This window comes from Periplaneta americana, chromosome 1 (assembly GCF_040183065.1).
Source record: "Periplaneta americana isolate PAMFEO1 chromosome 1, P.americana_PAMFEO1_priV1, whole genome shotgun sequence".
In the NCBI taxonomy this organism is placed as follows: domain Eukaryota; kingdom Metazoa; phylum Arthropoda; class Insecta; order Blattodea; family Blattidae; genus Periplaneta; species Periplaneta americana.
Window position 1 is genome coordinate 35,010,764 of NC_091117.1, and position 144,179 is coordinate 35,154,942.

Sequence of the window (144,179 nt, forward strand, 5' to 3'; positions counted from 1 at the left end):
GTGTATATGGAGACCCTATGCACACTACCTAATTTCTGACCAGAGTTTTTGGATCATTCTGTCCATAACAGTCCCTGATCAGGAGATATCACAAGACAAGATAAAAGAAATAAGATAAAAACTTCCCTTTCTATTCACTTCATACAACTAATATTGCAAAATATTTAAATCTGTATTTCCGAAACAGGTTAAAATGGTATAAACCAAAATAATTTTGATCAAACTTTTTGGTGTTATCTCAATACAACTAATATCAAAATATTTTAAATTTGTATTTCCAAGACATGTAACAAGCAGTAGTAGTATCTATTGCCCAGGCACTTGGAAGTTCTCCATTCGCCTTCTAGCTTCCCAGTATAATTTAGAGTCCAAATCCAAAAGATTTGATGCCAAAGCTGGACATTTTCGTAAATGTTTTTGATTCATCAAAGAGTCTTCTAGGTTACAGAGGATGTATTTTGGTGAACCAAAAATTCCAATTTTACACAGGTGTTCTGCTAAACAGTCATGGCCAGTTAGTATCCGAAATTTTGCTACTGCATTATGTCGAGGAGAATCAGATATATGTTCTTTTTCAGTAAACAATACTGACCAAGATTTATTATTACTGTTTTCTTGAAATTTCTTTAGAATTTTGACTTGAAATTGTTTCCAAGAGGAGTTAAAGTCGCATAAATCAAAATAATTTTTTATTAAACTTTTTGCATAATTCTGCCCAACACAGTCAGTCCCTGTTCAGGATTTAAAAGATATCATCATCATATCCCTCAAGTATTAGACCCTACAGGATCTGTTACGGTCTCATGCCAGCGCTTTTGTGGTCTTCCCAATTTCCTCTTTCCTCTTGGTACATAAGTAAGAATCTGTTTAGGCCATCTAGTGCGATCCAAGATATAACAAGATAATATATGGAAAATAGACTAAAAACTGCCCTTTCTATTATCTCTGCAACCAATAAGAAAATATTTTAAATTTGTATTTCCAAGACAGGTTAGAGTTGTATAAATGAAAATGCCAATCCTAATATAAACTTATATTTATTAAGGTCATCGTGCAACACTATTTGTGGCACATTTTTAAACAGACAATTGCATTACTTAATACACTGAAAGTGAACATTTCTTCTCGAAGTAGTAACATTACTCCTATATCAGTGATGAGATGACACATAGCCTCATTATAATGTTAATCAGAAATCACATTATTTAAAAAGTATGAAATTATTGAACAAAGAGTTAAAGTGAGCCTTATGCAGAAAAGATTCTACTTATAAGAATCTGTCTTTCAAATTTACGGCAATTAAATGACACGACGAATTCAATACTGCTCATGTCCGCACGTGAAATTAGTACAGTTATTCCGTATCATACACATAATAACGGTGTAGAATTCTCACATATTTTACAAGTTTTCCTTGAGGAAATACAATAAGAGTATTCATGACATGCTAACTATGTGAAATTAAACAGAGTTCAAGGAAAATGTAATGTTCACGATCAAGTGCCACATGCAGCAGAACTGAATAGACACCTACTGTTGCAAACTGTTTCAGTTCAGTGACAAATCAGGGACCAAAGGTGGCAAGAATGTTGTTCTCAATACAACTGTAGATATAGAAAGTTAAATAAATAACACTGGTCGCTATTTGCAATAGCTGGTTTCAAAAACACACTATACACAACCCATTGCTAATGGTAGGCAATTCTAAACATGGTTATAACTTCAATTGCAGCTGGTAATCTTGCTCAAGATCTCGACTTGCAAGTTATCCACTCAAATTCTGTATTTCATCGATATTTGTACTTCCCAAACTAAAACCTTGCAAACGTGATTTACTTTCTGACAATGCTCTGACAGAAGAAAACTGTATTAAAAATGTTCAGTATGTTAAATTATATTCAGTAATAATTACCAACAGTTGTTCCTCCCAAAACATGTTTTTTAAATCGGCACACAAGCAAACAAACCAAAAGATGTACATTTGGGAGTTTCAGAATACTAACATGTAACGGATACCAACAATTCAGCAGAATTTCCATCTGTTTCCACATTCATTGCACATGACGAACGTAGTCATCGGTTCATCAGCACTTCTTGTCTGGACCTAAAACAAGTCACACAAAATATAAGAGCTGATGAAAAGAGTCGATCTTACTTTCAGGGTTGACAAATTTAACCTTAGGAAGGTTTCATCTACAATTTTTATAAGTCCCACAAAACAATTTGGTTGTTGGTTTTCTAAGGAAATGTACACACAACAATGGGAAGAGAGTTGCTTGCCTTCATGAAAAACACTGTCAGTGTCCCATCCCCACTCTCTAGTCTGGATGCCAATTAACAAACATGCAAGGCACAGTACAATAACGATGAAAGAGTAATGGAACGGAGAAAAATTCTCTCCGGCGCCGGGATTTGAACCCGGGTTTTCAGCTCTACGTGCTGACACTTTATCCACTAAGCCACACTGGATTGGAACTTAAAACTTGAGACGATTCTTCCGACGCCGGGGTGGAATCCGGTGTGGCTTAGTGGATAAAGCGTCAGCACGTAGAGCTGAAAACCCGGGTTCAAATCCCGGCGCCGGAGAGAATTTTTCTCCGTTCCATTACTCTTTCATTGTATGATGACGCAGAATATCTGCATGGAAATATCATATGTACTTCGGTACATTATAATAATATATACAGTACAATAAGTTCGTGTTTCGTAATAGATCACTACAATATTATTACTGTATAGGTACATTATACTGGTGTTGCCCTATATTGAGCTCTGACATAGCAATAATAATACTTACTTACTTATTGGCTTTTAAGGAACCCGGAGGTTCATTAAGGAACCGCCCTCACATAAGCCCGCCATTGGTCCCTATCCTGAGCAAAACCAATCCATTCTCCACCATCATATCCCACCTCCCTCAAATCCATTTTAATATTATCTTCCCATTTACGTCTCGGCCTCCCTAAAGGTCTTTTTCCCTCCGGCCTCCCAACTAACACTCTATATGTATTTCTGGATTCGCCCATATGTGCTACATGCCCTGCCCATCTCAAACGTCTGGATTTAATGTTCCTAATTATGTCAGGTGAAGAATACAATGCGTGCAGTTCTGTGTTGTGTAACTTTCTCCATTCTCCTGTAACTTCATCCCTCTTAGCCCCAAATATTTTCCTAAGAATCTTATTCTCAAACACCCGTAGTCTCTGTTCCTCTCTCAAAGTGAGAGTCCAAGTCTCACAACCATACAGAACAACCGGTAATATAACTGTTTTATAAATTCTAACTTTCAGATTTTTCGACAGCAGACTGGATGATAAAAGTTTCTCAACCGAATAATAACAGGCATTTCCCATATTTATTCTGTGTTTAATTTCCTCCCGAGTATCATTTATATTTGTTACTGTTGCTCCCAGATATTTGAACTTCTCCACCTCTCCAAAAGATAAATTTCCAATTTTTATATTTCCATTTCGTACAATATTCTGGTCACGAGACATAATCATATACTTTGTCTTTTCGGGATTTACTTCCAAACCTATCTCTTTACTAGCAATAATAATAATAATAATAATGCTTTATTTTTTCTGCCAGAGTTAAGACTGTGAGCCCTTCACTTCCACTCAACCAGAGAATAAAAAGGAAATACATGATAATGTAATGTTAATACAAAAGAAAGTTATAAGTATATCTAAAACAAAATCGAAACAGAAAAATATGCATAAGTCAGAGGATTATCGAACTTAAATACTTAAACTAGATGACAAATTAAATTACATGATTACTTTATAAAATAGTTACAACTGTGAATTCTAATATATATCCTGGGACACTGTGTTTTCTAAAATAAGATTTTTACATTGGACTTGAAAGCATTTAAGGTCGGGCAGCCCCTAACATCTGCAGGCAATGAATTTCAAGATCGAATAGTATCTATTGTAAATCAGTACAACTGATAGGTTATGCTGATGATATTGGCATTTTGGGAAGGTCAAAAAAGGTGGTAGAAGAAGTTTTTACAGAATTAGATGGGAAGGCGGCAGAGATAGGATTATGTATTAATACAAATAAGACGAAAACAGTTCTTCAAACTAAAAAATTAGTACAAAATAAAGTTATCCAACTGAATAATACTGATATTGAAATAGTAGAAAACTTTAAATATTTGGGTTCCATAGTAAACAAGGAGAATGATGAATTATGTGGATGGGTTCCATAGTAAACAAGGAGAATGATGAATTATGTGGAGATAAAAGAAAGAATATTACAGGCTAACAAAGCCTATTTTTCGATGATCGACTTGTTGAAATCCCAAACAATACATAGGAATAACAAAATACGATTGTATAAAACAATAATAAGACCAATATTGTGCTATGGTTGTGAGACATAGGCCATGCAAAGTAAGGCGGAGGAAAGATTGAACAGCTTCGAGAGAAGGATTTTAAGACGGATTTTTGGCCCAGTCCAAGATGAGAAAGGATGGAGAATAAGATATAATTCTGAGTTATATCAATTATATAAAGATATGGAAGTATCCAGATTTATTAAATTTAGAAGATTACAGTGGGCAGGACATGTAGTGAGAATGGATGAGAAGCGGATAGCAAGAAGGTCCTTCACCCAACAAATGCATGGGAAAAGAATAGTTGGAAAGCCCAGGAAAAGATGGGAGGATGAAGTCAGAAAGGACGCCGTGAATATTCTAGGGATAAGGGCATGGAAAACGAAGGCCAGAGATAGAGAATGCCGGAAGAGACGCATTGAGGAGGCCAAGGCTCAAATTGGGCTGTAGTGCCAAAGCAACAGCAGCAGTGTCTATTGTAAAAGACGATGAATACACAGAAGCTCTGTGGAGAGGAACTGACAATAGAGTGTTGTGTTGTGACTGGGTAATATAGATTATGACAACGTAATGCAAGGTATTCAGGGGTTGATGTATGCAAAATCTGATAGAGAAGAGAAAGACAATGCAAACTGCGTCTGTCAGCCAGCCGGAGCCAAGACGGTGAGATATGAACATAGAGACGGATACTATATATAAACCGAACATAGGCATTATGGACACACTGTAAATGGCACCATTGTCACAAATAGAGAATTTCTATTCATATGTGTTTCAGCAGTCTAACACAGCATTAGGAACAAAATCTTAACGAATAAATGATAGTAATTGGGGCTCGATTTTAATCACCTAAAAATAATTTTAAAATTACCTTAAAAAGTATGCTTTAAAACCTAGAAATAAATTAAAAATAACCTACAAAAATAAAAAGACAATTATTTATATTCTGATCTTGTACACAATCATTTTGCAACCACTACAACATTGCAGTAAATTATAAACACCTTCTGTAGATTTTAAAATACGAAAGACTGGCGAATGTAACCAAATGGATCTTATACATAGAGAAGTTCCTTTCAACACTGACTGCCGCTTACACTACATTCTCCCCCACATCCTTTAAAGGTTAAGTCATGTCTTTCACATGTAAGAATAAAAATGAATACTTGTGATTGGACCAATTCAAGTTCTAAACAAAATATATATGTAGGAGAAGGACTGTCACAAATTTCCAAGAATTGCAAACCATTTAGTTGTGAAGATTATGGAAATTGATTTTACTAATATTTTAATCATAGTGCATTAAAACTAGTTGAAAATGACAAAACCATTATGTTTTCTTTAAAATGACCTTACAATTTCTTACAAACTGTACAAAATGCCCTACTCGAAAGAAAGGGCACAAAAAAAGGCTATAGAAATGGATTGATTTCACTCCTCTTGGTATGAGCGATATTTTTTTTTCTACAGAGCATCATCAGAAAAGATATGCTAAGTCATCAAAATCAGGCAACCTCAATCCTCTATACACTGTTGTCAGTAGGTCTTTATTGTTATCTGATCAGCCCTTTGATGTGGAACGTCAGAAATGTAAGTTTTGCCTTCATATAGGCCAGGACATCTTTTTCTTTGTTGTCTGAGATGGTGTAAATAAGTCAATCTTTCTGATATGAATTTCCCATTTAATGCTGGCCTTTTCATCTTCGTTTTTCTCCATTTGAAGCCAACGTCCTTAATAACAATTCGTAAACTTGTACTGCACCTTTTACAACCTCTGTTTATCGAACATAAGCCTACTACTTTTTAAGTTATGAATGGTGGCTTTGACAAAATGAATGCAGTATCAGTTTTCTGATAATGTGTTTCTTTTCCAGGGTATCAAAAGACGTTCCTTCAGTATAGCATTTCTACCATTCACTTGGAAACCTTCATAGAATCTTTGATAGATATCAACTCTCGATTGTACTTCAATTAGTTCTTTTATGTATGCTGGTGCCACAATTTCGTTTCACATTTCATGCGGATTGGAAATTACCGAAGCCTGACTAAACAAAGTTTTGCTGCACAGCTATGATTTTGAATGCATAATAAATATTATAGTCCCGACGCTGTTATTTCCAGCGTGACTCCGCCTCTTTGCTTACGTCTTACAAAGTGAAGGCTCTATAAAGTCTAGGTAGGTAGTATCATTCGCCATTTTTGTTCTTAAGTTGCCGAGCTACCATACGAGGAATCTATTTGCAACACCGTTAAACATTATCATGTCGTAACTCCTATGATAATAAATCAAACGCAATGCAATTCAGCAAATAAATGAGTGGCTAATAACGTCTTCGTATGCTTTCTGTGAACGCCAACTAAAGAGCTAAAATGGCGGGCAATTATATTAAGTATTTATCAAGCCTTAAGAAATGAATCAGCGAATCACAATACGCACACATTTAAATGTAGCCGACCTGCAACGCGATTGGCTGCCGGAAATTAGAGTGACGGGACTATAATACCAGGAATAAAATATTGCTATTTAAAAATTATATACTAATAATTAATGGGAAGGTAGCTGGATTAGTCTTTTTTCTTAAGTGATGGCATCACGAGATAGCGTATGGCATCCATAGTACATATTCACATCACTAGATGGTGTCAATGTGATGTAAGGTTATCATGAAGAGAGTGATGTGAATTCAGTTGTGAGTTGACCACTGTGCAGTGCATCCATAGTATGAGTGTGTGATCGCATCACTACAGGGATGGCAGTGTTATATCGTACAGAGAGCGATGTTACACGTAATACGTACTGCAGTTGTGAGTCGACCGCTCTGCTGAATGGATGTGACCCAATGGCTTTTTAGGGTGGATACGTGTGCTGTAAAGCTATTCCAACTAGCATAATAAACCTGAGTAGCATGATACTATGTTGTTTAGGATGTCTGATCCATTCTCTACTTTACAGTACACATATCCTGCCCTTTCATTTGCATATTTCAAAATGTCCAACCGTGCCAGCATTCTCACAAAAAAAAAATAGTTACCATAATTTATGCCCCTGCCCTCAGATTTAAATGATGATAATAATATAACACCAGAAACAAAATAAATTTTTTTCTTCTGGTCTATCTCCTGACATTTTTGTAGCAACTGCACATGTTAAACTGAAAGATGGGGGGGGGGGGGGGGACATTCACTGACCAACCTGGCTCAATACCTGTTAAAGTTTCACCAGCCAATTTGTTTTGCAGGGCTTATAATCATCCTGGACAAAATGACAAATCTTACATTTAAGAATAAATTATATAAAATTACAAGCTCCAACTTCTTGGTCGAAAAAAATAATACAAGAATCTCAACATCTACATCGAAAGTCATGGCACTTAAAGGAAAGTAAATAAAATGCGTACACATGGGAAAAAAAAACAGATGCTTACAAAGCTTGAAGGGTAATACCATCAACTGGATCAACAACTTCACTTTTTTGGAGTACTAATGTTATCTTATGAGGAATTATGTAAGAATAGACAAATTTTATTCTCACCTCAAACACAAATATTTATGCTGGATTGTAATAAAGTATTTATTGGTTCTTTAACTTTTAACAGTCCTGTAAGTGCTAATGTAGAGTTGTAAAAATCCACTATTGTGAAGAGTTGGCTAAAAAATCCTGTAACTTATATGTCTGGTATTGGTCGTCTGTGTGAGCTGGTCAATTTGCTCCACCCTAACACAGTTCGACAGCGACATGGCAGCCTATAGAGGGCCCAGGTTGACCAGTGAACAGCTAGCTTGACGTCCAGATGTCTCAGCAGAGGTGGACGATCATCCAACCACTACAGGGACATTGTATGGTTAGCACGATGGTCCCTACAGCCATTAAAGCTGGTTCACGGAACTGGATTTCACTACCTACCATACAGTGTAATCCAATTCCCATTGGACTTCTGGGATATCAATGATACTAAAATGCAGTGGAAGAGAAACAGAAGAGCTGTTGATTCGATTGATGGCTATCATGGTGGCTGTGAGAGATTATGGGTTAACCATTCATCACCTTCAGAATGTTTTTTCCATCCAGTATCAAATGAAACATCCGTCTATCTGTTACCACTTCCGCTGTAAAGGTTTCAGAACACAGCTGATCAAGAAATAACAAAGTAGAATAACACGCAGCAGAACAGAACACAAACTATCTGCTAATTCCCCTCCTTTGCAAAAACCAATCACACACAGAATAACACACAGCAGTACGAAACATAAACAATCTGCTAATTCCCGTCCTTTGCAAGAATCAATCACGAGCAGAACAGAACATAAACAGTCCACTAATTCCCGCCCTTTGCAAGAACTAATCACGAGCAGAACAGAAAAAAAACAGTTCGGTAATTCCCGTCCTTTGCAAGGATCAATCACGAGCAGAACAGAACATAAACAGTCCACTAATTCCCGCCCTTTGCAAGAACTAATCACGAGCAGAACAGAACATAAACAGTCTGCTAATTCCCATCCTTTGCAAGAACTAATCACGAGCAGAACAGAACATAAACAGTCTGCTAATTCCCATCCTTTGCAAGAACTAATCACGAGCAGAACAGAACATAAACAGTCCACTAATTCCCGTCCTTTGCAAGAACTAATCACGAGCAGAACAGAACATAAACAGTTCGGTAATTCCCGTCCTTTGCAAGAACTAATCACGAGCAGAACAGAACATAAACAGTCCGCTAATTCCTGTCCTTTGCAAGAATCAATCATGAGCAGAACAGAACATAAACAGTCTGCTAATTCCTGTCCTTTGGAAGAACTAATCACGAGCAGAACAGAACATACACAGTCCGCTAATTCCCGTCCTTTGCAAGAATCAATCACGAGCAGAACAGAATATAAACAGTCTGCTAATTCCCGTCCTTTGCAAGAATCAATCACGAGCAGAACAGAACATAAACAGTCTGCTAATTCCCGTCCTTTGCAAGAATCAATCACGAGCAGAACAGAACATAAACAGTTCGCTAATTCCCGCCCTTTGCAAGAATCAATCACGAGCAGAACAGAACATAAACAGTCGGCTAATTCCCGTCCTTTGCAAGAATCAATCACGAGCAGAACGGAACATAAACAGTCTGCCAATTCCCGTCCTTTGCAAGAATCAATCATGAGCAGAACAGAACATAGTCTGCTAATTCCCGTCCTTTGCAAGAATCAATCACGAGCAGAACAGAACATAAACAGTTCGCTAATTCCCGCCCTTTGCAAGAATCAATCACGAGCAGAACAGAACATAAACAGTCGGCTAATTCCCGTCCTTTGCAAGAATCAATCACGAGCAGAACAGAACATAAACAGTCTGCCAATTCCCGTCCTTTGCAAGAATCAATCACGAGCAGAACAGAACATAGTCTGCTAATTCCCGTCCTTTGCAAGAATCAATCACGAGCAGAACAGAACATAAACAGTCTGCTAATTCCCGTCCTTTGCAAGAATCAATCACGAGCAGAACAGAACATAAACAGTCTGCAATTCCTGTCCTTTGCAAAAATCAATCACGAGCAGAACAGAACATAAACAGTCTGCTAATTCCCGCCCTTTGCAAGAATCAATCACGAGCACAATAACACACAACAGAACAGCATCTGCAGGCAAAGTTATGGCTTCAGTTTTTGAGATGCTAAAGGAGTGATCATGGTCAATTATTTGCAAAACAAGAGCTATAATCACAGGAACTTAGTATCCAAATTTAATATCAAAATTACGGGAATAAATCAAAAGCAGCATGAAATGTTAATCAACGGAGTTCTCTTTCACCAGGAGAACGCATCCAGCCACAACACCTGTGGCAGGATTTCAATTAGTAGAGCATACATCCTACTCGCCAGATCTATGCCCAACTGACTAAACTGTTACCAAAGCTCAAAGAACACATCCATGGAAACAGATTCTCCATAAATGAAGAGGTGATGGAAGCTGTGAATGAGTAGTTTGCAGAGGCTGAATAAAGTTTTATTTTTTATTTCTTTTTTTATGGCAGACCATAGAGATATTGGACAGCTGTTGGGACAAATGTATCAACCTAGAGGGAGACTATGTTGAAAAATAGGATAACCAACTTATTGATTCATTAAGAATATATACAGTAGGTCAGGGTGGAGTAAATTGATCAACCAATGTAATCAAATCATTTCTGGTCTCTCTCAATGCAATCACTGCCTAAGTCCCTACTGAACTATTTTTACCTCCAGAGGATATTACACTGAAAGACTCCATAAATCTGTAAATCTCAAGGAATACAGTGAAACATATTGAAGTTGCAATGGTGTTACTGCAGCTTCTGTACACACCTCTTTGTTTGCTTAAACAAACGAGGCAACACCATGTGCCCACAAAGAAATCAACATTTCATTAGTAAGCAGCAAATAAGCTACCGCTTGGATTCCAGCTTACACATTGGCATTTGAGCATAAGTGATAAAATCAAAACGAATTACAGTAAGTCCTCATAGGATACATGCATACGGAAATTTTATATATGGAAAATGAGAGATTCTTTACTCACTTATTTGTACAGACGGTCAACTACTTCATTTTGTATATTACAAATAGGTGTGCTGTCACTGGATGAAGATGTACAAATATTAGAAAACCTTCAGAGGCCTTCACGGCCGCTACACATCTAATGTGAAAAACGTACAACATTATTCATTTGTTATGTCGATTTAGACCAACAAAGAATACTTCAATGGACATTTATTGTGATACCATCTCCCATGAAATCAGTGTAACTACAGCCAATGACAGAGCCTTACTTAGGGTTGCCAGGTATTCAGAATGCAAATAAGAGACAGATGCAACATTTAACTCAAGGAAAATACGAGGAATTTGCAAGAGAGAGAGAGAAAGAAAAATCTCTGAGTACCACCTCAGAGCATATACTAGCACACTAGCATGTTAAAGCACAGTATGAGGGAAACAATATCTTAATGTTACACCATTAAAGCTGTTTTTGTTACAGTAAATTTCTTTTATGCTCGACCATGCCGAAATGTAATTATACACCTGGTAGCAGTCCTTTAATGGACCTCATTAAAGTACACCTATTCATTAAAGTTCAGGTGTTCCACCTATCAGAAGACACCACTGCAGCAATATGAAAGCGCAAGTATCAATTATTCTCGGATATGCAATCGAAAGACAACTAGCGAAACGTCATGGAGGCTGGAAATCCAATACTGTGACAGAAGGTTATGTTCTGTTACTATAATAATTAGCGTTAATTGTAAATAATATTCAAATAAATTCAATTTGTTATCTCGTTTTTCAATGTCTAAATCAATTTCAAGGTTATATCAAGATTAATCTTTATTTTACTCTCTAGATTATATCAAGGTCAATGACATTTGTTTCTAGGAAAAAGTCAATACTTTCGCGTCTGCACACATCTCACAATTTACGAGATATTGCACAAGGTCAGTTCTGCTCTCCAGTCAGATAAGAATAACATGAATACTTATGAATAATTTCAAGTTAGAAATATGGTCGAGCATAAAAAGTCGTATGAAACTTGCCTATAATGGTAATTAAGGTGCTCATATGAAAATTATGAAACTCGCACTCATTTCATAAACATACTCGCGTCTTAATTACTACCATTATAGGCTCGTTGCATAATGTACTATTATATGTTTCGCACTTTGTTATGTTTTTTTTTAAGTTCCAGTAAAATCCCTATAGTTTCCATGTTAATTTATTTAGGTTATAAGTTTTTCGTTTATGTGTTTTTTACACTTACATGTTCGTATTTTAAACCTGAGGTACAAAACGTCATTTATACATTCTAAATCAATTTTACTCAAAATTAGGTTTGCGTGAAATGTAAGAATGCGAAATTACAGCACATGTTCATTATTAAGATGCGACCCTCTCTGAAATTCAGGAAAATTCGAAGCTGCCTATGCTTACCACCAACAATCTTGTGTCCTTTAATGACACTTTGCTATATGCAAGAAGATATGGATAGTTCTTTCATCTTCAACTCTGCGACTGATTTTTCAAACATTTGCTCGTGTACACATTGTATGTTATAAGAGAATGGTCATCGGTCTAGTTCTGAGCTGCATTAGACACAAAAAAAGATAAAGAATATATTTGTGATGATCACTTCACGTGTTAAATATTAACTAAGTTTGTAAATACTTAGTTGACTAGTTTCAGCCTAGTAGTAGTCATCATGCATATGTCATTAATTAATGTTATTTCAGAAGTTATTAAATGTCATTTCAATTACACACTTTTCTAGCTTATGCATTTTTTCAAACTCCCATAAAAATGTATAAATGAAGTTTTTCTGTATTAACCATCTTCTTTCTTATTTTTTTTATTATTAAAATTTAGAACACATTAATGAATCTGTATTTCAGATAGAGAAGATACAATTACAATGTATTATCTATTTCAATTAATCCACTTATATATTTCCCTTCAACAATTAACGTTCTTTTTTCTTTAATGTTTCAAATCACATTATATTGTACATGTTTACTGTATTCAGGACTCTTGTAGTCACTCATATTCTTTGAGCTGATGTCTTTAATGAATTAATAAAATATAAATTACTAAATAAATATTTCGTTTTTCTGAATATACACACAACCTCTTTTTCCCATGTGTAGGAAAATTACTGTATTCATTTTGATTTCAAACACTTTTTGCATCTTCAAACATAGTACACACAACTGGACAGTAGGCCTAACTATAGTATCAACAATCACATTAGTTTCAGCTGAAGTGGAAGAAACTAAAGGTCCTGTTATGTTTGTGAAACCAATGCTTTTAATTAAAAGTGACCCTTTGTCACAATATTTTACAAAACAATAAGCATACAAAAAGGAGAAAATCAAAACAAAAATAAAACAGCCATCAACGACACAACGTCCACAAATACAACATTTTATGTTCCTTGTAAGCTCCACAAAGACAAGATTTTCTAGCCTCAAATATGAGGCATCTTGTGCAATATGGGACACCTGGCAACCCTATCCTCACTCAAATGCAGAGCAAACTGGCTAATGGAGTGATATCAGCCAATCTGTTAATGTTCTTCGGCAACTCCTATAATATAATCCCTATTTAACGAATTGCTGAGGACCTTCGTTTTCTTTCCTTAAATGGCGGTTTTCATTACAGATGAAAGTAAAGTCATCTCCATTATAGGCCATGTAGGCCCACAGGATAGCAGAAGGTTAGAACTCCCAGCAGTGCAGAGAGAATCAGCATTAATTGCAGTAGGGATGTCAGTTCAATGTGTCTGCTACCTCCTACCACAAGGAAAGTGCCTGGTATATCCATTTGTTAGAGGCAGAATGAATCCCAGACCATAGTGCAGCTAGGATTAGATGAAAAAATCAATAATCCTATCAGGAATCGAACCCACAATCTTCCAGCTTGCATCATAATGTTTTAACTGCAATGCTACCGTTTGCCATTTTCCGCTAGCTACAAGTTTACCATAAAAATAAAGAAAATCATAAAATTAGGTATATAATGGGTCTACAATGAAATAAAATAAGATTGTTTGAATTTGTAAATGATTAATTAATTAATCAAATTAAAATACAGAACATTTAATTGCCTCCTCAAGAACTAAAGCACAGTAGTCTGCTCTGTCTTGCCTAATTGTCTCATATTCAACATTTCTTCTTGTTAAACTTTAATGTGAGGCAGGAGTACAGGATTCACATTACAAGAAGGTACAAATAACACCGTCCCGCGCCATGGCATCGCGGTCTAAGGCATCCCGCCTAGGACTCGCGTTTACGGAATGCGCGCTGGTTCGAGTCCCCATGGGGGAAGAAATTTTCTCATGAAATTTCGGCCAGTGTATGGAACCGGTGCCCACCCAGCATCGTGATGCACTTGGGGAGCTACAATAGGTAGCGAAATCCGGTTACGAATACCAGCTATAACGGCTGGGAGGATCATCGTACTAACCACACGATACCTCCATTCTGGTTGGATGATCGTCCACCTCTGCTTCGGCATGTGGGCATGAGGCCAGCAGCCGGCTGGTCGGTCTAGGCCCTTCACGGGCTGTAGCATCACAGATTATTATTATTATTATTATTATTATTATTATTATTATTACAAATAACACCAGTTCCTGCACTGGCTATCCAAAGTAAGGAAAACCAATTTCTTCTCACTATCAGCTTCTTCTTTTTCTTCTTCCAGAGCAATGTCATTGTTGGACAGCTCTTCATTTAGGTACAATACCATTGCAGATGACATCATCAGTGAAGTTTGGTGTCGAAGTTCCTGTGATTGTTTTCCAATTGTCTGCAATCTCTTCCTCTGCAAAATCTGCATGTGCAAAGCAGTTGGCAAGTGACTTCTACATCAGTGAATTTCACAGCACCATAAATATGTGCATGACTTGCAGAATATTGAACTTCGTATCAGTGATAACTAAGATCTTGCTCTTCGTGCTAGCAGAGTGGACGATGCCAAGATTCATGGGTTTAAAGCAGGGTCCACTCAATCTCATGTTAACTTGAGCACTAATTCTTTCCCAGAGTAAAAAGACAGAGTGTGGTGCCAGCCACAACCACCTCATTTTAGTGCTGAGGTCATGAAAGCACAGAGCTCTATCTCCATGCCCCTTCATAGCATCTAAAAGGGATATCTTTACCTACCTGCCTACATTAGCTTCATCCTTGCCATTTGACTTAGGTTGAATCAATCCATCAAACTTCGAGAATCGAAGAAGTAAATGATACTTAAAAAAAATAGCAAAGAAGAAAGAAAGGAATGAAGGAAAAAAAAAAAAAAAAGACAGAAAGAGTTCATACCAAATAATTCCTTTAATAATTCCAGTTATGCATTCTAAAATTCAAGGATTCTTTCGTTAAATATGGGTATATTATTGTACTGAATTTGGTTGAATGAAGATTTTTAAACATTATGTACAGAGTGTAATTGAGGACCGTTTTTGCAAAACTTGCCAACTGAAAAAACTAAACTTTACAGGAGAGACAAAACACTATAGTAAGCAAGTTTTGCTGTATCTCTTACTTATAGGAGAAAGCAAGTTTTGAAAAAACGATCACACTTTGACACACTACAATGAAGAGAAATAACCCAATTTTACTAAGACGCTTTGAACATCATGTAGAGGCCTACCTTATGTTAACGAATCCATCAAAATCTCAATTTTGCACATTTTGCAGTTAGCAAGTTTTGCAAAAACAGTCCTCAATTGGTCTGACTGAATTCGAATCTTGAAGATTATAATTAATATTTTTCCATGAAGAGGTTACCAGCTTCTTGCACAACCCCATACCAGATGGCTAGGTTTTCTTTTAGAGTATCCTTTTCCTAGAAGGGCTACAATCCAAGGCTCAGAGTCCTACCCATTTCCCAATGTTATCCGTGGCAGAGGCTCTAACCTGATATTACCCACAGGACCAATGGAAGCTCACAGGGGCAGGGATGACTACTTCCTGGGACAAGCAAGATGGTGTGACCAATTCCGAATTAAGGAGACGGAACAGGCCTAATCCTTGTAGATCAGTGGTCGTCAGCACTCGCTGAAATGTGCAAAGGGTACGTGGCGCTGTCCCGTGTGCACTATCGTGCAACAGGGAGAGATAGAGAGCATACCCGCTAGCAGCTATGGAGTGCACCCTAGTGCACTGCATTTTCCGCGGGTAAGAGAGACTAGCCCCAGAGTGCTCTTTGCTGACGACCCCTGTTGTAGATGATGAAGTATAGGCTATACTTGTGGAGCCCAAAAATATTTTCGTTAAGCCCAGGAATTCGTTAAATGTAGGATCATTAAATTGGAATTATACTGTATAAATTAATGGCCCATAAACTTTAAAAGATTAGCCAGCTAACATTAGAACAACTTATTTACCAACATGTTTTCTTTCAACACAGTAGAATCTACTACACTAGTTAAAGTTCTACATTACAAGTACAACAGATTAATGGGAATTATTAATCAAATACATTAAGAAGAAGATTGATTGATTAACGAAATATTCAAACTCTTTATGGTCCAGAAATATAAAAGAATAGAAAGTCTCCTACACCTTGACAAGATTAATGCTGTAATTTGACAGTCAAACCTGGACCATACGAAAGTACCACAAAAAAGAATTATGCCAGTTATATAGTCTTTAAGGATTGCTGGACTTGCATACATAGTGCGGCAAAAGGGAAGATGAAAGTGCTACATTGCCACCATTTGAGAGCAGAGAGTTAATTGCACTTAACATCTCTCTCGTGAGTAGAGTGACATCAAATTTGCTATGGAAATGGTTTGAATAATGAAGCAAGTATATGCAAATAATGGTCCATCTCATACATGTGTTTGTGAGTGGCAGAGAAGCATTGAAAGACGAATATCTAGACTCAATGAAACAATTTTGGTAACAGAATTGATTGAAATGGTGCAGAAAAATAATCACCAATGTCCAATGTGCAATGCTGTAAATTATTTCAGAGGATCTTCGTAATAATTAGGAAATGATATGACAAATAATAACTCAGGATTTGAGTAATGTATGTAAGGTGTATGAATAGTTTGTTCAACATTCATTCACAATCAACATCAAGTCCAAAATGAACAGTGAAGGAACTCACAAAGGCCACTGAAAACAAATCCAATTCCTGAATTCAACTGTTGCAGGTAACAAGACGTGCATTGCTTCACAAGGTCGTCTGTGATGATGGTTGGCCTCCCACTGCACTCCTCGTTACGCACATTTTGGCATCCTGCTGAAAACTGTCTACAGCAGCAACACAGCATATGCTTGCTCATGACGTTAGGATGAAAGAGTAATGGAACGGAGAAAAATTCTCTCCGGCGCCAGGATTTGAACCCAGGTTTTCAGCTCTACGTGCTGATGCTTTATCCACTAAGCCACACCGGATACAAGCCCGACGTCGGACAGAATCGTCTCAGATTAAGCTCCAACTCTTGGGTTCCCTCTAGTGGCCACCCTCTGCACTACGTCATAGATGTCTATGAACGTAGGACCAAAGTCCACACATGTGCTGAGGTGCACTCGTTATGAGTGACTAGTTGGCCGGGATCCGACGGAATAAGCGCCGTCTTAAATCACGAAGTGATTTACGCATATCATATATATTATTTTAATGTACCGAAGTACATATGATATTTCCATGATGACGCAGAATATCTGCATGGAAATATCATATGTACTTCGGTACATTAAAATAATATCATGACGTTAGGCCCATAGACCTGGCACAGCTGACGATAAATTTCAATCAGTGCTATGCCCCGTGCATTCAAAAACTTTATCACTGATCGCACTTAACACGCAGCGAGAGCTGGAATAGGAGTGTCCATCTTCAACCAATACAACGAAGCTACTGAGAGCACTCGGGAAGTTCCGCTAGCACATGCCAGGACATTACTCTATCACGTACACGCAGTCGCAACATATGGTTTGCTAGCTGTGGGACGAGTGGGAAAGTTAGGATGCGCCTCGTATTATTCAATAAAACAAGTTATTAAAAATAAAACTGAAAATATTTTTAATGTCCAAATATTAAATAGCCTACTACAGAAAACTCTCATTGGAAAAATTTACTAGAAAGACTTGATTTAATCCCTGACCTACCACGTAAATCTGCTGTGGCCATGTTCAGACTCTTTACAGGTCAAAATTATCTCGGTAAATATTACACAGGATTGGCAACCTGTCTACTCCAAATTGTGTATTGTGTTCAAGAAAAAGAAATGGATATGAATCATTTCACACACTGTAAAGCCCTTCTACAAAATACAAGTTTTACATCTAAATACTGGCAAGTAAGAGAGAGAATAACTCGATTGTCAAATCAAGAGCATTAGATATAGTCCAGGTCAGTTTACTTCATATCCTAAGGGTGAAACCTAACCATTTTTCCTCCATTACTACATATGCTAGTTGATTGTGATAATTTTCTAATTTGCACGTTGAATTTTCTTTTGCCAACTTCTTTTCGAATTTCGATATGACAAATACTACAAATGGTAGTTATTTTGTAACTGGTATGTTGGCAGCTGAGACAAATATCGATAATATTTGTCGGTACTGAAGTTCCATGAAATTGAAATTGTACTAGATTTCTGAGCCTGTTACTGGAAGCTAGTATTAATATTAATACATAATAGTTATTTTATGTGTTGCATTGTGGTTATAATTCAAGACTATAGTCAGGTAAGTTTTCGGAATTAGTACTAATAATTTCATGTGGTCAAACAAAATACATTTTTAGGTTAGATCTCGTGAGTCATTTGTTTAGTCAAACCAATGAATTTCATATTTCCAGACAAAATACTTGACATGTTGAGGGAGTACGATTGGTTTCAGCCAAACAAGAAGTAAATCAAATTATTGATAAAGGAAATGTAAAAAAAATTATTCATATATAAAACTGAAAATCGAAGCTCATATTATTTATTCGTGGGAAAACGATGTCTTAATAATTTATTTTATTTATGCATGATTATATCCCTTTCTCGTATAGTTTGCCTACTAAAATATGTTACAAATTATTGAATTATTTAGAATAACCTTCCAACATAAAGTACGGTAAGTAAATAAGTCATTTAGTACGAAGGATCATGTGATATTTGGTAACAGTTGGCAACACTGACAAGATTTGCTGTTTAGGAACTGTTCTTATGTGACCCTCACTATAACTCCTCATCCTTAGCTCGACAGCCCATCATGGGTCCTGGCTGTCCATAGGAGTTTCTGCCATTCATCCCTATTTCTAGCAACACTCGTCCAATTTTTAACTCCAATAGTTCTGGCATCCTCTCTGATGCCACCCTTACTATAACTATCTACAATAATTTAGCATGTGTTACCAAACAATATGTTAGAGCATTTTAACATTTGTTGCTGAAACCAGCCCTTAGTATATGAAAGTAAAACAAAAACAGTTTGTGACAAATAAAAATGCATCAATAACTATAAACAGACAGAATGTGAAACATAAAACATACCTTTTAATTACAAATTTCTTGTATTTATCTTACAAACCATGTAGGACACAAACAGTAGAAGTGGTAAATTCATGAGCACAGTAGCTTAGTGATAGACCTATGATACTAGTGGAATAATCACATCTCTCGTACTTGCTATGGTAACACTAAATCTTAAACAGAAAACCCAGTAACAGACTGAAGCATCGACATACCTAAATAACACATTCGAAAAATGTAATCCTCGGACATCTAGAACCACATTACCAATTGAAGCCTAAAAGCTTGTTCTTAATCTTTTCATTTAAAAGCTTTTCAACCAAATTCTGTAGTTTCTTGTAACTTCGTATGAAGGAAATAGAAGCTGAAAGTCCATTTACCTGGTTGTATGTGCAGTTCCTCTTCTTGCATTTGCCGCACTTGAGCAAATCTGTCTTTGTACCCTGAACTGTGGCAAGCTGGGCATCGTTAATGGCTTCTTTCGTGAACTTATTCCTCAGATTCTTCATCTCGTCACTGGCCATTTCCTACAATAATGACCAATATTACCACTTTATTCAGTTATGGATAGAGAATATTCAATGGTGGGTACTTTGCACCATTCACCCAAGTATCCTCATCTACAAATTATTTACCAAAGCTGTAGTTTTTGTTGTCACAAATATTCCTAATCACTTGCTCTTAAGGGGACCGGGTAGTGATTAGGGGTCAAAAATCCGATTTTTTATTTTGTGTTTTTAAAAAATAAAGTACAAAACTTGCTCTTTATTTATTGTGGGGGGTATCTCTGCAGATAAGGCCTTTAAATGGTCTCTTTAAATTTGGCGGCCCATGTAATTCACACATCCTCCTTTCTTTAAAATGCAATTTTGCGTATGTTGATATTTTTCAAACTTAAGTGAATTTTTTTCTCAAACTACTGAATCAATTTACATGAAATTTTTACAGTGTTTTCTGCAACCTGTGTTCCACAAAGAAGGTCTACGCATTTAAGAATATCTCATACATAACACGAAGAAAAAATATACACACATTGAAAAAAATGGCAAAAATGATTAATCAGAATTCAATATGTTTTCCATTTCACTAAGGATGAAATATTTAACTAAATTTTGCTTTAGAATTTACAATTACATCACTTAACTCAAATACAAGCTATACAAGTGAAAATTATAACAAGTAATGTACACCTGAGGAATGAGGAACATTTAGCAAAGTGAGAAAACAGATCTCCCTGAACATCTAAATGCTATTAAATTTCGTAACAGACTGAGAAGAAATGTATTCAACATAGTGCTCAGCAACCCAATCCTTACCTCTGCTGTCATGACAGCCAGCCTGGAAGCAGGAATTACACCCACAAGGAAATTCATCCTCAAACCAGGGTTCTTACTGTCCTTCAGGTTGGCAACTCGGCTGCGCACTCTGTTCTTGTAACGCATGTCAGTATTCCGGAATTCTTGGAATATGGCTTCTTCTAGCTCTTCCGCCAACTCTTCAGGAGATGCACATCCTTCTGGTACCTCTGATAGATATGAACAAATTATATTTTCATTATTTTATTTTATACAAATGTAAACTGAACAAGTTATTCAGAAATGGTGAAGACTGGAAAGAAGTGGTCATGAACTTTTTTTAAGGAAATATGTTGAGCAAAGAAAAAATTGAGAGGGGGAGGGATTTTTAAAAAGTAACGCATAACTGCAATTAAAATTGAATGAGGGGTTTTTTGGACAAAAAGCTTAGACATGTCGAACAATATTTTTGTAACTACTGTTGTGTGAATTATGATCAAGAACATTTTAAACAATACCCTACACTTTTTTAACATCTGAAAGAGCATATTTTTCTTTTATGTAAGCCTAATATTTCATTTGTTTTATACAGAAGCATTATGATTTTGGTTACTACAGTAACAATTTTGTATTTAGGTTAAAATATTCACTAAAATGAAAGTTCGTGAGAACTTCCTAATGTGGCAAAACTGACGGCTCAGACTGTGGCAATCTGGCAGATTTAAACTTTCTATTTGTCCAGCCAAAGTGTTGTTGTTTTGGTATTGCCGGTTATTTGGGTGCTAGTTACGAGGGATTTTACTGTAATTCCCTACATGCTGACTGTTCTTTATGAAGCAGAGACTTGGACAATAAATATAAACAAGATTTAAAACGACTGAAGGAATTAGAAATGTGGTGCTGTCAGAGACTGGAAAAAATCTATTGGATACAGAGGAAATCAAATGAGGAAGTTATGCAGATTGGATAATATGTCGTTCTTCATATACAAACAATTAGAAACAGGAAACTAAGATGGCTTCGCACAGAGGTTATGGAAGGCCGAATAGAAGGTACACGACCAAGAGGACATCCTCAAAACACTTGGACACGAAAACTGACAGAAGATGCAGGATGTATCAACTATCAACAACTGAAATACGAGGCCAATGAGAGAGATGCATGGAGGGCACTCTATATTGTTTTCGCTGTAAGAAAAATTCTAATGTAAACATAAGCACGTGGCTGTCATACCCGTGATTGGCTCACAGTCGAAACACTCACATGACGCAGGAAAATATAGTTCATATTTGGAAACCACAATCTTGTATGATTTAAAAATAAAAAATTGAATTCTATTTGTTAAATACGATGAAACATTTAACTTTACTTATATGTAAAACACTATGTAAAAGAAAAGCTACTTTTATATTTTGTTATGTACTATGAACACGAATACCAACAGTAATACCGAGGTAGTCTGTTCTTGTAACAAGCTGGCGTCACTTGAGCTCGTAGTTGTTCACGTAAGCACGTGGTACTGAAGTATACCTTCTGCACCCTTAACTGTCCATTGTGAAGACATAAGACTTAAAAATAATTTAATTACAGTAATTATAAAATAAATGTTTCCTAAGCAAACAAATGCATAGTAGTGAGGTTAGACCTACTTGACGAGTAACAGGAAATGTTTAACATGAAACAGAATGTACAACAATAGGCGGGAACACGTATTGAGAATCTATGGCGCCAAACAGTGGCCAATGAAGCCTCACTTCAGTCACGTGCTATTGTTTACATTAGGATTTTTCTTACAGAGAAAAGATTATACATTGTATTGTACTGTATTGTATTTATTTACATTCCATGGTATTCGTACATCGCTTCACAAATAGAATATGTAACCCATCAAAAAGATCTTAATAGTACTATAAAGTCTTAATTATAGTCACAGTCTAGTTCAAATATACAGGGTGTAACAGGACCTCAACGACAAACTGATAGGGATGATAGGCCATGCAGAGAGGATAATTTTTTGTTAAGGAACATATATCCCTAAACACGTTGTTTATGAGTTACACTCATTTATCAAGGTGCACATGCCATGCACCATAACCAACCCATATGTTGTTCATCTGCATCATAAGCCCTCACTCTGTAGTAGCAGTACGTACCTATAGGTTTGGTTTGTTGTTGTGAGTTCAATATGGAATACAAGTTGTCTAAACTAAGAGAAATGATTATGTGTTACGGGTTTTTTTAAGTAGGTTATTTTACAATGCTTTATCAATATCTTCAGTTATTTAGCGTCTGAATGAGAAGGTGATAATGCCGGTGAAATGAATCCGGGGTCCAGCACTGAAAGTTACCCAGCATTTGCTCATATTGGGTTGAGGGAAAACCCCAGAAAAAATCTCAACCAGGTAACTTGCCCCGACCGGGAATCAACCCGGGCCACCTGGTTTCATGGCCAGACGCGCTGACCGTTACTCCACAGGTGTGGACATGCTACGATAAGGCAGGGGAAATGGAAGAGAGGCTCATTGCATCTACGAGCAGCAGCATCCTGGCAGGAGACATCCATATCATACACCTTTGCTGCAATCCTCGATGCCTTACAGAAATACTTTTTAAATTATATTCCACATAGGGGCGACCAGTATCAGGACTGAAGCACTAACCTTGTTAGTCCTTGTGTTATGAAAGCAGTTTTATTGATGAAATCAACATAAAACAATATGTTTCTTGTGTTATGAAAGCAGTTTTATTGATGAAATCAACATAAAACAATATGTTTCTTGTGTTATGAAAGCAGTTTTATTGATGAAATCAACATAAAACAATATGTTTCTTGTGTTATGAAAGCAGTTTTATTGATGAAATCAACATAAAACAATATGTTTCTTGTGTTATGAAAGCAGTTTTATTGATGAAATCAACATAAAACAAAGTGTTTCTTGTGTTATGAAAGCAGTTTTATTGATGAAATCAACATAAAACAATATGTTTCTTGTGTTATGAAAGCAGTTTTATTGATGAAATCAACATAAAACAAGGTATTTCTTGTGTTATGAAAGCAGTTTTATTGATGAAATCAACATAAAACAATATGTTTCTTGTATTATGAAAGCAGTTTTATTGATGAAATCAATATAGCAACATAAAACAAGATGTTTCTTGTGTTATGAGAGCAGTTTTATTGATGAAATTAACATAAAATGAGAGAAATGAAATTCTGATGAAGATAGCATTTGGTGACAGAAGACATACACAAGAGATATGCACACTTTTTAACGAACATGCACACGTCAGACACATTTCTTAGGTGGTTATTTAACGATGCTGTATTTACTACTATACTTGTTTTTTAAAAAGATGGGACATGACAGTTAAGCAGCCAAGCTGGGAACTACAGTGCTATGTTGCCAATATGGGCTACCATGCTGCCAGCTGATGGAAGCTAGCAATTGATGTGAACATGGCTGACGTTAAAACATTCATTGACAATTGACGTGAAGGTAAGAAAACAATACAAAAATTGCCAGAGAATCAAACATGAAACGTACCAATGCTAACATTGTGTGCACAATAAATGTTGCCAAGAGAGCTATTAAGCACTTGTCACGTGGGAATGGTAAGTTTGGCAACTCAACTGTTGTTACCATAGCAACAGGCCTACCATGCTATGTGACATTCAGTTGTTTTTCCGATCTCAACGCTTCTGTCATGTCCCATCTTTCAAAAAAAAATAAGTATAATAGGTTATTTAGCGTTTATGAATTTGTGATCGACATATGTGGCGAGATGGGGCCATGTGATTACCTGACATTCGTCTTAGAGTTGGGGAAAACCCTAGAAAAATCCAAGGTAATAAGCCCAAGTGGTACATTCTGGTTTAGCACCCAAATGTGTCTATTGCCTGAGCTATGCCAATGTCTCCAAACACAAGTTAGAAGAATGTGAACTAAGATATGATCTTACCTCCATCACCTCTTACAGCTGTAGTCAGAAGTTCCCGACATTTAAGTCGCACAGCATCTGTTGTGTTTGAGGAGGCAGGTGGAAAAGACATGGGCATCTTCTTTTCCTTCTCTTTGTCTTTTGACTCTGATTCTTTAGGTTTCTCTTCTTTATCTTTCGGTTTCTTTGAGCTGCTTGCTGTGTCCTTGCTGTTTGGTGTATTTGGGCCTTGAATACAAATAAACAACGTGATCAAACTACTGTCAAATTTATTTCTACTTACAGGAGACCAGGTCATCATTACCAACAAAAAAACTCTTCATAAAGTCAGTCAAATTAAACTATGTTTCCAAGTCGTGTTAATTTAAAATATCCTGAAATAACAAAATACTGTGGACAAAGGACTAGGGAAACAGCTAGGAGCATGGACAAGACTAATGGAGGAAATGCAAGAGAAGACATGATAAGAACGAGCGAAGGAATGAAGCGACTTCCAGATATTAGTGACTGTGAGGACAGAATAGATAGGGCTTTTGAGAGGTTATTAAATGGCGAAATGGAGGACAGAATAGAGAGGAGGATGGAATTAGCGAGGAAGAAGAGTGCTAAAAAGTAAGTGCAAGAAAGTTAGGGTTGTCAAAAGAGATAGAATAGGAATAGAGAAGAAAGTGTTAAGTGTAAGAAGACAGTGTAAGAGTGTAGTAAGATATACATACAAACAATGAATAAAAGAAAATTAAAATGAAAAGACATCTGAATAAATGTGAAGTGGAAGAAGAGAGAGTGAATTAAATATTTCAATGTTTTTCAATGTTGTGGGTTGGGAGTAGTATCAGGGGTACTATAACTGTGGGAGTATTATAGGAATAAATATATGGAAAGAGATAATAAAAATAGGAAATTTAGGAGTGGTGGGGGGTAGTAAATCAGACGGTTAGAAACAGAGCAATCCTAATCACCCAATAAAACTCTAATGGCAGTTACTCTTTGATCATAATTTCAGTTGACATTTTGTGTAGTTTAATTTTGAAGTTAGTGTACCAAACAGATTGCCAAAACTGGAAAATATCGAGCTTCGTGCTGACATTAAATATTGCGTAAAAAGCGAATGAGTTCAGCAGAAATTAAAGCAGACATGGATGCTACACTGGGGGAATCTGCTCAACTGTTTTTGACTATGAAAAAATGGGTAGTATTATTTAAACATGGTCGAGAGAGAGTGGAAGACTACGTCCGCTGTGAACATCCAGTAACAGCAACAAATGAAGAAATCATAGAAAAATGCATGATATGGTGTTGAATAACTATCGACTGAAAGTGTGGGAAATTAGCGAGGTTATGCGTATCTCAGCTGAATGGGTGCACCACACCTTAGTCAATGTCTTGGGCATGTCCAAGGTCTCCGAAAGGAGGGTTCAGAGTTTGTTAACACCAGAACAAAAGCATGTCCGAACTCGAGAAATCTGTGTACAAACAGGGTATAGCAGCCTTGAAACACTGGTGGACCACGTGTGTAAATCTCAGGGGGGGTTATGTTGAGAAATAGAGATTGTTTCAGAATAATCCTAGTTTAATTTCTATGTCAGGCTAAGGCTATGAACTTTCCAAACAACCCTCACAAAGGCCATCAAAATAGGACTAGGCCAACTGAGCTACCAGAGTATAAAATTCACTAATGTTATCATACTATCTGATTTGCAATAAGCAATACAGGCCATAGGAAATGAAAACCCCTAACTGGCACCAATATCTGTTTTCACATATACCCAGAGATAACTCAATTCAATGTGTCAATAGCTAGCAGTTACATAACACAATTTAAGTTATACAAGAATGCTGTGACAAAAGGCAACTTTAGAAAAGAAATTGAACTCTACCTGACAGCAACTTCTTCCAGTTCTTTATTAGGGTTTTTGAGAGACTTATCACTTCATCATCTGAACTTGATTTTCGAAGTGCATTTACTGTCATACCAATTCTTGTTTTCGTAAGAACTTCCAGGTTTACTGGCAGCTTTTGCAAAACCTTCAGAAGCTCCAATGCTTGTTCCTGACCCTGTAAAAAGAAAGCGCCAAATAAAATACTTAATCAAACTAACTTTATGACAGACCACAAAATTATTTTAAGAAATGGTGAAGTATTTTATCCAGCTTACCACATGCATTTGTTTCACCAGATTGGTTGGAAGGTCCAGTCCTGTTGTTCCAGTCAGTTTGTCATTTTGTCCCAGTTACAACAAACAGACACAGAAAGTCCCAAGAGGAAAGGTCAGTATTCTGGGAGATAACAGTATCAGTCATTTTGAACAGAAAAGTTCGTATGAATATACCGAATGACTGTCGAGACTGAACTGTTTGAATGTAAAGCTTCAACGGCACAGTATCTTGAATAAATAAATTGTCACTGCCAATGCAGCCACATTCTAGGTACCCATGCATTGCCAAGGAAAACTGTTTATGTACTGTGTGACAGAGAAGTCAGTTGACAAATGGAAAACATTATTAACTGTAAAACTGAAATAATTACTGTAAAAAATAACAATGACATGTTCCCTCCAAGATGTCCGTAATCTCAGCGACCTTTTTAATTTGTACTGTTAGGTTGGCAGTACATATTCCCCTTTCATACCGCTTTCATCCCAATCTGCTACTGATGGATAGCATTCAATAGACGTGATTGCGAAGATGACAGCCTGCCCTAAAAGGTAGATGCGCTATGTGGCTCGAGAAAGTGGTATCAATAGAGAATCTGTTCACAGTGTATTGAAATCTGCACGTTTTCACACCTACAAATTACGGCATTTACACACAATGCAAGAAGAGGATCCACTCAAGAGGCGAAGATACTGCAACTGGATCACACAGTGTTTGCATAGGCTACTGATTGATCCTTTCTTCAGCATGTTCTGTTCAGTGATGAATGCTTATTCTTTCTGAATGGGCATACTCATACACAAAGTGCACGATACTAGTCAAAAGAAAACCCAAGTTGGATGCATGAAGCTAACAACTCTGGTGTTCCAAAAGTTATGGTGTGGTGTGGAATACTAGGTGATATGGGGTATTGCTGAACAGCACTATATTGGAGTTACTGTATGACTTGCCACTGAACAAATGAATAAGAATGTGGTTTCAACAAGATGGGGCCATGGCACATTATGCTCTAACAGTTCACCAGAAACTAAATGAGATGTTCGGTGTGCACTGGATTGGACGAGGTGGGCCTCAGTCATGGCCTCCACGGTCACTAGTCCTCACACCCCTTGATTTCTTTCTATGGGGATTTGTGAAACAATATTTTTTCAGACAGAGCCTACATCTATAGATGACTTGAAACAAAGAATCACCCAATGTTATCCAGTACATCCCACCTGCAACTCTTTTAAGCGTGTCAGGATCAAGTGAGGCACTGTCTTCAAGCAAATGGAGCACATTTTGAATATTTGCGATAGTGAACATACTGTATACAATTATATTTCCAATAGAGTAATATTGGCTGTGTTATTAGTGTCATTTATTGTGCTAGTGACATTGTAGATATGGTTTTCAAGATCCACACATCAGCTCAATCTCATTATTGACATCGTGTGATACTGATACTGTTGATATTGTATCACTTATTAAGTGCAGACCTGTCTTCGGACAGTTTACCAAACAATAATACTGACCTGATGTTGACGAGAGATCACTGGTTTTGTAAAGATGAAATCTGAATCCTACTGGCTGTTCCATCACCTTTTTAAAATGATTCGAACTTTCCATTGCAGATATTGATAACTGTGACATATATTCCTTTCTGATGCCTGTTACAGTAAATATACAGCACTTCCATCGAACTTTCCATTGCAGATATTGGTAACTGTGACATATATTTCTTTCTGATGCTTGTTACAGACTTCCTAGAGAAAGTGTCAAATTCTCTACATCTTTGGAATATTCTCTGGACAGTAAAAACATTGCTAGAAGGCAACCAATCAAGACAGCGCACATTTCATTCACACTTCATCAAAGAAATAGGTCATGCATCTTTTTCTGATCATAAAAATATTTTTTTAAGTGACTAAATTCAATTTTAAACTGACTAAAAGCCCAAAAGAATTGCAATTGAACCTCAAAAGTAACAGCAACAAGGCATCACTCATGAGGCAAGTAAGCCAGGAGATAATGGGATAGGGTGGCCAGTATCTTTCCCCTTCGAATTGCAATTGCATCAAACAATAGCAACAGTATTAAGGGTCAAGAACGAAATTGTTAGCAAGCCATAAACATTACTGCTGAAAGAACAACGTTTATTACACAGAATAGACTAGGAAGCAAACTGGAGGTCAGAAGGGTTATAAACTACTCTTTGCCAAGGGAAATCCATCAAGAAGAGAATGCCATTACACAGAAAAATGTGTGGAACAGGGGCGATTTCTCAGGGCATGCTATGCTTGCTGCGCAAGCCCAATATTTTCATAGAATGTATATTTCTCAAAATGGCGTTACGTACATTAAAATTTATTTTGATTTTTGGAATGCTGTATAGGCGTAATACCATCCGCAGGTTGCACACCACAAGTATCGCAACACTTGCTCGTTTCTTGGAGCTACAGGAAAGACTTAGAAATAGCGAGAATATGATGCGTGCACAAGTGCCTTCTTCCTTGGTCCGTCCTAGGCGCACATGCTTTTGTATGTGTTGTTTGAAGCTCTTGTCCGAGAACTACACCAACGACTATTTAACGTTACACAGACCAGTACTGACAGTGGGAATGTGCTGTGATTTTCGAGTGCAGTGTAATTATTGTATGAGCGGAATGCATGTGTTAGCTGCTGCATGTATTAATTCTTAAACATTAATTTGAAGTATTGCAATGAGTTCGGAATTGTGTGTCATTGAAACCTTATTATTAAATCCCTTTTCCCGAAGGACTATTCAAGAGAGGACAGACATTATAGAGAATATGTGCGCTCGTTCAGTGCAGCTCAATACAACAATGTGCATTGGTTGGCAGGGTCGAAAAAACTAAGTAAACTGTTTTGTTGTCCATGTTTGTTATATTATATCGAACTTCTAAATCTGATAAGCGAATATGATCCATGATTCATAATTAGGGCTAGGATTTTGATGAAATTGCATCTTTTTTCTAATAAGCCAGAAACATAGCTGTTTCAGTATTTATATGTTATGTGATAAACTGAGTGTTTTAAGACATATTTGTTAGGACTTTTTTTTCCATTTTTTGCCTGTTTCAACTCATAAGAGTATCTTTTGTTTTATTCGGTCATTTTTTTGGCATTTTCATTTCACTTTGGCCATAAATCCCCATTATTAATGTAAAATAATGTTTATTTCCTTTGATATTTTCATGACATATTTTGTCTATTAATACCCATTATTTTGTATAATATTTTAATCGTTTTTCTACACAAATATTGCCATTTTTACGTAGTACACCCCATGTAATGGATCAGTCCAACCACCCTTTCAATATAGACTCCTCTATACCTGCTAATTCCGGATAAGAGTGGCCCTGTGGTAGACTACATGGAAACTAAAAGTAAAGTAAATCCATGGTGCTACAGCCCATGAAGGGCCAAGACCGACCAGCTGACTGCTGACCTCACATGCACATGCCAAAGCAGAGGTGAACGATCATACATGGAAACTACATTAGGTAAATAATGAAAGTGTACACTTAGAAAAAATTATGTAAAATTTAATTTAATTACTAGTCTAAATACTAAGTACTACAAAACCTCTTTTTCATACTAAGCCAATTATGTAAAATCAAATTTTAAGGTATTTTAATGGCATTTTTGAAAGATTTTTAGGTCATAAATGCATTGTTTTTAGGACTTTTTTCATGATTTATAGGTCATCAAAATCCTAGCCCTACTCATAATGATTTCATAATTATAAAATAAATTATTTATGTGGGTCTGATTATTTTTATTACCGGTAATTATGAATTATTATATCCTCCAATCTTCCCCTATGAATAAAAGAGCAAGCCTAACTTTCGTGACTAGCATTCGCCCCTGGTGTGGAACAATGAAGAAAGTTTTAATGTAGTGTTATATTGATATTTAACATAGTAGCGTAGTGCATTTTTTCTGGTCAGTGTATATCAAATTCAAGCAGTAGAAATTAAATTCAGTGTGAGAGAGAAATGGTCAACAAATTTTCCCTGGAGCCCACCCTCTATCACGGACAGGTTCTCTTATGCACCCTGGGGCCTCAGAGGTTTAATTGCCTCGTGAAGGAAGCATGCTAATGATATTATTGCCCATTGAAATCCATCACTCTGAATTTGAACATGTGAACCTCTGATCAGCTGTTTGTCAGTCATGGTAGATCTCAACCAAGTCTTCACAATTCGAAAAGAATGTGGTCTTTGCAAAAAAAAAGACCAGGATATGACCTCCCATGCATATATTTTCCTTTTTGAACATCTGCTGTAAAATTCTTCATTTAGGCCTACATATTCATACTGTACTGTACCTTGTTTATTCACAAACTTCACTGTTGTTCAAACATAAAAGTTTCTTTTATATACATTCAATCACCTTTCTGTGGTGTTGAAGCCAAAATTATGAATTTTACCGTCTCATGATTCATAAATTAAATAAAACTGTTACTGCTTTTGTTGGAATTAGTACTTAGTATTCAGCGGACCTCAGCCAGCACAAAATGGCATTATTTTGTAAACGGTTAATTTGCACACCCATGTTTACTGGAAGTTTTTGCTTCTCTTCATTTTTATTTCTAATCCCTAAATTTTTTACCATCACTTCTGAAACAGCCTGTATATATACAGCTTGGGAGATACATTTTCTTCCCGAAATAAAACAAAGATAAACAAACAAATCACAATGCAATTGAGGTTTCGCAAAAGGTTAGAAATGATTTGAAGAGGGGTTAGCCAAGTGATAGACCGACGTCTGAACAGTTTACTCCAAGGCCTGTGACAAATAGCTTAATGTAAAAACGCTATAGTAAAGAAATACCCTTTATTTTATTCTGTCTTCACTACATGACGTGGGTGGATAAAATTATAGTTTCAGTGTTCAAATCGTGTTTCTTAAGAGGGCTCTTTTATTTTCTAGATTATTTTAGTGATTTCTTACGTGCTATGAAGTGGTGTACCCATATTTAACTTTCATCAAATTTAATGTACTTAAATGCATTACAATTTAATTAAGTAGTCTAGATTAATTTTGCTTCCAGAACAGCTCTGGAATACACTCTGCTGTCAAACAGAATACTGGATCCTTCCCAGGAATGAAAGGCAGTCGGAATGTGGTACCGACCACGTCACCTCATTCCAGTGCCAGGATCATGAAAGCATTATTCTCAGTACCCCACCCCCATGCGCCTTTATAGCGTATGACTGTACCTAAAATACATATTACAATATCCGTAACCATACAGTCTAGTACTATTGGTAGAGTAAAAATCGAAGTACTATATCACAATATGGGAGGGTATGCATAAACTGACATGCTTCAACCCTGGAATTCAATTCATATTTTCTCTTCACTTTCATATAACAAAATATAACCAGCATGGTGCTTTTTACCCATCATTTGTAAGAAGAGGAAATTCATAGTGAAATACAGTGGAACACGTGTTGTCAGCAAATAGCTGGATACACTACGAAGGTAGATATGCTAATTAGGTATAACAAAATATAAAGTTAACCAATGTCATTAAAATGTTCGTACAAATTACTCTAGTTTTGAATAAAATTGAGTTAATTCACTCAAAATAATACAACTACAGCTTTTGAATTAAGTTACCTATCCTAACCTAGCCTAGCATTACTACTAGGGATTGCCAATCTTTACAAAGCAATGTTTACATATACCGGTATGGTGACATAACCTATTTTACAAGTTACACATGCTGATGGGGCTCTCATGATAGGCCTACTTACTATGTGTTTAAAATTTAAATGATGAGGGCTTCATATTTACGTTCGAGAATTTGGAGGGAACAGTACGTACGTATGATTATAAGCTCATATATTTGTTTCGTAATATAAACACTGTGCATTTAATACAATATTATTATATTTATAATTCCTAAACATGGGATGTGATGTTATGTTTCAATATTATTTTGCCACAATGCAACCTTGGAAGAAAATATACGCACTGCAATGCAGCTTGCAGAAAAAATCATTTTCCCGCATGTCAATAATATGACAGTCATCCATTTTATAACAATATATAAGGATTATAAATTAGCCTATTTACATGTACAAAATCGTAGGTAGCATTAAACATAAAATAAAAACCAATGTGAAAACGTCATGCCTTCCTCAAGAGAAATAAATAAAATGTTACTGAAACCCACAGTTCCGTCTCCGGATGACATTTTATTCAGCTTCTTTTGTATTCTCATTACTTCTTCTTCTACACTCATCTTTGATTAGGGGTATTACGTTAAACAATAAAATCCAAAATGTTATTTCAATGTTTCTTCACGACTAACAAGAATACGTCTTTCTCGCCTACCAGCCACCTCTCCCGTTTTCGCAGTTTTCCGATCACAAACACAACCGAAATTAACCGACACATGCGCACTCTTCCGCAAACGATAGAAACTAAACAACAAAAGATCAAAGCCCGCCACATCTGCTATCGATAACACACGTCATAAAGTCAAAAATCGATAATTTCATGTCGATAATTACACATTTTCACAATTATTGTGCCAGATTTAAACTTCATCCCTGTTTGAAATTAATTTTTTATTGGTAACACCGCATACAGAAAAGGCTGTAAAAATTAGCCTCCATAGAATTAAAATGCTTTCGCAACTTCATCCATATATGAATACTATAACCTACAACTATAAACATTCCTTCGCCCATTCAAGGATGGAAATTCTTTCTCTATATTACTCTCCAACACAGACACCAAATTTCACATCGAATGCTCTATTAAAACGACAGAAAGGGAACATACGAACTACCAAGAGAATTTCGCACACTCATGAACATTCCCAACATCATGTTTTAGTTGGAGTGTACCACAAGGAAGTCTGGCACACTGGAGTGCAAAAAAAAAAAAAAATTTTAATGGGGTTTATCCATGCAGTGGTCGCGCAGCGTCTTTACAGAGGCCACATTTGTTTATCTTCGTCATTGCAAGAGAGCCTGTAAAGCCATCGTACTGAATAATAATAATAATAATAATAATAATAATAATAATAATAATAATAATAATAATAATAATAATATATCAACATTCATTCAAATTTGAGACCTGTTACGGGCTCTACATTACAGAATTCTTAATTAGACTTTGCTTATGTACAACCTTGAGAGCAAATAGGGCTACCAGTATACCGGTACTGTATATCCTTCAAGTGGTTGCTAAACTAAAGAAAATAAGTCCAATGTCGGAGTTGCCATCTTATTAATCTCTGGACAGACTAGCATGTACAGCATTTCCTCTGTACATTATCTTTCAGTTAACTATATGTCTTCGTCATCATGCCTGCAATGATTGACTGGCCGCGTGCCCAGTGGGAGATCACACTTCTGCCACTGAGATGGCAAGCATGCTCTACAACTTAACTCAAAGCTTACAATGGAGCTTCATACACAATATCCGCTTCTCTAATGATCAATATCTGTCATTCTGTGATGCTATGTGGCCATGAAGATGAAATCAAGCCTCATCATAAAAAAACATCGATCAATGATCAAGTTCTTCATTATTTACTTTTTCTAACACCTAATTACAAAAACTGTAATCTTGGGGCTGTAATTCATGACATAATGGAATTCTGTATGGTTTTAGTTTCAATAATTTTGTTGCCACACCAGCAGATGCTTTAGAAATCCCTGTCTGCTGTGCCACCGCCATCATGAGTGGCTGTAATAAACATCTCAGAGACTTGTGTGGGCTACACTCTAATGCTGCACCAATTTCATCCAGTTTTTCCTCCATAAAAACACGGCACTTTTGTCGCCTTTTTCTGTCAATTACAGTATATATTTAATTGAATTTATTAAATAACCTTAATATTGCTTTTGTGGAGGGTACTGGCTTGTCAGGAAATTTACATCTGAATTTTCGCTGGTTGAAGCACACGATTTTATATTCTTTATGTATGTATACGTTCTCTTAATGAATATCTGTTTACCATGACGAAATGATCTGTTCTCCATCTCAGCTAAACGAATATTGCCAAAGGCCAAGTTACAGATAAACTGTTTTATTTATAGACATCTTAGTGTTGATATGAATGGGAATGGTCTTGACTAGCTGCATGGTCAATCATCGTCGGCATGATGGCAAAGATGCACTGTATTAATAGTGGTGAATCTTCGATATCTTTCCACACTACACACGAGAGAGAAAACACACTTAAATCACTGAAACCTTTTCACATACCTTAGCCTCATGACTATCCCCTCATTTAACCCATCCAACCCACAACGAAATGCAAATCAGACATCTGTCCCAAGTGTGGCGTGGGGAGGAATCGAAGATTGGCCTTAATAATAATTAACATTCTAAAGTGAATAATGTACCAGTTTTAAACCAAATCTGGTGGTGTTAATTAACTGCTACATAAGAATGTAAATGGGGACTGAGAGAAGCCACACGACTTTTGTTACAAATTAAGTTACTTTTCTGAAGTATTTTCTTTACAATTATTGCAATAACTGATCAGATCAGATTGCATGGTATCTTGCTACAGCTAATATTCTTATCTATAGGATAAAAGATGAGAAAATTGTTGTACTGAAGAAGAGGAAAATATTATGGATTAACGTATAGTAATTAGCCTACTCGCGAATTAAATTAGACAAATACATCTTCCAGTAGCTTTTCTAAAGCTAAACTTTTAAAGGGCAATGATATGAATACCCCCACCTGTTTTTTGAAGAGCTTTGAAGTTGTTTTTAAATACATTTCATACAGTTTACAAAATGCACTATCCAGAGTATGGTCAAAAAACAACTAATTATTATATTTATTTTTGTCTCCCATCGTTTTTGATGTTTGATTCTGCATTTTAATTAACTAAAGCAATAGATGAAGGTAACACAGATGAAATTACCAGGTTAGAGAGTAAACTTTTACTGAATACCAATTGAGAATTTTCTTCAATAAACTTCAATAAATGCAACAGATGCACTTTCCATTGACTCCTGAATACCAGTACTTATTTTCTTTTCCAGAAAAGCAAACCATATCTGTTGTTTTGCCAACTTACACTGAAATATTTATATGCCATTAACTATTTTGGTAAACAAGATTATTATATTTGCTAAGCAAAACACTGAAAACTACACTGTAACAAACATGATTGAAAATTCAGACGGTTTAAATTTCAACCAATCAAGAAGATCTGCAGACAGACTCAACTGTGCAAATCGTGTCACCAACTAGCCCTTCCTTAAACTCCCTACATCGTGCACGCACACAATGGAAATGTGTGGATTAGATGGGTTAAATGAGGGGATAGATAAGTAGAAATGTGCAGTCCCCTCGATCTCCCACCTATCCTCTTTTGACTTTTATCTCTAAGGAACTCTAAAAGTGTACAAAATATACCGTATTTGCGGCTCTAAGACGCATTTTTTTCCTTTGAAAATGGATCTGAAAAACATTGATACAGAGTTTGTGATTGATTCAATGCTCCATGCCTCCATGGGATGCTGTGAAAAACTGAGACAGTGGTTAAATCATTTAAGAAATGTGGCATTGAATGGTACACAGGACAATTTGTTGTATGAGGACTCGAATTCTGATTTAGAAGAGGTTTCAAATAACTCTTCATTTAGTTTGGAGATGGGCTTCTGAGTTTTGAAAGAGAAGATTAAAAGGTTTTTTTTCCTACTTGTTAGATTAGGTATTTGATGAAAGCAAGCCCACATATTATTTCGTTCATTTTTCTATATACACTTTTAACACTTGCATCCTGGTTTCAGCTGACCCCTCTGTTAAGGCTAGTGGCTGGGCTGTTAGAGTCTTGTCTGAAAATATTTGCTGCGAAATTGGAAATGTACGTAATATTATAGAAGTGTTTAAAATAATTTAAACAAAAGGTTCCCATTAAATAACAGCCATGTGATTTCCCCCAAATTTAATTAGAATTCTATTAAAGTGGGATGGATTAAGTTTAATTTCTTACTGTTTAGTAATTTATTATCAGAATATTAAATTTTATATGGAGGGGGAAAGAAACTGGCCACTCTACCCCATTATCTCCTGGTTTAGTTGCCTCATAACTGGTGCCTTGTTAGTATCACTTGTGACCTCTCTTTGGACAGCTGACTGAATAATGCAGATATGCTTACTGCATTATCTAATCAAGTTGGGGGATGTTTGGTTAATAATAGCTATTGCTTGAATATTACATTTTATTCTATGAGATTCCTCACTAATATTAACAGCATCAAAATGACAATAGAAGAAAAAGCACTGATTCAATATGAAAAACTTATCAGATTACCAGGAAACAATTGGCATTCATACAGTCCTCTTTGTAGATTGAAAACTCAAAAAAGTTTCATATCCATTGTTCAAGAATTAAAACAGAAAATCAATATCCCGAATTTAAATGAAAACTTACAAATTAAACCAAACCCTTTAACTCTATTAAATATAGAATATAATCTAAATTTAATAGAAGAAATACTGAAATCAGAAGTAAACACTGAAATACTGAAACAATTGTCTTTAGAGACAATTAATATTAGGTACCCTCCACAAAACTGGCTTCATTTATACACTGACGGATCCTTGATCTCCAGAGAACAAGGTGCCGGTGCAGGTGTTACGTGCTGTCTCTTCTCACTTTATAGATCTCTTGGATATGGAACAAGTTTTGATGGTGAAATCATTGCAATAAGTGAAAGTCTCAGGAATCTTCTATGCCACATCAATAAATTTAGGAATGCAGTTATATTGTCAGACTCCAAAGCAGCTATTCTATCAATCGTCTCTAAACACACACACACCTTCATCTCAAACAGCAGAAATAACTAAAATGCTCTCTCAATTATTATCACTCAATAAAAGAATTGTATTCCAATGGATACCGTCCCATTGTGGAATCCTGGGAAACAAGAATGCGGATGCTTTAGCAAAGAAGGGTAGCACTGCTACTTACAGACCTGTTACTAAATCTACGTATTACTCTGTGAAAAGATTTATTAAATCTACATACTTAGACTTCAACAAACAAAATTTGATATCTCAATCCCAAGGGAAAAAATGGAACTCTCTGCATCAAAATCTACAGTTAATTTAGATTGGCAACAGGCCATGATTGTTTGGCCAAACACCTGCATAGAATTGGAATATATCAGTCCCCTAACTGCCCACTGTGCAATTCAAACCAAGAAATGGATTCGGAACACCTCAAAATCTGTGCTTCAGTGGCTAGTCATGATAATATCTTTGAAAAATATTGGAGTGCAAGAGGTCAAATGACTTTATTGTCAAACGCTTGGCATTAGAAAACAACAACAACATTTTTTCGACAACCCTGCAACATAATCACTCGGACACAGAGTACTACTAGTTGCTACAGTTTCAATCCAGAGATAAACAGATTAGGAACTTCACCAGTTCCAACTACTCACCATCATCTTGATCTGCCCCCATGTTAGACTTTAACAGCTCCCACCATTTCCTCTCTTGGACTTCGTTTCCATGTGCCTCTGAGTCATCCTCTTTCTTGGGCTCCATGCGAGTTCCATTCAAGGACTTCCCTGCACATCCCTTCAAACTAAGATCACTTAAAAATTAACATAACAGTTTGTAGAAGCTTTGAAAGAATTCCAATGACAATTTGTGTAGAATTTGTGGTGAATAATGACTATGTTGAGGCAGATTTTCTACAGGTACTCCCACTTTCCATATAATTTCATTATTTCTTCATAATATGCCTCAGTAATTTAGTCCCCCACTTCTAAATTACACAATCAAATTGAAACAATTTACTTACAACCTACAAATGGCCTTTAAGGAACCCGCAGGTTCATTGCCGCCCTTACAATTTTCAACATACCTTTATTTTTTTTTAATATTATTCTGCTTTCCATAACAAAATTTCGTACAACAGTCTACTTATCGAATTTAATTTAACGTCTCTTGCCACTCACAGATTACTTCCTGAGCAACTTTTAAAATATTCATTAATCTACTGGACAATAACGAAATATTGTCACAAATTCAGTTTGACGCTCGAACATTTAAGAAATTGCCAATTACACTGACCTGTGTCATTTTTTAGGTCAACATTTTTCTATCTGTTCTTATATATTTAATGCATGCTGAATTCAGAAATATAACTCTTTTGCTCATATGATGAACGATGAGTAGAACAGAGAAAAATTCTCCGGCACCAGGACTCGAACCTCGGTTTTCTGTTCTACATGCTGATGCTTTATCCACTAAGCCACACCGTATCCCAGTCCCGATGCCAAATTGAATTCTTCCCAGTTTAAGTTCTACCTCTCAGTTTCCTTTGGTGGCTTACCCTCATGTAATATGTCACAGAATATGTGACAGTGCACAATCTCCAACACACTATGTGCAGAGGTGCATTCATTATGTGTGACTAAGTGGCCAGGATCCGACAGAATAAGCACAGTCTTGAATCACAAAGTGATCTTCGTCTTGTTTGCATTTTAACTTCATCCCATACTGCTCACAGCTGTCATTTAGCTCCAGTAGCATATCTCTTGGTATCGTCTCATCTATCAGCAAATCTTATGCACTTTATTCTTCTTCCTCCTATGTTCTGAAAACAGTTCTTCACCAAATCCTCCAAGTAAATGTTGAACAGGGTAGGTGATAAAGGGCATCCTTGTCGTACTCCTCTCCCTATTTCACTTCCTTCAGACATTTCTTCTCCTATCCTGACTTTGATTCGTTGTTTCATATAAAGATTACTGAACAGCCTCCTCTTTTTCCATTCCACACTTATTTTTTTTTTAGGATGTCCATTAGTTTGTTTCAATCCACTCTAGCAAACGCCTTTTCTAAGTCCACAAATACTATATACACTTCTTTATTCTTCTCTAGGTATCTTTTGCCAACTGCATCCCTCGTACTTTTTCCCTTCCTGAAGCCAAACTGCTCTTCTTCCAACTGTCCTTCCATCTTAGAATATAAATGTCGAGTCAGTAACATAGATCTGACACCGAAAGAAAGTACTAAATAACGAAATAAGAGGAAGGGCATTCCTTTTACTATGCAATTACAAATAAAACAAAACTATGTATAGGATCAGCTGTTATTAAAGTCATATAAACAACTAAAATTCCAATCCATTTTGAATCTTGCGTACACCACTTTTAACACTTGAATATAAGTAATTGATTAACTAGCGGATTTACTCATGTTAATTATGTAAGTCTGTGCGGCTGAGGATGGTGTGATGAAGCACCGAAACAGCTGTAAGCCGCACAGACTTACATAATTAACACGAGTAAGTCTGCTAGTTAATCAATTACCTAAAACTCCAAATAATACTGTACATATATTAAGCATCTTCCTTCAAAACACTTCGTTCGACTTGAAAACAAAGTCCATTCTGTATTCTGAGCAAACTTATTGATAACTTTCTGGTTGAAATTGGAAATGTTCATGACACAATTTTTTTTCCACTGAAGAAATTTCTACGTAATGGAGAATGCTTTTCTTCTTCCATGACATTTTTTATAGCCTCATCTACGTGCAGAGCTGAAATGGATCTTCCTAAAATTTTAATTTCCAATTTCTTTTCTGACAAATGCAAACTTCAGCTATTTAACAGCAAACTGAACACTGCATTCATACTAAAAATGCGTTATTAAGTCACTGTCTAGTTTAAATACACAACACAACTCACTTGTCACCACCACAAAGGTTGCAGACCTACTGCAACCAGCATTTGCAAACAGATTTTAATTGCTCTGGTTGTGAAAGAGATAGCCTAGAGGCACATGCATGAGAAACGAGTGAGAATTCTGATTGCCTGCTAGGTGGCAAAACAATTACCACACCTTACTGAACTATACACAAACAAATTGTGTCACTGTTGATTGTGAAGAGCTTTAAACAAATTACTACTTAGAAACTGTTTAATTGAAATGCTATTGGGAAAAGTAACAATTCAATCTCCATTCAATTAAAAGAATATAACAAAGGTGATGGTAAAAGTGATGGTTGTGCAAACCTACAACCAAGCCAGAAACCGCCACTTGGTTCTATACGTGAAAACTAAAGAAATGACATAAAGTAAGCCGGATTTAGCAATCTTACAAGCATGTACACTGCATCTCAATGAAATAATTTTGAAAACTTCCTGGTATCATGCCCACTTAAAACCAAAATTTGGACATGAGTGTAATTTCTCTTTTCATGCTTGCAGATATTAGCATTTGTATTTCTCACAATTCTATTATCTGTCTAAAATATTTCTTAGACATTTTACTTAAATTCAGTGCACTATGCATTACAATACGTATGCATTGTTTGGCGAAAATTAATCCTGTAACAACTGACAATTATTATTATGTATTTTCAGTTACACTTAATCATAATAATTAAAATAATATAGCTGTTGCAATTTGAAAATTCTGCTCTTCAATGTGTAGTGTTACACTTGGAACAGCAACCTGTTTAAAAATCACTGAAACTAAAGAGTTTAGGAATGCATTTTAACAGAAACTGTTCAGGTATCCACTCAACTGTTTCATGTATTTTGGTACTGGCCTTCAGTACATATATTCAAGAAAGACTGTATTATAATTTTATAAAAACATATCTATAAATCAGTTTTCGAACTTCATAAAGCTCATTTGCAGTACATGTATTTGCTTAATATTTTCAAATCTGAAACACATGAAATCATAACTTTTTTTTTTTTTAAATTAATTACATTACTTCGTTAAAATAAAAAATCGAGGTTTAAAATTAAAATGAATGGTGCAATTCAATGACACACCTTCTCATTATACAAATAATATAGTCACTTTTTAAGTAAAGGTTTGCCACATCTTCGCACATCCCTTTCAGTTTTAAGACACACTAATAAAATAAACCACCTTTCATAAAGTCACACCTATCATGCTAAAAAGTTTTCTGATCGGGAATTATAAATAAAAGAAAATACTGTGTGGACAATAAGCATAGGATCAGTGCACTCAGTCCATCCATTTGTGGCAAGTCAAGCCGACAATGTTGCTATACAGCTGCCCACTGCCTGAATATGATGTTATGTCTGTTATAATTTCACAGAATAAGCATATGTTCTTTAGGCTCAGAGTGTATGTGTTTATTAAGTTAATATGGTTGGAACTGAGGTATCCCGTTCCACAAAGAGTGTTAATGGATGATTCGTACATGTATATGGAATTAACTGTAAAGAGATTTCAAGGGGGATTCTCAAGCATTAAAGTTCCAGGTCGAAACATGATTCATAGATTGGTAAATAAATTTCGTAAAACGGGAAGTGTTTAAGATAAGAAGCCTAGAAAGCAATGTACTGTGCTCACAGAAGAAACTCTGGGTAACACAACATACTCTCTGGAAAATCCGCCCCAAAAAAATCACTTAAGGAACCTTTGCATTTCTTCATAAACTTTATGTTTCAGTTCATCTAAAGTGTGTGGATTTGTCTTGTACACTTTGTCTTTTCAATCTCATTTTGTTTTCGGATGAAGAATTGTTCCACCTACACGCTTATGTTAATGCACATTTCTCGTAAGGAACTGCATAGTTTAATAGTTAATTTCGTAACTAGATGCCAGAAATGTATGGAAAATGGAGGCAGGCAGTTCCAGCATCTTCTTGTATGACATGGGTGAGTAAATTACTCTCACTTTTTAAGGGTTTATTAGTAATAACTTACGAGAGAAACCCTCGGTAGTGTGTGTAACTTATAATATACTTGAGACTTCCTAACACCCATCACTGAACCATTGGCCTGACCTGCCGCAGAAGGACAAATCAAGCATGTGGGTTCAATGGTTAATGTTCACCCAGTATTTGTATATTAAGTGGCACGTAGGTGATGCAAATAAATTAAATATGGTACCTATGTTATTTATTGCTTCATCAGAAAAACGTTCTGATTTTAAGATCTAATTTCTTAATATAATTATTACTCTCAATCAAAACTTTTTGGAGACATACAATTTATAGTGTTCAATATGACACAAGCTTTATTCAATGTTACATCCTATTTGGAGGAAATAATTTTATGCAATTTCGGCAATTTGATTTCAAATAAACTTATGTTGTTTTTTTATGTAAAAACCATTACATTTCGTATGAGATGAACTGACCTTTATTTACAAATCTAAATATCGATCCCATGGTTCAAGAACAAAAACTGTACAGAAATTGGCATACACATGCATGGAATGCCAATAACTATGTTTTTTAGTCTCAGGGATACAAAACGTGTTTTAGATCAATTTTTATAGCACCACAATACTTTTCTTACACATAATGAGAATGGGAAAATAAATCAAAAAGTGCCCAAAACAAGCTCTTCTAACACAAAAATGGGGTACCGTGATATAAGGTTGATCTTGCTGTTGCTGAACAGGTTAATGCATTTTTTTTTGTTTTACTTCAGTAAATAATATTAACAATATTATATTTTAATTTTCATATATTAAACATTACCAATACAAAGGATTGCAAATGAATATTGCTATGCCCAATGCATTTATCATTGGTATTAAAAAATTGAGACACAGTTCCAAGCTTTAAATAAAATACTGAGGAAAACTGTGTACACTGTTACATATGCATCTTTACAATACACATGTTATCCTACAATATTTATAAATACTACCTGCAGATGCTTCAACACGTAACAATATATATTTATATACAAGTAATACATGTGTGGAACAAAATAATAATAAAAACTGAGATTCAAAAACAATGTTGCTGCATCACATAACAGCAACACAGAGCCCCTCAGGAACATACCATTCTTCTACCTAACATGTAACATTTCGTCGAAGTATGACCAAACTGACAAAAACCTAACTCTGAGGTGCAGTGGTAATAACATCAGATCCAAAATCTCTTATCGTACACTATTATATACATCAGAAAATATCAAGCACACACCATTCTTTAGAGATTCAAGTTTCACTTGTGCAAGCCTATTTGGTTACCTAGCAAAGAAAAAAAAAATAACCATTTCATTTCTATAGTTTATACACGTGTCAATATTAAAATAATTTAATGTAAATTCCTCATTCCCAACCCTTGCTATTTTCCTAATACCTAACCTATGAGATTATACCAAAGCTTCTCAAAGTAACAAATACATTTCTATGCAAATATAATCTCTCTAATCTCACAATGGAACTGAAATAATAACAGTGTTTTTATAGTTAACATGACTTGGGCAGAAAATAAAAACAAGGAATAAATGCGATAAATATGGCATGAAATATGTCTGGAAATATTTTATAGAAACTTTAACTTTCTTCATATTCTGTTAAATGTATTGTAAGTTATTAACAAATGCCGAAATCCAAGAACTGGGCATATTAACAAAATGTCAGTGTTTTAAGATTGCAGACTTCCTTCATAGGAAAAGGATACATAATGCGTAAAAGATGTTACATTTTAAGGGTTATAACACTTTTTGATTTGCAATAACAAATAAATACTGCCTTCAAAAATACTATTATATGTAAATATGAGAGACACTTTTAAAAAACATTAACTGGAAATATAGGGTGTATCTAAATTGGTGTCAAATATTTCGGGGACATGTTCCTAACACCAAAACATTACAAAAAGTTCATATGAACATTGGTCTCAAAATAATTTATTTCAGAGTTACAAGACAAAATTTAATGTTACAAATATTACTTGGAGTGGCTTCCTCCTGCTTTGATGTATCCCCTAAACCTGCGTTACATGCTCTGGCATACTCTGTTGCAAATTCCTGGAGTGTTTCGTAGTTCGTGAAATCCAGTTTGGATACGCTCTCAGAATATCAACATTAAGTACAGGAGTCGCATAAACCAGGGACTTTAAATGTCCCCAGACAAAGAAATCCATTGGATTCAAATCAGGCGATCGAGCAGGGCATGCAATGAATCCCCTTCGACCAATCCATCTTTGGGGAAATCGATCATTAAAAAAATTACGAACTATCAGACTGAAATGAGCTGGAGTAGCATCGAGTTAAAACACATTCGTTTGATGACGTCCAGAAGCACATCATCAATTAAATGATGCAAATCATTTCGTTCTGTTCACTTACAGAATACATTTTCTTCTGATTTCTTTGCTGTACAAAATACAAACAAACAAAAAACCATCAAACAATCAGCGGTCAATGAAGGGACAAATCCTTTAATAACTCCCTAACGAATGGTTTTCAGACCCATGTTCTTATTAGATTTTTTAATTGTTTTGATGTTAGGAACACGTCCCCGAAATATTTGACACCAATTTAGATACACCCTGTATAGCAAGACTAACAATCTATTTCATGAATACTATACTCCAGCAACTGTAATCTCAAATTTTTCTTTTTCGTATTAATTAGAAAGAATACAGCTTCAATGCGTAATATGTATGTCTTTGGTCTATGAGGAACACAGGCAGCTTTTAGTTAAATGTCTGACTACATACTTTCTGATGAAAATATTTCAAGTTATAACGTGCAAACTGCATGAAGTAACTACAAAATAGACCATTTTAACATATCTCACATTGCATATTTTTATTTATACTAATTTAATGCATCTGTGTGAAATGGAGCAAAAATGATCAGTACAGCCTGAATTTATATGCAAAAAAATAATAAACACTAAGCATGCACGCAAATATGAATTAACAAATTCATTAAATTAAAAATTAGCTATAAAAATAGAATTACAATTAATATAACTCATATAACTGTAATAAGATATGCCAATGAATTAAACCTATTTTCTGGTGCTGCGACTTGCTATGACATACGAGTTATTCTGAGATTTTTGTATGTAAAATCCATACATGTTGAAGGTTTTCTTTTCCGGAATTTTACCACATGGCAGTGGTTTACCATCGTACCCATTGGGCATAGCTTTGCCAAGTGTTCTACTCCATCGGACAGGTGGCAGGCCTGTCATGGGGAGATGATAGGATGATAAGATGAATTGTGATAATGAAGGGGTAATGGGAATTGGGAATGATTAGGCAATTGCCATTGAAATGGTACTATTTCAGCATTCAGCTGAAAAAACTTAGTCCATGAAAGGTGAGTACATTAGAGGTTTCCATACTAAAGATCAGACGTGATTCTGAATCACTTATAAAATAATAAAAAGGGGAGGGATGAATAATGAATGCTTCTCATTGGATAACATATTATGTAACAGTTCAAAATAATGATTATTCGATATTCTTTAATGTATATTCTTCAAACTGCCTAAAAACTGTATTCTTAAGCATGTGTGCATTTGATTTGTATGTTGAGATCCAGAACATTTTTGCTCGCAATGACTAATAAAAAATGTGTCATTGGAAAAGTTATGGATGAAAGTTGAGGTTAAAAGAACAGATAATGAAATCAAAAAGCTGCCTTATCATCTACTTTGCACGTGCATAAGATTTTGAAAGTTCCACAAGAACGCTGCAATATGATCAGTGCAAAAGTTACAGGAAGTGTTGATAGACTTCCTTGCGTTCGCTAAACTCGAATTTTGCCACCTGTCAACAATAATATAGGCACAACAATGAAATGTTCTGCTTCTACTTGTTGACGTGGTACATCAGAATATTTAATTTTATTAGAGTGACAAGTCGAAGAAACGTCAACAGTTTGTGTAGTGCTTTGTATTTTAAAATTTTTACGTGAGAGTCACGTAATATTATTTACTTCATTTCATTATTCTTCATTGCACTTTCATCTCGTGTTTCTCCAAAATCAAATTGTACTTTATTTTTAAATTTATCGTTGTTCTGTATTCTCTCCACAAATCATATTGTATTTTATTGTTAAGTTAACCTCTGCTTTGTATTCTGGATCCTAGTGGTCAGCCGTAGATGTCAGCCAGGTGTCCAAAATTGTGGAATTAGTAGTAATGGTTTTTTTGTTATACTAAGGATATTGAGACGTTTGCGAGTTTTTAAGTGAAAGTTTGCTATAATTTGTGTCTACGATATGAATTCAGTTAATGATACTGTTTGTGTTTTAGTTCAGATGCCTTCTCCAGATGAAAAGATGAAAACAAAAGAAAACGTTTTGACAATTGGATGACTTACCACACCATTAAAATATCTGCATAAGAATGAGAGAATAAGAAAAAAAAAACCCAAATCTTATAACTTCAACTTTAAAAGTTCTTGGTTTTCTGAATTTCCATGGTTGTGGAGTTGTTCTGCTTTAGAGAAATTGTTTTACTTGCCCTGTTTACTGTTTTGTAATAAACACAATGTCTGGAATAAGGAAGGATTTTCAGATTTCAAGACCATAACACGAGCTCTGAATGAACACAAAGATTCTGCCCAACATATAAAATGCAAATTGCAACTGATAATTGAACACTTTTCTAAAGAATAAAAATACCAATGTTGTGACCCTTCGGGAAAATTCAAGGTTATTTCTTGTTCACTTCAATGAAAATGTTCATTCAAATACTCTTTTCTCAAATTTAAAAGCTTGTAATTGATTCTGTGTTATATTTAAGCAAACAATTTGATTTAGGAGGCACAATGAAAGTGTTTCTTCAATAAATATTAAGTTCTCAATTTACAGCTATTTTATATTCCACCAGATTGCATTAGGATAATTATTGCTTTTCTTACTTTAATAAATTTACTGTTTATATTCTAGATATCAATTCCAGATCAGACTTTTTTCTTCATTGCTGAAATAATTTAAGAAAAAATAAGCTGTAAATAGTTCAAGTTCATATCACAAAAATCTATTTTACAATACAGAGAATTGAACTATTTATAAAGATTCTACATTACCTTCATTCAACAAACGAATTTCCTGAATTCTCGTGACACTATTGAAAGAAACTATGCTGCCGTATGTCCTCATTTTAAAAAAGTATTCACCTAACAAAATAAATTTAAGATAATTTCAACACAAGTATGTGTCATCAATAAAGTAAACAACCCTAAGAGCTTACATATTATTATATACAAAATGTGAAATATATACATATTTGGATAATATAGCACAACACATGTCTCAAATATTATTTCAACTATAAACTTAACAAATGAATGACAGTTATAAAAATATAATAAGTAATGAGTCGCAAAATGTTATTTCAGTTTGCAAGGAATATAAATTTAATTTTTTTAGTAAAATAAATTTAAAGCCCAGAGAACAATACAAATATAAACCACAAATTGTAACTACTGGTGTGCAAAACTTTTATTTGAAAAAGTTTATAATTCAATTCAATTAAAAACTGAATGACCAGAATTTAAAATTGAAACAAGTTATTTAATGAATTATAGAATTTTTCAAATTTTATTTTTGCTTTCCTGCAAAATTTACATTTTGTGGCTTTGATCTGTATCATTTCTAGTGCTTCAATTATAAACATAAAAAATATAATCTGTCCAATGAACAGAATTTTCCACCCCAATTCTTGTACTCTGGAATATCAAGAACCCACCAAGCATCAGAAATTAGACAGCAAAACTTTTGACAATAGTTAATACTGTTACTGTTTGTGTCGAGATGTGAAATAAAACACTGAGATTATTTCAAGACAAAATATATAAATCTAAATTAAGAACAATAAAACAACCACTGCACCTCTTCGCATCATTTTCTTTGACCAAAGATGCTATCCATTCTACACTACAAGTATAACCTTCTGAGGTAGTTCATTTTCTATACATTGCAATATAAACACAATGCATTCATGGCATTTCAAAACTTTTACGCAAAAACAATCGTAGGAACTTAATGATGCTTAACTATTGCTCTAAAACTTCAAAATCAGAACAGCTTTCATCCCATATTCATTTCTTTACATGAGAACTTTTGATAAAATGGCAAAGAGAAGATATAAGAAAAACACAACCACTTCATAACAAAAATACACAGTACTGAATGAGGAAGAAAAATGGAAGACACAAACACAGTTTTTCTTTTTCAATATTGCATATTCCACAGTATTATATATTACAAGATTACACAGAATATCTACATTATTATACGACATGTTGCCTAACTTCTACACAAAATAAGTACTTTACACAAATTCAGTCATGAGGAAGTTACGCAGTCACAAGCTGGCTATATACTAAACACACATGAGTAACATAATTCACCTGATGAGGCAAGTGACACAGAGACGAGAGGGTCCGATACAGTCGTCGTGACAGAAAGCTCCACACTTCTTGCACATTATCATGGCTTTCAGATTGCAAGCACACTGAGAAGGATCTGTTCGTGGCATCGAGATGTGATTGTTGTGAGTCTGTCTCGGACCAACTCTGCCCCCTCCTTGTAGCACCACTTGTTGCTGCGGGTATGAGTTGGTCACTGGCTGTTCCATTATGGCAATATCACGAATTGTGTAACTTTGGAGAGCAGCATCCGATCCCACATCACCGTACTGCATACCACCACCGTTATCCCCTAACCTGTCCTTCCGCGTGATGGCCTGAGTACCTGGATTAGGACAATGTACTACAAAATGTTCACCATAGCTGTTTGTTACATATTCCACCCCCTGTTGCTGCTGCTGCTGCTGTTGTTGCTGCTGCTGTTGCGTAGCTGCTGCTACTAATTGTGAACGTTCCACATCCACACTCGCCGGGCGACCACGACCCAATCCCAGACGCCCGCCTCCACTCACCTGGTTGTTGGAAGGGGGTGCACTCGAGGCACGTGGGGGAGGAGGTGCTCCTTTACGACCACTGTTCAGCATCACCTGCACTGTTTCTGGTTGGTCACCCACTCCTGTCCGTTGCACCAGAATGTACTGGCCCACGTGGCCAAGTTGTGGTCCAGCACTCTCAGCTACCTGAACCAAAGCTACACGTCATTCACACACAATGAACTATAACCTAATGGGTCATCAAATTGTGGAGGAGTTCATGTTTGTCTTTTTCAAATACTGTCTTCACTCGGATATAAGACCTCATAGCATATAAAATCTGTTTTATATTTTCATGAGTTGTCCTCGGTGGTCTAGCAGTTACTACACTTGCCTCTGAATCTAAGTACCAGAGGTTCAAAACTGGCCAAGGTCAATGCATTTTTGAACCAAACCATCCAAAGTACAATTTTCTCTGGAAGGGAAGTAAAAATGTGGGTTCTATGTCACAGTAATTTTGTGTCATATAAAAATACCTTATGACATTCAACTAATTAAGGACACTTGTTAGAATTTGCCAGCTGTTCTATATGCTTTGCTTCACCCCAAAAGAAACCGAATTTTGTCAAAACTATAGCAGATAAGCAAACAAAATGTTCACCAATCATAAAGCAGATCCTGCTGATTTGTTATTAATGGAGAAAAATTCGCTCCAGCGCCGAGGATCGAACTCGGGACCCCCCGGTTCTACGCACTGGGTGCTCTAACCACTGAGCTACACTGAAGTTCAACCCATCGCACTGGATCGAATCTTTCTTCTTTGGTTCTTTTTCCTTAGTGGTCTTATTCCATGCTCGCCTTATATATTGACATATATTAAGTCAACAGTCATCATACAAGGAGCGCACTCATTAAATGACTTGGCAGCCAGGACTCTACAGTATATGGACTGTGTATATATGGCAAAGAACCAAAGGAGAAGATTCGATTCGGTGTGGTGGGTTGAACTTCGGTGTAACTCAGTAGTTAGAGCACCCAATGCGTAGAACTGGGGGTCCCAGGTTCGATCCTAGGTGCCGGAACGAATTTTTCTCCATGAATAATAAATGGTAACCATCACAGATAATTCTGTAGGACCAAAAAATTAATCTTTACACAGATCTTGCTAAGTTGACTGATATAATAAATAATAGGATTATTTTATTTCAATCGACAATAATTAAACAGTGGAGTGACAATTTAAATTTTCTTTGTCTGGTATTATTTTTTCAGAAGCTATTTGTCAAAATTTAATGACAATTTTTATACACATTGTTTATTTGTAGTTTGACATTGTAGGTGAAAGATTTTTTTTTACATAAAATCTTAATTATTCTTCCTTTAATTCAATAATTAACTTAACCATAAACATAGCTTTTATTAATTAATAATTAAGACTATATCAAAAATAGTTATCACCTACAATGTCAACTACTAATAAACAATAGTAAGTGTATTTCTGGAAATAATTTCGTTGTTAGAGAATACTAATTTTTTGTGGTAATATTTTTCTTGAAATTTAATGGTTCTATATGAAATAATGAACAGCAAGTGGTTTCTCTTTTCAAACAAAGTTTTCTGGATAAATATATGAACAGTGGTCCTGCCTCAACGAATTTAGCCCTTTATGAACATTTATATGTTACTTAACGTCTTTATGGAGCCAAGAAATTTTGTTCAGACTGAATTACTATAATAAACATCAAAAGGGAGGAAGTTCCCAACAGTGATTATGAAAGATCAAACTGTATGTTTTCGATTAGTATAAAGAATGGCACAGAAGTAAATCAACTGGGCCACCAGTTTGAAGAGGAATTTCACAGAGTTATAAATAGAGGCACAACTTTATGGCGAACCACGAAAATGAGGAATATATTAATAGGTATATACTATAGTAAAGGATTAAAGATATTTACATGGTTCCTGACTGTTAATATGTAATTTTATTGTTATGATAAAACATGCAATTCCGCTTTATTCACGAAATCTACTTTTATCACAAAATATCTTATATATTCGCAAGTTCAAGCGAATTTCGACGTTTTTCAAGGTACTTTGTGCAAAAGCACTGCACCTCAACTACATCTACAGTGATGATCGCTTACTTTGAGGATTCAACTTATGCTCTTGTCTACAAAGTAGTGCCAAAAGTGAATGAGCTCAATGGCGAGTACATGTTAGTGGAAAAGTCAGTGTTGAAACAAGGCACTTTGAAAACCATGGAGGAACTGACACTGGAAACCAAAGTTAGTGTAATGAAACGATTTGAAGCTCTTGGTGTAGCATGTATAGCAAAAACTGACATGCTACATAAAGTTGTTCAATAACTTTCAACTATATTTCATTCGCCTCAGTTAAAAATTGCTAGTATACTGACATGTTCTCATGTCGAGATAATTAAGAATTTTCCCATCCTAGAATGAGTAAACATAAGAGATTTTTAAATTGTATTACCAATTTTAGACTGAAGTAAAAATCTTCTTCGGGTGAAAGTACTTGGTTTTAGACGTGCTTAGAAGAATGTTAAAGGATCACATGCTTATAGCTTTGAAATGTCTTCAAGCACTTCGTATATTAGTTTCAAATATAGATTCATAAAGGACTCTCTCTTCCTTTTCTGATATACTTTCAGGTAAGAGAATCAAACTTCTTCCAGAAAATCTACAGACAATGCTTGATGAACAGAATTTAATTAATTTGTGTCAGCAATTTTTATTTTTGACTGTTGAACAGGGATGGAGTTTTGCTTAAATTTTACATTTGATTTTATTTTATATGATCATTAATTTGCTGAACCATATTTAGAATTTTTATTATATAAAGTAAGTATTTCAATTATGTTTTGAAAAATATACTATAGCATTAAACAGCAACAAAAAGCTATTATGTACCATAGATCCAACTATATGCATGGAGAGAGATGTCAACCAAGCTCATCAAGTTGATCATGAAAAGAGGACCATTTTTAGAGCCTTGTATTCCCTACCTTTGTGTCAAGTAAAACATCCCTCTTTTCAATTGGTTAGCAACAGATTTACTTTTTGGTGCTCGGGGTTCTTTACCAAAATTTACATGCCATTTTTTAAAACAATTGTCAATACCATTACTATTAAATACGAGAAAAATCGTAGCGGCACCGGGAATCGAACCCAGGACCTCTCAGCTCTGCATGCTGAGTGCTTTTACCAACTGAGCCATGCCGGGACATAATCCACGGCGCCGGCCGAACCTCCCTCATAATGCTTTTTATGGCCTTACTACTGGGAGGTTCGGCCGGCACCGTGGATCGTGTCCTGGCATGGCTCAGTTGGTAACAGCACTCAGCGCGCAGAGCTGAGAGGTCCTGGGTTCGATTCCCGGTGCCAGTACGAATTTTTCTCGTATTTAATAGTAATAATACAAATTGACTAATTCATATTAGTCGTGTAATATTCAGTGAGGTGGACGAGACCTCATACACATGAATATTTGATGAATTGTCAATACCATCTTTTGAATTTAAAAAAATCATCTCGCAAATTCTTAAAGATTCCCTGCAGATTATACAATTTCACTTATACTACTCCGAAGGTCTTAATTAAGGATATGCTATACGGTAATTTTAACTAAAATCTTTTATTTATAAGTTTAATTTTAAGATTATCTTTTAAGATTTCATTTTATAATTGATATCAATGGTGCTTAATTATCACAATTTATTTTTATAACAATATTCATCTTTAATTCATTATATTTGCTATTAATTTCCGGATCCTCGTGGTCATCCTTAATTAAGGTTGGATGATTTATTTTTCTTTAAATCTCTCTCTCTATAAATTTGTAAGTCTGAGTGTGTTAACAGGTCTATAATTTAAATTAAATGTGCCAAAAATTAAATTTATTGATTGCTAAAAGCTTCAGGTACTGGCAAATAAAAACGCTATTTTAACGACATTTAACTTTTTCTTCCCCAACAGATTTTTTATACCAATATTCCATGTTTTTATCCATCAATTAATATGCCTCCAGTTATAAAATGTGATCGATATCATCAAGTGACATGAACAAACAAACAGGAACAATCCACAATCAGCAAAGTCTATGAACACTGAAGAAAACAAGCAAATTATTTTGTTTGTGCAAAGTTCAAGTAAGCCTACCACAAGTGCTTTACAAAAACTTGGCATTTCAATATCAATTCATAGGATGCTTAATGAGCTACAACTTAAACCATTTCATCCTCATTTAACGCACACAATTTAATGGTAATAATCCAGGCAAGAGAATGCAGTTTTGTGAGACAATTCTAAGAAAATGTGTGAATGATGTCACTTTTCTTGAAAGAACTTCCTGGATGGATGAAGTAACATTTAATTGATTGGCCAAGTTAATAGCCACAATTGTATTATTGGGTTACTTATAATCCATTTGTTAAAATTCAAAATTAAGTCAACACTTAGGCGTGACAAGTCTGGTTTGGGATTTGTGCTACAGGTTACGTGGTCTCATTCTTTTTTAAAAACACAATAACAGGCGAGAGTTATGTGACCTTGCTGAATGACGACTTCCTTCCAGCAGTAGCTAATTGGTAAAACATTGACCAAAAGTGGTTCCAACGAAATAGAACACCACCATATTTCAGCATAGTTGTGTGCAACTGGACCAACATTTTCCTCAGCAGTGGATTGGGTGCTGTGGACAAATTGAATACCTGACCCAATCACCCAATCTTATTCCTCTGGGGTGTCATAAAAATTACATTTAAGCAGAAAAACCGCAAAACTGGAATGAAAAATGCCTTGTAATTACTTTCTACTGAAATACTAATGTTACACACATAAGGACGTTGTTTTGTTTTGTAGCTCAATAACATGTTCTTCACGAAAGAGTTGAATGAACTCTGTCAAAAAAATGTAACAATATTACTGCCCTATCAATTCTGCACCATCTAGTCAAATAGGTCCATTCTGTTTCATTAAGTAAGCTTTATCATGTCTCATGTATATTGCATTTTCTACATGCAGCATGGTAGTGCAGTAGGCACTCTACAGTCAAAGAAGTGGTTACCACAGAAGTAGGAAAGCTGAAGAATGTTAAAACAAATGATGCTGTTTCAATGAAAATTACAGAAATTCTCATGAAAGAAAGAAAGGAAGGGAGAAATAAAGAAAAACTGAAGGACTTATACACAACGATCACAACTCGATAACATGCTAGAAATTCCACTTCACATATCATCTGTATTCCTCATCTTTCACTGTTGCTACCTCTCGTCACTGGAACTCTCTGCCGCCTGAAGTCAAGGGCTGCCGAACATTGAAATCTTTCAAATCCAAGTTAGAATATTATCTTATGACGAGTTGCCAAACTAACTTACTATTATGACAAGTGTTGTATTGCATGTTTTCACGTATTCACATTTTTTTTTTTTATGTTCTAATGATATTTAACTTATTTTATATTTTTGTTTTCATATTTTCCGATAATGGTATATCTATAATGTGATAAGCTGAGCTATATATAATCATAATTTTCCTTACTGTGTGTACTTAAAATTATTGTATTCATTGTATGCTTTGTACTGCACTATTTTATTACTATTATTGTTGTTGTTATTATTATTATTATTATTATTATTGTTATTATTATTATTATTATTATTATTATTATTATTATTATTATCAATAATTGTCTTATTTTTTTATACTTTGTATGTCTCATTTATTTTGACCTGCTGTTCACATTTTATTATGCTTTTCTCCTTTCTTTCTGTATGTTATATATTATGTCCGATTTCTACTTACTTGTTGTTTACATTTTATTATTATTATCTTATTCAGTTTTGTGTGTAAAATTGTAGTGTACTTTGTAAATTTGTAGTGTTTTTTGTAACGCAGTTTTACTCCTGATTGAGTGTTAGAGAAGGCCGTATGGCCTTAACTCTGCCAGGTTAAATAAATAATAATAATTATTATTATTATTATTATTATTATTATTATTATTATTATTATACAGAAAAAATCCAGTGATGTTAAATTCTGCATTCTGAGCCTTGGGATATGAAGGACAACTTCGACATTAGAACTTCACAATAATATTATTATATACCATGATACAGAAAATAAGGTGAAATATTATTCACGCTTTATATTTAAATGTAATTTGGCATTACAGTATAGATAAATTTACATGTTCTCCATCAGCTAAGGATTAAATCTGTTACTTCCAAATCATTACAAAATTTATTTCATTATAGAATTAATTATTTTTCGTTTAAATATTCTTCTATCTTTCAATCAAATCATTCATTTTTTTATGTAAATGAAAGAAATGTCCCACCCATTATTTTCTCAGATTGTAGCACATTATCTTCAAATTTCTCACAATCTACAGCAGTGTGACTCAGATCTTATGTAAATCTTAAATGGGAATTATGCTGCAAGTATGACTGTATGAAGAGTAGGCCTACAAAATAAATGACGGAATGTGCTTTCTACTTCAGTTGGTGGATAATGAAGTATTTCACATGAACTATTCTTTTCAGACTTCTGTATTATATAATGATCAGTGTTCTCCCCATGCCATTTAAGCAGTCTGCCTAGCTAATTTCACCAACTGCCTGGATGACAGATCCTTATAGTTTAATTATTCAAGTAAACGGTGATCATTTAGTCCCTATTTACACTTGCTTAATGTCGTTCGACTTATAGCGCGGGCGCATGCGCAGTACAGATTTCGTTCCTTCCCTTTCAACATCTGCTGGGTAGAAGCTGTTTCTATTTCTGTGCGACATTTCCGTAGGTGGGCCAGCCGAATTCACGCGACAGGACCCGAACATGGTTCGGAAAAAGCAGTAGCAGACAACTTTTAATCAGCTGTTTCTCTGTTTCCGCATCATGTCAGAGTGGAACAAAAACCAAGTAATAAAACTAATCGAGCTTCACAAGCAATGTCCATGCTTACATGACATCAGAAGTAAGGACTATCACAATAGGATTTGGAGGGAAAATGCAGTGAAGTTTATTTGTAAAAATTTGGAGTCTGTTCGTCTCAATACTATTACCTCCGACATCAAAACAAAAATAAAGAACATCAGGAGTCAATATGCAAGAAAAAAAATTAAACTTACAATTCATTTTAATACAATAAATATCTATTGGACAATTATGTTCCAGTTTGAAATCTTTACTGAGAACATGGAATACCCTTTTCTCCTGCCTTCTGGATATCCATTTCGTTTCCCAGTCTCTCTCTTTGTTTGTTTTTTTTTTCTTTTTTTTTTTTTTTTCTCATTAGTGCAAGCTAACAAAACACTTGAAGCTGCAGAAGCTAAAACAGCTACTTTTTTATTGTTCAAATCCATTTTGTTCATTTAAAAGGCTCACCACATAACTCACACGTCGCTCGAGCTCAACAATTAGCCTCGAGCAGCAGACGAGAAATCTGCCAAGAGTGAACGGTGATACTACATTTAGCCGACAGAAAGCGCTTGATGTTGCGCGACAAATAGCAAGTGTAAATAAGGACTTAAGGGGGAGAGATTAGCATCAGCAACCTTTTTTATTTTTTTGTGGGGGAAGGATTAGCACCACAACTTTAACGTCTAATTTGTAAAAAACGTTTCTGGGGGAGAGAACAATGCCAGTATTACTAATGAGTCTTTCATTCCCAAATCCATGTTACGACATAAAGAAAGGGTTCTTTTTCCATGTTATTATCCTGCATGAGTAGCCAAGTTTTGATATGGGTTGACCTCAAGAAATTTGGGGTGTTGTACACAAAAAATAACACACTGGCTCACCTCTGGCGGAGCTTGTGACTGGGGTAAAACAGCCATTGTAACAGGAATGCCTTGAGAAGAAGTAAACACATGGCGCACAACCACAGGTGGCGATTGCTGTCTCTGGTGATAAGTAGCGCCACGAGAACTAGTCACCTTTCCTTGACCACCAACAGATGCCACTGGTTTCCCCACACTAACACCATTGTTGCCAGGTACAACAGGATAACCACCGGGTGCGGGCAGAGGTGGGGTGAAGGGTTTACCACTAACAGAGTTACTGTTTGGTCCACTTCCGTTCCTCGAGGATGTTACAACCCCATACTGGGTAGCAGCACGAGACTGGGCAGAGCCCTCAGACTTCTTATTATTGCCACTGGAAGAACTGGCATTGGCAGCCAGCAAGGAAGGTGGTGGCTTTAGTTGGCAACGTAGCTGGTCCCTGTTGGGGCTGTTTTGAATCACAGCCTGACAAATCTGGTAGCTCCGCTCGAGGTTCACTGCACCGGGAGGTGGCTTATTAGAGGAACCACGTGAACCACGGCTCCCTCCAGAACCAGAACTCACCTGCATGAAAGTAATCACAAAACTGTGAGTATATATTTAAGCCAAATCTCTCACAGAACAAATAATTACAGCCATTTCATAAGAAGTAATTATTTATCACTACATGTTGTATGTTCCAAATTAGACTATGTAGGTTTATTGGTCTTCAAGTTATTAACATTTATTACTTTTTAATTGCTAGTTATACATAAAAAGTCACATGCATAACTGTTTTAATCTGATCAAGCTTGTAATTATTGTGTGTAATTAAGTTACCACTACCACCGGGTGTTTGCCCATTTGCAGTGTAAATAAATACATACATATATACATACAAGTTCAGTATAAATAGTTCTCACAGTGTATAAAAAAAAGTGATTACCCTTGAGTTTTAATATCGCATGTATATTTTACTGTCCACAAATTTTTAAATTTTTATTATTTTTTTGCGAAAATTGTATTTTTATTACAATTCAACGTACCAAAATTTATACCAAAACTCAATGGACATAAAAAAACCGGAACAAACTTTAATCATTATACTTAATACAATACATTCAATAATGTCCAAATGATTTGGATAAGAAATGTGTTCCAAGGAGCAATTTATACACAGAAAAATACTGAAAAATAAAGAACAAAAAAAAAAAAAAACAGCTAGAAAGGCATGTCTTCTTCTTTTAGCATTACAAGCCAATATGAGTTTTAACATTTTTAACAATTACATTCCACTCATCTCTTGTCATAGTTAATAGTTAATCTTCTCCATTCTTGTATTCATATAGTTTGTATATCTTCGTTTTTTGTGGTTTCTCTTTTAGATCTTCGTCCAACTGGCTTCCATTCTATTGGTATTCTATTATCATTTATCCTTATAACATGACTCATCCATGATAGTCTTTGACTCTTTACAAATCGATGTCTTCAGTTTGCATAAGTTGATCAAGTTCAAAATTCATTCTAATTCTCCAGGTTCCATATGGTTTTCTCACTGATCCATAAATTTTTCTTAAATTCCTACACTTAAAACACTTTTAGACTGTGTTCATCTTGTTTAGTTAAAGTCCAGACTTCACATTCTTAAGTTACGATTGGCCAAATAAGTGTTTTATATATTTTTAGCTTTAAATTATATTTAATATTTTAGACTTTATCACGTTTCCATACATATAACAACTTCTATTTCCACTTAGTACACATTATATTATTTCGTTAGATACAGTATTATTCATATTCAATTGTAATCTTAAACATGTGAATTCAAACATAACATTTCCAATTTTAATACTCTGAGCATTGTAGGTTTTATTTGAGATTGCCGTGTATTTAGTTTTTCTTTTATTTCGAGTTTTCTCTTTTGGATTTCTTCATCTAGTGTAGTTACCATTTGTTCCAAGCCTCCTTATTTCTAACAATTACACCAACATCATCAGCATAATATGTACACACCTGAACCATTCTTGTTCCTATATGTCCAGTTATATTAAAATCTTGTAAGGCTGCTTCAAGGGTCAGGCTGAACAGCAAAGCAGATAATCCATCTTCTTGTCTGACTCCATCTCTAACATAAAAGGAGGTTGTTAATTCACCATCGACTCTACATCGGCTTTGGAACCAGCCACAGTCACTGTAACGATTCTCACAAGTTTCGAGAGTATATCCAGAAGAATAAAGTCAATCATACATCCTTTCTCTGTTTATGTTATCAAACATCTATTATTTGAAATAAATACATCAAACCCAATCAGTTGATATTCTTCGTGATTTTTTTTTTTTTTTTTGTATTATGTAGAATAAACTGACAAAATCCCATAGTTTGTATCAAAGAAAAAATTCGTTTCTTAAAGAAATTAATTTTATTATTATTTATACAATTATTTTAACTCCTTTTGCGGTTTCACATCTGAATTCTATTGCCTTTAGTACAAAAGTCACTCATTACAAAAGACTAAGCAACAGTCACCCTTGGCATGCATCACAGACATGCCAACAAAAGCAATTACTTTTGTAACTTCCCCTCCAATGGTCTGATTTCATAATACTGCTAGTATTGAAAAAAAAAAAAAGTGTACTTAGAATGTCATTACAAACTACTAATAACTTTTTAACCATTATCAGCATCATCTTCACTTCATGTATTAGGCAACACTTGCCATTCCACCTTCAAAGTTCTTCCATCCATCTTCTCCTATGTCTGCCAATAGATCTCCTTCATATAGGTTATATTATTTAGGGTAGCCTCAAATCTGACATTTTCTCTAGGTGTTCTTTCCAATCTTGCTTATAATTCTTTATTCTCTTTCATGTTACAGATATTTAAGTTATGTCATATGCAATCCAATCTTAACTTGGCAAGGAAATTTCATTTCCGAAGCCTGTATTCTATTCTCTTCTTTTTTTTTTTTTTTTTGTCCAGAGTTCATGTGTGGAAGTCAGCACTGGTGCAGACGTTACTTATAGAACTTCATTTTTGTCTCTCTGCATGTTTTATTTCTAGAGATTGAATTGGACATTGCACAAATCATTTGAAACTTGCGCAGTTTACAATCTATATCAGTGGTATTCAATCTCTTTTTGCTAGTGTATCCCCAAAATACATTTTTTTTTTACTTCGAACCTCCAAATTTCATTCCAACTATACAAGAAATAACAAAAGACTATGATAGATGTTATATGCAAAATAAATTATTATTATTATTATTATTATTATTATTATTATTATTATTATTATTATATTACACATACAGCAGTTATTTATGCAATAATAATGGTAATGAATTATGTAAAATGTTATTAAGGCAAGGAAAAACGAAAGTTGACATTGTAAAAGAAAATATGCAAATTGCAATAATTATCAACAAGTATGATAAATTTATAAATATGTCAGCATTTTTACACATGTAACCACTGTGATGTGTACTCCAGAGGTACGTGTATCATAGACTGAATATCACTGATCTATATCATAGTCCTTACTGAAGCCAATACTGTTTCCGAGGTAGCTGATGTGACTCATTTCTTCTATACAGAGATTATTAATAACCCTTTTTGTTCATACAGGCTCTGTACCTCAGAAAGCCATAACTTTTGTCAATATAAATCTTCATTTGTATTCTTCACCAATTTTACTTAATTCCAAGAGTGACTTTTGTAATGCATCTTCACTATCATGAATAAGTACGTTATCAGCAAATGGAAGTATCTGTCCTGTGATAGCTTCAATCCAGGGTCCATGAATTGTTTACAATTTCTCAGTTGTAAATATAAATGTTAAAAAGAGCTAGTGATATACTACATCCTTGTTGTACATCCTGATTCACAGATTTTTTGGGATCTCTTGTAATAAATTGTTCTTAACAGTTATTTTTGTTTGTTGATAAAGGCTTTGTACAGTTTGTATAAGTTGTTGCAAGTAGCCTTGTTCTTGCAGTATAAACTATTATAAATGTCTATCCACATGGTCGAAAGCCTTCTTGAAGTCGATAAAAGCTATGTGTCTTCATTAAATTCTCTGTTTTTCAATGATCTGTCTAATAATGGAAGTATTATTGGTGCAGGATCTACCTTTCCTAATTCCATTTTGTTCGCTAAGAGTAAGTTTTCTGCAATAATTTGGATGCATTTGTTCATTACTCTTGCATATATTCTCTATCTTGTAAGCTGTATTGATGCTAATTATTACAATTTTTGCAATTCCCTTTCTTGTGGAGTTTCCAGCATTTATTGTATAAATGCAGCATTTGGAACTAAAGAAGGCGGCCACTATATCTGAATAGCTTTGTGTTTAATCCATCTTCATCCTGCTGCCTTTCGATTTTTCATTTTGCTCAGAGCATCATCAAGTTCCTGAACTGTTATTAAATTTCCATCGTAAATATCTTCGAGTATATTACTAAAATTTATATCTGCTTCTTCCTTATATCATAACGTTTTATAGTGTTCCAACCATTTCTTCTTAGATATTTATTGTATACCAATTTTTGCAAATATAAAATTAAGAGAAATTATTACAACATAAAAATGCATTTCACATGAATTTGTGCAACATTAATGACATAAAATAGTCACTGAAAATGTACAATTTATAAAAATAAATATGTTATTATTATAATGCATACCTTTTGTATCACTCTTTAAGACGAAAGCTTTTCTTCTTAACTGAGTAAACAGTAAATGATTTCACTTATGTGTGTCTTTGAATGAAAATTCAAGAAAAACTATATAAACAGATAAGGTAGGCCTATACCATTTGCAACACAATAAAAAAAATGACTTCTTGTAAAACGCAGTAGAAGTTTGAGAAAATATATTTCAACTTTGTGAGTTTTTATTGGTCTGCTTCAAAATCCATATAAAAGGTGGACGAGGTACTTGAAATGAGAAATGAAACTGAAATCTACAGGCCCATAGTATTGATTTCAAATTATACACAGTGATTCATAACATATGATCCGTGCTATAGGAATAAGTTGTATAGGTCACTTTGAGAAAAAATGTCATATGAACATATTTAAGGAGCTACAATTATTCAAATCATAAAAAAATAGAAGTGGTTGTGAAGAGAATTGAAGGGAATCAATTAAGAATACACAGGAAAATCATTAAAAAATACTGTATTAAACAGAAAATAAGCATACCTCAGTTTGAAAGCACATTTTTAATGTACTTGGCCACGCAGATGTGAATTGCGTGCATAGCATTTTACAGTTCAGAATGGCTGATGAGCACAGTAAAGTTCACAACAGGGCAAGCAACTGTTCTCTTGTTTCTATTTTAATAAGTGAGTTACTACTGCGCGAGAGGAACCTCTTCCGATATAATATTACAAAATGCAGATGTGAGGCCTACTCATTGACAGCAGATGTCACCACATCTGTCCTAACCCACTCTTCTCTCCATACTTCAAGTCACAACTGAACTCCACTCTCCTTAGTGAAAGCCCCATTGTTTGCATGAAGACAGAAACATGTTACAAGCTGGATTCACAATGTGATGTATGGGTTTTTGCAAATAAATAAAAAAGTAATGATAACTGGACCCATTTTCACATGAAATTTTTTGCTCAAAATGTTCTATTTTCCTAAAGTGTGGGTCATACTTCATGAATCACCTTGTATGAATATTTTTTATAGGTATTGAGTTTTAGTGAACGTTACATCTAGTATTCAAGTGGACTCTACCTACTGGCTGATGACATAATAATAGTGGAAAACACGTAAGTGCATCAAGTCGAATTATACAGTACTAATGTTCTTCATCGCTATATTCCAATATGAATTCTGTTTTTCCTTTTCTTTTTCTTTCTTTCCTGAACAGTCTAATGCAACTTTCATCTGGTATATGGAACTTCGTTTTAGAACTTCTGATAACATTTTATTGAAGGGGATAAAAAAATGTTAAAGCAAAAATATGTGTAAATTAATTCAGTGAAAACACCTTAGTTTCCAAAGAAGATCTTTTAACACTAAAATAATCCTGTTATAATCAGAAAGATACAATGTATGTAAAACAAACAAATAAAATATTCATTTACATTGTAATTTCAAATGCATTATTTAAGGGATATAGTGAAATGTTTTGAAAAATCGTAAGAACAACTTAAATGCGAAAATACTGCAATGTTCCATTGTACGAGAGACATCACATGAAATACGGCTAGAGTTGCCAGGTTTTCAGAATGCGTGTAAGGGACAGTTGCAACATTTAACTTGAGAAAAATATGAGGAACTTCTAAGAGAGAGAGAGAGAGAGAGAGAGAAGTCTATGAGCACTATATCAAAGCATATATTAATTAGCATGTTAAAGCAAAATATGACGAAAAAATGCCTTTTGCCTTACATCCATTAAAGCTGTTATATTACCAACCATCAGTTTATTAGTATTATTAAAATTTAGAAGGCACATTAATAATATTTGGGATTCGGATTGGGAAGATGTAATTGAAAAGGCTGTGTTCATATAAATTATTAAACAAAAGCTCTATTTGTCTAAATATACACACATTCTCTTGATTCCATGTGGAAGAAAATCACTCATTTTGGTTTCAAACATATTTCGCATCTTCACACATACTGTACCACACACTCTACAACAACCATTACTGTATCAATCATTAGCACAGACATTACCTGTAATAAAAAATTAATTTTAACTGAAACAGATGAACCTAGAGAATTAAATTTGTTTGCTTTGGTTTACGTTTTCAAAGACATGTTTCAAGGTGATGGATCAGTGAAAACAATGCAAAAGATCTTAAAATTAAAATTTCGTTGATTGTTCCAAAAAATTGTTTAATGATTCACCTTTCATAATCAGTAGTTTGTTCACCCCTATGTCACTTAAGCCCCAACATATACAGCTGGTCAGTTCCAAGGTGAATACATTGTGATGTGCATGTTTCTTTTTTATCGATTTTTTTTCTCAAATTCGATTTTCGGCACTTCAAAATACTCTAGTGAATAAAGTTTATCTTCAAATAGCCTAAAATCTTGTATAGAAAGTCATAAATATGTTATAAATAAACTGGCATATCCTTTTTATTGTACTAAGTAAAATGTTGTGACCATCAGTTGTTTGAGTTGTAAAAGTATAAAAAAAAAAAAAAAGAGAGAGAAAAAAAAAGAAACTAGAAATTCACTTTTTTTTTTTCTCTCAAAAACTTGCTCTCTAAATGCAAGAAGCAAATGTCAGTTTCCTTATTCCTGTATTAGGAATAGAAGGAAAAAATTTTTGAGAAAAAATAATTTTAATTATGAAAATTAGAGCAATATTTAAGCTGTTGGGAGATGAAGTGGTACACGAAATATCGATTTTTTACTTTTACCACATTTTGATACTGTTCAGTGAAATGTCTTCACAGGCAAAGTGGCCGTGTGGCAGTAGCAATTGTCAAAGAGCAAAATCGGAATCATTGGTGTAAGTCAGTGCCTGCTGTCAAGACATTTATAATTACACACTGTGTTGTGTTAATGCATTGTGTTTGTGTGTTTTTCATTTGCATTATTTTCTTTGAGTATAGTAAATGATGACTGATGAAGATGCAGTATTTTGAATGAGGATAGATTTTCTATCCAGTGAATCGTTACTAAACCACATCACCAAAAAGAAAATTAACACCCAAAACGATAGTCAACTGGTTAAAATTTTAAGAATCAGGATTACAAACAGTATTCCTTACATAATCCAGTATAAGTGAGGTTGAATTCGAAAGTATCAACACTGCACCATCTTCTTCATATAGTGGAGATAGACTTCCAAAAAGGAAGATGAGGTTGGGGGAAGTGGAACAATCAATATTATACATGGAACCAATTTACGGAACAGTTGCAAAGAAGAAGGCTATGCTCAGTCTACTTCCGTACATTTCACCAATCTATCACAGTGTTTCACAATTTTTTACTAATAATGACTCTACTGCAGATGTAAGCCAAGATGAAATAATACCAGATGCTGATTATGATGAAGCTGAAGAAGAACAAGAGGGTGAGAATAATTGAATTGTTGTTCTAGTTTAACTATCACCTTGATTAACATGGTCTGAAAAGGCTGAAAGTCATGTTTTCATGTATTTATAATTGTTTCCAACTGAAGTAATGATACATCAATTATGCATTTTAAACATGTATTGTATTTTGAATATAGAACTATCCTTATTTGATATAATACAAAATTGATTTTTCATAAGCTGAAACGTAAAACCCTTTCTCCTGCATAATTTTGAGTAAGTGATTTATACCACTTCACCTCTCAATAGCTCATTTATATGACATTAACTAACTAATGCAATAAAAAATTAATAGCTTAAAAATTAATTCAGGTATCAGAATGAAAATTTGTGTGGTGCATGTCCATATGATTTATGTGTGATAAAAATTTCAGTTTCTTAGGACTGAAAATGGAGAAGTTGCAAATTTCAGAGATCCATCACCTTAACAAAAAAGTGATTGCTCGTTAAACATTTCACAACACGATATCCCTACAAAAAGTAAGGAGAAAGATTAAATAAATGTCAGCTGTCTAAGACAAAATGTTCGTAAACACAGAATTTTTGGTGTCACATATGGGATCTACATGGGACAAGTTTTTCTGGTCATAAATATGGGATATCTCATACAATACAGGATACCTGGCAACCCTAAGTACAGCAGGAATAGTCATTTATGGTTGATGGCCTCTGTTGTCCATGAATGGAACAATCTACATTATAAGCAACACTATCAAATAAAAACTACACAATCAAACAATAATTTGGAAACAATGAAACAGTTTATAAATCAGAACCAAAAGAATGAAACCAGTTGAACGAATTATTTAGGGCCGAATTCATAGTCAACACTTATCATAAGGAAACACTTAAGCAGTTGCTTATAATAATTTCCAATTCATAAATCCCACTGAAGTGAACACTTATCCAAATAAGGTAGCTTGTCAGCTTACTCAAGTGTTTCCTCATATGCATTGTAATCAGCTGATTCGGTATACAATAGATAATGACTATGATTTAATTTAATGTATTGAGTTCTGTAATTAAAATGAAAATGAGTTTCGGCAAGCAAAAAATATATCAGAGATATGGAAAACCCTTTAGAGATGTTTCCTCATTTTATAAGGGTCGAATTCATAGTCGTCACTTATAAAATGAGGAAACACTTAAGTAATGAGCATTTCCTTAGCACTTATTTCAGATCGTATTGCAGAGACTCTACTCATTCATATGCCCTGAGCATTCCCTTGACATCGAAAGAAATATGGCAAAACATGGCTAGACGTGAGCACTTTCCTACATTCAATTGTTTTCCAGCGCATTCTAATTGTTAAATCAGCATTACTGTCGTATACAAATGCAGAAGTAAATATTATAGAGCTAAAAATTATACAAAATGTCGAGAAAGCATTTTACAGAAAAGAAAGAAGTGAGCTAAGATAACTAGTTACGAAATATGGAGATATCGTCGAAAGTAAACAAAATTGATAATTGTTCACTCCAAAAGAAGAAATTGACATGGAACAAAATTGCAGTTGAGTTTAATGCAAACTCCGGAAATATTCCTGTAAGTAAATCATTTTAATTTATTTTTCAGTTTTTTTATGCTAAACAAAGTGGAAGTGATATAATTACTCAAATTTTAACAGCTTATTCATTGGGTAGAATACAAACAAAAATGCAAATTACACTTTGTTGGGAAGTGAATACTTTTCGAAAAAAAAAAAATGCCGCTTAAATCTACCTGAAATGCTGCTGTATCATAAAATCTCAAAGCAACCAGTACTTTCAGCAGTGGCGAAATCGGTAAACCTCATGGTTGTATTGTGAATTTAAATGAGAGACACCAGAATATTCACAACAGTGTTCTTGTCGAAACGGTATCTACTCTTAAACTGTTGATCATTATACATCTCTAAAGGGTTTTCCATATCTCTGATATATCTTTTGCTTGCCGAAACTCATTTTCATTTTAATTATAGAACTCAATAAATTACATTAAATCATAATCATCATCTATTGTATACCGAATCAGCTGATCACAATGCATATGAGGAAACACTTGAGTAAGCCGACAAGCTACCTTATTTGAATAAGTGTTCACTTCAGTGGGATTTATGAATTGGAAATTATTATAAGCAACTCCTTAAGTGTTTCCTTACGATAAGTGTTGACTATGAATTCGGGACCCTTAATATCACATTCTACTACAAATCCAAGTTCAATCTAGCTGAGATGCACCAGTCTAAAAAAAAAAAATCATCAAATCTAATCATGTGCAGCAAAGGTGGACTTACCAACTGTTCATTTTGCTATTATACAACTTTTTCCAGTTGCCTTAAATGACCATTCCTGCTGTACAGTATATTTTGGAAATAATCTTACAATTACAAAAAGTCATTTTTATCGAAAACTACGGAATTTTTGACAAAATAATATACGGACATGTTCATTATCTTCCTGAGAGAACATCCTCTATTCCTGTATAGAATCCACTGTAACATACTGCATGTACACACGGAAGTGTATGTATGCATAACTATAGGTAGACACACTAATCATTCAATCATGAGGAAATGTAAACAAGGAAACGATTATGTCTTGTTTGTGTTAATGATACAGTCTGATCTTTAAGTCACTCCACAGTACTGAAATAAGTGAGAACCCATTACATACGAGGAATGTAGTGGTAATTCTGGCTCTATATTAGCATTCAGTGCAAACAACCATTCACGAATGATGATAAAACCCTGTTGATGTTGTGACAGTGGCAAAATGGTTGAACGGATTTAGAAAAAAAACAATAAAAAAGAGAGAATACCAAATAATAATAATAATAATAATAATAATAATAATAATAATAATAATAATAATAATAAATGAACTGACCCATTCAAAAAAGATGTTGAAAATGTTTCCCATTCTGCTGAAGTCATAAATCTACACATTTTATTTTATTATCAAATACAGTAGAACCTCTATTATCCATGGTAATGAAAGGGGTTGACTGAACGGTTAATCGAAAAAATCGGATAATCCGTACCATAAAAGATTTTCATAAATGAAGTGCATAATGTAGGCCTATAGTTTCGCAATTTCCTCCGTGGTTTTATGTTTAACATGCTAGTTAGTGGATCAGAAGTTCACTGATTTAAGTCTGGTTATCAATGACGGGTTTTAAGGACTAAGGGAACTCCTTGTGATGGTTATCTGCCGAAAGATAGGAGTAGAGGCCTCGTGTTGTAGATTTACACACTTATACTTTATACAATTTACCTTTTTTTTATTAAATCGCGCACAGTTGTAACGCCAATCTCGTATTCTGATTCGATATGAGATAAAGTTTCTGCTTTTCCAAATCTCTCAATTATTTGCTCTTTTTTATACTTAGCACAACACGTTTTCTTTCGACACGCATGGAAGATATTTTGTATATGTTATACAGAACGTCCACACCAACAATCAAATGAGGACTGAATTGTACACGGGTTTAGCGATTGTGTGGCACTTCTTGGGGTCATTTTCTTGAAAGCAGGTAGTGATTATTTTACAAGTTGGGAAAAACACCCCCTCTAACAAGTAATTGTATAGGACTTCATATTTTGTCCTGTAAAAGAGAGAGAGAGAAACAGTCAGATAATCCGCCAATCGGTTAATAGGGTGACGGATAATTGGGGTTCTACTGTACTTCAATTAAAGTCTCTTTTGTCCCTGAATTTGTGTAATTTCTTATTGCCAATTTCAGGTCACCAATTATTGTTTTAGGGGTGCCTTGATATATTGTCGATCCCAAAAGAAATAAGCGAATAGACTCAGATCAGGGGATCTTATACTCTCTCCAAAAATGTGTCTTAAATTCTTTGATGCATGGCATGTATAAGCTGAAGCATTATCTTGCTGAAAAACCCAATTAGCAGCACTTCTTTGTTTAACTGCCCAATAAAAAGAAACAGATTATCGGAACAGTAAACTTCAGAACTGATGGTTACATAAATACAAAACTGATCCAATAATTCGGGATCAAGATATAGCACACAACACGCCTATTTTCTCTGGATGCAGTTCACTTCCTTCCACTGTGTGCGAGTTTTCAGATTTTGACCAAAAAAAAATTTAAAGAATTAAACATGATATCACCTGAAGAAAAAATTCAAAACTTACAAAAATAATTCAGTTCTAGTTCGCTATGGTAAATGATGACATAACCCAACAGGTGAAACCAGGCTTCATCCTATAAAATGTTCTTTCCAACACTTCAAGGCCATGGTACCAAATCATTCTCTGAAACCACTTGCAATAATGAATATGCTTCTCGTGGTCAGCAGATTTCAATTCAAGCATCACTATCGCTTCGTAAGGATATTAAGTTTTTGTTTCACTGCATTATGTACCATAGTATACAAACTATTTCTCTGTTGAGCAAATTTCTTCAATGATTTTGTTGAATTTTTAAGCATCCTATCAGAGTTATCTAAAAGCTTTTCTTCTGTTAACACAGGAGGTCTACCATTCATTGCAGCATCATGTGCACAACAGGTCTCACAGGATTTATTTATCAAATCATAATTTGGAGTTTGGAAACTGCTCTACAATTTGTCATTTAACTTTCTCTGTATATTTCCCACCTTCTTTAAAAACATTTCTATCATAAACATGTTCAACTTCGTCACAACACATTTGCACAAAGGAAGGGACAGTCCACACTAACCATTATCTGCAAGCCTTATTACTAGATCAGTAAAAATATGAAATTTCATATTCTAAACTATGAAGAAGTGGGAACAAGAATCTATATGTTTTAGGCAATGGTAAATCTAAGTCAAATGAAAAAAAAAATATTATACTTCGTAATATTTCGACAAAGTCTTTATACTTTACGAGAATTTTCATATTTGTTTCATGTTTTTACATTTTAAAATATTGACAGTTTACAAATATTTTCATGCTCGACCATGCCGAAATGTAGTAATTATACACCTGATAGTAGTCCTTTAATGCATCTCATTAAAGTACACCTATTCATTATAGTTCAGTTGTTCAGCCAATGAGAAATCACCGTTGTAGCATTATAAAAGCGTAAGTATTGATTATTCTCGGATATGCAATCGAAAGACAACTAGCAAAACGTCACGGAGGCTGGAAATCCAATACTGCTGCAGAAGGTTATGTTCTGTTACTATAATAATTAGCGTTAATTGTAAATAATATTCAAAAAAATTAAATTTGTCATCTCGTTTTTCAATTCTAAATCAATTTCCAGGTTATATCAAGATTAATCTTCATGTTATTCTCTAGATTATATCAAGGTCAATGACATTCGTTCCTCGGAAAAAATCAATACTATCATGTCTGCGCACATCTCACAATTTAGGTCAGTTCCGCTCCTCACTTACATAACCATAACATGAATACTTATGAATAATTTCAAGTTAGAAATATGGTCGAGCATAAAAAGTCGTATGAAACTTGCCTATAATGGTAATTAAGACGCTCGTATGAAAATTATGAAACTCGCTTGCGCTCGTTTCATAAACAAGCATACTCGCGTCTTAATTACTACCATTATAGGCTCGTTGCATAATGTACTATCACTTGACTGTAACAGAATAATCCATAGGGTTATGTTTTCAGCCTTCACCTTCAGTACAGAAAGTACACATTACAATTTGATTAATGTGCTTACATTATAATATATTTTATGTAGTGTTGGGGATAATCGAATGATTATTCGATAGTAGGATTAAATCTTTTAAATGTATGAATGAATTCATTCGAATGGATTGTTCCATAAATGCAATATGTTGTGTGGTTCTGGCTCAGATGGCATTTAGCAGTGAAGGTATTAAGGGCGATCTAACCTTAATCCAAGCTTATTTCAACACAATACCAAAGACGATTGAAAAGTTGGAAGCCAACAATTTGATCCTTATGTCAGCAATTCAGAAGGTGAAAGATTTAAGAAAAATTGTTGTAAATTTCCAGGATCCAAAGGCAGAATAGTGTCAGAAAATTTGAGTCTGTGCTGAACAAACAATACTGAGCGAAGTGAACGAATTTTTCAAAGTAAGACTCTCTCTCTGCTTATTACAATGGGGGCGGTTAGGAAGGTATGAACTTCCTTGTTCTTGACAATGTCTAAAGAAAATTATCAACAGCTCCGCTGTTATACTGACCGCTATACTATCTGCTGTACTGTGGAGCAACTAAAAAATCATAGCATATTTCTTCATTATAGCAACATATCAAATAACGAAAATAACATAACATACAGTATATATTCTTTCTGAGCAATCTCATGCCATTTAACTTCCTTGTGGCAGTGCAGTTTATGAAGAAATATCACAATGCAGAAGAAAACTGTAATAAAATTACATTTCCTCCATACACTTAAAATGTACACAATGAAGTATTAGTAAGAGAAGCATTTTATTACCTGTAAGGATAAATTTTTGGCACTATAAAGCCAGGGCAGTGGACACCACGCAAAGATTCTGTAAGTCTGAGATTTCAGGGCTGTTTAATTAACTCCGCCCCCTTTATGTTGATAAGGTACTGTAATGGACCCACTGGGGCTGAGGTGCTCGAACTGATCTAACCCTGTTCTAGACATTCCATTTCATTCTACAGTGTCGTTTTTAAGTTAAGCCTGCAAGCAGGATATGTACCAGCAATGAGTGTTGCTCTGCTCATGGAACATGCCTCATACCTTTCAGTAATCAAACACATCTATATTGTGCTTGTAAAGAAATTCAGCACATTGTTGAATGGCATGTATCCTTAAGTTCTGATAAACCTTATTTTTACTTTCTCACTAGAGAAAGAAAGTACTGTGATGCTGCATAGAACATCCATTCGTCTCTCTGTTCGTCTGTATTGAGTAATTTCCCTTGACTTACTGGACGAAATTTTGTTCATATTCATTATCTACTAGACAATTTATTTCGGAATGATACACACGAAATAAAATAATGTTTAATAAAATATGACAGGTTATTATTTGAAATCAAAAACATAAAATGGTAATGAACTCGAAATTAGTTAAATTAACTTTTTCTTTAGTTTTGTTTCTTGGATAAAATGAAAAAAATAATAAGTATGTTCCCACACCTTTATGTTTGAGAGAAATTAATTATTACAGGCAGAATTATTATACTTTTCGTTGCAAATCTTGTCGGAGTCCAATTAGTTTCTACTCTTAGTGAAGATCATCTCGTTGTTATAGGATTAGCTTCCCTTGTTATATACACATTAATTTGTTATGTGTGAGTGAAACAAAGTGAAGCCTAATATATTTTAAAATTCATATCACGTCTAAGTGTCAATTTTCGTAAACAGAAAAATAATATTAGAAATGATTATAATACACATATATTTATTTTATGAAATTTGTGAAAAATTAATTACATACAGTACAGCTATTCAAGCTGTAAAATTTACAAATACAGCAATAAGTCTTAATTTTGAAACTAAAGAGACTGACTGCCCTTTGTATGCAATCCAGAAAACAAAGTTAGACTTTTTGAGTACTGATACATATTAAAATATGAATTCAAGTAGGCCTATGTATTTTTATTAAAATACTAAAATTAAAAAAAAAATGAATTGGAATAGCATATGCAAAATGATGAAGAAAGTTGTTGAGAAATGCTAAATGAGAAAGTATTTATCAGCTTCGTGACTCGATTCTTTTAATTAATCAGATAAGAAACCAGAAATGTCAATGTGTATTAACAAAAGAGAAGTCAAATGAAATTATAATCATTCTAGTTTGAAAAACGGCTCACAATCGGTTGTTGAGTGTGATCATGTTGAGAAAATGATACGAGTTATGGTGCATTTACATTGGTGTAATGCTATTGGCAACATTGTAGTCATTAGCATTTAATTTAGTTCAGGCTCAAGGTAGTGCGATTTGTTTTGTACAGTCCATTTCTTGATTACTGCTTATATTCCAATATGAAATGAAATCGAGATAGTATAATTACTTTAATAGATTTGTTTGTAGAGAAATCAGCCAGTTTTATGGGATGTTAAATGTGAGAACTATAAAATATAAAGAAGTAGCAAAATGCATGGCAAGATTTTTCAGACACGTTAAATTTGGAAAGAACTGAGGTAGAAAAAATTAAGGATTCAATGGTTTTACTGAACTCAAAATGGACAATGACATCTAGCTGAAGGACACTAAAAATTTCTACATTTTCCACAGCTGCAAGGAACTCATATTCCTCTCTTAGCATTCTGAACTCAACTAAATTTTGAGAAGAATGTTGATTTGTTGCAGAAAAAAGTTGTCAACATAAGTTTTGTCAATATTCATAAGACTTGTTGCTAACTTATGTTGCCAGGAATGATATGCTGTGGTGTAAATACACCTTTAGAAATAAAATTATTTGTGCGTTGCATAATACTTGAGTAGTTAGAGGCAATAAGAATATTTCACTGGAAACTTCTTGATATTGTCTCTTCCAATAGGACTATGATATACTGAATTGAAAAAAGAAAGAACAAACAGTAGTACAGGTTAATTTTACATACGAAAACAAAAATGATACAAGAGAAAAGAAATTAGATGACTCTGAAAATCCTTTTCCTGTCCTCACATCATGTAATTTGTATCCACATGGAAATTTAAGGGACAAAGTATATAATAGTTATTTACGATACTAATGTAACGTTTCATTTTACAGTGCTAGTTTGATAACCAGTCAAGTATTGTAATATGAGATTACGACATGTGTATCTTAAAAAGTTTTATCTGCTTTGATAAAAAAAATTAATATAAAATTCAATATTGTCTAAATGTAAAACTTTTATGGCTGTCTATATACATTTGCTTTTGTATCTGATCGATTCATGTACAGGGCCTTGTATGAAGAATGTTATTATTGCCGGTATTGTTACAGTGACTAGTCAAAATAAATATTACAAATATGAGTGTTAATGATATTGAATTAGCAGCAAATGCTGTTATTGATTTATTAATTCCAACAAAATCATGGCAGAGGTATGAAGAAGAATACAAGAAGTTTGAACAGTGGTGTAAGGTAGTGGTGTAAAAAAAGTAGACAATATTTCTGAAAAGGTTATGCTGGCATATTTTTCAATCAAAAATTGAAAAGGAGAAATCAAGTTCCCTATGGACTTATTACAGTAGCGTGCAAATTAATCCGAACACGACATATTTTTACATTTTCTGTCATTGTTGGCCTCACAGCTGCTCATACCGCTTTAATTGACATCTGTAGTACGTGTAATTCCATTGTTGAAGGTCTGTCGTCATTTTTTTATGTGACATTTTGCCTGTCGTTTTGTACTTATAAGCATTTCAGTTGTGTTGAAGACTTAATACTGCAATCCTGTGTACATTCTGTCATCTTCACAAATGGATACAACTCCACGAAAACAGTCTAAAATTGTAACATTAGCAGAGTATTCTTCTATGACACAGAGGCAAATTGCTGCAGAATGTCACATCGGTTTGGCTACTGTTAATTCGATCATAAAACGATACAGGGAGACTGGATCCATCACACCCCAGAAAAAAGGAAACTGTGGCCGGAAAAAGTAGACTTCACCTGCAGATGATTGTTTAATTGTCAGGAAAAGTAAATTAAATCCTAGACTAACTGCTGTCCACTTAACCCACAAGTTAATGGCTACCACTGGGGCGATTAATCACGTCACAACAGTGCGGCGTAGGCTTTTGGAAGCTGGACGAAGGGCTCGTAAGCCTATTAAGAAGCAACTGCTAACCCCTGTTATGTGCAAAAAACGCTTAATGTGGGCAAAATTACATCAACACTGGACAGTGAATGACTGGAAGAATGTACTTTTTTCCGATGACTCTCATTTCGAGGTCCACGGCCACCGTGTTTCTTACATATGGAAAGGATCCGAAAAAGTAACAGCAGCTCATCTCCAACAAGCACCCAAATACCCCCCTAAAGTAATGTTTTGGGGTTGTTTTACACATGAAGGGCCTGGAGCATTAATACCTATCAAGGGAATGATGAATTCTGACAAATATATTCACTTATTGGAAACCAGAATCGTACCCCAGCTGCAAAAATCATTTCCGGATGGCCGAGGTGTGTTCCAACAAGACCTGGCACCATGCCATACGTCTCGAAAAACTACAGAATTCTTTAACAAGAAGAATATTCAGGTACTCCCCTGGCCAGGCAACTCACCCGACATCAATCCATTGAGAACTTGTGGTCAATTTGCAAAAGAAGAATGCAAGAAATGGATTGTTCTACAAAGGAGAAGATGATTTCTGCCCTCATTGGTGTATGGTTTCGCGATGAAGAATATTTGTGGGAAATTAGTGGAATCCATGCCAAATCGTCTCAGAGCTGTTATTAGGAACAAGGGAGGCCACATAGATTACTGAGGTATGTCTTAGATCCTTTTTTTATCCCGTTTGAGTGTTTTTGCATAAGTAATTACGTTGTTCGGATTAATTTGCACGCTACTGAATTCTATGCTGCGGTGTACAAACTCGATGAAGAAAAACGTGGACATCAGTGTTGTAAAGTTCACTTTATGACACTCAGTGCAGTAAAGTTGGTCATTAGAATACTCGTTTCAATGTTGTTATGTTTCACTTTACATTATCAAAGCAGATAAATACAATTATCACACTTAAGAATTGAAAGACAATATTAGAACAGAAATTTCTCTCATAAGCTCCCAAGAATCTCTTAATGTTAACTCGAACTTTTTAAGAATGTGTCAATTTTATCAAGATACAAGCTGAAACAGAACATTTTCAGCAGCTGCTATGATATGAGTAAGTATTGCTGTAATGCATTAATTAAAATTCAACCTCTCCTGTTTTCCTATTGAGAGAGTTATGTCACATGTTTCTGTGGGCAGTGTGATAGTCATTGCCAGTACACAGCCTGTTTGCAAGCAGTTGCATAGCTTCAAAATGTCACTGTAATGTATTCTAAGCTGGAAAATCGGAAGTAAGGTTCCAAACTGCAATACACATTAGTAAGGCTGCAACTTCTTTCATTTAATGAGTTGATTGCAGGCCCAATGGGTGATGCAAGCAGCCCAAAAAGCACCCATCCCCCTCCCCCAATTCAATTTTAAATCCCTTTCAAGTTACAGAATATCCTTAAAACATTCTTAGGAAATATTTTGACATTATAAAATATTATTTATTTTCTTTAAGCCTAATAATGACCTTGGGAACCTTACTTTCTGACTTTCCTTTGCATTCTATTCTACACTATTCACTTAAATAAATAAAAATAAAAGAATTAATGACCTGGGAGGAGTCCCTTGGCTTTGCTTTGGTCTGGCTCTTTGGCAGCTGCGTGGGGAGGGCCCGCACAGGGGTGTTGCTGCTGAGGGCCAAGTAGGGCACGGCACTAGAACTGGCTACTGCAGCAGTCTTGGTTAGGCTCGAACTCACAACATTGCTGCTGGTTGGAGCATTCAGGCAACTACTCAACTGTGTGTGATTGATGAGGTTTGGTGTTGAAACTGCAGAGGGCAAGCAGACTATGGTGGTGGGGGGAATGACTGTGGCAACGTTCGCCTTCGAGACAGTTGGAGGTGCAGAAGAGGCAGCTGTGTTGTGCTGAGAGCCGCCCACTGTGCTCGTCACCAGACTGTCTGCACTCGTCATGGCCTCGGGAGTCAGAGTCACTGCAGCAACAAGATTTAAACACAATGAGTCAGGTGCATTACGAGAGTCGGCTAAGGCTCTAAATCTGTACAAAGGATATGGAAACAGCTGAGATGGCAAAGGCCATAAATTTAAAGTTTCTACCTGGGGCCCATTGCATGAAGCTAAAATTACTATACATCTTGATTACACAACTTTTAACACTGTATCACTTCGGGAAATGTATGATAAGAACTTTCTTGTGTTAAATTTTAACGTACCTTGTTAACATGTTTCGACCTATTTTGGGTCATCTTCAGAACTGGTCGTTGTTGGTCTTGGCGCCTCTTGTTTCCTGTGAGGGTGCGTTCGTAGTGTAGAGTCAAAGAGTGTATGCGTTTTGAAATTGAGTTGTGTGTTGAGAATATCATTGGGGTGTGTTTTCGTGTGTCTGTATATTTCATATTGTTCTAGTGTATTGAGTTTCTGGCTTTTTGGTTGGATGTGCAATATTTCCATGTCTGTGTTGATGTCTCTGTAGGTGTGGTTGGCATTTGTAATGTGTTCTGCATATGTGAAGGTGTTTTGTAATTTCGTTATGGCTGTGATGTGTTCTTTGTAACGTGTTTGAAATGATCTGCCTGTCTGTCCTATGTAGAAGTTGTTGCAGGTGTTACATTTGAGTTTGTATACGCCTGAGTGGTTGTATTTGTTTGTTTGTGTTGTTTGTGTGTTGAGATGTATTTGTAGAGTGTTATTTGTGCTGTATGCGATGTTGTAGTTTAATTTCTTGAATGAGGTTGCAATTTTATGTTTTTGTTTTCGTATGTTAGTGTGATGTATTTTTTGTGTTCTTGTGTTTGTGTTGTATTCTTCTGTTTTTTGTGGTTTTGTTTTGCCTTACGTATTATGTTGTCTATTTAACACAAGAAAGTTCTTATCATACATATTCCTAAAATTACTACCTTTACTAGCGACAAATTAGTATTAAAAAAAAAAAAAAAAGTAATTTCTATTGCATAAAACTGTACTAAAGTATTTGTCACAACAAATGATAAGCACTAGTAGAGGAAATGCAAAACGTGCTTGCCCATTTCACTGATACGCAGAGAACAATATTTGTTCTGCCATGCTCATTATGGGGCTACTGTGAATCACCTAATGCTGATTACACGGCGCATTCGAAAGTGTGATCTTGAATTGTACATATCGAGCAGCGTACTATGCAGAGTAATAGCAGCCAGCATATGTATTAATATTTTTAACATATTTTACATAGTTAAAAGTGTGTTTATTGGATAATTAAGGACACTTAACAATGGCATCCGTTCTGTTCTAAATGAGGAAATGCTAAAACAATACAAAGTCAAACTAGAGAAGTTATTTATAACATTTATAAATTCATGAAAAACGAAAAAAACGAAACAGGCCTTGCTCGAAACATAATGGGATATTCACCATGCTCCAACTGTCTTTTATCGCAAGGAAAGACCTGGTACTCAATTTGTTAGGAGGCTGAGTGAACCTCAGGGCCACCCTGGAATTCTGTCGTATGAAATTATTCTTGTTATTTGATACCGATATTGTTCAACATATAATTTTATGCAACTAACACTGGTTTAGCACTAAACTTCTCTAATATATTGACATAATTTAATGTCATTCCGAACTAGAGAACATAGTTCGACAGACCTCATTGTCGCTACTTTTTATACATTTCCATGGCTGTGGTTTCTAGTTAGGAATTATATTAAATGTTGTCATGTTATTATACTGTATATTAGAGAAGATTAGTATTAAACTGATGTTAGTTGCATAAAATTATGTCGAATAATACCAGTATTGAAGCACAAGAATGATCTCATACAACAGATTAAAATAAATCGACCATTTTACTCTGGTTATTGAAATATGTACATAAAATACATACACAGTAAAGTGTTTACTACAGTGTCACATATCAATTATTGTATGATTATATATTTACTTTTTATTTATTTCTTATTTAACTTTGTTTTCATATGCAAAAATTCCTTCTTCTGCATTTTCAACAGTTTATGTTATTGACTACTCTGCGACAAGGTTTACATTACAATACATTACATATGTTGTGATAAATCTGACTTGAAACATTGTCACAATCCTGAGCCCAGCCAGAAAACAGTTCACTGAGAACTATCGAGAGTGAGCTACACGAAGCAGAGACGAGTCCATCCAAGTCTCTGCAGCTTTCTGTGGCAAGCTCTTCTTGCACTTCCTCTATTTGCTATAAGATTCATTTGTTTACCAACGAATTGTTGCATAGAATTTGTCATTTGTAAAATATTTACAATCACGAAGACTTTTTTACCAATCTATTGTCCTTGGTAAACTTTCTTAAAAAGTGTAGAAATAACATTTTTAATGTAGTGGCAGTGAAGAATAAGTCATACATAGGCAGAGAAGAACATTTAGGCCAAGGATACATACTGATTTCCGAGAATTCCAGTTAAAAGATGGACATCGCATGTCAAGAATTAAATTTGACACATTGTTTGCTACTGCAGACCTTATTTACATCCTGCAACACGGAGGATTTTGTCTATAACCAAGAAGAGGCTATTTTAATAGTAATCAGTGTATTTTTTTTAATAATTTAAAAATTAGTAATATTATTAATTTGAAAGATAATATGCAAATACACACTATAGCTCTCTTCCTAAACTTCGGTCAAATTGTGTCTTATTTATATTTCCAATCCTTATTTGGTGGTACCAGACCAATTGACTAAACATGAAGTTCTTTCCATTTATTTTATTTTACTTCGTCAAATTGGAAGGAAAATGTTGAATATTTTGAGTACATCATAGACGGCTGTCTTTCTTATTTCGTAATTAAATTAATGTAAAACTAAATAATACTTACAAAGGACTTTCGTATTATAAACACAACTTTCTTCGCAACATTTTAAAATAGAATTTGTCGATATGGCTGCCATTCAGTCATCAAATATGCCAGTCAGGATAAATCAGTAAAATTGTGTTATGCAACAGAAATTACTAAGAGGGCTGTCCTTCCTTAAGGAGTTTCAAGAATAATTTAAAAAGTTGTGTATCAAGTGCAAATTAAAATTAAGGTGACATTTAACATTTAATTTTTTAAGGTGACATGTATTTATTTAGCCTGACAAGTTACTTTCTTGGTTTGAACTGAAAATTATTTAAAAATAGCGTGTAAGAGGGTATTAGACTATAAATTTTTAGTTTAAAAGTAGTTCTGTTTATAAGTACAGTATGCATAAGGGTGTAATTATTTGACTTATTTGAACTGTTGTATCAGTGAAGCAAGGTGAGTCAGTGGAGTTATGGTTTTACAGTGCAGTGAATAGTTCCGATCAGTGATCATTTATAGCGTCAATGAAATGTGTTCTATAGTGTCAGTGAAATGTGTTATAGTGTCAGTGAAATGCGTCATAGTGCCACTACAGTGAGTGAGATGAGAATAAAGTGAAAGACTATTGAAACTTATGTAGGGCCTATACATAATTATGTAGGTTATAATGTAAAATTAGGTATTTTAATTATGTTTTATTATTATTGTGTTAAATTATATTGTGTATTCTTATTATATTGTGTATAAAATTGTATTGTGTATTGTGTAATTGTATTGTGTATTGTAAATTTATTGTGTATTGCTTATCTTTTTTTTTTGTATTGTTTATATTGTGTATACCACTGCCACCGGGTGCTTGCCCACTTGCAGTGTAAATAAATACATACATACATGTCATTTGTCATCCATTTATTGGTAAATTGTCATCACTTACCACTAGTATTTTTTTATTCAATAGGTCCCAAGTAAAGAAAGATTTTCGGTATAATGTCTAGCAGAAAAAATTAGTAGGCTATCCAGTTAAAATTCTTCTGAAGTTTCTTACATTGTTGCAACTCTTTCCTACTTTAGCTAACACTTCTACGAATTGGCTGAAATTTATATTAGGCCTATACAGAGTGAGACAAACCTAAGTTACACACTCAATGAAGTGACTCTTCTGTTAGGAAGTTACTACTAGATGTTAACTCAACAACGACATAAAATAAACTAAAAAAGAAAGAGCAGTTAGAATTTGAACAGCAATGGACTATAAACAATAAGACAAAAATAAGAAAGCAAACTGATTTTAATTACTTACCCAATTGGTATGTCAATATTGTTAACACATAGGATGTATTTGTAAATTATTTAAACAATTAATAATGAACATAAAAAAATTATTCAGTGATTTTTATCACAAAATAATTTAAATCACCAATTTACATCATAAAAATCAAATTGATAAAATCATGATTTAAATCATTGCATCCTGTTTCTCTCCCATCATTATTTCTTAACTTTCTGGAGAGCAATGAGAACACAGCACTTCCACCACACTTCCCCATTTCAAGTTATGGAACTTCTAAAGTAATCTTAATTAAATTTGCATAAAGCTAAGAACAAGTTGTTAAATTCTTACCTTCTAGTTCAAGTTTGACAGCCTGACTGGTTGAGTATTCTGGATACTGAGCTTGTGCTGATTTCATAGTTGACGACGTGCCGTCTCCTGTGTCATCCAGTGCAGCTGCCACAATTGCGGAGTCCATTTTCATTGCGTATGGCCAATCCATAGACAAAGCATCATCTGGAGCCACAGGGAACGTGCCTTCTTCTAACCTAACCTCGAGTTCTTCCTGCATGGGAATAACTTCCACTTCTTCAACTGCCTCTCCTTCCTCTACTACCGCAAGTGTCACTGGGACTGCAACAGGGACAGGCACAGGTACCGGCACAGCTTCCAACGCCACGATTGGAACTTCTGCCAACAATTTTTCAGTGGAGTCCACCACATCCCAACAGCATTCTTCTGCTTCAACCGCTGCAATTAAGGCAGCCGCTTGGACCTCTTCATTATCTTCCTCCTCATCTGCTTTTGAATCCTCATGGTCTGACATAGATCCTACTTCGGTGGATACTTCTACAGCAGTCTTTGTCTCACAGTCTTTGGAATTACCGTTGTCTTGAACTGCACACTCTCCTTTGAGAACAAATCCAGTTGAATCCAAAATCGCACTCTCATGAATAACATCATGTTCAGGCACAGCATTTGGTTCGTATGTCATGTTATCTGAATCACTAACAACCGCCATTTCTTGTACCATACTCGAGTCATGGTCTGCCTCATCCCTATCTTTCCATTCCTCACTATCAGTCCTATTTTCTGCGTTAACATCACTTCTCTCAGACACATCGACATCATTAACAACAGGCCTCACATCTGAAACAGTATGTGATTCAATAGTCTGAACCTCGTCATCATCGTCGTCAGTATTGTCCATGGTTTTATTTTCACTTTCACTGAATTCTCTGTTCGATTCACAGTTCACATCTATAACTTCTGACTTGTCATGTTCATTACTGAAATAAGTTTTACCTGTTTCGCTGCCATTTTCTTCGTCCTTCACTGACGCATCGGAGCTACTCTCCACAAGTTTCATCTCGCACTCCGCAGACTCAGACACTTCTGCGTCCACTTTATATTCGTCATTAACTTCACTTTTCACAAGTTCGGTCCACACGTCACTGTCTTCATTCTTAACACTTAAATCAGGAGCTGCTGGTTCGGACTCTTCTCTCAACTCAGTGTCCTCGACACTAGCCTCCTGCACCATTGTTTCAGTCTCTGTAATATCAGCTGCTTCATCCTTCACTGCTTCTTCTGTTGCTGCTTCTCCTGCTGCTGCTGTTTCTTCTTCTTCTGCTGCTGCTGCTGCTGTTACTTCTGTTTCAGCATTATCTTCTAAGACACACTCGTCGACATTCATATCACGAGAAGTGGCATCAGTTCCAGCATCAGTTTCTTCCAGATTTTCAGCTGCGAAGAAAAATAAAATATAGTGAATTTAAATATTATAATGTAATAAGCAGCAATGGCAATTCTGAGGGCTGAGACTATATTTTTATTAGACACGAAATTTTTATTTAAAGTAAGGGCACAGTCTAGTATATACAGTCACAAAGCTCAATACGTAGTAAATATGCAAACATTAGGTAGTTGCTCACCACTAGGATCGCTAATATCGCCTCATTACAGGCAATGCAAAATAGTACAGTCACAGTCTATTGTTTCTAGCACCCTCAAAACTCAAGCTTCGTGACTGTATATAGTAGACTGTGGTAAAGGTATGAAATATATAAATATGTAATATTAAGATGCCACAGTGGTCTAGTGGCTAAAGCATTAGACTTATAATCTTGTGGACCCGGGTTCGATCCCCGATGTACCCAGGATTTATAAGTTGTGTTGGGCTAGCCCATGATCTAGGTAACACAGGAATTTTCTCTGAGAGTTCTGGTTCCCCTCTGGCATCCCAACAAATCTCCATTATCATTTCATTGCACGTGTAGCAAAGACCAGCCTCTTGGCACACCTGGACAATGACTCTGTCAGTAAATTGGTCTACACAACTGGCTTCATATGGATGTATGATGTATGTTCAAATATATGGCAATTAAGAAAGCTTGTCCAATGACACATTTAATGAAACAGTGCAGTATATATGAAAAGGGCTGTTGTTTCGGGTGAATGACAGGTGTAGAACAGAAATGCCAAACACTTGTCGACATAATCACAGGTACGTTCAAGCAACTTTAATAACATAAAGATGATTAAGGATAGCTTCTAGAAGAAATTTAGCCCAAGAATTTGAAATCAAGATCTCCCAAAAGCAAGTCCAGTATCATCATGTATTATCACAGTAATAAATTAATGTCGTCGTCATCGTCATTATCATCCCATCGTCATCGTCGTCACCGTCATCATCAATCAGTTCAAGGTTAGGACTTAGTGATTCACTGCAGTCTCTATGGTTTCATGCCATTTTTTATCACTTCCAACAGATTATCATCCAAAAAGGCGATAACCTAAGACTGATTTTGGTCATCTGCTCTCTAACATTGTTTTTACATGGCCCTTCCAGTTACCTCCGTACTACTCCACCAGATAGTGAAGCTTTATTTGTAGATTACTTTCTGGCCTTTATGAGTTTTGTATGTTGATATGAGCGAGAAATGTATTTTAAAATGTGTAAAATTCACACAAAATAGTTATTTATGCAACAAGTGGATAATCTTGATGATTATGGCATAAAGATTATCCACGTCTTAGGCCTAATTTAAGTAAAATATATAAATACCTGCAGGACTGGGAAGAGGGCGCAGTTTCTTATGCACTTCTTTCTCCTCTCCATTCTCGTCAGTCTGTTCAGCCGGCCTCTTCTCGGCTGGAGTAGGCGTCTCTTCTGCGGTGCTATCAGCCTCCTCCCTAACCCGATAGCTAGTAATGGCTCTAGTCACAGCCCCTACAGTTCGCAGTCTCCTGGTAAGAGAAGGCACTATCTTGCTGTGTCGCCCACTTGCAGACGTAGATGGTCGTAGCTTGATAGTCGTCTTCAGCGACGGTCGAGCAGGACTTGACAGGAGCAATGGAGTTGTATCAGTTGCAGGCTCGTGCTTCTCACCCCATATTGGCTCGAAGTGTTTCAACTAAGAAAAAAATTTAAATATAAAATTAATCAAGCAGAAAAATATGTGGCAAATATATGCAAGTACTTGGCTATAATAAGAAATTTCATGAGTTATCTTTTCTTTTAATTATTTACAGAACTCACGAAATCTGCACCTTGTGATCAACATACAGGTAATACATATTACCAGATCTTCTAGAAGCAACACATATTATACTACGTATGTCTAATTGTTGACCAAATGTATAATATCCAGAAATCTGTGGAACCATAATTACTTAAGGCATTTGCAACATCAAGATATCAATAAGGTATTTATTTTCACACTGTTTTTAATGTTACACAACAGCGATTTAGCTGACAGTGGTAACTGCAAGTCAATTGTAGTAAATACAAATGGCGACAAAATTTAATATGAAATAGAACCCTGCAGCTTTACCTACCGCTCAAAGAAAGCTGTACTTCAAAAATATTTCATTAGGATCCACTGTCAGTGATACTAGGATTCAAAGTAAAGCATGATAAATGGTAGATCACTTGACACAACACATTACATTGCTAAAAATGAACTTCTAAGTGTTGAAAGAATCTAAGTAAATAATTCAGTGCTGACAATAACTAAGGTCTCTAAAAATTACATTCACAACTCAAAATTCTGATCTAAGGGAAGGAAATGACACAATAAACATTTAAGAAATTGGAAACAAACCTTCCAAGGATCTAAACGACTCATCTCCTTCTCAGCTTCTGCCTTCAATTTCTGCTGGTTTTCTGGCGTAAATTCTCCTTCAGCCAGTCTTTCACGCCACTCCAAACACGCTCTAGCAAAGAACTCGTTGTTGAGGCCCGAAGTACTTAACCTATTTTAAGAAATTCCACAGAATAATACATCATCTAGAGAAAAATTAAGCTAATTACTTTCAGCTCGACAAAATGTCAAATGCATATATAAATATAACTTGTAAAATTTATAACATTCAAGTAAGAAAGTACAACACTTAATGCTTTTGTTTCATCACTAATATATACATAAATATCATCAAAATAGGCCAAAGTTGAGACTAGATACGATGTCTAAGATTTTTGGTTAGTAAAGCAGCTATGGAACAGATTTTCCTAAAATACAAGGAAGAGTAAGTTACATTTTTAACGAGGTGCCTAAAGCAACCACTGATGGATGGCAGTATTATCGATGTGTGCACAAGCAAAACAAAGAAGCAGTAGCTGCAAGATGGCAGCACCTCTGCATGAGTGTTCCATTGACCACTTGAATCGAGCAATGATGCATGCTTTGCCTCAGGAAATTCCATCTACCAAAATTTAATATTCATAAAATCGCTATTAATAGACAAACGTCCCAATCCGATTTGGAGGCATCTGAAGATTTCAAAAAAATTAGACTAGTGGAATTTTTCCTACGGTAATGAGGCTCATCACCTGCTGTGACTATCCAGACTGGCAAACATCCCATTCACCCTGCCTCCTAAGACCAAGTCGCTGATCTGTTGCACATTTGCCTCTGTGACAATCTCCACTAGCTGACCGACTCGATGTTCAAAATTTGTCCGCTCTTCAGAGAACTTTTGCATCCAATTGTAGACAGCATGACATGACAGGCAATGATCACTATATTATATAGGCAGTAATTCTCTTTCAACTCATATCCTTTGCTGCCAGACCTTTTCCCCAGAAAAATCGCCCATCAGAATGATGCTCAACAATGTGACACTAATACAGAGGTGCCACTAACTTGTAACTGCTGCTTCTTTGTTTCGCTGGAGCACACATCAATCACCTAGACACCTGGATAATTCTGCCATCTAGTAGGGCTTCGATTAAAACATTAATCACACAAGTGAAAAAAAAAACCACACGCACGCACACACCTCCGATTTGAAACTTATTGATTAATCTGTGCACTTCAGTTTTTCTTGTTATCAAATTTCACCACTGCTCTCTTATGTCATACCATTTCATCAGCTCTGAATAGTCTTACCATTAGTAAGGGGCGATAAATAAAACCGGCAATTACCAACTCAATATATTTCACATAATATACAAAAATCTAATCCTGAATGTTAAGTTATTATCAGGTCCTAGCAATTCCCAGGCACCAGATCACCTTGGTAATGAGAAAATTGAATCTAGCACCTAAATACTGATGAAATTCCATTCTGATATTAGTGCAATATAATTATTTATTTATATCTTTCAACGTTACCATTACTAATAATGAATATCAACACAATAAAAATGGAGCTTCAATCACTCGTTTATTAGGAGAACAATTTGGGATATGACAAATGCAGAATCATAATACCACGAGTTCTGTCAGGAAATTTGAAACTATCGAAGTGTATATGAACACCAAGAGCAACAAGGCCATGTTCAGGAAAGGTTGTCAAATTACGGGAATCACTGTTGTGCAGTCTGCAAAAATCTAGTAGACATCTCTCACAAGGACTAGATATCAGTGACATAAGAATTCATAGATTGTTGAAACAGATTAATATCCAGTTAATGTTTACTTTAAGCAGAATGGAGCACCACATTATGCTTTGCACGTTGGATTTGAATTTGGAAGGGAAGTGGATAGGATGAATGACAATCACAATTATTACAGAACTTAACATCCATGGATTTCTTTTTTGTGGGGTGTCCTTAAAAGTCTTATGTAGTGACGAAAGTCTTAGTTCTACCATCAGAAGTTTCTACAGACATCACTGCATGTTGTTACTTAGAGACACTGAGTGCTTCCAAACTCTATTAACAAACTTTAAGGGGATGTTCGGAGAATGAATCTGGATTTTTTGTTTCTAATTTATTGGAAAAACACACATGCTGAGTCATATGAAAGTTCAATAAGACAACCCAATTTTTAGGATCCATTTAAGTACCATGAGGCATAAGGTATATGAATTATAGGATATATTCAAAATGTTATCCATATGTTATGAACATCACAATGAAGTGTCAAAGATCACACCATAGACTGATGTACTCACTCTAGCAATCCAGGAGTAGTGCACACCTCATCACAGGAGGCAATAACACAAGCAACAAGATCTAATCCATATTTTTTTTTTTAATTAAGTTAGTTATTTTAACGATGTTGAACAACAATGAAGTGTGCACCTCAACACCAGCAGCAATAATACAAGAAACAAAATCTAATTCAACATTTTTTTAAGTTAGTAACTTTAATGACATTAATCAACTACTTGATCATTAGGGTCGATGAAACTGGCGATTGCAAGACAGTATTTGGTGAGGTGAAACCGAGAATTTATCATGTTATGCGACATTTGCTTTGAAATTGAAAAAAAACCTCGGAAAAAATCAAACCAGATATCAGCCAAGTGGGAATCAAACCTATGCATGAATACAGCTCTGAATCAGCAGGTACATGACTACCACCTGAGCTATGCTGGTATGGCCCTAATTGAGGACCATTTTTGCAAAACTTGCTAACTGAAAAAACTAAATTTTATAGGAGAGACAAAACACTATAGCAAGCAAGTTTTGCTGTATCTCTCACTTATAGGAGAAAGCAAGTTTTCAAAAAACGATCACACTTTGACACACTACAATGAAGAGAAATAACCCAATTTTACTACGACGTTTTGAACATCATATAGAGGCCTGCCTTGTGTTAACGAATCCATGAAAATCTCAAATTTGCAAATTTTGCAGTTTGCAAGTTTTGCAAAAACGGTCCTCAATTCATCTTCTACAGGCCTTGTGTACACTACACTATTGATGTGTTCCCGCAAAAAAATCCCATCAGGTCAGGTGATCTGGCTGGCCATGAGATAAGAAGAAGAACTACGAACAAGAACATGTTCTTCCATACTCAGAACATGGAAGAGGAAGAACATCGGGAACATGTGATGCAGAGTTTTCTTTATCCCTTACAAGAACTCCAGTGATCACTGATTCCTTATCTCAAAATATTCAGAAACCTCCTCCGAACAACCCCTTTAAGTTGACTAGGGTTACAAAACACCCTGTATAAACGGTTTTCTTTAAGATAATAAATAACAAAGAACACAGTTGTATACACACCAAAAGAGACTACACAATTCCCTGAGCAAGTAAGATAATTCAGCTCTTCAGAATTCAAAAACACAAATACTCGGCATAACAACAGTGTGAAACAAGTCTTAAAGTTCGCTCATCCACTTTAACAATAATATGTAATTCTTTGCAAGTACCCTCTTTGTAACTGAATTTCTTCTTCCAAAAGAAAAACAGTTCACATCATTTCTACTGTCATTTCTTTAAATTAATTAGTCCTCAATAAACCAACAGTTCTCAGATTTTTCATTTCCACTATCAATCTCTTGAGCTCTTTTAGGAGAAAACCTTAATGCATACCTCAATGAGACATCAGGTTGGCCTGCAACTCCTGCCCTGTCCACGTCCGGCAGTAGCTGCACCAACTTGTACTGATACAGTGGTGGTAGGCTTGAGAATGTATGTTTATTGAGCAGAGCACGAAGATTTGTATTAACCAGGATTGAGTCCGGTGTTTCCAGGTCAATGCAGCCTTCCTTGGTTTGTTCTAATTGTGCAGCAGCAGACAACTTCTTATTAGAGCGCTTCCTTGGCTTTATACTGAAACCTGGTATCGATGCCAGAACTTCCCTCATCGTGGCTGGCTTCGGGCTCACACTATTCGATGTATCTTTGAAATCCTTATCTGTAATGCAAAAGAAAAATTCAATGTACACACTCACACTACATTTGGGGTTCAGCAAGCTTTTAGAGGCCCAATGCTTTGGAGTAACTATTAGCATGTCTGATTGTGAAATGGGTCAGTCCAGGTTCAAATCCTGGTTGAGGGGTTTTCTCCAAGGTTTTCCCCTTCAGAATTGCTGGGTAGCTTTCGGTGTTGAAAGCTTTCGGTGTTGAAACTTGGACTCATTTCATCTTAATTAATTTCAACTTCGTCTATCATTTTTCAATAATTTCACGTCGATTGAAGATCCAACAGTTGTACTACCATGACATCCATAAAGATGGCATCGATCTGACACATCTGCAAAAGTCTCAGAGGGATGGAGAGACTTCTGTAGCAGACTCTATCAGAACTGGATGATATAACCTATAGCTGAATTGATAGATGGCACCAAATAATAAATGACAATACCTAAAGGAACACAGTCTTCAGGTCAATATAGGCTTCAGCTGTATGTAGTATCGCTGACTTGCATACAGATGGCATCGATCTGAGAAAGTTGCAGAAGTCCCAGGGGGACAGAGGAGATTTTGCAATGGACTCTGTAGGAATTGGGTGATGTGTAGCAACATATTTTAATCAGCTTTTGTCCTTACTCTGACAGAGCATATAGCTGCAGATCTAATACACAATTTAAAGCATATTCCCATCTGTATGCTTAAAAAAATTACAATCAAGTTTACGAGAATGTGACTAAACACGAGGTTTATAATTGGTTTCCAGAAATGTTTAGTAACAATTATTACTATTATTATTATTGCTTTGTCAACTGTCCGAAGACAGGTCTGAACCTCACAAGTGACACCAAGAAGCCACTACTTATGAGGCAACTATATTGATACCTTGATGATCTGATTGTTTTGTAGCAAGCTTTCTCCTAAGAAATGAGGTACACAAATGATTCAATTTACATTATCTATGATTTATAATTTCGTTACACTCTTCATACACTGTGCTATTTCTTTTAAAAAGTGTTAAATTAGTGTCTCTCTACTGTTTTTTATTAAAAGTTTCAGGGTTCGATGAAGAGGAATTAATTGAATTCGTGCGCCTTTCATACCATATACTGAGGAAAACTGAGGAAAGAAAGTTTAATTTTCCGTTTTTGAAAGCATGATAGGGAGTGGCAGGCCTTGTTTGGCCTAGGGACAGCAAAGAGGTATCTTGCATGGAGCTCAACTTACATGTTCCTTATGAGCCTTCATGGCATCTAAAGAAGAATCCTTTGCCTATAAATTTAACATTCTAGAAAAAAGTAAACCATAAATGAATTCTTTATCTCATCTTATGACTGTTGTATAACTAAACAGAATTGAATTCAAATATATTATTATAAACATATTTGACAGTTGTTCTATATAACAATTATAAAATATTTCTCACCTTCTTGTTGTGGAGGCAATGATTTCACAACAATCCGAGGCAAAGGTGCTGAGTTCCCTGATGCTATAGTCGTATTCTTTCGGCGACGCTTGGCTTGCTGCCGCAGAGCATGCTTAATCACCTTCTTGCTATGTGAATGTGAAATTCTAGAGTTCAAATCTTTAATTGAATCGTATGAACAGCCAGGCATGGTGTCCATCCTATGATCTGCCACCTCACATTCTACTTTGTCATGGTTTGTACACGCCTCATCAATGGCTGTAACAGAAATATAATATCGAAATATAATATAACATTATTTCGGTTTACTCTTTATATTCCTTAATGTTCGATATACCGGTATACAACATATGTCAATTTTTTAATTGGTTGTTTTACGATGCTTTTTCAACTACTATGGTTATCTAGCGCCTGGGTGAAATGAAGGTGATAATGCCAGCAAAATGAGTCCAGAGTCCAGCACCGAAAGTTACGCAGCATTTCCTCTTCATGGGTTGATGGAAAACCCCGAAGAAACTTCAACCAGGTAACTTGTCCAACCAGGATTTGAACCAGGGTCCAATCGTTTCATGGTCAGGCATTCTAACAGTTACTCCACAGTGTATTATTATTATTATTATTATTATTATTATTATTATTATTGCAGTAACAGTGGTAATAATTAATAAGCTGTTGCTATTTGAATAAATCAACTATCATACGGAATACGGACCTACATATTGGGATCCCTATAGAATATATCAGGTAAATTCGTTAGAAAGAATCCAGTATAGGGCAGCGAAATTTGTTAAAGGTAAAAGAGAAGATGGAAACGATACGATAAAAGAACTTAAATGGGAAACTTTGGAAAACAGACGTAGGAAAACTAGAATAACATCATTGTATAGAGCACATCTAGGTCAGAAAGCATGGGTAGACATAACGGTTCGATTAGAAAAGCCAACGTACTATGGTAGGAATGATCATGATTTTAAAATCAAATGTAGGAAACAGAAAACGGATGTAGGTAAATTCTCATTTTTAAATAGAACTATAAATGATTGGAATGACCTACCTGCAGCGGTCTTAGAGGGCTGTCCGTCCTTAAGGAGATTCAAGAATAACTTAAAAAGTTGTGTATAAAGTGCAAATTAAAATTAAGGTGACATATAACATTTAATTTCTTTAAGGTGACATGTATTTATATAGCCTGACGAGTTACTCCCTTGGTTTGAATTGTAAATTATTTCAAAAATAGCATGTAAGAGGGCCTTAGACTAGAAATGTTTATATTATTTCAATGTACCGAAGTACATATGATATTTCCATGCAGATATTCTGCGTCACCATACGATGAAAGAGTAATGGAACGGAGAAAAATTCTCTCCGGCGCCAGGACTTGAACCTGAGTTTTCAGCTCTACGTGCTGATACTTTATCCACTAAGCCACACCGGATACAACCCCGGCGTCGAACAGAATTGTCTCTGATTGAGTTCCAACTTTTGGGTTCCCTCTAGTGGCGCCCTCTGCACTACGTCATAGATGTCTATGAACATAGGACCGAAGTCCACACATGTGCTGAGGTGCACTCGTTATGAGTGACTAGTTGGCCGGGATCTGACGGAATAAGCGCCGTCTTAAATCACTTCGTGATTTACGCATATCATATATTATTTCAATGTACCGAAGTACATATGATATTTCCATGCAGATATTCTGCATCATCATACGATGAAAGAGTAATGGAACGGAGAAAAATTCTCTCTGGCGCCAGGACTTGAACCCGGGTTTTCAGCTCTACGTGCTGATGCTTTATCCACTAAGCCACACCGGATACAACCCCGGCATCGAACAGAATTGTCTCTGATTGAGTTCCAACTCTTGGGTTCCCTCTAGTGGCCGCCCTTTGCACTACGTCATAGAATTTTTCTCTGTTCCATTACTCTTTCATCGTATGATGACGCAGAATATCTGCATGGAAATATCATATGTACTTCGGTACATTGAAATAATATATGATATGCGTAAGTCACGAAGTGATTTAAGACGGTGCTTATTCCGTCGAATCCCGGCCAACTAGTCACTCATAACGAGTGCACCTCAGCACATGTGTGGACTTCGGTCCTATGTTCACAGACATCTATGACGTAGTGCAGAGGGCGGCCACTAGAGGGAACCCAAGAGTTGGAACTCAATCAGAGACAATTCTGTTCGACGCCGGGGTTGTATCCAGTGTGGCTTAGTGGATAAAGCATCAGCACGTAGAGCTGAAAACCCGGGTTCAAGTCCTGGCGCCGGAGAGAATTTTTCTCCGTTCCATTACTCTTTCATCGTATGATGACGCAGAATATCTGCATGGAAATATCATATGTACTTCGGTACATTGAAATAATATATGATATGCGTAAATCAGGAAGTGATTTAAGACGGCGCTTATTCCGTCAGATCCCGGCCAACTAGTCACTCATAACGAGTGCACCTCAGCACATGTGTGGACTTCGGTCCTATGTTCATAGACATCTATGACGTAGTGCAGAGGGCGGCCACTAGAGGGAACCCAAAAGTTGGAACTCAATCAGAGACAATTCTGTTCGACGCCGGGGTTGTATCCGGTGTGGCTTAGTGGATAAAGCATCAGCACGTAGAGCTGAAAACCTGGGTTCAAGTCCCGGCGCCGGAGAGAATTTTTCTCCGTTCCATTACTCTTTCATCGTAGAAATGTTTAGCTTAAATGTAGTTCTGTTTATAAGTATGCATAAGGATGTAATTATCTGTCTTATTTGAACTGTTGTATCAGTGAAGCGAGGTGAGTCAGTGAAGTTATGGTTTTACAGTGCAGTGAATAGTTCCGATCAGTGATAATTTATAGCGTCAATGAAATGTGTTCTATAGTGTCTGTGAAATGTGTCCTAAAGTGTCAGTGAAATGCGTCATAGTGCCACTACAGTGAGTGAGATGAGAGTAAAGTGAAAGACTATTGAAACTTATGTAGGGCCTATACATATGTGATTATTGTGTTAAATTGTATTGTGTATTCTTATTGTATTGTGTATATGATTGTATTGTGTATTGTAATTTTATTGTGTATTGTTTATATTGTGTATACCACTGCCACTGGGTGCTTGCCCACTTGCAGTGTAAATAAATACATACACATACCGTACATACCAAACTGAGAGATAAACGGTGCAGATCTAGATCCATAGCAGCAAATTTTACAACAGATTTATCTGTGTCATAAAGTCTGTACGTAATAAATGCTACTTGAGTCAGATCTTGGCATACCAATCTACATAAAATTTCAGTAATTTGCGTGTAGGTATTTATGTTGTAGCTATCCAGTATACAATCTACGATGCAATCACTGAGGCACTGTATGGGAGAAAGTTGCAATTATTGAAGTACTTTTGGTTTAACAAATCTACGAATAAGAAGGTCTTTACCATTACAGTTATTTTGAATATTTTACGAACTTCTTAACATTTTGAAGGTCTTTACTGTTACAGCTATTTTCAATGTTTTCCTAAGTTATTAACATTTTTATACCTCCACATTCGTAACACTTATGAAACACAATCTCCTTTGAGTTATGTTAGGTAACTGCAACACTTTTCGTCAATTTAGCAGAGGTTCATTGGATATTTAAATCAAATACCGTAAAACGAGGTGAATTCGATTATAGTATTGTGAAACAAATCAGTTGTTTTCTTTTTTTTTTTTTTTTTAATTTAGAACGTTCACAGTTATCGCTAGTAATTAGAAAGAATTGTTGACACTCATGCTTCTGAGAAAGATAATTTGTAAGCAACAATCGATATTTAAATCACGCACAACTCACTGTGTTCATTAGCAAGAAGGATTCTGAGGTGTGATACATTTTTGTGTTGAAAAATTCTTGTAGAAAATTTATACAGTACTTCACTACATATTTTGTTAATAAAGTAATACAATATTAAATTTCATAGGAGTACCTTAAAATTTAGTGTGAAGTACTAGAGATAAAATTATTTTCGTTTTTATTTTATTTCCTTCTTAATGTAGTGTTGTTGGTTTGGAAGTGACTCCGATTACAAGCATAATAAAAAAGAGGGTGGGTAATTCATGATTAGGATCAATTTTGTTACTACGTTATGCTCCTTTACTTAATTTTCGTTATGGTGTAGGTTAAATTCAATAATGTCGTTATACGCAAAGAAGCTAGGAGCAAGAAGGAAGTGCAATTGCAACTTGGTGTATTCTTTGTAATGTGGTGGTGAAACCATTAAATTTAGGTAAATTAAGCACTGGAAAGACTTAGGAAGAATATAAGGTCCCTAACACACACTGAATGATAAATTAAGCTATCAGAAAATGATTTCACTATTGTAAGATTCACCACTAAGAAAAGAATAAAATATTTCATAAGCAGAGTGGATAGAAAAATAGGCGAGGACTTGTATAAGAAGAAATTTCTCCGAAAAAAAGTGAGAGAGGATGACAATTTTTATATAACTCTCTGCTGAAGTAGAAGGGCAGATATTTCGAAAAATGGGCAACAAACATTATGACATGGGAAATACACATTCTTTATTATTGAAGTCTATGATATTAAGTCATTTATGACTATATTTTGTCATAAATATTTAAACATTAATTTAAAATTTTTTTAAAACTTCTATTAGTAACCGTTTTCACACATTCAATTCAATGTATCCGATTTTAAATGATAAAATAATGTGTGATCGCATTCACCCCGCCTATTGAGGTGACACTGATCAACAATAGAAGTTGAGAACAATGGAGGATATTTACCTTCGGTACACAGGATTCTAAAAAATAGAAGATTATGAAATTAAATCAGTGCTTCGTTAGGATGTAACCTTACATGTATTTATGTATTTATTTATTTATTCATTTGCTAATAATTGCAACACAAAATATAAAGTAAACAGATAACATTTTAGCTCACCCCTGAAAGAGTAGAACTCATGCTCAGGGGAACAGAAAACTGAAAATTTTGATCAGATTCACCTCATGTTACAGTATACAATTAATTTACACCAGTATAACATAAATGTGGCGGGCGGGTAGCTCAGTTGGTAGAGCAGCTGGCTACGGACTGGAAGGTCCAGGGTTAGATCCCAGGTGGTGACAGGATTTTTTCTCGTTGTCAAACTTTCAGAACGGCCCCAAGATTCACTCTGCCTCCTATAAAATTGAGTACCGGGTCTTTCCCGGGTGTAAAAGGCAGTCAGAGCGTGGTGCCGACCACACCAACTCATTCTAGTGCCGAGGTCATGGAAAGCATGGGGCTCTACCTCCATGCCCCCCCCAAGTGCCTTCGTGGCATGTTACGGGGATACCTTTACCTTTTTATAACATAAATGTATCTCACTAAATTCCGTTGCCAAAAAAAAAATCCAATAAAATGGAAGAGTAACTTTTTTTTTGTTCACATGCTAGAAATTTTCTGCGAGAAGACATCAAAATTTCACTGGATAAAAAATGGCCTTTATTGAAAATAATGATAAATACGTATCTATACTACAATTATTGTATTAAATATGATTTATGACACAAAATTACAAATTATATCAAATTTACAAGAATGGCAAGCAATACATTTGAAAGCTCATATATCCAAAGTCATAGTAGGCTACATTAAAACTATATAAAACCCAAGTCAAACGCATTCTTGTTCATGCAAGTGAGAAAAAAAATGGTCTGCAGACAGAAGAAATGTAAAAAACAGAACACATTAGGCTTTTTTAAATATTTTTTCGTAGAGCTGGAACACTTTCATTTTGTGGTGTAAATCAATGGGTGCAGAACATTCCAGGGTTCAGGTCAAATATATTTCTAAATAATGTTAATTTAACCCTATATTTATCATTTTTTTTTTATTTATAACTTCAGTCAAAATTACTTATAGGTTAAAAAAATCCATTCATAGCAATGACAAATCTGGAATTTAAACATAAAATTGTATTTTTATAACACAACTATCTTGATAGTTGGCTTACTACACAGTGACGCAAAATGAAAAATACAGTATCACGAAATCAGAAGATAAGCACAGACTCTTGACCATGTGCAAGCTAATACTCATACTGCAAATCCATACACAGTAAAATACTGAAGACATTAATGCAATTATAGTTCTTAATAGCAAATGTTAATCTCAACTCTTTCTTTGTTCAATGAGTTCTATATTCTTCTGTTTCACTGGTTTGCCAACCTTACTCACACTGGTGTCAGTAAACTTAACAAATATTACACAGAAGTTTTTTTTTTATGAAACAGAATGGAACCTTCACACTGGAATAGCCCTCGCTCATATGGAGAAGTATGGTATGCCTAACTTCCAGGGTGAGTAAACACTGCTTACAGCTTTTCTATTTTTAATTTTAAGACGAAACTGTAAATACTGCTTATAGCTTTTCTATTTTTAATTTTAAGACGAAACTGTAAATACTGCTTATAGCTTTTCTATTTTATGATAAAATTCTTAAGTTATAGGGAGTGAAAAAAGAAATATTCTGAACATGTTTAAAAAACTATGTTTTTTATTTATAAAAGGTGTACTAAGAAGTCTGCTTTTTTTTTTAATGCCACCCTGTACTTATTTTTCCACTTTTGGATCGTCAAGTCTCAAAATGCATAAAAACATATTTTTTACCACTAATTATTATTTTGTAAAAAAAAAATTACCTCAAATTTATCATCCAAAAGCATGTGTACATAACAAAGAGAAATACTTCATTGATCTAAAAAAAAAAAAAAAAAAATGCACGGAAGTATACATGCTAATATATGCCATAGTTTTTCTCTTTTTTTTCTTTCTCTCTGTGAGGCCGGGAGGGGAACATCCCTGTGCACCACGACCTGAGGTCTATTGTGCGCCCCTGGGATGAGTTGCAAGCCCACCAATTGCACCCACGCCGAACCGAACTAACTGCTAACGCCCTGATGACCAGACGAGATACGAATTCTATGCGTGCCATTCACATCCGTGCAACCAAGTGCATTAAAGTGGAAGTAGGGATATTTTAAAATTGCTTCCAAACTGAGGTATGTTTATTTTACGATCAATACAGTATTTATATCTATATCTACACTTCTATGTAATTAAACAGAGTAACCAATCACTGTAGGCAAGACCAGCGCCTGTTTACTCAACCAAATGTTTGGATCCCAAAGAACTTCTAAATTCAACATTACCATCAATCCAGACCCCAAGGAAAAACAATTGACGATCTTGCTTTTGTGTATATATCTAATAAACTTTCATGAAATGTTTCCAAGAATACGTCACATGGTAAAACTATAAAATATATTATAACTTGCAAAATAGGAAGTGCAACATTTAAAAAAATGAATAAGATTTAACGAATCACCTATACAAACCTTGATAATTTCCATGTAATTCTTCATCCACTTCCATCACCATAGCTCCGTGTGGATGAGTGCCTTACCCCGCATCATGGTGGCATGACCTTCTGCTGTGGCCTGACAGCCTACGAACAAAATTGAAAACAATTAGGCCTATATAAAGACAAGTTAGCAAGTTACAAATTGAAGTAAGAAGTTCAATTTTTGAATAAGACCCCCGAAAATATCACTGCTAGAAGGCAATAATACCCAGATGTAAAGATGATTTATATCGACACTCACAAGTATTAACATTGTAACTCACTTTCTTTCATTTTTCGGGAGAAGCAAATGAAGTTTTAAAATGATCGTGTAAATCATTGTAAACAGATAGTAACAATAAGATTTTACATACGATTGGGAAGGTTTAGAGCTACAATGATAGTACTGGAAGAAAAAGAAACAATTTAAGACCATATTAACTAGCATAACTCAAAACCATAAAAAAATTGAGTTACAATGTTAGTATTTGGGAGGATTGATATGTGCACAAACAAATCAAAGAAACAGCCGTACCTATGCATGAGAGTTTCACTGTCGAGCAGTGCTCCATTGTGCGATTTTTCTAGACAAAGTTCTGGAATCAAAGAATATTCGTACAGAAATGCTGCCCATCGTGAGCATTACTTTTCACGTCAAGCTGTCTGCAATTCAGTGTGGAAGTTCTCTGAAAGGTGGACAAGTATTGAACGCTGAGTCGGTCAGCCAGTGGAGACAGTCTTGAAGCCAAATGTGCAATAGGTTCGCGACTTGATCTGAGTGGAGAAGATAAAGGGGAACATTATGTTAACCCAGATAGTCTAGTCACAGGTGATGAATTTTGGGTGCATCATTACTATTCCAAAACATGTGATGAGTTTGGGTCCATCATTACTAGCTCAAGACAAAGTGTGCATCAAAGCTCGGATCAAGTGGCCAACGATACACTTGTGCAAAGCTGCCACTATATTGCAACTGGTGATTCTTTGTTTTCCTTGTGCATACATTGATAACACTGCCATTTAGCAGTTAGTGGTTCAGACTCTTGTGTGTTATAGAATGAGAAACTAACTTGTGGGATTATTGCAACTCAAAACTAAACTTCATAAAAGTTAAATGTATATGTTAATGTACATTTCCAATAGTAAACTAGTTATTCAGCAACACGTTCACTGCTTTCAGCAACAAATTTCAGCAAAACAGATTTGTCGGTTCACTTTCCAACAATGTGGCCTCTGCGATCTCCAGATTTCAATCCGGCCGACTTTTGGTTGTGGGGTTACCTTAAAGAAGAGTTTTCCAGACACATCCAACAACCCTACTGTAACTGAAAGTTACCATCTCGCAAGAAATTGCCAATATTCCAAGACATTATCTGCAAAATGCTGTGCATGGTATCGCAGACAGAATGCTGTATGTAGAACAAGAGAATGGCGACCATCTTCCCAATGTTTTGTAAAGCCCATTGTTTGCCCAACACTGTGATGTTTTTGTTTTTTCCTTATCTCATATATTATAATATTTATAGTGGTTTAATGTTTGAACTAACTTCTGAAATACCCTCTACATTAGGTGAACACTTGTATGCATTACAAAATTAAACCTGTATTCTCATTATAAGAGAATATAAGGGTGGCTCTACGTCACAACAGCATGCAATATATAACAATTAATACTAAGTTAAAATAGTCTTGTAATATGATGATGAAGATGAGGAAGGGAGTAGGGGAAACTCGGTGCCGACACATAGCCTACTCCTGTCGAATAGCACCAAGAAGGCCGCCAGACTTAACGTCCCCATCAGACGGAGGAATCACAGTGACTTACGCCTTCCCTTCATGTGCACTGCGGAGAGATTTGGGATTTAAACCCAGGTATATTCATGCACAATTTAGTGATTAGAAGTTGTGCACCACCATCTCTCCTAGTCCCGAGGTACAAGTTTTACAAGAAAATGTCTGACCCCGACGGGAATCGAACCCGGGCCGGCTAAATCTGAAGGCAGACACACTACTACAGAGCTAACTCGGCAGATCATGTGCTAAAAATTGGAAGCGTCGAAAAATCACTTTCGAAGTATACAACGAAGTGTTCACGCAGCCATTAAATATGACGTCATTACTGACAGTTTCAAGTGTGATGCTGTTCTGTAACTTCAATGACACAAGATTAGAGTCTGTAGATTTATATTTTGCAGTAAAACGAAAAAGAAATATTTGACCAGAAATGGTCGAAATTTCACCCGTGTCCCCCTTAAAAGTGATATGTGGAAAGATAAAATAATATAATTAAGCATAGATGAGTCGTATAAGGAGAGTCGAATGCAAAACATGGTTAAGCCACCTGGCATCGTGATTTAGTTTGAAGCAAATTACACTCTCTGAGAGGTTTGCTGTATAATACTAGCCTATTGTACAAAATGTTTTAGTTTCAAATTGTATCCTTTCATTGTCTAAATTGAGCCTGAATTGGGTTTGGTTCAATCGCGATAAGTCCATTGCTTGGTTCAAAACAAACTGTGATGTGTACATCTTCAGATGCGAGAAACATGTGGTGTGATGCGCATGGAGAGGTCTATTGTTCCAGGTGTTCTTCTAATGGAAATTAATCATTCATGTTATACTGGCCCCAGAAGATTAGACTGACATGTATCACAAGATGGATACCGTACATGTACTTGGTACGATTGGCATGTAAAGAATTTCAAAGAACCTTCTACTCACTTCAAGAAGTCAGACGGTGTCCGGGATAAGGAAAGGGTTATTCTATCTATTCTATCTTCGTAGTGTATCCAGCTGTTTGCTGACAACACGTGTTCCACTATGTTTCACTATGAATTTCCTCTTCTTACAAATGAAGGGTAAAAAGCACGATGCTTATTGTATATTTCAGCAGCCACATTCCAATGATGAGGTATATTCAGTATGTATTGGAGAGAATTGTCCAAGGTTGCAGAGACTGCAGAAAAGGGTTATCGACATGTGAAGGATTTCAAAGAACCATCCACTCGAAGAAGCCAGACAGTGCCAGGGACATGAAAACGGTTATGCTGAAAATAAAAAAAAATGAATGGGGGCTAAATGTAGGTGAATTTAAATAAAAAGTCCTCGCACGGAATGGTTGATGAATCAAAGTGATTCATGTATTTGTTCAAAAGAGAAAGCTCTGGTGGAGTAACGGTTAGCGCATCTGGCCGTGAAACCAAGTGGCCCCGGTTCGATTCCCGGTCGGGGCAAGTTACCTGGTTGAGGTTTTTTCGGGGGTGGTCCCTCAACCCAATATGAGGAAATGCTGGGTAACTTTGGGTGCTGGACTCTGGACTCATTTCACCGGCATTATCACCTTCACCTCATTCAGACGCTAAATAACTTAAGATGTTGTTAAAACGTCGTAAAATAACCTACTAAAAAAAAGCTCTGTAGAAAATATCACGATCCAAGAATCACACCATTGGGAACTACAGTAAAGACTGAAAAATGAATGACATTGATAAACTACTGAAACAACGTTTTGGCGGTGATTGGAAGAAAAACAACAGACTTCAGTTCTATGTCAATGTTGTTCAACAGAAGGAAGATGAAAATGAATGTTACGACTGTCTGGAAGAGCATGGCTTATGCACGATTTCAGACGCTGGAAAATAAACAAAAGAAACGGTTAACTTCTACTACTATATAACTTCAGTCTAATTTAAATGAATGTGCTTCACAAATAAAGTGCTCACTTCTTTTGTTTAACATGCTTTTTATAGTTTTGTAACAATATGTGTTACGTCCATAACTTCCATATCTTTCCCTTTCAATAACAGATCTAGACAAAAAGAATGATTTTGCACATTATAGTAGTTTAATTCTACATTTAATTGCTTATTATAACTCCATTTTCACATTTTATAAGTTTTTTTTTTATAGTTTAACAAAAAGACAGTTCTTTTGTTATTTCTAAAAAAAAAATATAACTATTCATGGTAGGCCTATTATGTAACTCATAAGAATATTACGAGTAGTCCAAAAATAAAAAGCGGAAGAAAGAAATCATCGAAAAGACTGAGAGGTCAATTCGATTATTCCTGAAATTGGAACAGGTCAATGGACTTAAACCTTGATGATGATAATGATGATGATGATGATGATGAAAGTCACACTGCAGACGGAATTCGATGCGATTCTCGGAGAATGGACAGCCAACAGAGATATAACTACAGAAAGAGATAGATACGGGCGTAGACAGGCAAAATAAAAACACAAGGCTCAACCGCGTTCAAGTTTATTATTTGGTATTACATTAGATAAAAATATGTTTTCATGACAAGGACACATAGGCTATTTTCTCAACGCGCGTTTCGCAACATTTCAGGTCCTTTATCTTGTGAATAATTTTATCCATAAACTGCCGTATTCTGGAATGCACATAAAAGTAATACTGCATAATCTCAACATATCTAACTTCGTTTATAAATTGTGGGTTTAAGTACTGTAGATGCATGTCATTGCGCACATTTTCGCATAAAATAACTACTCGGTTATTGTTATAGATATAAAAGTGATGTAAATGTTAAAAGATAATAACGACATTAATTTCTTTTCAAATACCTAACCAGGAGTAACAATCTGACCGCTGTAATACTAATTCCTTCTGTGGAAATTCGTCCAAGCAAAATAAGGGGCAACTAACAACCGCTAATCTTTTAAGCAAGAAGGTTCACTGTTTATCTGCAATGTGTTGTGTCGGATGCAATAGTAACTTTGAACAAAATCACAACAAAACGTAAAAATAATCATTTAGGCTATATATGCCTAACAAAGAATTTTCTCTTAGAAAACCACTTTTCCTTCGATTCGAAATGTACTGCTTCACTTATCGTTTATTCTACGTAATATGGGCCATCACGTAGGAAATTGTTGTAATAGGGTCAAAGTTTCACAACCATACAGAACAACCGGTAATATAACTGTTTTATAAATTGTAACTTTCAGCTTTTTCGAGAGCAAAAACGTTAAAATAGCAACATATAGGAAATACAGAATTGCGAAGAAAAAAAAAAAAGACGCTTGCACTACTTCCCTTCAATTGGACACAATAAACAAAAGAAAAAAATGTTCATATGAAAACGGGAGAAGAAAGAAGAAACGAACATACTGTAGATGGCACAAATGAGAATACTCAAACCAGCTCTACTAGTCTTCCTTTCTTTATTCTTTTCTTTCTATGTCTTGTTTAACTCTTTCCTGATATCCTCCGATACCGATGAAGTTGTAGGGGAAGGTATATTCTTGAACAAACACTGAACATATCAACAATATTGGTCTCTCCGACTATGTGGTCAGCATAGCGCAAACCCTTCGCAGAAACAGACAGGACAAGGGACAACCATCCAGTCCCGCGGACGAAAACAAATCTCCAATTCCTACACCAGAAATCGAACCATGGATAGAACCATGAACGCTGTCTACAAAAACACAGCATCTAGATTTAGAAGAAAGGAAAATAAAATGAAAAATACATCAATAACAGACAGGTTGAAAACTAAAAATATAGTGGAGAAAATAAAAGAATATCGTACTTCACTAAAACGTTGGAATATATAAATAGAATGTCTCTGAAACGTCTACTGTACACTCAAATAATAAGTACATTCTTACAACTCTGTTGGGAAACGTGACTAGGGTCGATATGTGTCAAGAGACGTATTTAGGAGAAAAGAAAGCACTGGAGCATAAAATACTCCCGCCTTAACAAAAAAAATGTGAAAAGACATCACTTCTCTGAATAAATTCCGGTTTACGAAGAATTGAGCGAAATATGGAATCTGCGGGAAAATTAAGTACGCTACTTATTTTTTAAGAAAGTTCAAGCGTTTTTAAAAACAAAACTCTAGAAACCTACTAGCCACACCCCTCTCTCCTCGTAAGTTTAATATCTGGATATGTCATTGCGTGAGGCAACAGGAAGATTCGATTAGTTCCGTGAAAGGACCTGGACGATGATGAAGTTCAAATTATTTTCCATGGTCTGTTTTATGTAACTTCGATCCTTAGTATTAAAAACTGTTTCTATTCTCATAATCGATAATTCAAATATACGTATTATTACTTTCTCTATGATTCAAACTCTGAGTGCGTACATGTTCCTTTATCTTCAATACTGTGTAGGCTACTCACAGAATTGTACAGAATATTGCGTGACAGAAAAAAAAACACACAAAGAAGAAAGAGAAAGAAAAGGATAGAAATTACTTCTGAACTTTTTACCTCTTCCCTCAGAGTTTTACAATAATTACCGGTATGCTACGCATATCTTTTTCCCTACGATTAGTATAGAGACTAGAGGGAAAATTACTGGGGCAATCATAAAGCAAAAAAAAAAAAAATCATTAAAAAATGTAATGGAACTTTAACTTTACACAATGATAAGTACCTTAACTTTGATCCTGACGGTTATATGGCTTGAAATAATATGTACTTTTAGAAATCATAAGTTGCAAAAACAAAGCATAAGGCATAAATTCTTAAAGTTACATTTCATACGCATGTGAATAATCAATAATTAGATAACACGTGATAAAGTTACATTTCATACGCATGTGAATAATCAATAATTACATAATAAGTGATAACAATAAGAACAGCACTGCTCTTTCACGAATATTACAGCAACAAAGGAAATCAATTGCAGTTACTTTTATTTCTTCCGCTTCTTTGTTTTTATGCTCATATTTGTTTAGCCTATGCTATTCCCTACTTCTATTCCGTAAGACATGATATTAAAGAATACATGAATTCTTTTAAGATTGAATTATTTTTCTTGAGAACCTATTTAAGAATAAAAATTGGCATATTTTATTATTATAGCTAGAGATGTAATAATGTTTTAATGTCTTCAAGATAATTTTATCTTCACTCAAATTCTATACGTACGCCTTTTTTTTTTATGGAGGAGGGACCCGAAGGCTTACACTGCAGCCTGAGGCTTATTGTGCTTACCACTCCTATGCTTGTGAATGATTGGGCAGCTGAACGGCCGCACTTTTGTACAAGTATAGCACGCAGCACAGTGAACTTAACCCGGGCTATTGTATGGGTGATATGTGAATTAATGATGGCGAAATGAGTCCGAGGTCTAACGCTGGTCCGTAATTCAAGACTGCTCGAGGGATCCTTGTTCTAGGCATAAGCTTGCTATGGGTAGTGAAGTGCATTCTATAACCTCTCCTACCTAAATCTCATATTCACCTTCTCGTGGTGCAACCTGTTTTACTAACGAGGCTATGGGGACCGAGTCATGACGGTATAATCATCCCATCTTATACTGAGGAAATGCAGTATAAATCAGCTTGTCCAGAACTGTGAAGTGACAGTTACATTAGTGGACTTCTCCTTATACTAGCAACAAGTAGGAGGGAAATATTATTGCTTACAAGTCTACAAATTATTATTATTATTATTATTATTATTATTATTATTATTCGATTGACTGTTATTCAAAGCTTAGTTCATTCTATTCATCAAACATACTTAAATCTTACAACAAATTATATTTATTTATCCTCAAACATACTTAAATCTTACAACAGATTATATTTCTTTATCCTAATTCCATTACCTTAATAATTATTGTATAATATGCGCTACACGCAATCATAGGGAGTTCCTCAATCCTGTCACTTTTTATTTAATAATACTGTACTTGTGCATTTATAATCTAATGTTTATTCTATTATTATTATTATTATTATTATTATTATTATTATTATTATTATTAATTTACAAAGTTTCTAATACTACGATTCTAGTTAAATACACACAATAAGTGTATGTGTAACAGTTAAATGACATAAGCAATGCATATTTTATAATCTAAGTCGTGGAATGTTTCTTCTTTATAAGACATATTAATCGAATTCAAATTTTATTAACGATATCATTGGAAACGTTAATATTATAAACAAATCTTAGGAGGTAATAATATAAAGCAAAGTCTCCAATATCAAGGACATTATCCTGAAATCTGAATCTTATGAACTACAACCCCATTCAGAGAAACAAATACATGAATCATGGTTATTCCCAATTTGAAAATGTTTTATGTGTAACCGGAAAATCAATAACAGAAGAGACACAATACTGGTCAGTTACACAATTTCCTGCACGTAATTCAGTTTACCACAGGTCTCAGTAATATCAATATTGATTTGAATTCATTTTACGAAAGTTATTATACTTCTTTAGTGTATATCTTCTACTTTTAATTACAAGATAGCTATCTACTGGTCATACCTCTCCCAAATTATGGTTATGTATGTAGTTATATGTGTATTTATGTGAAGTACAATAATTAGATACAGTAATTTTCGCAGATTATCTGGTTTCATTAGACACACCGTAAGATGACTTGCAATGTTAGTACACAATTTAAATTTGGTAGCCCAGAGATATTCTATCAAAAAAAAATCTGTTTTTTTGGTAAATGTCCAGTACCAAGCAAAATTTATTTAAACAACAAAATCCTGGAACAACTTGATAAATGTACATAATTTAGCTTATGAACTACCTTTGTTGAAAATCTAGACTTATCATAGAAAATTTTGAAATTGAATACATCAATAAGTACCATTAACAGAGTTTCCAAACCATAATAAATTATTACAAAAATCAATCTGCACTTGCCTATATAAAAAGTTCTATGTCATAGAAGCTAAAGCATGACATCTTTGAAAGACAGATGAAAACACATTAACAATTTCTGAGATGAGATTCATGTGTTGAATAGCCACCTACACCAAACGGAACCAGGAGAAAAATTAAGATGTGCAACAAGAACTTAATATATCACCAGTCCTAGACTACATCTTTAGACTTCAGCAGAACAGGAAGGACCACGTCATGAGTAGACCTTGGATGGCACTTAAAAAACTAACTAAATTAACTTTTGGGCACCTAAAATAGGCCCTGAATTTGTCAAAATAAGCACTAAAAACATAGATTTAGGCACCTAAAAATACAATTTCAAGCAGCTGAAGGTACTATTTTATGCAGTTAAAATGTAATTTCTATCCACACAAACTACAGTACAATAACTATTAAAATGCAATTAATTAGTGAGTATTAGGCATTTTGCTATACAGTGACAAAATCAGTAAAAAAATATAACTTATTGTATACGTACGACAATAACATGTTCGGATTATCGAGGTTCTATTGTATACGTACATACAGTAATGTGTTCGGATTATCGAGGATCTATTGTATCTATAAATAAAACCAAAGTTATGGCTTTCTTTATAAAAGACCATGAGACCAAGTAAAATTTGTACCAATAATTCAATTTTCCAACAAGGCAATTGTTTTAATACATTATTTAGGCCATGCAATGCCGAACATTGAAGAAAAAGATGTATTGCCTATGAAAGCATAAAAATTTATAGATTACTAGCTGTACCCGTGCGCTCTGCTGCACCTCTTAGAAATAAATATAAAGTAATTACGTAATTAAAATAGGACGTTCGATCCAGGGAACATTCGTGTTTGATAGAAGGATAAATCGTTTAATATGTTACTTAATTTAAATTGTATTTTAATAATTAAAATGCGGTCATTTTGGTCCAGAGAGCAATCATTTGGTGCAATGACAATTCCTTTAACATGTTTCTTAATTATTATTACATGCAACCATAGTTTAATGAAGATTGACATATCATTTAGTTTTAATGTGTATACTTTATATTACTTGCTATATGTTTCAGAAGTTACTGTAATAACATTGTAGAATTAAGTCCATCTAAAGAAACTACACTTTTCAATGGTGAAATAATAATAATTAAACAATTAATTAGCTTCCGATATTACTTCATACAAACACAGAAACATTCTCTTAAGCTATGTTTAATAGCTTTCGATTGTTGTTGTCCAAGGCCCCTTACAGACGAAGTCATTTGTTTTTATTTCAATACAGCGCCTTAGATGGCATTGTTATTGTAATTTTAAAACTCATTTATCTCATTAAATATCAGTCCTATCAAAATTTTGTACAGAATAAAACTTATCGGAAATTATTTTTAAAGAAACTTTTGTTATGTAATATTATTCATGAAAATCAATAATAAGCGATATATGTCGATTTATTTAATTCAGGCCCCCTTTTAAATAAAGTACTCTGAATGCCATATAGCCTAAAATCTAAGTTACAACGAACTTAATTTATATTCCAATTTTCATATAAATCGATTCAGCCCTTATCGCGTGAAAAGGTAAGAAACATCCAGACGACAGACAGACAGACAGACATACAGACAAAAATTTCAAAAAAGCGATTTTCGGTTTCAGGATGGTTAATTATACATGTTAACACCAATTATTTTTGGAAAATCGAAAATTACCAGAAAAATTTTGGCTACAGATTCATTATTAGTATAGATTAGACTCATAAATTCAATTATTAAATATCTCTAGTGCAAAACACTCTGCTCAAAGTTTATAAAACTTTGGGAAGACCATTATTACTACATGTATCAAAATGAGGCTTGGACTAAAAAGAAATCAGATCAACATCAACTCACAACATCAAAGATACGATATATGAGAAAAACAATCTGGGTATTCACTTTTGGAACATAGAATGAACTTGGATATCTTGAAAGAATTATATAGCAGCCAATTTTGGATCCAGGACTACAGATTAAATTGGATACAGTACAAAAAGAAAATGGATAATGAATGGCACTACCAACCTGAAGGCAAGAGTAGTTTGGGATGACCGACCGAAAAAACAACTGAAAATATAACAGGCAACAAGACCTAAAACAAAAAAGAATGATTATGATGATCTCCTTATCTTCTCATTCATTTTTTTTAAATAGGCCTATGTTGTCAGTTTCTTTCAATACAGTAATCCCCCTGTATGCACAGGGTATATGTTCCAAAACATACTGTGGATATGTGAAACAGCAGATAATAGCAAACCCTATAAGTATCCAGTTAGTAGGTTGCTACTGCATCATGTGTCAGGACAGTGAAAAGTAAACAGTGAGGGTATTGCCACTAAGGACAATGTTGCTGATTGATATTAGGTCTACCACAATCCATGAATACAAAGTGCTCCTAATTTTAGATTTTCTATAGAACTGTTACATATTTTAATTGCTAGGTGCTGAAATACGTAAAACAAAAGTCGCCAAGATCAACAGTGGCTACAGATTCCACAGATAAATGGGATTACTGTATTGTCAGTTTTCTCTAACACTGGAATGGCCTAATGTTCCTGTATGATTTCGTCAATCTTTCCATGATCCTAGAAGTTGTAACTTACTTCCTTTTTGGAAATAATTTCTCTTCTCGGTGACCTATCAGTTATCGCTTTTTGGAAATAATTTCTCTTCTCGGTGACCTATCAGTTATCAATTATGTTGGTCATTCGATTTGGGGTTCAAGGATTCAAACACAGCCAAGGATGATAGATTAAAGGGCAATAAAATCATAGCATGGCATGGCTTTCTCTGGGAGGGAGTAAAGCTGGGAGGCCAGTGTTGTAGATTTATGACATGTAAAAGAAGTGTGTCTGTGACAGAGGGGTCCAGAAAAAGTCAGCCATTTCTTGCCTATGTTGACTTTCGACGCTAAATAAATTTTGCAGTTGAAATTAAAAATAAAGATATCCCCTTCATGCCTTGTAAGTGATTGGGGGGTGAAGGAGGATGCATGCAGAGCTCGGCATCAAGTTCTAATCATATTTTACTGTCAGTAAAAACCCAGTACTCAATTTGATAGGAGGCTCGATGAACCTCAGTCATTCTGAAAGTTTTGGTGGCAATGTGCAAAATCCCATACCACCCAGGAACTTCCAGTTGCTCTACCAACTTAGCTTTCCAGCTGCCTTTTACAGTTCAAAGCATCGTTAAATAAAATACCACTATTCTAAAGCATTTATCTCTGCTGAAATTAATCTGTTTTCCAAAGGCGAAGTGTGAAATCAAGATCAAGGCATGCACCATGGAATTAATTTAATTTCGCTCAAGAAAGTTATTATTATTAATTATTATTATTATTATTATATTATTATTATCATCATCATCATCATCATCCTTCACGAATTAGGCCTCTGTAGACCTGTGTCAGCCCCATGTAGCAGTCTTCTTAAAGGTCTTCCTGGTCGACTATGTCCTCTAGGTTTATACTGCATCATAATTTTTGGGATTCTTGAATTTTCCATTCTTCTTACATGATCTAGCCAATTTAATTTGTATCTGTTGAGTTTTTCTTCTACTGACTCTACTTCTAATTGTTCTAAAATTTCTTCATTCCTTTTTCGGTCTAAAAGAGTATATCCTGCTGTCCTCAAAAATTTCATTTCCGTTGCTTTGATTCTGTTCATGTCTTTTTTCTTTAATGTCCAAATCTCTCTTCCGTATAAAAGGGAGGGTAATGCTAGTGTATTATATATTTTTATTCTTGTAGATTTTTGTACTAATTTAGCTTTTAATGTATTGTTTATTAGCCTATTCCTAGAATTTGTGTAAATTTGGTAATTTTCTTGTTCACATCTTTTTCATTTTGATAAGATATTTCACAACCCAGATAGTCGAAATTTTGTATTTGTTCGAGGCATTGGTTATTGTGTATTAGCTTACTTCTGACTGGGTCTAGTCCTAAAAATGCCATTACTTTTGATTTTTGTGCTGAAATTTCCATCCCAAATTCTTTTTAATATTTTATTTAAAGTATATAATCCTCTTTGTAAATTATCCTCTGAATTGGAAATTATGACTTGATCATCGGCAAAGAGTAAGGTACCGGTATTTAATGTTAGAGCACTGGTTACTTTGATTTCTGATGTGTAGATTTGGTTCCATTTTAAAATAATTTCATTTATATAAATATTAAATAAAGTTGGTGATTATTATTATTTATATTTTATGTTGTTAAACGATATTTTTAAAGTAGATTAGTATCCATATCTGAGGAAGAGCCATTATTGTTTATGCTGAACTATATGAATAAAGACAAGGGATCTGTTAATATTTAATTCAGTTTCCTGAAGTTAAACTTGAAAGTTTATAACTTACAATACTTCAGGTACACATGCAATCTCATGTGAGAAAGAGAATTTTGAGCTCGGGAAGGGAACTTTCCTTTTGGGCTATTCCTGAATTCATCACCTTGTATAATCCTGAATAAATAATATAACAGACAAATGATAATGGGACATTCCATGACCACATATGGGACATTTGTACTAATTTCTTAATTACATATCTTCATATAAATAGTTAAGTAAATTTTTTAATTATTAGTCTTGTATGCCAAAAAGAAAGTGCCAACAATGACTGATTTTTTGAGCTATGAAAAGTTATATCTTTTTTGTGTACTTAGAAAATACAAGAAACATGATGGTCACGTGCGGGACACATGCATTTCCCTAACATAACAAATTACTGAGTTATGATAGAAAATTCAGCCCATCTGCTAATGTTGTCATTATGCTGTACTTTTTTCTGAATTACTTGCAGAAAATTCTATAATCTCACCCAATCACATTGAACAAAACATTAACTGATGAGCCTGTAGAATTTTTTTTTTGTTGGTCACGTGTGGGACTCTTACCCTTATGGGAGGAATTAAAACAGATGACTGTAAATATTCTTGGGCTATTATACGTAATTTTTTAACAGAATAACAAAAAAATAATATCACAAAACTAGGGAAACATCAACTAATTTGAAAAAGGAATGCTCTTCATAAATAACACAAGACAACAGTTTACTCTACTTTAAAAATGCTCTGAAAATTTAAAAACTCCACGATTATTCACAACATCTACAGGTAACAGTTTCTTGATAATCTCTTGTTGGCTGTAGAAGATAAGTCAGATCGTTCAGGCCACTTGAAGTGATTTGAAATTCCAGCCTGTAGCAACATTGAGACTTCAATTTTGTAAGAAGCATGCACGTGCAATTACTTCAGGATATTTAGTTCCTTCATAGGTCACAACAACCGACTGCCCACAAGTAAGGTCTTCTCTCTGTAATTCTTCAGAACCTGGTCTGTACGAATTGACATTAATTCCTGGAGGCCTAAATGCATTTGTCTTGCATGTGATGCCTCTATTTTCACATAAAATTACACGAAAACTTTTTATGCCGAAAATTGGAACTACATTCTCCCATGGCTTTTCTGAAGAAATAGTATAATATGATCCTCTGCCATGTAATAGTTCAGCAAAATATTTGGGTAATAAGTACTTGTTTTGGTTTTTTATGAAATTATTTTTTTTTTAACTTTTTGATTATTATTCCTAATGTGAAAATACTTCCAAGCAAAATATGTCTTGTACTTCTCAGAAAGTATTTCCAGCATCTTTACCGTGAACTTATTTTTAAATTCTGACGATGGCCCATCACTCCATACTATTTCTAACTTCAGCTGATCACCACCTGATCGAATGATTTCATCATATAGAAAGTCAATCAACACAAACACAGTGCTTTTTCCTTAGACTGGCAGTCAGAATAGATAAGGTATATTTTACATTGCCCTTTATAGAAAACAGCTGCAGTAAATAAAAGTATACTTGTACGTGATCAAAGAGCACTTTGAATTTCTAACAGACTTGGACAGCAAGTTTTCTTTTGATTACAAAGGTGATAAAAATAAAATTGCATACATGTGCCATACAGGATGGTCACGTGTGGGACAACAATGAAAATTATTATTTAATCCTTTTTAATTAATGAAACAATTTCTAAATGTGGTCATACAATTGTTGATTAAAAAAGAAGAAAAAAAGTTACTCAGTTTTTTTTTTAATTAATATATTTCTTTTGCAAAACAAAATATAACCTATTTTGAGTCACGTGTGGGACATAGGCCTAGATGTTAATTCTTTTCACTGGCTTAATCAATAATTACTTAACACATTTATAACGTTATAATAATAAACATGTGTTAATATATTCACTTTTCACACAGAACAGGAAAACGTTGCACAATAATGTTTGTTAAGCAAGTGAGTCTCAAAAACAATGCAGTTTCAGTCCAGCAGTAAAAGGCTGATAGAGGTCATCTTAAATGCAGATGTGCCACATTTAAATTTAAAAACAATTTAAAAGGCAATATGTTTCTACTTAATTCAGAATTTTATGTACATTTTACAAAATTTTTACCTGAAAAAAAATTAGGCCTATGACAAATTCATAATAATGTCCTGTTTTTCATGGAATGCCCCTAATACGTGAAACACAAACTCTTGAAACAGATTCAACCAATGTGAAAACTAATTGCAAAACTATTCCTCTTGAATTCTGTAATCAGTAGGCATATAAAGAACGAATGATATGTAATGATTCTGTATTCTTGTGACAAGTGCTTCTTTCCTTTGTCCCCTGTAACACATTGATCATCTGGTAGTGCATTTAATTATGTACCTACTATAATTGGGTAGGGGAGTGCAATTATTTTTGTAAAGATATTTCAGGTCTACTGGAGAATACGATACGGAACTTTACGTTTTTTTGGTAAACTGAAAGTTTTCATAAGGCCGAGAATCAGTGACAGGTTAGGTTAGGTTTGTTTAGGCTAATGTTATGCCTTACATATATATATAATTATTATGTTACGTCAACGTCACCATCTTTGTTTCTCAGTGCAGTGGGGTGTAATATGGCTGTATAATATTCTTCAGTAATCCTGATATTTCAAGTCGTTTTATTTGTAATTGGTAGCTGAAGAAATATTTGGAGCTAAGAGGGATGAAGTTACAGGAAAATTGAGAAAGTTACACAAAGCAGAACTGCATGCATTGTATTCTTCACCTGATATAATTTGGAATATTAAATCCAGACGTTTGAGATGGGCAAGGCATGTACTACATATGGGCGAACCCAGAAATGAATGTAGTGTGTTAGTTGGGAGGCCAGAGGAAAAAGATCTTTGAGGAGACCGAGACATAGATGGGAGGATAATATAAAAATGGATTTGAGGGAGGTGGGATATAATGATAGAGACTGGATTAATCTTATTCAGGATAGGGATCGATGGCAGGCTTAAGTGAGGGTGACAATGAACCTCCAGGTTCCTTAAAAGTCATTTGTAAGTTGTAAGTAAGCTGAAGAAATTAATTCAATATTAATTTTCTTGTATCAGGCAAAGAAATCCAAACATTTTAAGGATAGGCCTATTGATTTTTTAATTCAGACACAAATGGTTATTCTACCCCACATTAAAGAAAAAAAAATGAGTTCGTATGAAATCCTATAGTAACTTAGTTGCCCAGAAAAATTACCTATAATTTCAAATTAAACAAACATGTTGAATCTTTAGAATTAGACTTTTGGGTAATCCATCATTTTCTGGAACTTATTTCAAACGTTTCGGAATTACATATAGGCTAGGTTCCAACATCAGGGTGCCAATATATAGTTCCGAAACATTGGAAATATCAAGTTCCAGGACATAGTGGATTGCCCAAAAGCCTAATTATCATAAGTCACCGTGAAAGGCTAAAAAAACTCATATGTTGAATCTGTAATTCGGTAGAAAACGTTGGTCAATATGGCGGACATCATTGGGGATCAGTGACAGGTTAGGTTTGTTCAGGTTTTTGATATGCCTACCAAAAAGCGTATATGCAAGGCATACCAAAAACACAACAAACCAAACCTAACCTGTCACTGATCCTCGATGATGTCACTGATGTCCGTCATATTGACCAACGTTTTCTACCGAATTGCCGTTGAATCTCGTTCTAACATTCCCAGTAAATTAAACTTGAAATTATAGAACCGACAAAATACGCCACAAATACGGTCCATGGCGACATTTCTCAATTCAACTAGAGGGATAAGTTAACATTTTCACTTCACAGGAGAGGACACCACATTATCTTCAATGACAATGATTGGTCAGGATGACTGGCAGTAGAGTTTTGACGCAACCGAGATATCGCCGGTAAATTTCGTCTGGAGCCATTATGTTCACGTTCCAAAACTTCAGATCTAATTACAAACACTATAACCGCTAGACCACAGTGAACTTCACCATACAAGTAATAATAGACTATTCCGATACTGTACATGACCTTTTAATTCGATTAACCAAATTAAAAAGTGTTTTTGATATCTACCTAGCTATAACCTATAGGCCTAGAAAATACAGCACCTTGTGTTACAAACACAATCCTTCATAACCTTTCACGATTATTATCTACAATGCCTATTCATATTAAAAGGACTAATACTTCGACTTTTTTCAACTAATAGGCCTTTTCTACCAAAAAATTACAGTAAAACATTTTTAACTTTTTGGGTAAATATGAATTATATCATACGTAGTTCCTAACTGTTAATATTCTTGGTAGCTATTGGCAAACTTAATTCCATTCCTTTGCTCCGGACAAGTAACATTTTCTCCATAATTGGCTTGCAATAGTACAGAAAAGCGTCAGATTATCCCTGAAACGTTATCATCAAAACTCAACTATGCTTATTCTCGAATTCAAACTACCCACGATAGCCCATTATGCCTTCTTAATTACACAAGTTACCATCTAGGCCTCTACCGGTATGTGATAGCCCATATCTGTAACGAAGACATTAACTGTTATGTATTTCCATCATGCATACGAACTTTAATCGAATCCGGCTTATAGATAAAAAATTAAGCACTTGACCACGTACGAAGTCTGAACAAATGCTTATAGGCCTACCTAATTCGAACATTTTCTAGAATGAAGTGATTAAAACTTTACACGCAATAACATTTCAAGTAAATTAAGCTTAATAATAAAGCAGCATTTTAACAAGAATACTTATGGGTACTTAATCATGTTAAAATTAAGTGAAAAATAATATTATAAGATCGTATAAGTCATCTATTTATATTATGATTATCATCAATATGTATATGGTAGTCTCAGTTTGTTCATGGAATTTACAAAAAAATAATAAGCTCTTGTACACTACTTTTCACACCTGTTCGAAAGACAAATTTGTATTCAAAACCGTTTGAAACAAACCTTTATGTTTAAGTTTGAGGCTGAAGGTTTGGAGTGTTTTTTGACACACATAGGTTAGGTGAATGTTTATAAAAATTACTTCCCAAAAGAAAGTACTCTTTGCCGTAAAATGAACTTCACATTTGGATTTCAAATTTGTAAAAATTATCACTATCAATCACAACCGCAATCTATCAGAGTTTTCGAGGTGATATTTGGTTTAAAAGGGTTACAGTAACAATATATCAAAATAAACTTCTTCGAACAAAATAAAAAACCCTACACTGAACCTAAATGTCAAGTTCTTCTACATTAATTTTAAGAACCAAAGTATAATCAATAAATAAATAATATTAGCTTTCATATATTTAATAAATTATATTGGTAATTTCAAATTGCTGGAAAGTGTCACATAAATTCATTTTAATGACAATGCCGCCAAGCTAAATAATAGGCTACTGAAATCTTTCAACCTTACATTTATAACATCATCTTCCATTTCAGCCCATCTCGGCAGCCACTGTACTTCCGACTTCCTCACAGTTTGATTATTGTTTATGTTTACATTGAACATTTACTTCTGAACACCAATGACGTTGTTACAGATTCTGTCTCACTTTTTACACCAACACAAAAGGTTTCCACTTATCCACCATATTAGATTTCTGTTTTGCCTGAGCGCCACTGTCGGCCAGTGCCTGATGGCGCTTCCTTGCCTCAAACGGGCTTTCCAACTATCAAGAATGCAGTGAAATTACGAACAAAGTGAAATCGAATGTTTGAAAAAGACAGAAGTCAATTGTTTACCTGCGTAAAGCTAGCTTTATATGAGCCATGTGAAGCGCTGGAATCAATTCCAGGAAAAGTAGAATTGTTTACATACACACAAACACGCAACTTAGAACTGCGGGCGTATCAATTCACAGAAAATACGCTTATTGGATCTTTTTCAATGCTGTATCATAAAATGTACATTAATTACAAATAGATCATGAGATTTATTTTATCACTGCAGTCTCAATACCCAAAACTTAAACGTTTAAGACGAATACCTTACATATTAATAAACAAATAATAATATATATTTCCTCAAGTTGTATATCACTCTGCTTTAAAAATATCAAGTCCGCATAAAAATAACGGTGAAAATGAATGACTTTAACATGAACCGTAATTTCATCTTAATCGTGGTATATTTATAAAATTACATTAAAACCAAGAAAAATCTGGATGTCAAAGTAGCACAGGATATAAGCGTAGTCACGATTTTGTATCTATGCTGCACAGGATACCATTAAAGTTCTACAGCATTTCGCATAATATATTACATTGACCGGTGATTGACCTTAAGTAGTACGGTATAGGAAATGAAGATTGCAATTCATTATATAATATAGCCTACGTAGGTACCTGATAAAATGTACGATTCTGTGTGCGTGTTTGAACGCACAGGTTCATTTTCTCCAGTCAATTGGCTATTATAATAATAAAGCTGCAGCCGTTTTGTGTATTTTATTTAAAGAATAGTAATATTTACAGTAGCCATAAACATTTTTTTCACCATATTTTAACATGTGTAGGCTTATTTACGTTTAAACCTGGAAATATGAAAATAAATGCTCATTTTGCGGCATAATATGTCATTATATTCTACATACCGGTAATGGAAAAAAAAAAAGGATTAACAAAACATCTGTATGTTTCTATATGATTTTATTCCTATACCAACAAATTGTTGGCTCTAAGTTTGTGCATATGAAACAATAAAAAATGTTTTAATAGGATATGTAATACAATGTCAGTTTAATTTTTATATTTCCTACTAATCCTCCTTCCCCTAGATCACTCTTCTGTACTTTTGAAGTTTCACAGTAAGGCAATTGGCAGCTGTATTCACTTTATTTGGTTTATTATTATTATTATTATTATTATTATTATCATCATCATCATCATCATCATCACTAGAGTTCATTGGACCACAAACAAGTTTCAATAATCGGACACAGATATCTTTATTTTTACAAACATAAATAGTAAATATGAATATATTTACAGTCTTGAGACTGTATAAAATCCGAACTACGAGTTCAACCTGTATAAATGAGGGGGGGGGGGGAGGAAGGCTACATATATGCCTATACAATGTTTTGTTTTCCTAGAGAAAAAAGGCAGTGGAACTCTGTGTAAAATTTATTGGAGCAGATGGGCAGATGACTACTGCTCAGTGCACCATGAGAGAGAATGAATTTGAGTAAGGAGAAGTCTCACAATATATTGGCGGCACGGAATTCGAGCATTTCTCGGTTCTCTGATGGAAAATATAACAAGAATATGTGGGTAAGGCTGCATCAGAGAGACAGCCGCAAGTTTATGTGTGAATGCGCCATTAAGATTAACATCAGCAGTGACATCTCTTCTTTCCAGATACTCTTAAAACTCGATTATATCTTCACTGTGCTGGGACTCCTGGGAGTAGACATCTTGTATGCAATGAGAGGAAAGATGTTGGTTGCTATAGTAACCATGGTGCTCTATCGTTTGCTACCAATTTCTTATACGCTTATTCCCATTTGCATTGCATATATATATGTCGACATTGTGAATTTCCTCGTTTCATTCAATTTCACTTACGAATTTTTCCAATTTAACTTCTCGACTCCTAATTGTTGTTCAATTGAAATTGTATTGTAGCAATGTTGGAATATATATTGTGATTTGACATCAGGGAATTTGTATCTGTTGGAAGGAGCAATGGACTACAGGAATTACTGAACTATTTAATAAATGACTTGCACCAATCTACATAAACACTAGAAACATTTACATTCTACCAAAGATTGATATAAACTCTACAAAATGTAAAACAACTGCAATGTCCTAAGATAATTGAAACACTAACAGTCACCTGATGATATATGAATGAACGTGATCACAATCAATAAATCCTCAATAAACTACTTAGCTGCAGGGTCATATATGCTGCTTCCCTCACACCACAAACTCAACAGCATTTTCTGTTATATGCCTCACACAGTTACCACAAAATGAGCTACCATTTCTATGGCATAACTTCAGTTTCTAACTCTGTTTAGCTGCGAAAATGTTTATAAACAACTTAAAAATGAATAATTACAATTAGTGCATCTTACCTGTGTCACAAGAGATTTTCAAAATGTCCTCTTCCTGCTTCAATTTCATTTTTTACATCATCGAAGATTGTTCTGAACACCAATCTCGTCTTGTGAAATGTTCAAAATGACTTTTCGGACATTTTCTCAAATTTCTTACATAACTTACTGTAAAACTACAAAAACTCGTTGCAATATGCTATACTTCATTCTCAAACAATTAGGTAAGACACAATAGCTTGCACTACACTGCACACAAATTATCTGACCATCTTTTCGTTGAGTCAAACCCTGCAATGTGTATATTCAGCACTAGCTTATGGAACTTGAACCATGCCTCCCTCTCATCGCGCCTCTCAACCCCCGCACAAGCCCAAGTTTCGTCTTTCTTTAAGTAGCCAGCAAAGGTTTTCACAAACAATGCAGTTCTCGTCACAATTGAGAGTCCATTGATGTCAGATTAAAACTTATTTAAATGTAAAGGTAATGAAATGTAGATTTAAAAATAATAGCACTCACAAACAAAAATTAAAACATTTCACGAGGAAAATTTATTGCTAGCGCAAACCTGCTATCATATGCAGCAGCCACCACTGACGTACTCTTTGTTCAGTTGTGTGCTTCACCATTCACAATAAGATATGAATGAGCTATTTCATCTCAAATCGACTGAAATATACAGAAAATTGACCTTACAATTTCTAAATACAATGCACCTTTTTTGTACGTAGAGAACTGTGATACAATGCTTTGTGCAAAGTTTGAGGCATCAGAACTTCATAGTGTTTAAATTAAAAATATTTAAATTTATCGTATTTTCATTAAATTAGCAACTTTAAACTGTTGTAGCTCCGAAACCCTTTCACCCAATGATCAAAATCATGGTTTATTTTGATGCTGAGAAATTAAAGTTTATATTGACATATGAACAGCTTTTCTTACTTTTTATGGAAATGGAGAAATTTAGATTTTTCCTCATTAAGACGCCTTTGCCAAGGAAAAAATATTTAAAAAATATATAGTTAGATTTCGCATTGAAAGTACAAATAAACACATATTTTTTACTGATGGTATGTTGATAAGAAAGTATTGAAAATATCAAATAAAGAAAATAAATGGTACGCGTGTGAACTAACCAGCTGACTGTGAGACGGGAGCTGGCTGAGACAAGCAAGGCCAGGAGACAAACACGCGATGTTTCGTCTAGTAGCGCATAGCTGGGCTAGCTTTATCACAAGTTTTCATAAACACAGGTGTAAAATGACGCCTAACGCTCGCTTATCTTCAGCTCTCGGCCAGTGTGTGCGGTACTGCGCCGTTCAAGTCCAGGCGTGTGAAAATAATCTATTTAATACCCTCGAAACTTATTGCCATACCACTAAGTAAACAATGCCGAATCCCTCTTAATAATGCAAGGTTTTTTCTCAATATTTTTTTTATATTTTTACAAATTGGCAAAAAGCCTAAAAGTAAGTAAAATCAGATTATCTGTCTGTGTACAATAAAAATAAGGATTACTTCTTATCATAACCTACCAAATGTCAGCTTCAAAATGAGCTCCCGTTCAATGTTCTGCAGTAAATGGTTCCAGAGTTCTGAGCGCTAAAAGAGGCTTGTTTTCATAAAATACGCTAAATTTGTCGCTCAACAATACGAAAACCGTTTGACTTTCGATAGTATATTTTTGAAAATCACTCTCCTCAGCACCTTGTATAAAGAGGAAAAAATTAGAGTATAAAAAATATACGAGGTTTTTTACTGATAGATTTCATATGGAATAGCCCGAATGCAAATGAGAAAACCAACTTCCTCCAATATCATAGCCAATCAACCATGTCTTTGCCTTTCCTGTACTGGAATGCAACTAAAACTAGCTGGCTGACTGCTGCTGTCTGTACCAGGTCTGGCAGCATGAATCTCCTAATGCATAGCCATTCTACAATCAGTCAAAGTGCCAGCAAATTTTAAATGATCTGCTCTGAAGTTGCGAGATTTTATTGCCAAAAGCTGATCTGCTAAATCACTGTCAAGAGGGCTGTTAAGGTAGATGCTCACTTACCAGAACGGATCCATATAGCATTATTTTAAATGGAGCAACACTCACTTAGCCGTATCACCTCTGTCCGCATGATCGGATTCTGATAAAAATTCTTGCCATAGAATTCTAAACAATTTCCGTACAGTCCAAAATCGAAATAGAGAATGTCATGGCAAATATATCGATTGGAAAGCCTCCAATCGCGGTACTATTGAAGGTGTAATGAAATGGATGACGCAAAGCTTATTTTATTAAGTCCAACAGTATGAAGAGCTTTATAATTTATGAAATTAGAATTATTGCAATGTAAAATGGAGAAAGAACATATGGGATGAGATTGGGAAAATATTAAATTAACCAGGTATAGCCTTCATAGTTTAAGTTACAGAGCTATTCATTTTATTTCCAGGTTCAATTCAGAACAGTACAATGAAATAATGTGCATTACAGGTAAATTAAAACATTATATGATGATTCATTCGGAAATGCGGACAAGTGAGCGATACTATAATAAAAATCCGAACGCAATAAACGAATTTTTTCCGGTAAGTCAGCACCTATCTTTACTTATGTTACTTTTTCGAATGGGACTATGCTAAACAAAACCTGTTTCCAGTACATCTATTTTAAAGGAAGAAAAGAAATATTAAATGAATGGGTTATTTATGAAAGGGCCTAAGTCTTGAGTACTAAATTGTTAGCAATTTAAGAAAAACTGCTTGCAGGCCGAAATTTTTAAATTAAGGCTGGAATAAAAATTGTATCATAAATTCTACTAAGCATTAGAATCTGAAACTTAGTCCTCTTTATATCTAAATCGATGTATCTATACCCAAAGAGCAGTTATTACATTATAAACTCATTTTCACAAAATTAGAGACTTAGGCCCTTTCATAAATAACCCATTCAAATTTAAATTATGGTGGGTTAAAAACAAACATGGAAAATACAAAATAGCACAGAGACAGACTTATATTCAAGAATACTTACAATTTAATTAATTTAACAACATAAATTAATTCTCATCTATATAAATTCATTCTGTGCAAACAGCGAAAGTACTGTACAATTCATTCTGCATTTTTTCATTTCCTTTATGGAAATCATTTTATATGACAACAAACATGATAAATTAAAACAATCCATATAAAAATTTGTAATATAAATATCTGATTGTAAATTTAAATAATCACTTTCTATACAATGGCATGTGCAATGTCACACTTCAACCAATGCTGATTAATGCAGAAACAACTGTTATTATTAAACAACGATTGTGACAGTGTACATCAAATATGTTTTCAAAATGAATGTCCTAAACCATGTTTCATATAAAATCATGCCATCATATAGGAGCACTTCAAAGGTAAATTATTTGTAAATACAAAAATCGCTCAGTCCATTCAACATTAGCCAAAATTACACATAATGAATCAGCTCTAGTAAAATGTATATTATCTTTTTCTGCTCATGACATTATTACAATAAGAAATTTCAAAAGCATTGTGAATTTGAATTGAATTACTATAAAATTACCAGACAACTGTATGTGATATTATTATGCAGTTTTCTGCAATTTCAGAATTTAAAAAAAGTCACATTGTGAACAAAATTTAACTATAATATTATAGAGAAAATAATTCATACTATAAAAAAAATACTGATTGCAAACAGTTTTCCAGTTAAGTATATTATTTCAAGTTCTCTTCCACTCAAAATATTCATTCCTTGTAATTATCTTATGAATTACTAATATTTGACCACAAAGTAATAAAAGTCCTAGAACTTAATGAATTAATCGGCTTAGATGCATTATAGGTACTGCCAGCCTATTTGATATCGATTCATATTCTTATCTGGATATAAATTTTATTTTATTTTTTATTATGGAGCATATTGTATTATTACTAATGTCGTAAAAAACAAGCATTTCTCCTGTATCAAATGGTTGTATCTTTAATGCATCAGTTCCAATTAATCTTTTAATTTTGTATTTTAAATTACACCGGTACCTTCTTAGTAAAACATACTTACATTTATAAATACGCCTAAAACATTTACAAGTGCATGAAATTACTTAAGTTCAGTGCTTTTTTTTCTGGCATAATGTGCCAGAATGGTGTTCTAGCACCTTTTTATTGTATTTTTCATCATGGAACCGAGAATGTATTAATAATTATGTTTTTAACATAATTTTTCTTTTAACTCCGCTTAGACCTTGAAAGTCTTGAGTGAAACAAAAAGAAGGTTAAAAACGACAAAATTCCTGTGCACTGAACAGTAATCATCTCCAGAAAAAAAGCACTGCTTAATTTTAAAGTATAAAATAAAGTTATAAAATTTAGAAATTCATCGTTATGACAATAACATTTTTAATTACAAAGCTGATTTTACATTAAATTGGTATGTTTGAAATTACCTTTTTGTTCAAAATCAGTTGCTTGTAATTCTTCTATTATGTATCAATATGTCTTATATTTGATTCCTGTTTCTATAATAATTCTTTTATATCCGAAACAATCACGAGATATAAGTAGGATATAGAATTACATTATGTTAGATAATAAAAATAAGAAGAAAAACAAAATGAATGTTCGTAAGAGGTTGTATTAATGAGATTCAATTACTAATACCTAGTTAACTGAATAATGTAAGCAGCTTTCGAAATCATAAATTATTAGCAATGGTTATGAAGTTCATGAATTCACATATATATTTTTTTTCAAAGATAAATTATTTATATGTGAATTAATTTTCTGTGAGAACCACAAAAATAAAGACAAAATAACCCATATTGTTTGAAAAAATAATGGATATCAACAGGTTTGCAATTGGACATTTCGACAGCCCAATTCAAAAGGGAAACAACTCAAAATTTAGTGTTTTGAGAAACCTGCGTTTTAAAGCTTTATGTTGCTGTGAAAAATCAAAGCAACGTTGAAATTACTCCAAATTCTGTTAATGATGTTTTATATATACTGTAAGTTTCAAATTAGAGTGTGTTAATTGGATTTTTCACAGCAATATGAAGCTTTAAAATTCAGGTTTCTCAAAAATTTAAATTTTGAGTTGTTTCTCTTTTGAACTGGATCATCGATATGTGAAGACCTGCCTCTTTGTATGAAGTAATTATCATCTTTGAAGTGTAGGCCAATAACATTCTTGATGTTGAAAGGAGTTTTTCTTGTTATAAGAGCACACAATTGTTACGAAATGCAATTATCTCTTATCTTAGATGCAGAGACAACCACATCAACTTCCCAACAATGAAAGTTTGCATAAGTTCAATAAGATATTTTAAAATTTTTCAGTGTATGCTTTTGGACATATTTTGCACATTTTATGGGTATAGTTGCATTCATACTGAAGGCATTTTTACAGCATGAACTTCCTAACCACAATTATTAGCTGTCAGATCAATTATTATTCTAAACTAAAACGAATATAAACTTTATTTGCAGTCTCCTATCAAACATTCATTGAAGTTACACATTTCTCTCTTCTGGTTGATATTTCGTCTATCAAAAGACATGCTATCCAAACATATAAACATCTACTGTCGTGTTCCAAATACTCAACATTCTTATTTAAAAACACATACTAAAGAGATTTCACTGCATATGGAAGCTACAACACACGGGTGCCTCCCACACATGTGAATCCACTATGTTAAATAATAAATAATAATATCACTCATGCATACAGAGAGCTTCTTTAATGGTAGCAAAAGTTCTCGTGAATTTATAGGAAAAGTGTAACAGATTTTGCTAAATAACTTTGTGTGTCAGTCAATTCAGCATTAAACAACAAAAACACCCAGTGGTTGGAAATAAATTACTGCTGGTATACACAGACTTGTCTTGCAATACTATTTTGAGGATTTCTTAAATAAGACATTGCTCCCACATGGGAACTAAATAACCTATTATGTAAGACATCACGCATGTCTAAAGGCTCGTCTCCACTATTAGACATTTAACAACAACATGTTAAATGTTAAATTGTTTACCGTTAACATCCCAACATGTTGATTGAACATGTTAATGCTAATTTCATTTAACACTTTGTCCACACTGTTAAACATGTCAAACTTGACTTTCTTTGCGTAGTCCACCATAAACAGTCTATGAGATTTTAATGTGTTTTATTTTCAAACCTTAGAGAATGGACTCAGATGATAATATGACTTTTGTAATTGTCTCTATTGCTTGTTACAAGGCTTTGAAAAGGAAGAAAATGAGAATGTGAATGCGGCAATATCTTAGTAAAAGGCACTATGCAGGATACATTCTAAACGAGCTTAAAGTTGAATACAGTATCGATTTAGATTAAAAAATTGCTGAGAATGTCAGAACACGATTTTAATATAGTGCTGCAAAAATACTTCTGTTACATCAAAGAAATACATAATTTAAGAGCAGCCATTTCATCTCAATTAAAAAAATTACAGCGCGATGATCATAGGACCTACGACATGATAGATGTTAAAGGAGTGGGTAATATCGTATAATTGTTCTTTCCGAAGTTTTACAAACGTTAATATACATCACCAAATATGACCATTACTGACATCAACATAGCATTAACGTTTAGCGTACGATGAGAGTGCGAAAACTCTCTATTGTATTCTAGAGAACAGTTAAATAGTAATTCCAGTTCTCTAAAACAGTCGGCCTTCTTAGTTTTGCCCATGTATTCTTTTGCAGACACATCCTACAAACAAGGCCTTTCCATCAGTGCATTAATTTTATTCTAATGTATTTTCTTTCGTCCACTCCATTATTTTGAACAACTTACAGCCAACACCAAGGACCAATGATAGTATAAAAATGATCAAGATACGAGCCACAAAATCGGAACTTATAGTTGTTGCTATGGAAACTGTATGAACTTTGCCAAACTGTACCGACGCTACATGAGCAAATGAATTAACTTGACATGTTTTCCATTTCTGCTGGAAAACACGCCAACATGTTAAAAGTGTTAAATTCAACATACTTAGTTAACATGTTAAGTCAATTGAGACTTGAAATGTCCATATACATGTTAAATTCAACATGTTATATTTAACATGTTGTTGTTAAATGTTTAATAGTGGAGACGCACCTTAAGAGAAGGTACAGAGTATGACAACACAATTGGTTAGTGTAACTGATTGTGTGATCAGCTTCACTAAATAACACCCAATTTTAAATTTTTATTGCTGGTATGCTTTTTGGCATCTTATTTTACTTCCGGTGTACCATACCAGCTCACACCGGCCCAATTCAACTACTGAAAACATCATAAAATAGGCTCATGAAATTCGAAGTCTTTCACATGAAGCTCAATGGAAATTGGGGGGGGGGGGGGGGGAATTCTTAATGAAAAATATTAACTACGACTGAGATTTTATTAAAAAAACTTCAATCAGATCTTTCTAAGTTTATTAATAAAAAATATACTGTATCTTTCATTTTGTTCAGCCACTTTTCATTTTGCATGGTTTCCTCAATATATAACAAATATCAAAACAGAACACAAAAGATAATTTAAATTATAACTTGTCTCAAATTTCTTTGTATTTAGAGTAGATGCTTTTAAATTCAGCATTGGTGGACTGGGATATCACAGGTGACAATGTTATTTAACAAAATGAATCATCAGTGCCCTTCCTACACATCCGAGAAAAATGTTTGTGCTATTCTGAAAGACTCTGTATAAAATATAAATTAAAAGTTTGATCACCATTTGCTCATAAATAAACATACAAAACGGCTAAGCATGAAAGTGCTACTCCACAATAAATTAAAGAAGTGTCATATCTGTAGGGTATTGATCAGTTACAGAAATATTATAATTGTAAAATATGTGACCACTTCCTCGGGGTGGCATAACAAAACCCTGTTTGTTCAAATATTTTTCATAATGTATTAAAGACAAATCCATGGCTTTTTAACCACATATAAACTTTATGAAGAAAAAGCTAAAGATGTCCTTTTTTAAAATAATTTTCTTTTAAAGAAACAAAAGTGGGGTCTACTATTGAACAAAGAGTAAGTATCAAGCTTTTCACTTCAGAGATCTGGGTTGAAGTCCTGACAAATCAAAATGGAATTTTTTATGAACAAATTTTATAAGGTACAACCATTTCTCATGTCACCAAATAATAATAATAATAATAATAATAATAATAATAATAATAATAATAATAATAATAATAATAATAATAATAATAATAATAATAATAATACGCAATAAAGTCACCTTTACCTGGTTAATACAACAAAGTAATCTATAATTTTGGTGCATTTCTCCTAGACAAGAATGCATGAATCTTATCACTATTATTAGAAACAAATATTATCGGTTTTCAAATTACCAAGAATTCAGAGTCTGGCTTTGATATGTAGTAAGTTATGGAAGTCTTCATCTTTTATAATCATGTTTGATCATACATGAAAAATAATAAACATAAAATTAGCAAAAACTATTAATTACAAATAGGCTAAAAGGAATTTATCTATACATAATACTTACAGTAATTATGTATTGGGAAAGAAGAAAAATTTTACAACACCTTCATTTGTTTTTTTTTTTTCCTAATTGGTTATTTTATAATGCTTTATTAACTAAGGTGGTTACCTAACATCTAAGTGAGATGAAGGTGATAATGCCAGTGAAATGCGTCACTGAAAGTAACCCAGCATTTGCTCTTAATGGGTTAAGAGAAAACCCCAGGAAAACCTTAACCAGAATTTGAACCTGGGCCTGCACATTTCACGGTCAGACATGTTAACCATTATTCCCCAGCGGTGGAATAGAATACCTTTGAAATGAACTACTTAAATAATTTTCGAAATGTGTTTCCATAATAGTTACATGATGTATTACATGTATAACAAATAACTGTGACAATTCATGAAATATGGCTACATTGAGTTCTGAGCTACAACAGATAGCTTACTATGAAAAGGAGGGGAACATACACTAGAGAAAATTAAAAACAATAACACAAAACATCATCTAGATATTCAGTGTTCATCAGGTTATAAATGTGAGATTGTTACAAAATTATATGAAACATTTTTACATATTATATTCATGTCAATGGAAATTTAACATTCCTTCTGTAGAAGTTCTCTCAGGACATTATCACAATTAATTAAGGTACGGTCACACGTCGCTACTTTTGCAGCGATGCAGTACAAAAAACTGCACAACTCTTGTACTGTGATGTGTGAACAAAGGTGCAATCCGAAAAGTAGCGGCTGCCGAACCTGCTGCCCGCTACTTTTTCATGCTGCACGCAGCTTAAAAGTAGTGACGTGTGAACAGGGTTCTCAGGATTGCAGCCGCAGCATTTTTGATATCGGTTTTGTTGAAACTTTTGCTGCGGTTGCGACCAGTGTTGCCACCCATATGTGCCAATGATACTTTTATTGTTTGGATGTATTTTAATTTTAGATGTGATGAAAATAAATTATTTGTAACAGTTATTAAATGCACAACACAGTCTGAGCATATCTGCTGACGATATAACTCATTTTTTTAATTTTCTGTAGCGTAGTTTCAAACAGGAGGGTTGCCAACATTGATTACGTGAATATGCTGTTGGTTATCATTTAAGTATATAGGCGTTTTTAAAAGCTTTATAGTAAAAATAATGCCAATTTCTGAATACTAGTTAGGGCAGAAAAGCAAATAATAGATAAGTAAGCTTTCGCATGAGTTTCTTAATAATGCAAACATAACCACAAAATGTATATTGAGAAGTGAACACGGAGATGGAAACCTGCAGCGTGACTGCGGCTGCAAAAGTAGCGCTTTGTGTGTGAACAGACTCGCAACCTCCAGTTGCAACTTTTGCTGCATTCGGGTTGCGCAGCACGAAAAGTAGCGTGCAGCGCACTACTTTTGGCTTACATGTGAACACGACATGCAACTTTTGCAGCTGCAGTACAAAAGTTGCGCAGCAAAAGTAGCGACGTGTGATCGTACCTTTAAATAGCAAGGAAGCATAAGTGTCTCAGGATCTTAATAAAAAAAAAAAAAAAACAACGCACATTAGGATACAAGTGAATCCACTAACTGCTTGCAAGTCAGTTATGAAATGCTATATTACTTTGAAATTACAGCATATCTAAAAAATTATGTTTAAAACTGTCACAGTAACTAAATTTATCTAAGTCTAATATGAGCTTTATTTCTCGAAGAAAACGTTTCAAATAAGATTTGGAAAGTATAAGGGTAACTCTGAAAGCAATGTCTAGTAGTACTATTATTTTTAATAGGTCATTTAAACGATATTGTATCAACTACTAAGTTATTTAGCATCAATGACATTAGTGATAGAAAAATAGTATTTGGCGAGATGAGACTGAGGATTCGGCATGTGATTACCTGACATTCGCCTCGCAGTTGAAGAAAACCTCAGAAAAATCCAACCCAGTAATCAGTCCAAGCCTGAGCACAGTTCTGGATCTGCAGGCAAAAGCACCTACCGCCTCAGCTGTGTACATGGCTCTATTTCTTATCTTGCAAAAGCATGTGAGGAAATAAATGTTTATTGTATAATGTGAATATAAGAACCCCGAAGGTTTCACTTGGCTTCACAACACAGCACAGATGTGGCAGTGAATCGAAGACAGAATGACAAGAATGCTTATTATGAAGCAGCAAATTGTGATGAAATCTAACCCAAATAGAGCTTGTGGTGCATATGATTTCTTGGAGACTGGAAACTATAAATTTGATCGAGTAACTAATTTTAGTTATTTGGACTCTATAGTTAGTCAGGATAATGATATGAGCCTTGAAATTGGTAAAAGGATCTTCCTCGCTAATAGATGCTACTATGGTCTCGTGAGACATATTAGATCTAAAATATTAACCCCCCACCAAAGCAAAATTAAGATATATAAAAACTTTGATAAGACCAGTCCTCACTTATGCCTCAGACATTGACAAAAAGGGATATACATAGATTAAACATTTTTGAACGGAAGGTTTTAAGGTCGATCTTTGGGCCAGTCAATGTAGATAATGAATGGAGAGCCCGGTATAATCATGAATTATATGAACTATTCAGTGAACCCAATATAACATCGGGACGCCTGAGATGGGCTGGTCATATAATGAGATTAGATGTCACGAGACCAGCCATCAGAGTCCTCCGATATGAACCAGGGGGAAGTAGACGAAGAGGAAGACCAAGGGTCAGATGGGAGGATGGCATTAGGGAGGATGCCAGAACTATTGGAGTTAAAAACTGGATGAGTGTTGCTAGAGATAGGGATGAATGGCAGAAACTCCTATGGACAGCCAAGACCCATGATGGGTTGTCGAGCTAAGGATGATGATGATGAAATTGTGATGAAATTCTTCTACAGAGAGCATATTGTGACTAGTGAAATTAACGTATATATGTAAATACTCTGTGCCATCGAATAATTCGCGCATCCTAATTTTAGGAGAGAAAAAAAATTAAATTGGCTGTAATTTGTTTTTTATTTACAAGAAATTAATCCTACATAATGATTAGGAATCAAGTGTTTGAGGCGAAGCAGTACCAACCTTATTTAAAAATAATGTCCGCACCCCAATTTTTCTTCGCTAAATTCCAGAAAAAAAATATATGCTGAGTATTTGCATTTATACGGTATTTTATTTTACATTTTACGAAGAAGAGATAGCAGTGTAATGCAGAGGATTAGGCTATTTATATACTGCACAATACAGGATAAGGGCAACAATGGTATGATGCACATGGTGCTGTATACATGCAATAATATCATTATCAAATTCGAGACGAAGTTACTTTTAAATGAAAATGTAGCTCAAAAACAAATTAGTGGATAAATATTTAAAGAAACTATAATCACTTAAACATAGTTATTACTCTCAAAGCGAACTACTTACCAAAATCGAGCAGAAAATATGAAGAAATAACAGAAATTATAGTCTCCACGCATATTCAATGCACACTAAAATAAATTGATATTCAGGTGCAAATGATCTTAACTATAAATTCTGCATAATGCAGCACAAGTAAACATATCCAATTTGTCTTAATATATTACACAAACTTCATGATGTACACTCGACTGTTATGGCACTCTCTTGTGATCTAAATAATGCTACATACATTATAACTAAGGAACGGATTTCTAGGTGCTAAAAAAAAGAGAGATTTAGGACTTTATGAAATCCAATTTAGGACTTTATATAAAATTTACAATAATTTTAATTTTAGTAAATATTTCATTTTAGGTGGAATTTATGTACAAAGAACTGGTGCTGACAATGAGTGCTACTGAACTGAAGACTGAAATTCTATCAGTGAAAGAGACTGATTGGTCAGTTTCATTTCGCGTAATGGGGGTGCTTTGACGTGAAAACTAATTTGTAAGCTCTCGCCTAACCTGAGCAACCTAGTACCCTTTTATTCTCAGATGGACTTTTCTGAAAGTAAATCGCTTCCAGGAAATTAGGTAAAATCTTCTTCCCTCCTCTTCTGAGATCAACTTTGAACGAATTTGCCAGGGCAGTGTTTGTCTGTAAAAAAATTTTTTTCTACATTTTGAGTTAACATTTTTCTGATTTTTTTTAGTACCAATATGTTTATGTTAAATATACGCAAAATACTAAAAAGGCGTTTTTCAGACACAAACATAGTTTCTAGGCCTTTACAGGACTTCATGGTTCATTTAGACGTTTTAGGTCGTATAGAATATTTTAATAGGGGATCCTGTGTACATGAAATGTAGATATATCTAAATAACATATGTCTATGACGTAGGAAACAAAATAGGTACAGAACTATATCTCTGTTCCCTAATTATAACATAACATTTCCGAGACATACTTGTTTTCTAAAAACATGTACTTCATCCACCATTGACTTGCTGGGCCTGACATGGCTTCAATGGAGCCTCTTTAGCTTACTCTTTCAGTAAAGATTAATTTTTGGTCCTACAGAATTATATGTTATGGTTACCATTTGTTATTAATGGAGAAAAATTTGCTCCGGCACTGAGGAACTAACCCAAGACTCCCAGTTCTATACTCTGGGTGCTCTAACCACTGAGTTACGCTTAAGTTCAATCCACAGCACCGGATTGAATCTTCCCTCTTTGGTTCTTTCCATGTCCAACATTGATATATAGGCTATATTAAGTCATCACACAAGGAGCTCACTCATTTGATGGTGGTGGTGGTGACATGAGACAATGGGAGAGGACTAGGCCTACTAAAAAATTTGAACCTTTGAACATGAAAGGTAAATAAATTACAAATAATTTTGCCTGAAACCCTCTCATTCAGTGATTAGACTTCTTTTATATGTCATAAATTTATTACACAGGATCTGTGGCTTAATTCCACTTAGAAGAATGAAAAACTAGCACTACTGATAGCCTTTCAAAATTCATCATTCTCAGCTGGACTTCAAGCTAAGAACCTCTTGTCTAATGGAAAGCACAGTAATGACTCAACAAACAAGAATGATGAAACTGATCATGATCCCACAAACAAGTAAGAAAAATAAATCTAGTTTGTAAGAAAAAGAAAAAAAGGTGGAGAAATTAAATTAAAATATAATATACACAAAAAAGGAGATGTAATGAAGTACATTTATACCTGGCAAATCAATAACTAGGCACACAACTTATTACTGAAAGTGACTCAAAAGTTGAACGCCAATGCCAATATCTTTCTTGTTCGCTGAAAAAGGTGAAAGGATGAAAGTACAGGGAAGACACCCAAGATTTATATTTACATGTATCATACAATACCCTTCTTCACAGTTCATCTTGAAAGATGTGGATGTTGTGTAAATGATCACCATAATCCGTAGCCTCACTACCAACAAATGTCTCGTGATGTTCTAAAATTTCGTCATATGTTAGCAGACCATCATGATCATCATCTGACGCTGCAAACAGATGGATTACTTCTTCCTCAGCAATCTCGCTGTCAAAACAAGCACACACAACAACATACTTTAATTGAACAAATAAAACGCCACATGTATCAATGTTCGTTAAAAATATAGTAATCATGGGTTATGAAAGCACGGTTAAAAAGTAACCATGGTTAAAATGTGATTTCTGTGCAATATTCATAACCACTGGTTACTTAATCATAATTAGCTGATACCTCATTTAATCAGGGTGAAGTCTGTGATGGTACACTGTTTCTACAAAATGATGAAAGGAAAGCATCCATACCTCTGCAAAGATGGTAATCAACGTCTAAAAACGACTGAGCTTATTCCGTTTTACATCAAAATGAACCTATCCTATATTTTCGCGTTGCATTTGTTTGCCTTTGGGTGCTGTTATATTTACGGGTTGCATTTCTTTGTTTTTCAGTACTGTTAGTTTAGAATTAAACGAAATGGAAAATTAAAAGTGAAAATGATTATATTCGAATGTGAGTCTGAAGTATTGATAGATTTCATTACTAGATTTAAATGTGGAGTATCCTTAATATATTATATTTAATCAGTCTTCTTAATGTATCCAGCTGTTTGCTGATATCATAAAATATTATATTTATAAAAAATGGAATATCCATAAAGGAAATGAATGAAGAAGATTAGTAGAAATGTCTCTACACTCCAGGGCTGCAATTATACCAGAGAAGTATGCAATATCCTAAGATCCATTCATAACTTCTCTTCATTCAGCCTGTAACATAGGGAAAGAGATACTCGAGTTATCCCCGTTAAAATATTGAAAATATCAGTTGCATAGAATCATAATGTAAATAGCCAATTGATGGGAGAAATAGGACTGTTTGTGGGTTATTCCAAGTGATCCATTTGTTGCAACAGAAATGACATAATAGATTTTGATAAACGAAATCCCTTCTGAAATTTACTGTCACCTAATTCTTCGTAAGAATTCTCTTTCCACTAATAAAACTTCACGCTTACCATGATCCCTATCCAAGTACAATACTAATTATCTTCTAAATAATCAGCTATAGATCTGGCCGCCATTTTATTTTGCTAGACCTGCTAATCATTGGTTATTTACTTTAACCATTAAATAAGGCCAGTTAATGATTACGGTGGTTAACTTCTTGTTTAAGTTCTGAGGTTGATGCACCGTAAAAGGTGCTAGGTGGCAATTTTAACCAGTGGTTACATTAACCGACATTGATACATGTGGTCACAAATCTTTCTCTAAGAGATGATGGTTTTGAACAGGGGTGCTTTGTTTGCTATCAGGGCCTTATAACACACTCTGGAATTCTGCTAGTGTGGCAGAGCTGAATTACATTTTGAGGTAGTGGTACATGTTAGACACAATTCTTTACTTTCAATGACAGGCGAGAATGATGACTAGCAGTTTCACATTTCTGCTACATATTTAGGGACTGCAAGCAAAGTTAGCAAAATAACACATTAAACTTGAACACTAAGTCAGTAATCCAAATTGGTTATAATCTGGTCAAAAAAGTTTTAACCCAGATTTTCCCACCGTCCTTTTTTAAGGACAGTTGCAGTGCCTTCGGATATTGTCATTGTTGGTGTTAGGGACATTTTATAAGTTGTGCGATAATGTTGGTAGTATTTGTTAGCTTTAGAAAATATACGTTCCTTGTTTCAGTTTATTTCAACATCATTTAACCGATTTTTGAGAGTAACTAATGTGCTATTGCATTTTTATCACAAAAAAATTTTTGGGCTTATCTGGGTTAAACATCAAAACTGATTAAAATATCAGAAAGGCATATTTTATATTATTTAACTATCATACAATTGAAGAGGCTGTTTTCTGTAGGAATTGTAAGATGTATGAAGGCACAGCCATCTTAAATAACAAGTCATGCTGTTGTTAGAATTGGCAACATTGACATAGGGCTAGTCAGACTCTGAGCTGGAGTTTAAAGTCAAGTGTGGGAGAATGATCTAAGATCGTAGTGAAACGTTAATTTAAATTAACATTTAGTTTTTTAAGGATGGATAGTCTTTTTAACAGTTGCATGTTTTTTATTATATTATGGGAAAAATGTAATGGTAAAAATTACTGCAATCGGTTTTTATATTTATTTAAGTTGCTCTACCTAAGAATTTTGACATTTCATTTTAGACGTACATATTTATATCACTGAAGTCTATTTATTTAGATTTTAAATGTCTAGATGATGCTGTGTTGCCGAATGCAAGTCTACTTACATTAGTACATTAAAATCAGGCATGCATATAACAATGTTTTCATTCCCCAAAAATGAAAATAGAAGAGAACCCTGGATTCCTGCAGTACCTCAGAAAGACTGACTTATACCTCTTCATAAGCTGTGTGCATCAACTACTTTGACGAAAAAGATGTGATTCTTTATGACAGCTACAGACACCCTGATGGCACACTTACGAAATTTATTACTTCTTAGGTATCCTGAACTTTGGAATGGTTCAATGCCTCGTAAATTACAAACTGAAAAACATAGGACTAATCCAAATTCTAGAAGAGAAACTATAGAAAAACTAAATAAGGAAAAAGAAGAACAGATATTGAAAATATGTATAATAAGTGATTTTAATAGCTTTGTGGAAGAGTTCCATGGAAACTTAAGTCTGTGAAAATGGTTCTTTAAACGAAATTATGATTCTGTGTGGTTACACAAATTAAATTATGATGTCAGTCAAACAGTAAGTTGATAGTGGCAAAATTGCAGTAAGTAGAATTGTGATTTATAACAATCTAACTTTAAAAATATATTTAAAAAACAGTGAGATTCCTTTAAATGATCTGAAAGATGTGCTTCTTATTCAATTTGGAAGAGTTCAGTTTAATATCTAACACTATACTGGTAGAAGAACAGTGTGTACATGCGCAGCAATTTAATGTAATAATTCACAAAATTGTTCTGTGTTTGCCAACACAATTTGGAACAATTACAAAGTGTGTAAAGGATACAGCAGAACAATAAAAAACTTTGGGCCTATTATTAGGTTATTACATAGTTACTTTTTCAATTTATCAATCAATTCAATCACTTATATTTAAGCCTAGGGTGGTGTAAATTTCGAATTATTGTGTAATACAATTTTACATTTTAAAGCCCATCATCATTATTATTAGTATACAATAGTAATATTAGTCCATGTAATTTGATAGGCCTAATAGTTGACTTCAGGTACAGGCCTATTGATTTTTAAAATGTCAACTTTTTTTTTAAATAAATAAGTTCATATTTTAATGGAAACCAAAGAAAGGAAGATGAACCATTATTTTTGTTTAATGTTTTCATTTTATCGTGTACTATAAAAACGAAATTTTAAACATATTTCGTACATGAGTCATCAGCTATGTTTTCTGCACTCGGATCACTATATGCAAGAGTAGCAACATTTTAAAAATATATTTATTTTTAATAGTGATGAGCTGATGACTCCTATCTGTAAGTAGACAGCAATTAGTATTACTTTATTTTTATTTACCTTCACATAAAAATGACAGCCATTTTTGTACTATGGCATTCCACACTTTTTACTTTTGCAGACAGTAGCACTAAAGGCAATATCTCAACTTAGAATAATGATAGAAACACTATTATTTTCAGCACATTACAAGCTACATTTTATATCTTGTACCTTTTTACTCTAATTTTCTTTGTAATAAAATACTTACTCATTGCTGGGGACAACCCATGATAAAATTTCACCTCCATTGAGTTTTCCATCTCTGTCTTTATCAAATTCGTTATCAAACTTCTCCTTCTCTACTATAAGCCATTCTTTGTCATGGCTTTTTGCTGAAAAAAAAAAAAAAAGACAGAAAATTACAAATCTGCCAAATACACACAAAAACATAGTACGGTAAAATCCCTCGTATCCGGCACCCAAATAACCGGCAATACCAAACAATGGCACTTTTGGCTAGGCTAAAAAAAATTGTCATTCATGCAAAAGGGAAGAGTCGAAGATGTGAGTAGTTTTCGTGGATCATTGTTTACTCTTTACATTGTTCACACGTGAAAACACAGACAGAAAACCCCATTATGTCCCTGAAGTAGATCGGGTAAGCTGTCACATGAGTCTTGCAAACAATGCGCATAGATGATATCTTTAAATTTACCACTTGACTCGAAGGGGTGTTGGATGATTCTAAGTAGAAAAGTGTGAAATTCTCTGTTACACTGTAGTGTGTAAAAGTTTCATTCGAGTAATAGACAGTATATATAAACAAGCAGACGTTAGAGATATGTTAACGAGGTTCAAATCATCGAATGCTACATCATCGTCTTCATAATTGTGACATTGGCTACACTGTTCATGTTACATGGCTGCCATTTAAAATTGTCATAAGGGTACGAAAGCTTTTAGTATTTTTTATACTATTATGTATTACTGTAATTTAGACGGCCCTTGTAATTGACCTCGAGTCGCCAAAATTTGTATAAGCACTTGTTTTGACATTAACATGGTGGAAGAAAAAAAAAAAAACTTTTTATATGCCTCCCCCCCCCCATGAGAATGTTTACTTGTGAGTGACTGATGCATGAATAGCTTTGACATAATGCCAAATCGCACGTTCCACATGATTGCCATATCTCGATGACAAAGCCGTCACGGCTATAATATATGTTTATATGACAAAATCTGTTTATATTGGACAGAATAACAGAGAGGATTTGGAATTGAATGGGTTACATCAGCTTATTGCCTATGCGGATGACATGAATATGTTAGGAGAAAATCCACAAACGATTAGGAAAAATACGGGAATTTTACTTGAAGCAAGTAAAGAGATAGGTTTGGAAGTAAATCCCGAAAAGACAAAATATATGATTATGTCTTGTGACCAGAATATTGTACGAAATGGAAATATAAAAATTGAAAATTTATCCTTTGAAGAGGTGGAAAAATTCAAATACCTGGGAGCAACAGTAACAAATATAAATGATACTCGGGAGGAAATTAAACACAGAATAAACATGGGAAATGTGTGTTATTATTCGGTTGAGAAGCTTTTATCATCCAGTCTGCTGTCAAAAAATCTGAAAGTTAGAATTTATAAAACAGTTATATTACCGGCTGTTCTATATAGTTGTTAAACTTGAACTCTCACTTTGAGAGAGGAACATAGGTTAAATGGCGTTTGAGAATAAGGTGCTTAGGAAAATACAGTATTTGGTGCTAAGAGGGATGAAGTTACAGGAGAATGGAGAAAGTTACACAACACAGAACTGCACGCATTGTATTCTTCACCTGACATAATTAGGAACATTAAATCGAGACGTTTGAGATGGGCAGAGCATATAGCACGTATGGGCGACCGAGACGTAGATGGGAAGATAATATTAAAATGGATTTGAGAGAGGTGGTATATGATGGTAGAGACTGGATTAATCTTGCTCGGGATAGGGACCAATGACGGGCTTATGTGAGGACGGCAATGAACCTCCGGGTTCCTTAAAAGCCAATAAGTAAGTAAGTAAGTAAGTAAGTAAAGTAGTTATTGGTGCAATAATAATAGTAATGAATTATGCAAAATGTTCTGAAGCAAGGAAAAACAAGAGTTTGATATTGTAACAGATAATATGTGAACTGCAATAATTATCACCAAATATAATAAAATAAATGTCAACATTTTCACAAACGTAGTTGGTGGGATGTGTACCCCTTGAAACAACTTCGCATACCCCAGAGATACAAATGGTCTATACTGCATGTACCGCATTTTTTGGAAAGAATAAACATAATACTTACGACAGGTTTGAATAAATTTAATATTTCTCACTGCATGTAATGAATGGTTTACAGCATTACAGAATGTGTTGTTGTTGTTCCAATGCCTTGCATCTAGCAATGAAGCCAGTAGCATTCGTGCTCTCCAATACTTCTGGGCTACATTGTTTTGGCAGGATCATACTGGGCACCAGTTTTACAATTTGGCAGTTACATCATCCGAAAAAACCTCCAATATGAATGGAGGACCACATCTGTCTTTGGTCATCGGGTCCCTCGGATCTAGCCGGAGGATTACATAAGTAAATCCACCGTCCTTCCCCCATCTGCCACTTGGGAATATCCACAGAATATAAGTTTATGTCCTTTTGACAAAAGGTTAAACAATAATTCTGAAGCTACCTTCAGTTAAAATCCACTTTGAAATCCACCTCTTCAATTGACAATACCACCGAAATCTTGACATTCTAAAACGAAGTTTTCCTTAAAAATAAAACCACATTTATGAGACTATCAATCAGAGACTGATGCAATGTTCAAATTTAATTTTTACACAAGACAGTCACATCTTAAAGTTTAATAAGCAGTATACTCTGTAGGCCTACATCAGCATTAAAGATATAAAGTTAAAATACATTCACTAAAATAACTGTCAATTAATTAATTTGAAACTTCTTAAGCCGAGAAATTGTAGATTATAGTATGAAATACTACAGAGTGTTTACCTCTATCACCAGTGAATTCCTGAAAATCAATAAAGCCATCTCCATTTGTATCTTTTTCTTCCAATGTCTGTTTTAGAATCACAGGAAGCATGTCCGGATGTTCCTCAGGGTGGCTGAACATCAGAAATTCACCTTTGTTCAATGATCCATCCTTATTTCTGTCTGCTGCTTCAAACATGATTTTGTCATCACTCAAAAGCTGTAACATTATAGATAAATCAGTATGGATTTGCGTTTGTATTAACATGCATCTGTGAAAGAAATATGTGGCACAAATGCTTGACAACTTTTCAATTCAAATTTAAATTCTAAGGAAAGACAACATCCCATATACGAGGGGGATCCAGGAAATAACGACCATTCGCGCATATCTGCCGCGCAGCTGACTCGCCTTCCTTGTTTGAAGGACAACTGGCTTCCTTAACATGTGTTCTCATAATGTTGTGAGTACTGGTTGCAACAAGTCGCCATTGTGCATTTTGTGTTACTTCAAAATGAACGACGTGATTGATAATCCCGCCGACTGAGAGGTGAGGAGTGTGATTCGATTTTTGAATGCCCGACATTTGAAACTTGCAGAAATTTACCAGCAATTGAAAGAAGAGGAGAGGAGTTATGCTTCTTCACGACAACGCCCGCCCGCACACTGCTGCTTCAACTCGAGAATTGCTGGATCAATTTGGTTGGGAAATCTTTGATCATCCGCCCAATAGTCCAGACCTTGCTCCTAGCGATTTTCACCTTTTCACTAAGCTGAAAGACTTTCTGGGTGGTACGCGTTTTGGAAGTGATGAAGAGTTGAAGAAGACAGTGAACACCTGGCTTAATGAACTGGCAGCAGAGGAGTATAACACGGGAATTCTAAAGCTAGTGAACAGATACGACAAATGTTTAAATGTAGGTGGTGATTATGTAGAGAAGTAAAGGAAGCTTCAGTTATGTAACAGACTTTGTTTTTTCAAATAAATATATTTTTTTTTAATTATTACAACAAAACGGTCGTTATTTCCTGGATCCCCCTCGTAATTAATATAATTTGTATTTTTATTTTTCAGAACCTCAAAGTAATTTAAAAATTACAAATAACAGAAGTCGATGCTAAAATATTTAACTCATTGGCACCAATACAGTACAGAGCAGGGTTGGCTGGTTTAAACAAAATGGGGGCAAAAAATTTATTCTTGCTATTTTTACTAGCCGCTTCTATTATTGGAACTATTATAGATGTTTAAATAATGTAAACGAGAGAGAGAGAGAGAGAGAGAGAGAGAGAGAGTGTGAGTGTGTATGTGTGTGTTGTTGTTTTTAATGTCCTTTATTGAACAACATGCTCCATTACATAAGTAATACATGTCTGGTTTGTGCTTACAAGATTACAATTTTCTTACAATCATATGAGATGAGACAGAATGTCATAGTTCTATACAGGGTGATTCACGAGGAAAGGTAAAAAATTTAGGATGTGAATTCTGAAGTCATTCTGAGTCAAAAAGTTCATATGAATATGGGTCTGTTTTCAAACGGTTACGGAGATATGGCTCTTTGATTTCACAAAAACTTCTTAGATTCCATTGTACTAACTCGCATTTAGAGACAGATAACAGACAAATTTAAAGTTCATATTCACGTATGCATACATACCCAATATTCTAGAAGTCGGAGGTCGATGTTTTCGCACATTTTCAAAAGTACCTCCTTCTGCTTCATTGCACTGTTGCGCTCAGGTGTGAATCGTGCTCATCGCTCGGAAGAGTTGCACGTGGCTGTCTTTATGTCGCATCCAAAATACGGTCGATTAGCGCTTCTCTCTTTTCCCCCTTCCTTTGCTATACCAAGTCTTTCATCCAACTCCATAGGCAGTAAATACTCTTTGATATGGTACCCTTCTGTTCGGAAAGTGTCGTTCATATTCAGCGACGGCATGCAAGGAACTTCCATCGCACAAACCATAAACATACACAATATCAACGTATTCTGTAGTCGAAAATTTATAAGGTATCTTGAAAAACATAACTTAACACTTCCAATAACTGTACCTGTATAACTACTGTAATTTAGGTAGCTGGCTGAACTGCTGTGAACTAAGTGATACTCCGCAACCATCTCTACGGTCAACAATGATCTTCAACTAATTAATTAGTAGCTACTTATTTCTTCAGTCATTTCTTGTCATTGTTGTAACACTCCCTTCAACTTAAACATACTGTATGTATATTATTTATACTTCCAACTGCCTATTGCACAATATGCTCTGTCTTTGTGGCAGCCTGTTAATACAGGGAGCTGTTACTGTTTAGATAAATAAATAAATTTGTGTTATCACTCACAATGCAGATTCCAATATTACGTAATTCATTGCGATTGGTGACCTTGTCTCACGTTCTCACATCAGCAGCATTATGTTAATGTCTGATTCACATTGGGGCGAGACATTTTACCAAAAACATGTACCTAGCTCCGCCATCGTTCGAAAATGGATCTATGTTCATATGAACTTTTTCACTCAAAATGGCCTAAGACATCCTATCCTATATTTTTTTACCTTTCCTCGTAAATCACCCTGTATAGTTTTACGATAATGACTAGAATTTAGTAATGTTAGAATTATTTTTGCATAGTATATATTTATATTTTACATTATTATTATTATTATTATTTACATTATTGTGTGTGTGTGTGTGTGTGTGCATGTACTTATTACCTTGAGATGTTACATCTTCCAAAATCCCCAATTCTCAATCGAGCCTGAAAATAGTGGTGCACTGGATATTACGTCATATTACCGGATGATTACATCATTACTTTGATGGTATCATATTGTTTTCTATCCCCCAAAAAATTAGTACCGTATTTTAAACTCTACTACACACCTGGCAAGGTCAAGTTTTCTATGCATGTTCAGCTCTCCTAAGACCACAGTGTTTATTAGTCACAATCACTTTTAAGTAAATTGAACTCATCCCGTTTTTAGTTGTTCCATTCCGACTTTTTTCATTTGTTTTCTACTATTGAACATTGAATAGACTTCTTTATAATTGTGAACTGTGGAGGTCACAGATTTGATTCTCTCTCTCCTATAGGTCTATAATATAATGAATTAAAAAATCAGAAGGATTCAAAACTAAAAAAAAAGACTTAATTTCAAACGACTCATTATGAAATCATGATCGCCCATAATTACCTATAAGGTAGATTCCCAGGAGACGGCATCTGGTTGGATCTAGTAACTATTACCATTTTTTTTTTTTTTTTTTTTTGAGTTAAATTTTAGTGAATTTTTGTTGGTGAGTTTTATATGTGTTCATACCAGGTGTCATTAGGATTTTCGTTCATTTTGAATGGATAAAGAAGATCATGTAATTATAGTGGGGGGGGTGCAGGAAACAGCCTAGACAGGAACCTCAATTATTCAATTGATGGAGATATACATAACATTGCACAGAAGAGTAGCCATACGAATGTGGGTTTTGTGAACCTTTTCCAGAGGCATGACAAGCCGTGGATGAATAGGAGAGTTGAGAGCGTAAATCTGCGGATTGACTTGGCTCATTTAGAGAGGGACATGGCCCACATTAATATTATAGACACATCCTCCATTGTAAGAGAGGAATACACTAATCATGGACTGCATTTGAATTCTCGAGGCAAGGACTCGCTAACGCGTCTCATTGCTGACAGTCTTCAATGTGACCATGGCAAGTGTGACAATAAAATTCCTGTTGTAATCCGTCATAGGGCTTGTCCTTTTTTTAGGGTAAATAAAAAAAGTAAAAATAACAACAATAATAATAATAAACAGAATCAATAAATCGTAATACAATCAACATTCAGTGTATTCCATCAGAATATAAGAAGTATAAGAAATAAGACTGATGAACTCCTTGCATCCTTAGTTTCCGAACATTTACATCCGAATGTGCTATGTATTACCGAACACCATATGAAACAACAGGAAATATTGTCTCTCTCACCGGAAGGATATAAATTAGGTGCTAGTTACTGCAGACAAACTCTTGAGGATGGAGGCGTGAGTGTATTTCTCAAATCTGACCTTAAATTAAAAAATATTGATCTTTCACATTTTTGCAAAGACAGGGATTTAGAAATTTGTGCTGTTGAATTGGAAAATGAAACATATAATTTCATTATAATATGTCTATATAGAGCACCATCTGGAGACTACGAAAATTGTATTCATTTATTGGAAAAGGCACTAGAATACTTACAGAAACTGAAACGTGAATGCATTATTTGCGGAGACATCAATGTCGATTATCTAACAGAAAGCAATAGGAAAGATCAACTAAATTCATTGCTAGCATCTTTCAATTTAATTTACACACTAAACTTTCCGACCAGAATACAAGGGGATTCAGCTACTGCAATAGACAACATATTCATCGGAAAAGAAAAAATAGGAATATCTCAAACAACCCCAATAATTAATGGTCTTTCGGATCACGATGCTCAACTCCTAAGTATAAATATTAACACATCATCAAAAAAACCAACTAAAGTGAGATTCAGAAATATAAACAGGGAATCATTAAATGATTTTGAAATAAATCTTAAAAATGAAACATGGGAATCAGTATACAGTCAAAGTGATATGAACAGTAAATTCAACGAGTTTCATAAAACATTTCTAAATATTTTTGAATCCAGTTTTCCTGTAAAGTATAAAAATGAAACAATATGTAACAATAGATGGATTACACAAGGTATTAAAATCTCATGCAAAACCAAGAGATCATTATACATACAGAGCAGAAATAGTAATGATACAAACTTAAAACAACACTATAAAAA

General features: G+C 34.6%; 3 protein-coding genes across 6 annotated transcripts in view; all 3 read right to left on the reverse strand.

The window, feature by feature from the left end:
* Positions 1-1,020: 1,020 nt before the first annotated feature.
* TfIIS (RNA polymerase II elongation factor) lies at positions 1,021-33,132 on the reverse strand. 2 transcript variants are annotated; one of them, XM_069818300.1, is made up of 6 exons: positions 32,908-33,132; positions 26,442-26,619; positions 24,586-24,792; positions 20,647-20,855; positions 19,711-19,857; positions 1,021-2,104 (listed from the first exon to the last, which is right to left on the reverse strand). In XM_069818300.1, exons 1-6 carry the CDS (start codon positions 32,974-32,976, stop codon positions 2,024-2,026), a joined length of 891 nt encoding a protein of 296 aa, XP_069674401.1. In that variant the 5' UTR covers positions 32,977-33,132; the 3' UTR covers positions 1,021-2,023. The 2 variants fall into 2 exon arrangements, with proteins under 2 accessions (XP_069674401.1, XP_069674410.1); XM_069818309.1 differs by lacking the exon at positions 32,908-33,132 and adding an exon at positions 26,720-27,127.
* Positions 33,133-48,648: 15,516 nt separating this feature from the next.
* On the reverse strand, positions 48,649-116,725 carry Asx (Additional sex combs). Of its 3 annotated transcripts, none has more exons than XM_069818323.1 (10): positions 116,275-116,722; positions 97,812-97,921; positions 90,446-90,703; positions 88,699-89,023; positions 85,031-85,181; positions 83,992-84,340; positions 81,276-82,670; positions 76,442-76,824; positions 57,153-57,698; positions 48,649-49,540 (listed from the first exon to the last, which is right to left on the reverse strand). In XM_069818323.1, the coding sequence occupies exons 2-10, from the start codon at positions 97,852-97,854 to the stop codon at positions 48,839-48,841; spliced, it is 4,152 nt and encodes a 1,383-aa protein (XP_069674424.1). In that variant the 5' UTR covers positions 97,855-97,921; positions 116,275-116,722; the 3' UTR covers positions 48,649-48,838. The 3 variants fall into 3 exon arrangements, with proteins under 3 accessions (XP_069674424.1, XP_069674433.1, XP_069674442.1); XM_069818341.1 differs by having other exon boundaries at positions 49,413-49,551; positions 116,275-116,725; XM_069818332.1 differs by lacking the exon at positions 90,446-90,703.
* A 15,210-nt stretch (positions 116,726-131,935) lies between these two features.
* Positions 131,936-144,179, reverse strand: part of LOC138694531 (reticulocalbin-2) — a 17,223-nt gene continuing 4,979 nt past the window's right edge. Inside the window, exons 4-6 of the mRNA XM_069818355.1 lie at positions 139,371-139,569; positions 136,586-136,709; positions 131,936-132,914 (exon numbers count right to left, since the gene is read on the reverse strand). Of these exons, the coding sequence (XP_069674456.1) occupies positions 132,743-132,914; positions 136,586-136,709; positions 139,371-139,569 (495 nt within the window). The 3' untranslated portion in view covers positions 131,936-132,742. The remainder of the gene's footprint in view (positions 132,915-136,585; positions 136,710-139,370; positions 139,570-144,179) is intronic.

What these genes read in the sequence shown, in the direction of transcription:
- TfIIS (XM_069818300.1), bottom strand. Translation starts at nt 32,976, where the DNA reads ATGAGTGTAGAAGAAGAAGTAATGAGAATACAAAAGAAGCTGAATAAA. An exon ending in TGTCATCCGGAGACGGAACT is followed by an intron (nt 26,620 to 32,907) that starts GTGGGTTTCAGT and finishes TTCTTTTTACAG; the next exon opens with GGTCAGGAACAAGCATTGGA. An exon ending in AGCTGTAAGAGGTGATGGAG is followed by an intron (nt 20,856 to 24,585) that starts GTAAGATCATAT and finishes CATATCTATCAG; the next exon opens with AGGTACCAGAAGGATGTGCA.
- Asx (XM_069818323.1), bottom strand. Translation starts at nt 97,854, where the DNA reads ATGGTGATGGAAGTGGATGAAGAATTACATGGAAATTATCAAG. An exon ending in ATTGCCTCCACAACAAGAAG is followed by an intron (nt 89,024 to 90,445) that starts GTGAGAAATATT and finishes TTTGCATTACAG; the next exon opens with ATAAGGATTTCAAAGATACA. An exon ending in AGTCACAAGCTCCGCCAGAG is followed by an intron (nt 49,541 to 57,152) that starts GTGAGCCAGTGT and finishes GCTTTGGTTCAG; the next exon opens with GTAGCTGAGAGTGCTGGACC.